The 138,149-nt window shown below is 34.9% G+C and overlaps 1 long non-coding RNA gene and 1 other non-coding gene across 2 annotated transcripts; one reads left to right on the forward strand and one right to left on the reverse strand.

Annotated features, from left to right (window-relative positions):
* The first annotated feature begins 52,946 nt into the window (after window positions 1-52,946).
* On the forward strand, window positions 52,947-101,813 carry LOC142973300 (uncharacterized). Its single transcript, XR_012959496.1, has 4 exons — window positions 52,947-53,298; window positions 71,125-71,254; window positions 96,348-96,666; window positions 97,741-101,813. It is a non-coding gene; the product is annotated as an uncharacterized LOC142973300 (long non-coding RNA).
* Window positions 56,360-56,431, reverse strand: TRNAM-CAU (transfer RNA methionine (anticodon CAU)). The gene has a single exon. It is a non-coding gene; the product is annotated as a tRNA-Met (tRNA).
* Window positions 101,814-138,149: the final 36,336 nt, after the last annotated feature.

Raw genomic sequence — 138,149 nt, forward strand, 5'->3', positions numbered from 1 at the left:
GTTATCTGATACTTAGGTATTTATAAACTGAAAAAACTGCCCCATATGGTTAATATACTTAAATATTCCTGTAACACATAACTGACCAACTCATTTTAGATCATCTTTCGAACATCATATACTTTAAGCGATGCGATTAAATATTGAAACCAAATCATTTCCGTGTCCTCGAAATACAACCTATAAAACAACCTATGAAATACAAACTATAAATATTCTGAGGTTTCACCAGAAAAAGTTGGCAAACGTTAAGTTTTACTGTAAATTTTACGATTAAACATAACCTAGACTTTTGCAGTAACGTGTATACTATAAGTGTATAGATGCAAGCCGATGGGATAAGAAATATGTCCGCTATTTACGATGTTGTAGAAATATACCAGGATTATTATGAACTACAAAGTATTGGCAGGGAAATAACGTGAGCTTTTATGTTTTATAATTGCAACATGTCAGATGGTTTCCTAGTACCTAATAATAGGAAAAGTACGTTAGAATATAATATTGAAATATAGTAAAGGTGATAAATTCTGTCACAATATCTTGTTCAACCAAATTGTCTGCTCAATACAATACTATTTTAGTTAAACGAACGTAGTCTTTCAAATAAATGAAAAGCTCCTCTAACCTTATTAACACCGACAGTTTTTAGACAAGAAAATGTCGGAAAATCGGTCAATAATACATGAATTGACAAGTATTGAATAAACAGACAATCTCATGGAGGTATTTATGGGAAACCAATGAAAATTCCATGTAAAGTGTTTGGACAAAGGTCGGTATAATGGCTAGTTATCCGGAGGTGAGCGGGACAAAGCAAATTGGCATGCCTCGACTGACCCTTGCTTGTTGGTGCGATGGACGTCTTAGCTCAGTGTGGCGCAAGGCAGAAGACAAAGTAGAATAAGGAACTATTCTCCAGACAGTAAAGTTGAGAATAGTTATTTCTCCCCTGCTAAAATGGAGAAGAGAATTCTTATATTGATATATCCGTGAACCAGCTAATTTTGTCTTAACTGTGTTCACTAAATATCAACTTTAAGTGATGAATATGACTATGAATGAAATTTAAGGAATCATAATCAGAATGTAACGAAAAATATCAAATAAAAAAAATACATCAGTCATGTTTAGCATGTTAAAGAAGTAGTTATAAAACTTACAGGTAAAACTATAAGTATGTTATGCAACTATTAAGTAATTCTTTGTGCTTAAGCGGTGAATGTAAAACGCTCATCGCTTACGCCTTGCACGACATTCTAATAAGTGTGGCGGGAGCGACGTCTCGTCAATAATCCCTGGATTAGGCCGGTCGGCTTACGCAAATACGATCCGAGCCACGCCGAGCCGCTCCGAGCCACCCCGAGCCGGTCCAAGTCCACCGGACACCGCACCTGGACTGAGCCGATTTTAAAAACCACCCTGTTTGGACAAACTAGGATCATTGGCGACTGATCAGGGTTCTGAGACTAGTGATCGGGGTAAATTGTGGGTATAAAACAGTTCCCGGAATAATAGACTTTGTACCAAGAAGAGACCTTAACGAAAATAAATGTAATAGATTATTTTGAAAGCGCGTCGCATGGTAGTGATAACTGGTCGTATTTTAACTCTACTCTTTTTCTAACTCGTCGTAAAGGTAAAAACGCGCAATTCGGAGGGTTTCTATGAAAATTAGAGGTCGAGTCTCGGCTAATTTACAAGTCACGAACCGTGCTGTTATTTTGAAACAGTCAGTATGCTACAACACATTTAGGAGGCTAAGTGCGGAAAAAGCCCAGGAAACCTAACCTAACCTAACCTATGCTACAACACAATAAAAAACCTCAACAATGAAATTATAATACATAAAGTGTCAAATCACAACAAGCTATTTTCAGGAAATTATCAAGCACAAATAAATACCTACCATTACAAAAGCAACGACAAAATCCCCATACAGTAACTACCTCACACATAATACTTGTGTAAACATAAGCAGTTCATCAGCAACATAATCCATTTCGCTGAGTTTTCCTCGCAGCTCCCTCGAGTGCTAACTGCGGCTCGTTTGCGGCCTATTTGCGGCCGTCTTGCGGTCACATACGCGCGCTAACTGTGCGTAATTCTGTGTGCTTGTGAACTTGTTTTATGTTTTGTGGGAGATTGTGTACATTTGAATTGAGTCGTTTGTTTGTTTAAGGAAGGTATTGTTAAATGAAAATGTACTAACTATTGGAATAATACTTTTTTCAAAATGCAATTTAGTTTTTTTTTTCTATTTTGACTATACAATTAGTAATTTTGAGTAAATTTAGATAAACTTATACAGTTTTTTGTAATTCATGCTCAAAGTGATTCGTTGACTGCATTAAGGTATCAACACATACATTATCGAAACCGTGCCTAATCGCGTTCAATAGCTGTAAAGGGTTTTGTTGTACCTATCACGATTTACTTCTGAAACATACAAAAATTACTAATAAAGAGTATGTACACATTTATGTCGTCACTGCCTGCGTTATATAGCAGGAATTGTCTATACTTCAAAATCCAATTATTTGACAGGTACAAATTATATTATTATTATACTAGATACATATTTTTTTACCGGACCCAACATTACCCACTAAACATTTCAAATCCTAAACCTACGCAACATTTCCTTCACATGATTTTCGCCATAAAACATTGGTATAATGAAGTCAACAAGGCATGTTTTTGTTTGTAATGCTTGTATTGATATTTGTCGAGGCACAATCACGCCGGACACTCAATGTATTCAGTACGTTGTCTTGCGCTTTGATTTGCGTCTGTTTGACTTGTCTGTAAAATGAAAAATCATATGCAATGTAAATTTTGTACATTTTGACGGCATTTTGCTGTGGACGAAGTTGATTTTATCTACTTTTTTCGCAATACAGAAACTGTTTTTAGCGATTGATTAATAGCGCTTAGTGACTACCGGAATGGCAAAGTTTTTAGAAATTTGTGCTTCAATATAAAAGCCTTAGTTTCTCTCGTGTTTAAAGTTTCCGTTTTATTAATCTTGCAATGGGCTTAGAGTTTGTAGTATCAATATCTCCGTTGATGTAGTTAGTGGTTAGTTTTATATATTGCTGTGTTGGAAAAGAAGAATATAGATATTATAACAAGACAACTTACATCCATGATTCTTAACTAGACATGCGAATAAAGTCCAAAATCAGATCATTTCTAATATTCACACCTATCACTGTCAAAGTTGCAATACAGATTCCACTCCACAACACCTACAAAACTTTCAAACAAACGTTGACGTCAATAAAAGGCCAACTTCTTTAATCTTGGTAAACACGGTGTTAGTAACCCTACACATTCCGGCATTCGGTCACGGACTCACACGGCTGCCCTAGGGGGCCGGCATTCTTGAGATGCTCCTTCGAATTTTTGCAAGACAAATAGCGTCTGTTTGACCAAAATGACATATGGGGAAGAAGGACCGCGTCATACACTCCCCGGGTGTAGTCGAGGGCTCCATGATTTATATTTTGAAGTAAACTTTCAGGTCTAGTTCCGGTTTACGAGCGGCTATTTATGGCTCTGTTTAAAGTTGGTCCAACCCGCCGTATTTATTGTGTTCCGAATGAAGTTTGTTGCATGTATTGCTGTTGTTCGAATATGTTTTAAAGGTTGTTTTGTTGCCAGGAAAGAGGGTGCTGTAAATGTGTTGGAGAGATTTTTAGACAATAGTTAATGTACTCGCCACGTAACGTTTTTTGACTCCAAAAATACCGTAAGATAAGTTATCTTTTAGCTAACAAATGGGCCAATGTAATGGCCTTTCCTAAAGATTTTCCGACCTCTTTGTTGAATAGAATAGGTGTTTTTTATCAAAAACAACTGAAAAAACACACTTACTTACATTTTTCCCTGCTATGTAAAACTATGTTTACCTTTTTTTTATAGACATGACGTGTGCCAAATTAAAAAGTTCGTATTTAAATTTTCAACCCACTACTATTATAAGCCAATTGATTATCATAACTAAGCTCTATAAGAACCTTAATCAAACATCATTAAATAACCACAGAGGGGCTCGACCACCATCCACGCGTACAAATGACAACGCTTAACCGCAAGTGTATTGAACGGTAGCACGTAAAAAACGTTTCGACCGCAACTGGATAGCAAATGCGCTGCAAATGAGCGAATTAGAGGTCGCATTAGTGGCCGGTGCTGGGAACGAATGCCCCGCGTTTTTACTGGCCGAGCCCGAGTAATTGATTCATTTGTTTTTTGTACCTTTAAATGCTTAGGAGAAAGTTAGGTCTGAAGTTAGGGTGGACGCTGGTTTACCGTAATGAGGTAAAGTTAGACTTTTGTTTTGGACTTGTTGTATGTTAAACAGATGTCTTTAGTTAGCTTAATTTTAAGCATTTTGCTTGTATTCTAACTGAGTTGCAATCTACCTCAGTGTTTTGGGATGAAAAAATCCTAATGTTATTAGTGTCAATCTATAGCTAAGATTGCGTAAGTTCAAAATATTTGTAGAAAAGGAAGGCAGTTTCAAATTGAGAATGTTCTTATAATTTTTCAAAAATGAATGACCTATCAATAAACTTGTAAAAGACTTATCAATAATCTAACCATGTCAATATCTCACATAACCTCTGCAATTACTTAATAGCGTGAACGGCATCAAAATATACTAAAACATAAATCTATAATTATAACTATAAGTAGTTCCCAAGCAACAAGTCGCCACATCCCCAAGAAAATCGTCTTGTAAACGATGGTAGATACAGAACCCTGTAATCCTTGGGGGCTCGTATTCAATAAATGTTGGAAAAAACGGCAATCAGCCGCAAATTCGACCGCCCAAGAGATTTGTGGCGCGGACTGACCGCCACTGACCGGGTAAACGTTAGGGAACTAAGCACCTTTAGGTGATTATAGAAAAGACTTTTAAGGTACGCGAGCTTTTAAGGATTGTGTACAATCTATTGGTTCTGGCATTGCATTGAAAATAATAATCGATGATAAGTTTGATGTCGATTGCGATAAGCTTATTCGATACAGGTAAGGTTTATTATTTCTTTTTATTTAAAGAACCCGTGTCGTATAAAAAAGTGCTGTAATTATTTATATTGTTATTTAATCAAAACACTACAAACTATTAAACGTTCATCGACAACAATCACCGAAAACAAATTCATGAAACCAGCATATAAATCCTTTAAAAAGTTGTTGCTATTCTGTTAAATCGAATTATCTCTTTTGGTACTAATATGGCACTATTTACAGAGAATGTCTCAGTCTACTACCTGTTTATACCCTTAATAGGGAAAATTCACCACCAACTGTGTAATATCAATGTCCACTTAGGGTGAGTCCACATGAAAAATCACAGGAAGATGAAAAGCCACTTGTCTGGTAATTGTTTCAGAGAACACCGGGGCGGAGATAAATCGTTGATCAATCTGATAACGTGAAATAAAACTCAGTTCGGTAGCCCTGGGAGGCGGCGACGGGAGCGAGGACAGATAGTGTGTGCGGCTATGAGACTTGCGGAGAAGATTTACACGTGATTATTCTTGTACTAGTTTCAGCCCAGAGCCTGGTCCGTGACATACCTATTATCACGCCTGTTATACCCGAAGGTGTAGGCAAAGGTGTAAGAAATACACTTACGTTTCGCCATTAACAGATAGTCCCGTGTAAAAAGGGGCGAACCTCCTTATTAAAATTTTATTTTATAAAGGTACAGCATAGTGTCAATACAAGTTATCAACTGTGATACACAACTATAGAGGGCTATCATTTGTGGGTATAGATCAATTCTTATTGCCGAAGTAAAAAAATAAATATTTGTGATTTTTATAGTAACTATAAGTACCTGACATCTAACACGAACAGTGGTTACCATACAATTTTCAAGTGAAGTCGGGGTACCTACATGCCAGTGATCTGATAAGATCATAACACGTGTAGTATAAGCATAATTCACAGTACATAATAGTTCATACATAATGTATACTTGTTTTAGAACTTATGGTCTGTACAAACGAATAACCGGTCCCTAGGATTAATGGAAAACTTTATTGCTAAGATTACTTCAATTATAAAATCGTAAACGTCTTAATAATTTTACTAAATATAATTGCTGTAAATATAATAATTCCCATTTCTGTAAGATTATTCTTTGAAGGTGTTAATTTTGTATTTCTTTTATTTATCACCTTTTACGATATATAAAATTGAACGTTAAGCAATTAAATCAAAGTAAAATTATGAAACTTTAATGATTATCAGTCATTATTTTCATAATTTCTGCTACCATTTATAAACGTTAATGTCAGTCAAGAAATCTCAGGTAAAAGCTTCTATTTTGAGAACCAAATTACTGTAACTACACTTTTAGTTTATTATTTTCACTCCTTAAACATAAGGAGGCCTTTTATTTATGGTATGGAGATAAATAATAACATGGACGTTTTCAAAATAAATATAGCTTTATCAATCAAGGATTCATATCCGTGTATTGTGTCTACCGTTCATTGGTGAAACAATCATCTATCAATTGGAAGAACTAATAATTTATTCAGTGTTCAAAACTAATCTCGATAGGATATTGCGCGCCAATTTTTCATCAAAATAATTGAACGTTTTAAATCATCTGTAAGGTCACAGCACACATAGCCGCTCAAAAACAGATCGCCGTCTCTAGCTACTTACGAGGCATCAACTTAAAATATTGAGCCGGCAATTAAATCTCTTTGTCTGAATACTCTGGATACAAAAAAAAAACGAATAAGACGCAGATATTGACGCACCCTGTCCACTAACACACTAACGTTGGTTTTTAAGTAACTTATACTCTCACTATTCTGATTACTGATTTGTTAGACGTGTGAATTGCACTGAAGAATACCTAGTGAGTTGGACAGGATGACGCGCGAGTTCCGTACGGTCGTTGTTATGTGTGCTACGAGCTTCAACGATGATAATCAGTCACACTCCCACGCGGTAATATTTTTATACATCAGTGGCTCTAAGTGCAGGTCTAGGTGTTAAACTGATCCAATCATATGCTCATTTGTAACTTGTTTCTCAACGGTACTTATTACTCGATCAGGTTCCGATCTTAATGCTTTTAATAATGTTCTATGTTTATTTATAGAATATTCATACTACTGTAATTAAGGCATATGTCTGTCTTTGCGTCTATTACGCTTTCAGAGAAAATGTCTAAATCGAATTTTATGATATTTGGAATGAAGATAGCTAAAAATAAGTGGTTATTTTTAAGACTTCTTTCACAACGTCATACAAATGCGTAAGTCAAGGTGAATGTTTGTTACTTGATCGCGCAAAAACGGATTATGATGAGATTTGGTACACATAATTTCTGTAATCTGAAAACGTTCTATTAGTTATTATTACTTGTGTACAAAGTAGTTTTTGAACCTAAGACTTTTTTCACGCGAATCAATTGTATACAACGAAATATTTTAATATACCCCGCAAATCGGTTTAACTATAGTAAAAAGAGACATACTCTTTCGTATTAGTCAATGTCTGCATTCAACGGACTGATCGTTTACTAGTAATCCCAACTGCCAATGAGCTTCAAAATGAAATATGGGCAGATCACTAGCTACCGTACTACTCTTCAAACTGGACTCATACAATGTATGAACATATGCAAAGCGTGAACATGATCGATGGGTAATCAGTAAGTTATTAAAAACTTAATAGTCAAAGGTGTAAATTATAAGATAGCCTCGTTTGACTTCGTTTGGCTATTTGTCAAGTTAATGAAATAGCAACATATTTAATCATAAATGTAGTCGCGTAACGTAAAGATGGTTTATCAGTTTTGTGACATTTTGTGTGAAACGGACATAGAGTTATGAACGTATTATAATTAATGAGTGTTTGCCAACTATTACTAGATGCCAGCTCATGTAATTTTTTTAGTAGTTCCGTTTATAATACTGCGAATACCAAAGGAAAAATTTAATGACAGCTAATAAATTATATTTGCGTGATAAAAACATGTATCAGTACAGGTAGGGTTTAACTGCACGTTTGGCACGGTGGTTAACGCGATCAACTTGCCGCAATGAAATTAGTGTGACGTGTTCGAATCCCACCTGGGACAAATATTAGTTTTTATGTTTATTAGTTTGTATTAAGAAGCATTTTAATATATTTATTAAAGATTTGGCGAACATGTTAAAAATAGGGAAATTTGCGTTATAAAAATGGAATTGATAAATGAAATTAAAAATCATTGCCTAACCCTTTCAAAAAAAGCTCAAAATACACTATAAAAAGTCCCGCCATATTCCTGAAGGCACGTGGGCTCGGTGAGTCAACACAAAACACAATGGCTATTGTACACAGTCACCGTACATTGTCTCAACAGCTTTCTATTAACCTTTTACTACCGGCGAAAAAACCGCGCGTGGGCGACCCCGGTAAGAAATATGGACGGTTTTTTGTTCAAATTATGTCTTAATTTATCTTTTATTTTTGTGGTTTTTAAGAGTTGAATTTTGGCATTGTGCTTAGGCAATTTGACAATTTTCTTTCCCTTAATCTATGCGATTCTGTTACGTAATTCGGGAAGTTATAAGTCCCAATGTAGAGGCAGCAATTAAAGTAGTTGCAATATTCTATACTCGTAGTACCATTATAGCATCAAATAAAAATTGATTCTAATTTAATCAAACATTATTCATTCATTATTCTTCAAATGAAGTGTCTAGCTGACATTTGACAGGACCGTGCGTATTAAGGCTATGGTCTAATCAAGCATTGAGGCACGAAGCACAATTGCTACAGAAAATGTATGAAAACTTCCTACTGAAAAGATATCTGATACTTATCCAAAAGTGGTGAATACGGTGTATTTTCTATACGTTAAGATTCTGTAGTTCTTTCAGATGGTTAGTTTATGTTTTTGTCTAAATAATTTCACATCCTCGTTTTCTGAGGTACCTACTTGTGTCAGCAAGAGTCTTATCTTGCGTGTTGTTATAGCGGCGGATGGCACGACACGGCCTGCTGTGACTGTGTCATTGAAAGTAGGTTGAATCGATATGACGTACGCTAATGTTGTGACCTGTGTTGTGTTTGTGTTGTGTATTTACATGATGTAAAAAGCGAAGGGTTAAGAGTTAGGACCTATGTCATAAATAACCTAAGTGTTATGCTTCTATTTACAGCATTAAGTCTGTTATATCCAAATATAGGCATAGGTAAATGAAATATCCTCAGGTTTACTGTAAATATTGCATAAGTAATGGCAGGCCGGGGCGAGCCTAATGCCATGTACTGAAACAATTGCTAGTACATACAAAACATCACACTTTTTTAACCTAGGTAACCCTAATACACTGATGTAAGTAGTTACACTTCGTAATACAAACTTTTATCAAGTAATTTTCTAACAACCGGTAATATTCAGTTGTAATGACCCAGACAGAGACATTAGCAGTAATAAGTACGAGTTAATATCGACAGTAACAGATAGTGTAGATGTACCGATAGCGAAGCAATCAACATAATTATGAACTTACTTTGTTAGTGGGTGAAGTGTTAAGCTTGCTTGTTTTGTCGCGTTTTTACTTTGATATTATTTCTATATTTATAAAGAAAATTACATAGGTTGTGTGTATTGTCGCAAAATTGTTTAGGTTTTTATAAGTCCTGAGTGTTTAAATTCAATATCTATGTTTATTATTGGCATGAGTGTGGTAATTGCTAAATTATCTAAGAGGTATAATGAAACTTTTAGTATAGAGTTTAATCGAATACTTCAATTAGAATCTTATTAGCTCTGATTATAAAACTACTACATTATTTTTATTAAATCAACGATACTACTTACCAATTGTAACCAAACTTTAAAAAACCACTAGCCAGTTACGCTCATCGGTCGGTGAACGATTTTGCTGATCGTCTCCGTGCTTTGGAGGGTACTTAAAAGTAGATCCCATTTGTTGTCTATTAAGATACAAGTCCTTAAGCCTTTTGGGAGGCATAGAATATTTTAATACTAGGTTGACCACTAACCGTACGACAAAAAGGCAACTTCAGCAAGATACTATGTAATGTATTACACTTGTTATTATTAACGATCTAAATACATAATGTATGTAATTATAGCACGTGTTACATATAATATTGCATTTTACCATGTACTTGTTTACTGCGTCGCTCAGCGTCGTGACGGCCTTCGATCTCCTTACGTGTTTGTTCCTTGTTCATGTACAGTGGGCAGTAGGCACTGGTTGTCATTAGAACGATGTCCTGTCACTCATACGATAGAATGTTGCACGTTGAATTATAATTGTGTCTGGAAAATGTAGAACTACCTGTGTAGTTCGATAGTGCATACGACTGCTAATGTTGAGGCTGCGGGTTCGATTTCCAGTTTGCGAAAAATTTCATTTTTTTTAATGTTGTCTGTAGCCCGGATTATTAATTGCGAAAAGTAAGTGTATCTCACTATGCCTACATACAAATACGCAGTTATAGTTTTATAACTATAGATATTACCTAAAGACGAAAACAAATCACCATTACAATACTCTAGCTTTTATCCGCAACACATCGCAGACGTTATCAAAACTATAAATAGAATACAGATAGTAAAAGACCACTTAACCCTACAGAGGTCATGTGCATATCAAATAAAATGTAGGTGAATAGTGCCTAGGGTTTACTGCCTAGTACCGTTTTAAAGGTGCGTCTATGTTAGAGAAGCCGAGCACAAGCCGAACAAAAGCCGAACAAAAGCCGAGCATTTGAGTACCATGGACTAACTTCCTAGCCTCGAAACAGCAGTAGCGCGATTCTATACAGTCGATACCATCGAGTATCGAGAGTTTGACGTTTAAAATGTACTGACAAAATTATTCTTACAGAGCCCGGTAGAGGCTCTAAACAGATTTTAGTGTAAAATTTCTCGATAGCTAGCCGGTTGTCGGTAGTCAATACTAAGTGTGAATCGACCTACTGTTCTAACAGAAATGTGTGCTCGGCCCGTGTTCCGCTCTTGCTCGGCTCGTCTATCGTAGACCCACCTTAATTTAAGGTTTGAAATAGGACTGGTTTGCTACGCAGTTTTAGAGATTTTAGTGTCTTTGAATGTTATGGTTAATAAAATTGTAGTTTATTGATTATTAAGTTTAGTAAAAGTGAAATTGTTATACTGTGTTACTTCAGCATTTAAATATCGGTTTCTGTTGAAATATTGAAATAGACTTTTGATAAACTTGAAAACTTTGGTCAAATTGTAAAAAATATTAAGTATATGGCTGGTGGCGTAATACCAGAATACAACCACAAGAAGAAGTTTTTATCATAAATTCATTTGTCACAGATTTTCTCGCTTTATCCATCGGTTTTTTAATTATTTTGGAAACCAAAATAGCACCAGTTTTATAATTACTCAAAAATTTGCAACTCAGATGAATCCCAGCAAAAACGTGTAAAATGTTAATGAATCAATCGTCGATGCGATACCTGTTATTTCTGTCAATATCTAAAATTACTTTGAGCCTGCGAGTCCAGATGTCAGCCTTTCAAAATGACCCATGTTTTATGTATTTATGTAAATAAATGACCGATCAAAACAAAATCCATTATCGGTTGTCATCGCGTGTCAGTGCACGACAATCGGGAACTCGTCGAACGAAAATTCCTATCGAGTTTGCTGAACTATTCGAAAAATATACGGCCAAATTCGGATGGTATTACTGTTTAACAATTCCAATGAAGCTTTCAGTGTCATTGTATTTGATAGATATTTGCGGTTAATACATAAAACATATGATTTTGAAAGGGTTGTGTTGTCATTATGCACGTCACTTTAGCTGTCCATTCGTCGATAGAAGGAAGGGTCTAAATGTAGACTTATATTGGACTTTATAATTGCAATTTGGCGTTGTTTATGATAATTAAACGCACTTAAAACGTCCATTATAATTAGGTAAGAAGCTTTAATGCAGACAATTCATATTGGCAAAGACACTTATACGTGGAATAGAAATGTAACTCTGTAAGTGCCTTAAAAACAAGAGAATAATATGCCTGAAATGAACACAACAAGTTCTACATATCACGCTTTCACGGCTAAACTACTGGACTAGAAATATAGAAGGAAGACAGCATAAATATATCCCAAAGTTCTACTTCTACTAGACTGGTATAAAATAATTGCAGGTGCTTTAATAAAGGTATGAGGAAGTACCCTATTACCAGAACATCCTTAACATAATTTAAACAATTTCGTTATTAAACTGCACCCGTATAAGTAGTGCAACGTATTATAAATAACAAGACGATAATCAGTTATTTAGCACCCGCATGTGTGCAATTTGTTGCGTATCTCCTCGCTCAAGACGAACACACCAATAAATAAGTCAAAGACAAGCGATCATTTTCTTTCTATCTGAGACTTTGATCGTGGCAAGGTGTAACAAAAGTGCCATAAAATTGTCGTAAATTAAAAAAAGAGTAGTAACGGTTGTCCATTTTTGTAAATGATGTCTGTGGTAGGTAATTTAAAAAGAATTTCTAAACAATAATCTACGTCTAATATTTGCAATTTAAGGAACATCCCATTACTATCCCACCGCTAGGCAAGGGTTTCTTTTATTATTTAGATTCGTGTGCGTCAATATGAACAAGCCATAACGTTGTTTCTAAGAGATGTTTTATATTATAGCAGTAATAGGTTAATTATTACGAAAACCAAAACACGTACAAATAAAATTTTATTACCAAATTGCTTAATATTCTATTTAATATACGTAAAATCAACTTGGGAGTCCAATATTAACATGTATTATCGAATCAAAACTTCCTATAAATGTATCTTTAATGACTAAAACAAATTAGTAAGAGCATATAAGATGTCATTAAAAACTGGAGTTGTTAATAGGCCTCTATATCTTTATTAAACGTGGAGGGTTAAGAGAGTTGAGCGCAATAAACGAAATGGAATAGTTAACCCTGCAGCGGTCTTCACACTCACTTTAATTTAGTTAACTGTTTCGTTGCGCCCCGGGCGATGCAGCGACTGGGGAAAGGGTTGAATAGTGATGGGATGTGGACTTGTCGATATGATTTCAATGGTCGTAGATGTGATTGCACATCCATAGTACAGCTAATTGTCAGCTATTTAGTGTTGACACTCATTTTGATCTCATTAGCAGTACAAATGAAAATGCATAAAAAACTATTACGATATGTTACTTGAAGAGTAATTGTATGAAAACTTTTCTCAGATGAACCAATTCTGTGAAATATTCCACATAACTAATTTAAATATAATTTTCATGAAGCTTATGTTCTTTTTAAACTTCATTATTTATAACAACGTACTAAGCCGATTTTAATTTAAGGTAATGATAATTTAAATTTATAATGATAATTTATTTAAATTAAATATTACAGGATGACAACTTCAATGTAATCATTATCAGGTCAAAAGAAAACCAAAACATAGATAAGATAATATTCAAGAGACGGCAAATAAATTGTACGTTTATGTACCAATCAGTAACAATCGACAAATTTTCAATTGCTTTACCCCATCCTTACTCAAGCATTTTCATCGCGAGCTAATTTATATAGGGCCGGCGTACCCCCGCCTATATTTAAAAGCTTATAATCGCGCGATGAAGTGTTGCCAGCGTTGATTAATCACGACTGAATTCCGCAACTCGCTCGCAAATTATTGAGGCTCGCAACACCAGCCGTTTGTCACTGAAGCTCAACGGATCAAATTAAGAAATGAACGCGTAATTTCGGATTGAGTTCTCGATTGTAGTGGATGTTAATGCTTGAAAGGTAACTGGAAATTGTATTAAATCTCAATAACACTTTAAATGTTTATACATTTAAGAGATTTATATAATCGAATAATTTAATGTTTTTATTTTACAAAGTTCATAACATATGTGGCTGTTGTTATATTAATCTTTTATAATGGATTTGCTGCTGGCAAAGTCTTCTAGCATCTTGTCTAACTCGAAAATTATATCTACAAACTAATATTCGATTATCATATAATGAAGATGATTGAATATCATTATCAAAATTCAGACTCAACTAAACTATAACTTTTAAACTTTCGCGTTGCATGTTTAGTATATAACAGGATATGGGAATTAACGCGAACACACATTTTACCTTAAAATGCCCAACGTTCCTGCGTTGGTTGCACTCGCAGTGACTATGTAAAATAAAACACTTAAAAGATGAATGAAAATCTCTCTATTGAAGCGAAGTCACGTGCAAAAACTAGTAAGAATCCACTGAACTTTGCTAACCCTTAAACCTAAAAATAGAATTCTCAATCGAATTTAATTAACTGTGTAATAACGCGAGCATTTTACGGTTTAACCCTTCCATTACCTAACAATAACGAGGCATCGAACCCTGCACCTGCCAGCAGGTTTCTATATAAAGGAGGTTTGATAAAATCAATGAGTTGTCACATCACTGGCCAGTTCCTCTGGTAATTAACGTGCTTCATGTTTTGTACATTGTCAAGATGCTTTTCAAACAACAGAAATAATAAATAAATAGGTACATGACTTTTTTGAGTAAATTCTAGCTCTAAAAAAGTGATCTTGCATTGAGAGGACTTTAATATCGACATACAAACAACGGATGCAAAGAGACAACTAATCTGAATTACGTTTTTTTTTGTTTGGGAATCAAACTTACGACCTGCGTGCACAAGGTAGCGGTTATCACCTGAACAATTGCACCATCGAAGAGTCGACAAAACATTATCATGTCTTATTTATTTATTAATGATTGTGTTACTTTATAAAATAATTACTTAATTTATAACCACTGGCAACAATTTCGCATTCCTAAATATTGATTTAAAGTATGATTCTATTCACATTCCTAGACAATATTTATGTATTTGAATTGAATATTTTTATAAATATTAATGAACCATTCGATTAAAGAACGATAAATAAATAAATGCGATTAATCAATAGTTTATGTGAACCAGTTTACATACTATTATTTATTGGCTGTATCCTATAGATTCACTCTTATTATTTGTAGCTATAGCTCTGTTTCATAGCTTGTTACTAGATAACTCAATCGTGAATTACACACATACATATGGACATAAAATCACACCTTTTCCCAATAGGGGTAGGCAGAGACAACAGATCGTCACTTGTTTGGATTCTCACAAACTTCCTTTGCCTCCTAATCGTGTATTAATGTGGCTTTAATAAATAAAATCATTACATATATAGTACACGACATTTTTTCAAATGCAACTGTCAATTATGTACAGTCTATGCAACTGTCAATTACATAGACTAGTGCATTCCAAAGACTCCTTGGCTGTGTTGTACAGATTTATATTTAAGATTAAACAAAATTATTAATTTGTTGCTGTGTTCATTTATAAATTGCCGTTAAAGATTAATAACGTTGTTTCTTATGACAAATTAGATCTGTCTAGGTGATCTAGAGATAACCTAGTATGTTAGCTATTTTGCCTTCACACAAATAGTACAAGATTCAAATCAAATGCAACATACTTTTCGGCCTTATAAGACTTTTTAAAGTCATGTGTGAATTAGAAATATAATTTATTAATACTTTTAACGGTGATATTAATATTTCGAGAAAGTTTTATATTGAGACTTTAAAAAGTTATTAAAGGTATGCAAAATCTCGTCCTTAGCCAATTTGGTAGACTTAGGCCTATCTCCTCTTTTATTCGGGGAGTTTACTCATATCCTCATTCCTTGTGGAGGCGCATATAGCCAGTTGCGCTCATCAGTCGGTAAACGATCAGTGGGTTAAGCAACCCTTGGCGCGGTTTTTCTTTAGATGGGTGATCATATCAGGTCACGTTATCAGTTAAGATTCAGAAGAAGAAGAAGTTAAGATAACAGTCGTTAAACCATGTCAAAGGCCTTTCGGCTTGAACAATTTTGACACTAGGTTGGCCACTAACCATAAAATAAAAAAGCAACTCATGCCCAGTAGTGGAAGTAATGGGTTAAATTTATTTTATAGGTAACCATATTTTAGCAGCAAGCCAGCTGTGATAGCCCAAGGGCTGGCCATGAAGGCGCAGTGTTACCGTGAAACAGTCCGTCACGAGGCAGCGATACTATCTGTAGATGTTATCATGATATCAAGTAATTTTGGACGGCGTTCTTGTACGTTTTGTTTTCACCTGCGCTTCGTTAATTGTTGTTTTGGCTCATTTTCATTCTTAACTGGTGAGTATTATATTTTACTGTTTTTGCGATTCATTTATTTATTGATGAGACACTGATATGCTACACTATTCTTACGTAATAAAAATTATAAACTGTAGTAAACAAAATAACAGTAAAGGACTCTTTTGGGAAGAGACTATAGAAATGGGCGCAGATTTTCAATAAGTCAAGATCCAGTGACCATATTTTTAATTTTTAATAACAAGCATCTTTCCACTATCAAAGTTATTAAAATGAAGCCTTGTAGAGTCGTGGTCTCTAACAAAGAGCTTATGTCTGAAAACAAGTAGTTTTCAGTGCAATGTGCGAGGTGCGGAATAAGTTTGCCACTGGACATTTGCCGATAAAATCTAGTACATACTATTAGTATAGTATAGTCTTATTTTTTTAGGTTTCGATGAATTTTAACTATCAAAATACAGGCAAGTTTTAAGTCTAGACTACAAGTTATGCTATCAAAATAGAAAAGCACAATGGTGTAGCGTTTGACGAGTGTCGCAGTGTATCGGTGTGTCCAAAAGTCAACAGGGTGCGCAATACAAAGGCATTTATTGTACGAATTTCACGCTTGCACGTGGGGTGCCGTGTAGCGAGAATATAATGTTTGATACTTTGATAAAAAATGAATTGTGTGAAAGTTTCTGTTAAATTATGAGGCTAAAAGACCTGGTATTATTATTGATATTGTAAAATTGCATCAAAATGCATAGTTTTCTATATTTTGTGATGTTAGAATGTCCAGGATACGAGAGATTTATTTCGCGAAAACGGCTGACAGGATGGTATTCCACGGTGTTTTGTACATTATTTCGTTTTGATTATACATTATGCAATAAAGTTCTTTGTATGATCTAATAAGGGTTGCTGGACCACACGAACATTTTAATTTAGTTTTTAGGCGTACGAGCAGTAACCATTTTATAAAGTTCTTTTAAATGGTGTTTTCTTCTAGAAAGATGTATATAAGTATCAAGACTCATCTACCCTGGTACACAGCATCCCTACGCGGCCACAGACCGCGGTGTGAAACGTAAGGGTTGCATCACCGCATACCCCATGCACAATTTCGTCACGCTTGTCTCCGCACACACACACCAACACGCAACCCACAGCCTAACAACACAACTCAACAACCCATTGACATACTGCAAGATTTAGAAAGAAAAAGTTGCATATATTTTACACTGTGGCTACAAAAAAGTTATGCGTGGTTTAAATTTTACCCTTTATACCGAAGGGTGAAATATTTTTGAAAATCAACAATAGAGTAGGATAACTAGTTTGCAGTGTAAACAAATTGTTTTATTGTAACTTTAGCGAAGTCAGTGGTTTTTTCGATGGGTTCATAATGTAAATATTTACGTTGAATGCTAATGTTTGATGTGTTTAATCTTCTTTTAAAAAAGTTTTTAGTTTGAAATAAATAGAATATTGATTGACATAATTAAAAAAGTTCTAGGTTTAGTTTTTCTGCTTGAATAGTCTATTAGAGAGTTTTAAGATTAGATATTTCTTTTAATATGTCATTAGCAGATTGAACTGATACAACACACTACGCCTTTTGCCATATTATGTAGTTATAGTTTTTGATAATTTTAAAATTCTGTAATCTAAAACATCTAAAGCAATCAAATATGATCAATAGTATTTGGCTTGATCGGTAAATCGGTCGAATATATGATTCTCCTATACTTACTCATTCTTTATGTAGGTATTACTTTTATAGCTTTACCACAAAAAAGCCGCAACTATTCCCAAAACTACCGAATGTGACCAATCACCATTGATTTATTTCCCATACAGTGAGAGATTAATAATTAATCCAGCTATAATGTGAGCCGATAGGGGACCACTACGCCATATGGGCCCAATATCAGAGTGAGTTGAAGTCGTCGCGCCGAATTACTCTTAATCCTACCTATAATGTGAACATGTTTCAAAAATTTATAATAGGGGGCACTTTTGTTGTGGCTCGTTGATGGCAAATTGACTATTTCGCTAAGATTACTTTAGTCACATACATTTTATTCTACTTTCTATGAATAATGAATAAAATATCATGATCTCTAAATTATCATATAAATCATCATAGTAAGGTTTAAAAATCAGAAAACCTTTTGCAACTAATTTGATACGTAGCTGTCGTGTAACTTTGATGTAACTTATATAAAAGAAGTTAATTAATACAGACGTAGGTACATAAAATCACTCATCTTTCTTATTCGGGTAAAGAAAGATCAAAAAAGTTTTTCTTTGGGACTTTCAGTACTCATGTCAATTCACGTTTACTGAAAGGTACTTTACCATGGAAGGTTGTATATAAACTAGAAAGCTTCCTGAGTAGCTATAACTATCCTCTTACTGTATATCTACAGCTAAAATTAATTAAAAGCTAGAAGTTATGTAGCAGTAACAATATCATGGCAATATTCAGTGTAGGCGGTCTAATTCACCCGGCGCGATATAAGGGTTGATATTGACACAAATGTCGCGACCCTCTGTTTGCGGTTATTGTTTCCTTGATTCAGACCCGTAGCTAATTCATTTACTAACCCTACTTGATTGTGAGGTTCACTGATTTGGTTTTTTAAGTTTTGAAACTTAGATAAAGTGATTAGATGCAAAAAGTAATTAAATAAAATAAGCACCAAAGGATACTACTATTGAGCAACACAAAAGAATATGACACTTTATAAGCATGTGTATAAATGTAGCTTTAGATTAAGAACCGTGTTTAGAAGAAGAAAGTTCTTAGCTCTTGCGATGTTCTGGAATCAAATTGAAGAATATTTTGTTATTTGCGTTTTAAGAAGTACTTAGTTTGTTATCAAGCTTTATTACGCTAAAGCTTAGCTAATAGAGCTAGGCCCTTGGCATTAAGTCCGCCTTTATACAGCTTTTAATAATTAGTTTAAATAAATGAAAAATACTAAAAATACAATCGTAAATCGTTACTTTAACATGTTAAGTTGAATGATACTTACCACTCTTGCTCTTCTCAAGGTCCACTTTAATTAGAAGTCTACATAATTATACTGCCATTCTGTCACATCGGGCCTTACCTGTAAAAATAGAAATGTCAATGTTGTGAATGTATAAAATAAAAAACTACTGATCATGTTTTTTTCATCATCAGTCTAGCCTTTCTTCCGACTATGTTAGAGTCGGAAGAGTCCAGTCTTACGTGATGCAGCTGGATACCAGTGTTTTACATGGAACGACTACCCATCGGACTTCCACAACCAAGTTACCTGGATTATAACACGATACCCTTCGGTAAGACAGGTTTCAGAACGAGTAATAATTTACTTTCATTAATGTAAATGTGATCTATAAAAAATATTAATAATTTTGATAAATAATAGACTTAATTCACATTGTCAACGTTAATTATGACAATTCATAAAAAAACTTGGTCACAATATTATCAATGTAAGGTACTAATAAATAACTGGCTTATCGCGTATTACATAAATATTCATAATGTCAATATATTAATTGAGTTATGATGCAAAAAGTACAGTAGTTGCGTGTTTGTTCTACGTGTGTACTAAAGTAATACGTCATTGAGTAAAAAATAGGTAACTACTAATTTATTTATTCATTAAATAGTCATACATTTCAATTAAATAACATTTTATTCATTCAAATTATGTAGGTAATAAATGTATTTATCGTTTCTTAATTTTTTTGGCTACTAAATTGGCAAAAGTGACACCTACTACTCATCCCAATCAGGCAGAAAATCTGTGCAAAAAAACAAAAAAGAAGTATCTACACATTAGCAATATTCTATTTTACAGTCGTTAACGTTTATTTGCATTCACTTTTGGACGACTTTTAAACTTGCATTCAAATACTTAAATCAGTGTTGAGAACCATCAAAACGCCAACCAATCAACTCCTTCAATAACACAAAACTTTCAAACATCTATTCTAACCGAAATCAAATTTGATTAAAATTAAAGAGCACACAAAAGGCACCACGAATGTACGGCGGCGACAGCTTGTTCAAATCAAATTATAAATAAAGGAGGGGAACAATGGGTCCAGGGTGTAGTGAGATGATCCGGACCCCATGATGGATGGAGTTCCTACGTGGTTACTCGCGGTTGTTCATGGTTGCTCGTGGTTACTCGACGCGACGGAATGGATAATGCGAGTTGAGAAATTGACGGGAGAGCAAAATGACGGTGACAACGACGGACGTACAATTTATTTTTTATGTGCATCGGCATGTCACGGATGCATCGGTATGTATTTTGGATTCCGGGGTTGAATTTTTTTACGTGACTGCATTTTGGATTTTATATTTGCAAATCCTAGATTGTATGTACGTCATGAAAAAAATTATGACATTTATTTTGTTATTACTTTACTTAAAAAATTACAATCGTATAAGTATACTAATTTTGGGTGACACATTTTTTCGTTTACGCCTATGTTAGGATACTTGCTTAATTTATTTCTGAATTATACCTTTAAAGTCACATTCTGTTCATTTAAAACAAATTCATAACAAACACACGCCACGTATTGCACAAATCTCAGCCACAAACCCAAAACCTTTTGTTGAACAACAGCAGTTACAGTTAATTGTGGCAGACATGTCGGTCGTTCCCGTGTCGTGGTCGTCTCCCCGCGTTCCCGTGTCGGTAGGGTTGCGTTACACACTGTTACGAGTTGCGGGTTTTTTGATGACGCGGTTTCAATTTCGGTTTGACAACGCGCCGTTGTTTTGCTTCGAGTTGCAGTTCAACTTTTAATAGCTGGGATTTGTAACAGTTGTAGACTTTTTACGAAGCGTTTTGTGAAGGAGAGGATTGGAAGAGAGGTACAAGGATTTGATATGTTAGAATATGTGCTTTAATAGAACAGTCGGGTAAATCGTAGAAGTTACATTTTTAATATATGTAAGTTGAATGAAGAAAAAGTAAAGATAAGGATAACCTTTTAGAGGAAAAAATCTTGGTGATTTTAGGCGAAAGAATATAATTTTAAAAGAAAATTGGTATAATTACACATTTCAACCATCGTTATTAAGCTTAAAGCTCTAAATTAAATTTTTTGCTTCGCGTTGATAACGTGATTCAAACACGACCTCTCAAAAGACAACTTAATGAGAAGACAATCATTCACACATAAATTTTAAACAGTCCAAAACTCCCAGAAGTTCTACCCTACAGACTACCTACTGATAATAAAACCGCATCACAAACCCTTCCCTACCCACCACTAGCTAACATCTCCACAACACCGCGGTCTCATATCGTGCTGTCAGCGCCAACTGCGGCCATATTGACAACTGTGACGTCACACTCGCGCTTGATTTATACGCCGTCGCGTCGTGTCCCCGTCACATGCTCTTCATTACATTTTGGATTATTTGACCTTTGTATCTCTTTTTTGTGCTTCGATTTTTGTTTACCAAGTCTCACAGTTATAGGTATTTTAGGTTACGATGGCTGACATGGTCTTGTATGTGACCCCAAACCTCGGTATAAATAAAGATACATAAAAAATAGTCTCTCAGTAAGTCCGTAGTCTAAGTGTAGCGTATGCGACTGCTAATTACGAGGTTTGAGGCTTGACACCCAAGTCGAGCAAAGTGCTTTTTTTCAATTCACATTTCCAGCAGTTTCCAGTAGTTTTGTGTCATGATTTGTATATTACGACTATAATTTCGTCCTCTATTGTATAGGGCTAACTTGAAAATGGACGTTGAAGTATTTCGATAAGTTAGTTGTGATTATGTCACATACAATATGTCATATTAAAAGTAAGGATAAATTAATGTCAGTAATATTTACTTGTCTCGCATAAATAGTCAATTATTCTAGTTATTAACTATTAATGTATTTTATCTTCCAGTAACATGCAATAAATGACATACAAATAGTAATATTGAAGTGTAGTAGCTATTTTTTATGAATAATGAATCCGTGTCACACTACTGAGCAATGGCTCTTACATGTTCCTCCATCGTTAATTGCTTCTGTATCTACGTTTAAAAACGGATCCAGATCATTATAATAACATCTCCACTTGGGCGTTCTTTCCATTGCTCTGGCATTTTTTAAGCTCATTGACTTAATTCTGTACTAATAAAGAAAGCTACAACTAAACCCACCGCAATTATTTTCCATTCTCCTGTAGCAATTCCCAGCACATATTAGAATTTGCAGTAACAATTCTTATTCGTGTTGTGTGTGCGGGCCGGCTCCTCGGAGATAACTCTTTAAGCCATTAGCGAGGCTAATTGTGAAGCTACGCCGTCCCCGGATACCGCTACCGATCCCCAATTGTGTAAAGGTGGAAATGTATACAACGGCTTTTACGCTGCGATCTGTGGTTTAATTTTCTACAATTATCGACTACCGACAACCGGCTAGCTATCGAGAAATTCTGCCCAAAAATGTGATCAGCGCCTCTAGCGGGCTTCATAGGAACTGTTTTGGCAGTACATTTTAAATTTCAAATTCTCGATACTCGACAGTACCGATTGTAGAGAATGTGCTACTATACAAAACATTTGGAAAATAATTAAATGTAAAGTAATATGATAGATACGAAGGGAAAAAATAGACTAAAACAGAGTGGAGAATAAACAGAAGAGCCTGGGTGATTAGTAATTGTACGATTTTTTTACCTATTAATAAAGATGGTCATGTCAAGTGGACATTAATTGTTTATGTTGTACGTTAAGCTATTAATACTGGCTGGAATATTCAGACAGATGCGTATCGTCCTAACAGAATACCATTCATAAAGGAAAACATGAAAAATGCAGGCACTTTAAGAACAGGTTGCAAAGATTAATTGTTTGGCAAGTGAATGAAATATATCAGCGTTTGTAGTGCACCTGACTTAGATCCATTCTTCCGGACACCTGCCTAATACGTTTTAGCCCTAAGCGTCAACTCCACGTAGCTGGGAAGACCGCAATCGGCACGAAGCGGTTTTATCGAGTGTGACCGAGTAGATTGCTGCTTTCAAAAAAGCGCACTTTAATTTTGGGCGCGGCAATGGAGGCGCCGATGCGGCCGTGCGTAGCGACCGCCTATTTATTTTATTACCTATAAAAAGTTTTAGCGACTTCAGTTTTCTTGAAGATCTTCCTAGGATAGGTCTCAAACTAAGTTGGTTTGAAATTGACCGACCCTAGACATTTGAATTTTTATTCTTATACGCGAGCAAAAGTTGCTGATTCTAATAGAGCAGAGGAAATTGGAATTAGAAATTATATTACAACGGAAGATTTTACTGAACATTAAGTAAACGATATCTTTTTCAAATTACAACGGTTTTTAGGTTGTCAATATTACGATTAACAGGTAGAAATATAGAACAAAAAAATGCAAGTAAATCAAACTGCAGAATCTATTTCATTTCTATGAACCGAAAAAAGCGCATAAATCTTGTTGAAACTACAATTTTGGGAGTTCGTACACTTGGAAGTAGGGTCTTGGCCCCTTTGACTAATCGCCAAGCAATCGATACTGAAGTTTTTTCGTTGCCCTCAAGCGCCAGACAAATTGTCTTGCGAGAAGAAATTAATTTGACAAGTCGCCGGGTGGAGTGGTCCCAAGACGCCTGTATTAATTTATTTGGACAAGAAAAAATGTGGTCGCGGTCAGGGACCGCGTTGACGAGGAGGGATGAATTGCGGAAACTGTCACTTACAACTAACTCAGAACGATTGTTTGTATTTGATCATAAATGATACAATTTACACAATATGAATTAAACTCCAAAAATCGAAGACATGTCGCATTTCATTTGCTTATCGTTTCATAAAGGTTGTACGTAAAATGAGAGTATTTCGGTAATGCTATAATGTCTCCGATTAAATACTGATAACATTAAAACGAAACCCCAATATATCTCTTAAGTATAATTATAAAACACAGCACTATTAACTCGACTGCTCCTAAGTATATTGAGTCAACTAACAAATTTAGGTATTTTAGTTTTATTGCATTTTTGCACATAGAAAAGCAAGATCTTTATGCTCGTGAAAAAAAAACTAGCAAAATAATAATAATTACTGAGATAATATCACGTATACTAAATCAACTACTACATCAATTAATATCGTACACTGTATACAAATCCAACTAACATCGTTAATTGAGGCTAGCTGATGAAAGCATGTTCCTACTTAATTATAGCGAGAAATATAATATTGTGATTCATTTAAATAGTTGTCTTTTTATTTATGACTGCACTCCTTAATCTTATTTTATCTAGGACAGGCTATGAGCTGTCAATTATCTTCAAACTGACATTTTCTAACGTTCTAAGTAATTTTCACTGGTTTTTATTAGTATAATTCAAATTATTATCATAGCTGATTTTAGTCATTCTATGTTTACTATGTACTGTTAATCTAATATTCGATATAAAGTGAGTATCTCGTTATACAGATAATGTCAGTGCAGTATACGTTGAATTTCTAAATGCTAACAACATAAGAGTCCTTTCCTAGTATACCGGGTCAACTGATGTAATTTCATCATTGTATATTTAAGCACAGCAAAAATACATTGAGCGCTCAATACTAATATAAATTTAATAAAAATACAATCATGTTACGTAATATTTTGCTGGAAACCATGGATATCGATGTACAATGTATATGAAGGTAACTGGTAGTTAAACCATTTACCAACTGAGTCCGGACAGCGTATACCCAGCTAACTACAAAAAATGGCATTTAGACACAAAATATAGGAAAACCATTTTATACCATAAAAAGTGCTTCCATTCTTTATTAAAAAAACATATACAACGTTTTCAATAAGTTTGATTTCACAATAATATTAACGATTTGCCTTAAAATCGCTCTCCTGTAAAATTAGTCCAATGTTAGTTGACTCAATATACTTAGGAGCGGTCGAACTAATATATGCATGAGCATACAAATTTAAAAAAAAGCGCTTTAAAATATTCCATTTGTCACAGTACATTCAAAGACGTCTGCTTCCTAAATCTAGCCATCCTCACATCCATTTAAGTATACCTTCCACCACAACGGGTATCAAAAGATCAACGACTAGCTCCCTGATTCAGCAAGCATAAGCTCACAAAGACGTCCAAACATCAAAAAGCAGAAATACCAATAAACGTTAATACTAGGGAGGATTCAGTTATCACCTATACGGACATAATGACATCAGGAAAAACTCTCGCAGAAATATATATCGATGGCAAAGGGGACGGTGCAGGGGAGGCCGATTTATGACATTCTGATGATACAATCGAATCAAATAAAGCATCTATATAAATCAATGTCCGATTGCAGTGCGAGGTGCGAATGATATATGTTGTTATTTCCGCTGCTTTTTGAGTGTGGATAGTTTTTGATTGGTTCGCGGGTTTTAACTTGTAGTTCGGGTTTTGAAATTATTTTTTGTGGCATTGCGTATTACTGTTACGAAGTTTAGTTTTGTTTAAGAGATGTGTTCCTAAGCTTTATATCAATCTAGATAAAAAAAACTTGAGATCAAGACGTTCGAAACCGTGCTAAGCAAACGACAGAAGCTCTGTTATATTTTTTTTCTAACTCTATCTCTAATCTTTCCGATTAGTACACAAATAAATAGTCACTTTTTATCACATTAATTCATGCTACATATTATGTCTTGCCTACAGATGAGTGTATAAAAATATATTATGCATATAAACTTCCCCAAACAATACAAACGCCTCACCATCCTCGTGTGTCGCGATCCTGACCGTAAAAAAGCAAAAGTTTCAATTAACAACGTTTCGATATCGAGTAATGAGTGGTTGCGTGGATTTATCGTCGGATAACCGACAATTAAACGTCTTTGTTCGCGGCGACGCGGCGACATCGCCGACACGCCCGCAACGATACATACTCAACCAACACACCCAGCTAAGAAATGCAATGTCTGGATATTATATTTTAGTATTATGATATCAGAGACGCTAAACATATTAATTTTCCTATTATTTTGCGACTCACATTAAAAAGATCGTATATTTATAAACCTAAATGTAAAAGCCTAAAAAAGAAAATGTAACTGACCCTCTCGAAAATTTTATATTAATAATTTTATATAAAAGTAAAAAATAAGTGTCAATAGAAAAGATCTTAAAAAGATTACAGCAAGATGGTCTATAAAAGAGACATAAAATACACTCAAAGTAATAAAGCAAGAGAAATTAAAACATTAACCTATGAGTCACATACATCGTTGGATTCGTGGTTCGTGGCCGGCGCGGACGTTGAGACAAAGGCAAAAAGTGCAGGCCTCACAAGTCGCGACGGCATTGTTCCTGTATGCTTACAGAAACAAAGATCTGTCGACGAACAAACCGGAGATAACATAATAGCCCTTAAATTTAACTAATAAACGCCCGCGCGATCGATAAACAATGAGGTTTGTGGAAAAAGCCAATGAATGGGACCGATCAATTGTTTTAATATCAGGATATAAAAGGACAGCCGTGACAGAGATGAGCCGCTATAAGGCAAGACTTCACAGCAACAAATTAAAGCCTTGAAGCCATTAATTTTGTAAAAAAAGAAAGTATCGTATAGAAAAAAAGGAGTAAGTTGTTGACAATTATTATCGAGATGAATGTGTGATGATGAAATTGTGTAAAAGTTTTTAGCGATCAGTTGACTTGTCAGCTAGGTTTAAAATATTTTATCAGTTTATTATCAAACAAGAAAATATAAGTACATATACATATATGAATTTCTAAGCTCATGAGACTTAAAAGATAAGCAAATCGACATACAATTTAATAGAAAAACGATCAACGGTATACCAAAGCGAGTACTTCGTTTGATTTCAATAAATCCATACGCTTCAGCAGCTTAAGAGCTTGTAATAATTCCAATATTTCAATCGATACAATCCTATAACACTTTCTTTAATCAGAGGATCTCAAATCGATTCCCAACGCCTATTGTAACCGTTGTAAGCCCGTATCGGACATCATCTTCATCACCCAGTACATATTTTGATGACTTGACATCTTTGACAGCTACAAAACTTTAACATACTGCTTTCAAAACTGCTTTTATTTCTATGACAGTAAGATCTGTTTTTCAATGTATTGAAAGCATCGCCGTTTATATTTTAAAAGATTACAATTTTATTTAATACAGTTCTTCAAATCTATTTGCATCTTATAACTCCTTCATAAAGTTCAGGTTTGTATGCATCTTTATTCAGAACGGTAAATAACATTTGTTAGATTTGAATGTAGCGCATGATGTACATCAATAGTCCTTCATGTGTTCCATTCACAAACTCCATTCATGTCTTTGATACTGATTTGATGTTTGAATGAAAGATTGAATGTATGGACGCTCATTCATAAAATTATTAGTACCATAACAAAAGTTACGCTGAGTATTAGCTTTCCGTATTCATTCTTTATACAAAGCTCTTGAGTATTGAGTTCTTATTGGAAAAGCAATTAAATAAACAAATTACGGCTATAATGTATTGTCTTTGCGGTTATTGGTTATAATGTATAGCATAAACGTCGTGATTTAAGTCGATAATATTTCGAATGACTTGTCGTTCATATTGTTTTGTCAAAGAGTAAAATAAATGCAGTGACATTAGACGGTGCAATTTAGAGTCGTTAATCGCAGAACGTATGCTGTTTTAAAATACTTGGTAGATAAAACTCTGAATATAATAAATATACATACATATATGTAGGTTCCATTTTTGTGCCTTTACATAGTGTCCTTCGACCTGTAGATGTCGAAAATATTATATGTATCATCGTATTACACCCTTTTGATAACATATTTGTGGAAAACTGGGCCTTACTAACCATAAATCAGATGTTAAGACACTCCTCGTGACACATAGTTAGATTAACCAGTAGCTTCATGGGATTTCAACTCTTGCTTAACCAGAAAGGAAGTGTTTGCAGACCAGTCCTCTCAGAGAAGACAATCCTATAGGCATAAACGAAGAGTATAAACATAATTCCATGTTCAGTGTCGACGTTGGGCACGAGCCGGGACATGATTAATACAGCCACACCCCGCGCCCCGTGCGGTATGCAAATGCGCTTTGTCTTGCGCGAGTAGGCGCGCGCGCATCCTGTCTGTGGGCTTCAGAAAAAATTGTCAATTGTTGTGACATGTCAGGTAGGCGATGACGATGCAACGCTTCGTAATTGACGAGATGGAAGGCGGGTTCGATTAAATGAATTATAGGGTTTTATTATAGGGAGTAATTTGCATAATGTTTAGAGTACATACATAGAAATCCTTATCCTAAAACGTCTGCCATTCAGTAAACGTAGTGTGCTACAAATAAGAGAAGAAACAGCACAGAAAAAAGTCAGTAGTAAAACAGAAAACTTAACAATTACAAATCAAACCAAATTTTAAACTAGCAGTTGAAGAAGCACAGGTCCTTACATTACCTATAGATAAGAATGTATGGGCCGACACCAAATAAAATTCTGGCAGATTTTTTCCACATTAGCTCATACGTCTCTAGTAAATACACCCATAACAATGCAGTATTTTTTTATTATTCAATGAAATAAACGGTAGAGTATTTTCTACGTTATTAATTCAGATGTTATGATATCTTTCGATCATAATACTCGTAGTAATTTCATCAGATGTGCCCGTAGGCGACGTTACAACTACCACGTAGGTTGCTAATGAGTGAATGACTCAATTGTACAAACATAATGAGATATTATTATTTAAATTATCAATTAGTAAGATATTTGACACGATAGTAACATTGTAATATAAATCATAGTTATCTGCGGCGGGTTTCAACTTGGCTGAGGTTAAGTGGATGTTCATTATCTATCTTTTACTATGAGTAACAAAACGGTAATATGTGTCGTAAAAGATTATAAGAAAATATAATATTCGTAAACGGTGTACTTTCGAACTCCTTACTTTTTACTTTTTTCTATAATTGTCGATTCCAATCGGACGGCAGCTTTCCTTGACGGGTTTTTTTTAAACAAAACGTATGTGTGTCTTACTACTAAATAAATAAATAATACCATCTCTGGCAATATCATATTTAAAACTCTCGTTTTACATTTTAAGTATAAAAGGATATTACGCATTATTTACTTTAGTTCGCGTCCTTCCTATTTTAGCTACTTAGTTTCTATTATTTGACCGTACAATTTTCCTCAGTTGAACAAGGGTACGGTTGATACAACCGAGTCGTATTGTCAACACAAACGCGGCACATTTGCTGTAATTACCCCTGCCTACCCCACAATCCGCGTATTAGCAGCCTCGGCTTTCAACACCGGCCTTACTCCACGCCTTGAAGCCGCAAATAACACAATAACGAAAACCTTGCAAATTTTACAATCCATTGCTGATTTACTTCCTAACAACTGTAAGATTGTTAATACTGTAGTAGTAATGGATGTGTAGTTATTTCAAATAGTAGTGAAATAATTTCTGTATGTAGGTGCAGGGTTGTCAAACCTATGATTAGAGCATTATTACGGGAGGGAAGTAATTGTGGCGAAAAAACGTTGCAGTTTCATTTCTAAATAGAGTATTGTCGTTGAACAAACATTTAATATAATTTGAGTAACAGTTTGTTAGAATAGTAAGGAGAACAGTGGTTTTGTACATGAATGCTATAAAATTGATCGTAGAGTGATTGCATTTGTTTGTACAAAGAAGCTATTTTATGCGAGTTGACTAAATCTTGATTCAGACGCATTAAACACAAAAAAATCTACGAAATCAGCTAGATTTATTTCTATAAGAAATCAGAAACCATTTTCTATAATAAGATTTTTACTAAAAACATAGTTTGCTCTTCGTAGGTATATAGTATGATCTAAGTAGGTACATAAATATTAAATGCATATTTGCAACTTTTCTTCGCCAAGGAACGACGTTCCACAGCTCGGTTGTATCAATTAATCAAAGTTAACGAAGGCTTTAATTAAAATTAATAATGTTTTGGTGGACATTGTCGTCTGTTTGTCTGCACGCACATCTCGACTTGTTCGCTCACTCACATTTATCTTCCAGATTTATTATTTAATATAATATTTGAGCCCTTTTGCGTGGCCTTTGGCTCGGTAGACATATTTCTTAGCGTTGCATGTTTTAAAGTGAAAATACAAGGAACGATAGATCTACCTGTCCGATATACCAATACGACAGTAAAGATGTTAATAACACAACAAAACGCATAATTCCTCACAGAATTAATGCCATGAATGCATCAACGCTTATCAGTTTTTGATATCAAACAGGAAACATATAAAGTATCTAGGGAATGATCACGTCAAACATCAGTTAGTTTGATGTCCAGAGCTCAATAGGAGCCAATTTTTATACTGATAGAATCGCACGCAACTACAATCGTCCAATTTGAAAAGTCACTAAATTGATCCCATTTAAAAAGTGAAAAATTGTAGCACATTCTAGGAACAGGCAGATTACACGTGGCGATTGCGAGAAACACCATTGTACCCAATCACAACGTCACTGATTGATGAAGTCAAAGTTTTTTTGACAAACTCGCGCGTCCATTTAATCGAAGTCGGAAAAAATCATTCCTCTAAACACGTAACAATGGATGTTTTTTTCCTAACAATAAGAGAGCGCTCTATGCGATCATCGATTACTTTTTTATCGGCTACAATATCAATAATCTGTTTACGCCCACTGTTAATTTCGACGTTAGTAAAATTGAAATTTGACACGTGTTACGAAGCGAAAATAATTTTGTGGGTGCATGATTGTGCGCTTCTAACAATTCTGTTTGTTTCTTTTGGTCGACGCCTCGTGAGTCGACTCAGGGAGGCATTTAGTGCGTGACTAGCGCTTTTTTATTGCCTTTGTATTGAAAAAGTGGTTCTATCTGAGTGTCCGGCGCAGTGCAGAGTGCAGCCACACCTGACGCCGCACTATCACTCCATCTGCGACTATCTCAAAATTCACTTCAGTAATCGAGTCCAATTTGGCGAAAAGAGCGGCGGTTCTCTGTTATTAGCGTCATATCTAGTAATGGAGTCGTCGGTGCATCGGCAATAATTTCCTACGTTTTATTAGCAACTTAACATTAACAGTTTTTATCGTAATGCCGGCTATTTTAGAATATGACAGCTCGTTCGGATGGTATTTTTATTGCGCGCCGCTGTTCCGACTCGAGCCGGCCCGTTGTACAAATACTTAAATACGGATTGAATATCGATGCGTGTTTGAAGAGCTACCATGAGGTATTTATAGGGGCCATCGAGCATCGTAAAAGACACTGATTGTATCGATATTATTTCAATTTTCTAATAAAAATAAAGGGACTTTCTCGTGTTTGCTCGGAGCTCATTACCGGCGAGGCGGGTTCACACGGCGCGCGCGCACATGCCCCCAAAACATTCAATAACATAACTTATAACTCGAAAACGAGCCTTCAAATTACACAAAACTGACAGGTTTAATATTTGCCCTGAGCCGTGTATCGTGGGGCAGAGAACGCCTCATGCTGAGCTTTTAATTTGTTCCATACATCGTTTCACGTGGTTTTTTCTGTGTTTTGTTTGAGAGCGGTGATCGATCGTTTGCTCGCTTTTTTACCTTGTTTAATTTTGGAAGGAGTTGGTCGGTTTCGCTAAGTCATTAGTGGTGTGGCCGGGACTGTGCCGCCCGGCGACGTGTTTCTCGCTTTTAAATCTTATTGTTCCTATTTGACAGCCCTTGTTTTGTTCTACACAATGCTGTGTTACAGCGGTCCCGATGTGTGTCTGTGGTTAGTAACCCATTTGAACTTGAACCCGTAGGGATAGATACGAGGAAATCAACGGTAAATATGATTTAATAATGCATTCTATGAATGGTTTTAATAGAATCTACAGCTTTTTGCTATTTGTGTCTATGAGGTCCAATGAAGGATGAATATCTCGGCTACAAGTATGCCACTAGCATTAATTCATCCATACAACTCTCCATCGACGAATGAAATCCGTTCAGTGAATTCAGTAAGTCATCAACATATAATTCAAAGATTTATGGGCACCCATTTATCAAGAGTTCTACCGTATAATAAAGAAATTTTCTCTTCCACTAGTCAAACGAAATTGCGACTTTCAAGTACAGCAAACAGAAAGTCGTTGTTATCAATAAATGGTCGATGATCGCAAACAGCAACCGTTAACGAAACACTACCGATGTAAAAATTGGCATTCATAAATCAAAATTTAATTTGAGTTTAACCTTTCTCAATCTCAGGCGAAATTTCGAGCGATTAACTGATATAATTCATGTTGCTTTCACGGATGAACATGTCGATTTTGATAAATGTCTCCACTAAGCAAAGAGTATGTGGCTAATAATTTGCTTTGAGTAAAGAGACACTTCATAAGTAGAATAGACTACCCTTAAATCAGAAGAAACTATAGTAGATTAGCTTGGAAAAAAAAATACGCTGTATAATGTATTTTAAGTTGTGCTTAATAGAAATCACTTTGCGTAAGTATCTGAAATAAGTGAGTTGCTCTATCACAAACACAAACGTTTGTTGTCATCCTTACGCATCTACTGTTTTACTGTTACAGTCTACATGCATGCTGCAAGCAAACAGTTTGCCAACCGAAAACTGAACTGTAACCGTTGTCACAAGGAAATGTCAATGATTTTTGTTAAAACAATGATTGATTCGCGCCGAAAGTGGGCTGGCGAAATAGCAGCCGTGGCGGACGGGAACAAATTGTCGACGCCTCGGGCCGACGCTGATTCAGCGAAGAATACGCCACTTATGTTTCTGTCATACCATAAGTAAGTTTTATTGGGCTTTTGATTGGATCTTACTTTCCTGTAGTGTTCAGTATAAAGACAATGTTGTCAAAACCCTCTAGCATCTACCTATCTTGACACTCATGCCAAAAAACATAATCGTTTCAAGGATTCTGAGATACTTATATACACATATTTCAGGGTTAACTTGTTGATTTGTATAATTTTTGAGGGTTTCCATTCCTCGAAGTAGGCAATAAAGAAACTCATTAGCTAATATTTTGCACTTTTTCATAAGATTTCTGACTTTGGCATTGCCTAATAGTACTAAACTATTACTAATTCAATGATACTGAATCTGACCTTAACTAAAACTAAGACAATCAAAACATGTACAAACAATAATTCATACAAGAACGTAATCTCAAAATTTCGAGCCTCTATAACTCATAAAAATATAGAGAAAAAAAAAGAAATCTCTCTCTCACACTGTGAACAAAATTAGTCATTTAAACACGATACTAAGGACAATCCATATTAATTTATCTTTAAAAAATTCTCATTTATCAATGTACAAACGATAAGTCGATATGTGAAATAAAAGTGTTCAATCAAAACAAATATTTTTGAATTAATACTGATATTCATCGCGATTTTAACGCTCGGGTAAGATCGGCTACTGTCGGCTGTTATCGGTTTATGCGTAAGCGCCCTAATCTTAGTATGTGATAATACTTTGTGAAGATTATATTAATTTTAAGTTCAGAGCCTCCTGCATTACTTCGGAAAGGTTTACTAATCTTTGCAGGTTGTAATAAGTTTTTGATTGTACGTCATTGCCTTTTTATTTGTTTTTTTGGTTATGTAGTACATATTTTCAATAGTTTTGTTACAAGATGACGTATTTCATAGTGAAATCTATTTTTACACATGTTCTATAGAGGCAGTCTTCAATCAGCTTTCGTTTTGATTTTGACACACTCGTATATTTTTATATTTCGTATCTGTTTCTAAGTAGAAAAAGCAATATCTTTGGTCTTCCCTGTAAAAAACTAAAACTACCGGAATAGGGTAGTCCATATTTTAATTAGCCCTATCATAGTCGACGTTGCGTATAACAACGCTATGTTCTAAGCTAAACAATTAGCTATCAACACGCCTAGCACCGTTACCAGCAATTAGCAAATATCCAATAAAAATTGCACTACAATTTCACATAATGCCCTGAGGTCAGAGCTAAGTGTATTAACTTTTAACCGCCGCCTGTCACCATGATGTAGTACCTGTAATTGGTGCCTACGCCCTCCGTTAATAGGCTAAAACAATAATTTCAGCACACATGCTCTTTGTTTATTGCGTATAAATAAATTGATGTCCAATGAAGTTGTGCGGAAATGTTATTGCGAAATGCTTTCTAGATAATCACTGGGTTCAATGTTTAACCTACTAGTTGCTACACTGTTGTACTGTTGATATGATGAGTAGGCTAGACATTCTAAGAAGGAGAGTTAAACAGTAATAGCCACCTTTTAATTATTTTTTCTTAAGGTTGGTAGGTCTATTTATCACTATGACACAGTTTTGTCTTAACAGTGAAAACCCATTTTATCCAAGCTCTTTCGTATACTAATCTCTAAAGCAGACTTTCTCTATAGTCTGAGAAGAAATATGGGTTTGGAGATCATGAGGTCATGTTTCAATTTTCGAGTGAAGTAAACTGTTTGTCAATATTTGATGGCATGTTCTCAATCGTCTCCAAGGAATTAGCTACTTGAATCAAAGCTTATCTTTGAATCATAGGGCAAAATTAGACTCTAAAAGTTTTAAGGTTTAGAAGGTCAATTTTAATAAAATGAGATTTATTTGCGTCTCTAATAAGAACTTTACTCGACGCTAACGATCCACAGACGAGTACATTTAAACACAAGTTGAAAAATAAAACACACTAAAGTTTCGCAGGTCAATATATTCCCAAAACAAAACCTATCCATTTGCGAGCTAAATGTACGTTGTATAAATACGATAGTTGAACAGTGAACAGTCGGAACAGTAGATATTGTGCGCAGTACATCATATCGTGACGCGCGAATAGTGCTGACATGCATAGTGCATACCAACGACACGTGTGTCGATGAAGCGGTTTATTTTTGTTAGACTCGCAGTAGTCGGTTGCTGATGTTTGTTTGATTGAGTTTGTTCGAATTGGAAATTGGTTAAGTGAAATAGTTCGGTAGGTTGTAGAATGATTAGGAGTAAAAACCTGCTGTTAGGATTAGTCTATCTTATAATGGCATATGACATCATGGGTGTCGCAAGAGTTGTCAAATATAATCATCATGTTTGTTTTTAATGCATCACGTTTCCCTACTCCAATTACAACACCTTTATAGACAATATAACACAGTGGATGATCTAAAAAACCATGTTTAATAAAAATATCATCATAATTCAATAAAACACGTAAATTAAAAAGATACGCCAACATTTGAGTTGAATTCAATTTAACGTCGCGTTCTCGGCCAATGATTTATCAATATCAAACAATTATAAGAGGCTCGATGCTATTTATAAGTGCATCCCTAACACGCGAGGTGCGGGCACTGCGGGCAGCGCGGGCAGGCAGCAGGTTGTGTCGGCGCAGTGTCCGCGCCATATCCTCGGCACTCTCGGCCTACACCCGGAGTTATCGAGTGTCGACACAACAGCGCAACACTAGGGGGCCTCACGCGTCGTGATACGTCGCTTGTAGCTCGTAATTTAAAATCTCTGATTTATAGTCCAACAGTAGCATTAAATTTGTAATCATATATTGATTTACAGCCTCGATAAGGGCGCGCCCGCTGTCTTCCGAGAATACTCGCGAGTTCTATCGCTGGTTGGCCCCTTTGTGCGCAATTCGTTTTGTGCTGAAATTGCTTTTAGAACATGTGGGAGCTGCGGCCGCGCCGGCCCACGGCATTACGCCAACTGACGCGCCAATAATGTTCTGATCATGTTGTATAATCGAATTTGTTTACGACTAGATAAACGTTATTGCGTTCATATTTGAATTTCATCGCGTTATTTATACGATCTTAGTTTAAACTATGCGCTGTTAAATGGTTAATGTCGTGTGCGATTGTGTTTTACGAAAGTGTGAAATTCGAAATGCCTGCCATTTGAATTTCTAATGTTTATTCTGGCATTATAAAGGAATTTCCTATGGTAATGTAATGTACTTATTTAGTACATTTGAACGGAGAGCATTGGTCACATGGCACCCTACATAGCTGCCTGCATAAATAGTGAACAATAAAAAGTGCGTGTTGTTGAAACAATGGTGGTGAGAGCTTGTATGTATATAATTTGTCTGTATGTCCGCGCGTGTGATTGGATTTGGTCGACACTTCCTGTGCATTGTCGATGTCTCCCACAACGTGCATGCTGACTTGCGCCGGCGCGGCGCACTTGTCAAAGACTAAATACACAGACCACATCGAAATATTTTGTTACCTAAATCTACAAGTTAGTACAGTTCTATAGATACCTATGTACTTTCGATTTCATGAGAATTTCCCTTTTGGTTCCACATATTAATTACAATTTTGTAAGACCAACAAAAGTTATTACCTAGTGCATTTCAACACGGGGCGACAAAAACTTAAAATACTGATAATAACAAATTAATCACGTTTCAGATAGAATGAAAATGATTACATCAGTGAGGTATTATCGTAGAACATTGTACCTACTCGCACATTCAGAGAGGGCAGTACGTTCGGGATGTGGGTGTCAATGTGACGCGCCAACACTATGATTTACTCCTCGCTCCGCTTGCGCCCAACAATTGATTGCCGAACGTTGACGAACGCTGACGAATGATTGATGCTAATCTACGCGATCGAAAACCGCGTGTAATGCCCAAATTAAACTTTTAACTTTAATTTTTGTACAATTCTGTCGTTAGTCCCCATTGTTGTGAGGGGAAATTGGGCTTACAATTGATTTTGTGTTCATTGTGTCAAGTTGTGTGTGAGTACGTGAATTCAATATTATATTATTATGTTTGTGTGTGTTATAGTACTTATGTATTATTTATAAATATTACATATCCTCATAGATTTCGTAAAACTTTTCTGATGACAAATCCTGCAAGATTGAACGACACGAAGGCTCTTTCTTGAGTCCCAAAGACTCCATTCATATCCCATCAGCTTACTTTTATACAAGTCACATTGTAGGTATTTAGATACGAGAGATTCTACTACGAATTCAAGCAGATCATTCAGAAGAGCCTTGACCCACCTAGCTCAAGCACTAGACATATAATATTGAATGCTCCATAACTCTGAACAGGCTGTTTTCACTTCAGAACAAAGCCGAGTTTCCCAAGAGGCTAGTAAAATGTTGAGCAAACGCACATTAGTGGTACGAGTATTACAATCAGAAGACACGCATTAAGCGGTGTAGGCGAGTGCGGGCGCGAGTGCGTGCGACGTGTTCGCCAGCCTATTTCAATGCAACGTTTATCGCCTTCAAGTTGCGGACAAATGAAACAGCACACACGGTGCGAAGATAACTGCTTCTCGGAACAAATGAAAGTATTATCAGTCGCAGTGCGCCGCTAAAGGCGTGAAGTCATAACCTCTAATAATAAAACATTATATATTCGCGACCACGTGCCACGAATAATGACAAAATGTGCCGCGTAAAGGGAAAACAAAAGTAGGTCTTTTTAGTTGGCCCCTCGTGTATGGTTTTATAAGCTATCGGCACCTCTGTGAGCGGCGATTGTTCGCGCGTTTAATGGGCCCGCAGTGTACGACGCAACGACCACTAGTACCGGCGCGGGCGCAACGGCGCACATACTGCGATTTATTGCATCTCAATAAGCCTAAGTCCAAGTCGTGTTGCGAAATAAAATTCTACGCTAATATTTTGTAATTAAAACAAATATTAAAGCTATTTTAGAAGTTTTACTTGAAGGTCAATGACTGCAGTATTAGAGAAGCTGGTGCAGGTTGACACACTTCACACGGCGGCAAAATATTATAAATTAATCTCAGATTACCGATAACGTGTCACATAAATTAATAATTCGTAGTCACGCATTCTAACTTAAAAGTCTCAAGAGAGATGTGTGCAGCAGTAGAGAGTAACGGTCCACATCTGAACTAATATTTTAATTAAAACAAATATTAAGTAGAATTATGGAATCGCTTTCGCCGTAAAATTATGTTCCCACTTTCCACAGTTTCTCTTTCAAGGTAACGTTATAAGGTAATGTGGTTTGCAGTCGTTTTCAATGTGTGTCAATAGTTAATTTCATATTAGAGAAATCCCATAAAACTTCGACCTTTGGGTGCACACGTTCTTATGGCTATAGCAGTGATAAAATATGGTTTACTACCTCGAAGCCCAAGCTGTTTCCCTTAAAACAGAGCTTTTGGAAATATCTTAAACTATTTAAATCACATCACTGTCTAAACTTAAATTAAAAAACAAAACCATAATAATATTTTCATGGTAATCAATCAGCTGTTCGTTCGAGCCGTCTGATACATTTATGTCCATAAATAGGTAGCTATAAAATAACCTCCAGTACCTTAAATAGAACTTCAGGTATGTTCCTCCTAGAAATTAAAAGCTGCACCTCAACAATTTAATTAACCTATTTAACTAACAGCACAAAAATATGATTAATTCTAACCCTACAGATCGCATCGGAACTTCCTCCATCAATTTGACCGCGTGTAATGTAATTACTCGGTGTAATTTGTGCGTGGACGCAGCGGTGCGGCCGCGCGGCGGTGCGTGACGCGCGGTTGCGCACGCGTCACGCTCCGACCGAAATAATGGCGATAATCATGATAATAGTGACATTGTTTACTGTGAAACTGTTTTGTGATTGATAATTGTCACTCTTTTACATTGGAACGTGTTTTTTAATTTTATTTTTGGATGTTTTTGTGTAGGTAATTGAGATTAGAGATAATATATGTTATGTGTAACACAAATTCGCGGAAGTCTCTTGTTAACTAATAAGGTCCAATCAAAATTAGTTTGTACAGTATATTTATTATGACGATAGTCATTTGTTTTCTGAATATTGTAAGTACATAGAGTTTCACTTTTTATAAAACATTTAATAGTTCAGGATGTAACCAAGTCACATAGCAACATTGAACTCAACTTAATATTATGAAACAACACTGAATAACTACGTATGTGTGATCTGACATCAAATCAAAAAGTGTATAAATACTCCCCATTGTTTTACGACAGGTCAATAGGATCTTAAAAACCTATAAGGTAAAGCTCACTATCAAAAGACCTCTGTTATCAGTTCAATAGAGTGAATCCAAATAAACCGTTCGTTGGTAGTGATGGGCTTCACCGCCTTCACCCCAGTTACCAATGGTTCATAAAACGACGTCGATTGCTCGCCTCGACTCACGAGAGATCTTACGCGTAACTTTTCTAGTGGACCGACCATCTCATTGGGGAAGAACGTAGAAATAGACTGTGTGCTAGAATAGATATGGAAGAAGATCTCCTATGCTTTTGAAAAAAAAAGTAGAAGTTGCTGTAATCTATTACTGTCATGGGTGCTTAGATTTTTATTTGACTTTTATGTTGGCAGGGGTTTTTAACCCTACATAAAGTTGGCAACTTAAGAGCGAATAATTTACTACATACATCTTTTTAAACATATTGAATACGTCTAAAAAAGAAAATTTGTTTAATTTATAGCAGAACCACAGTACCACAGAAACTGATGAATACATTTCAAAGTTAAAATTGCAAGTGATCTTTCTTGAAGATTATTTAGATGGTTGGAGGCTAAAGATTACGGTTACATAGGTATCATGACTACCATGGGAATTAAAAAAACACATCTAGTAGCACAAACCTCTAAGTAAGAATGGAAGGCGCGAGTATCAGGGCGGTAAGTGGCGGCACTTAACCGCCAGTAAAGGGATGAGACGAGCCGGGCCGGGGGGCGCGATCTGTCAACAGATACCACACATCCACTGCTAAATACACTAGTTCTGCTGATCTCGACACTATCACGCTATCATAGAGTGGACGTGGTTTTTGAGGAAACTATGTGGGTCTTTTTTAATAGAAGCCTATGTTTGATGCCGAGTCTTTAATTTGTTAAATTTATATCATAAATATCGCTTCAAGGTTTTCAAGCCGTACTCATCCGTCTGTCTCATACTTTATGAGACAGACGGATAAATAGAAGTGAGGATTGCTAATGCAATTTTACGGCCCGACGTGTAATGTCCTTTAGTATTACAATGTTAAATATTACAATTTATATTAATAATTTTCTCTTACTAGTTTTGATATTGTTTAATACTATAAAATAACTTAACTTAGTATCAATTGATCGTTTTTGAACTAGGAAAGACCCACTCCACACTATCGTAGTTGACCTGCCGAATAAAAGTGCAACTACACCCGGTATTACAAGACTGTCGTTTGAAAAGCTTACAGCTTATCAATCTGTACGAGTGTGACTCTTGACCGAAGGTTGAGGGTGACGACTGTTTTATGAGGTGATGATCTCAATGAGTGTGTCTTTTGATGGGTGTTCAATTTATGATACTGTGAAGAAATCTACAAAGAAAATAGCCCTTGAAAGTTTGGCAAGTCGATTATTATTGCCGAAACATGCAGATCTCACGGTGAAATGCAGAATCGTCATTCATTTTAAAGTGGTGCTCAGAAAAAATTTCAGTTTTTATATCACATAATGCGTGGCCTGGCCGTGGGACTTAACCTAAAAATTGCACCTAAGTATATAATGTACGTTTCAAAAACTGTCAGCTTCACAAAACAATAATCAAATTCTTGTAAGGTGGTTCTCAGTGTCAAGTTGGGGGATGTTATCTGTGTTATAGCTCTGAAGCAGTTGACCGACAACTCTTGAACTTAGGGGACGTCTTTATTAGCTGATATGTGAATCTGATCCGAGGGGAGCTCAGTAAGTATGTGACAATTTTTGATGTCTTGAAGATCTGTGGGTCTTAGACTGGGTTCAAGAGTATGAGTATCAACTTCAGCTATCGCGCAATAGTATAATTTGTTGATTGAAAGGAGTAATCTCCAAAAAACTCTTTTAAAATTTGTTCAACAGAGTTGATTTAACGTTAAAAAAAGTGATCAATTCTAAATGATGTCTCATCTCATAGTAAGAAACGCTGTAATAAAAAAAACAATTACATTCGATATCATTTTACCTTGAACATACAATGCAACTGCCTTGCAGACAATTCCATTAATTTTGGTGTAGTTAACTTCTTACCTTTAATTTCGCTCTTTGTAAAACAATAAACAATTTCAGTTAAAGCAACAATTAATTAAAGTAGACAAATATTATGATAGGTACTTGCTTCAAGGCCTCAAAAGACGTCAACATTACCTAGACCAGACATTAAACTAGCCTGAAAATAAACTAAAACAAAATTATATTGTTACTGTTTCAAAATATACCTGGTATTTCTTTATTATACTTATGCAAAAAATAATAAATTCCTCAGTTAATTTTAACTAGGTGCAAGAATTTTAAACTAAATTCCTTGTAAATTCTTACACATTTTAAGATGTATTTAATTACATAGGTAAGAATGTTATAATAAATGCAGTACTATTATAAACAAAGTTATTTGGGAAAACGTAGGTTTTAAGCTTGTAGAATTGTCAACAAATGTCAATCTAGGTGAAATTCTCCACAATTGGAGTAAGATACATACATACTCTGTAAACAAATCATAAATATCTTCTATAAGTTGTCTTTCAATTCAAACAGTCTGGAAGCCCTTAATTTCTGTTCATATGCAGATATGTACCTACCGTGATAGAACAATTACAATCATTATAATTACTGCAATTAAATTTTACAACAAGAAAAACAATTACCTTCTAAAGTACACAATAGGGTGGAGCGTCAAAATATTTTTTTGATTTCCACGTTTGAATAGTATCAGTTTGTTGTATTGTACTCCCAACTGTACGAAAAAAATAATAAAAAAAATATTGGAACCCACTTTTAGCCCTCTACTGCCGCTTGAAGTTCATAAAAAATCTTGAAATTGACCCATAATAAAGAACTTCATATACAAAGAAATAAACAATTATTTTATTATTATTGTGAATTATAATATCCTCTATATCATAAATTTTATAATAAGTGGTCCGTATAATGGTCAATAAATTGCTAACGTGTGATAATACTACGCCAAATTTATCAAAATAAAGGTACTTTAGGGTACTTTTGTAAGTTGAGTTGTTTAGTTTAAATGTTTTGATGATGATGTTATTTAGGTTTCTATCTTCATGTTAAAGTTAGTCCAGTGCTATTTATTGTGTGAAAATTTTAAAATTAATAAAATACCTACGTTATAATGTTGAAGAGAATTTTGCGAAACGAAGCAGATTGCCCCATTTTTGGATCACATTGTTTGAAATCAAAATCAAATCATTTATTCATTTGGGTCAAATATTGACACTTTTGGTAGCCGATACAATTACTGAATCTACCACTAGCTCGGAAAGGGGGTAGAGCCTTATGAGAAGAACTAGCGAGAAACTCACGGCCACTCTAGAAACTTAATTAATTTTTTGATTAATAAATCTGTGCTTCCAACTATAGCAGATACTTTAAAGCATATTATTTTTGTTAGAAACGAAGAAATAGAGAGAATTAATGGAAAACAGCCTCCTATTTCTAGTGTTTTCAATACAGTTTCAAGAGATATTATTGAAGTGTCAACACTTCAATAATATCTCTTGAAACTGTAGTCCACTACGGCATCATTACCAACTGTTACCATACAACGCGTGAACCAAGTGGTGAAAAGCAATTATGATACAATAAAGCAATATTTACATTTTTTACGCTATCCAAAATCCAAACAAACTGAAAACTTAATAGTGAAGTTGCGTTTAGAGCAGCCAACTATAAAATAATTGGCAATAAGATGAATAATTGCAGCCAGAAAAGGTCAACAATCTGGGATAAGAATATTGAAATTTCAGAAGTTAAACTACCACGCTAGAGACTATATTGATATGATTGCAAGGAGTGAATCACAATTAACGTTTACTCCAATATTAAGGGATATCAGTGACATAGAATTGGAAAATCTACTTGCATCTGACTTGCCAATTATGGTGGAATTGCCGGATTATCCTTGTCACACACAAGCGATAGAACGATGTATAAAAATGGTCACTGAAGCATCAACTTGTGTCTGGGGAAAAACCCAGAGATAGGTTAATTAATTTTAAAATAAAATCACGGTCAATAATGATATATTTTGAGACGAAAAGAAATTTTGTAGTACCCAAAAATTTTTCGGATATTTTCTCGATTTTACCACTTTTTGCATTTCAATTTCTTATTATTATTTTATTTTATTTTTCGCAATAAAGATGTTTATATAAAATTCGGTTGTTTTTTTATAATATGAATGTTAAAATATACTGAAAATTTGATTTATGCACCATTATCTTTATGTTCAAAAATATACTTTCTTTGATTTTTTTTTGTAACTTTAAGCTTAGGTAGAGGGCTAAAAAATATGTCAAAAAAAAAATAAAAAATTATAATTACATATAATTTAGCCAAATGCAACTTTCTGCAAGTATTCAAACACGATTCAGTTACTTTTTTTTTTCTCCATACATTGACGCTCCACCCTAGTACACAATAACCTGCTATTCAATCACATCACTCTAATTAGGGATATAAATTTCAGCGCACATAAAAATTCACGAAGCGTAACGCAAAGTTGAAACAAAAATAAATTATTACGAATACTAAAATTATATTTATTTAAGGTCAGGTGCAATGCAAAAAAGATTTTATTAAGACAATGAGATACAAAGATAAACGATTAGAACCTATTGTTATATTTTTGGTAGTCGTTAATTTTTTATATAGATGTTTCGCCTGAGAAGTGAAATATCACGCGAATCGATTACACTATTAAATGCTCATTTTATTGACATATATTATGTATTATATGTCAGAAAAATGGAAAAGGAGTTGTCTTCATTATAATTATTTGTGCAGATTAAATGCCCATATAATGTAATCAAGAAAAATCTTGTCAAAGACTCTAATCTATGACACTACCGGTCAGATATGTGAAATTCTTGTTATAAAGAAAACTGTTAGCTATCGAACATCACGCTACGACATTCAGGAGAGTAGAAATAACCATGTATGCGAATTTAACAGCGGGTCATAATTATTAATAGGCAATAATATCTTAATTGCTGCTCTATGATTTAATAAGCATTGTTGTAACAGTAATTTTTGTTATTTGATAAATTAATTTAAGTATAATTTCCGCCATTAAACTTAATATAAAAACTTGCACTATAAATAAATCCAGCGAATATATGTTTTTTTCTGTCACGACGTGTATTTATTTGTTAAATAAGTACACGTAAAGCTAAAGAGATACATACATACATTAAATCGCGCCTTCTTCACATAAGGGTAGGCAAAGACCAGAGAAAAGGCTTAGGAGACAGCATGATATTTATGCGTCACAGAAAGTTTAACGTTTTGATAGCCGGTCATAAATCTTCGAAATTATTAGATACCTGTATCTAAGTATAAAAAGAAAATTACTTTATGTATGTTCACCTGTCATATAAAATGTTATGTCAGGAGTATTATTGTTGCAATTAACGCACCGCATAATGATCTCACAATTCGCAAAATCTGATAAGATTTTCATATCAAATAAAAACAATACCTACGGATTTTATTAATTTAATTACTTTAAATTTATCACAATATCTGCAAGCCGTTTATAACTTTGTTTCCATGTAAACGGAAAACCTAAAAGCACTTTTGCTCAACCTTACGACGAACCTGCGACTTTGTAGCAGTGGCTTGTTTAATACACCATCATTTGTAGAGATTTCAATCACAAATAGCTTGTAATAACCTACAAAACTTTTAAGTAGGAACCTTCAGTAATTTGTCAACTTTCTTCCATCAAAAGCACTTCAAAGGTCTTCATATCAGATGTACACAAAGAAAGGGCACATGGGGGGTGTGTAGGGGCGGTCCACACGAGTGTGTCCGGCGGATGCCGACGCTGGCCAACCCCCTTCCTTCCAGGGGCTGTTCACCAGTTGTTCGCTCCTAATTTATGTACTTACGGACGCTATTTGATTGTGGAGATCTGATTTCTGAATTAAGTGTTGTTTCGTTTGTTCAGTTTTGGGGATGAAAAACGTAGGTTGTTTTTGAGTTGAAGTCTTCGTTGCTAAGGCAATGTCATTTAAATATTTGACAACTGTAGGTCACTGCTTACATCGGTTCATTTTAGACTTTAAGGTGATTTTTACTACAGCCAAACTATAGTAGAGTCACAACATCTACCTAGTTCGAACTTTGATGATGAAATGATGCTTTGAATCACAGTTATAAGCTATTCTATGTCATTTAAGAGCAATACTTGTAGTATATGTATTCATAGTGTGGTTATCTATTTTCTAAGAATTGAATCCTATCAGGATTTCATGAAAAGCGATACTATGACGTCGAAACATTGTCGTTAACAGGTAGATTCTTGTCTTAATGAGTAGTTTCATAGTTATAAAATTAAATAACTTTTTACAAACTTATTTAATGGGACAAAAACTGAGTAAATATTAATTAAGCCTGACCAGCTTATCTAGGCATTGTAAAAAACTAGATCGAACGGATTACGTTCTACTATAATCCTTTGTATAAAAGAAAAACAAAACTTGTTCTACAAGGTCATAGTAAAATCTAGAATAGCTTAGAACTTCAAAAGTATGTCAAACTTTTGTTGAGGTTACATACAGGTACAAATAAGTTAAGTTGAAAGTTACTAGGTATAAATATGACTTTCGATTAAAAATCAATATACATACATAACATCTCTTGTGTTATACTTAAACGTATAAGCGTTTCTAAACTTACAATGTTAGTCCCATGTAATAAGGGGCGAGCCTGCCGTCTTATACCGGGGATGGTACCGATCTCAGACTACTATTAAGATTGTAATTCAAAAGAACAATAGTACTTTGTCCTTCCCGGTGATCGAATCCGAGACCTATCGACCGCCACTGAATCTCCTTAAACTTTAATTTAATTAACAGACTTGCAAATACACGTGATGTCGTTGCCCTCGCTCAATCAATACCCGAAATATGAAGTGAAGTTAATAAATACATAGGTATATTATGTGTTCAGTAGCAGGTAGTAGGTAGGTATATAGCACGCGTCGAGTCGGTGAAACTAATCGAGTTTTCAGTTCTAAGTTATTCTGTTTGAAGCACCTCGCGACCAAGTTGAAAGCTCTTTACACTGTACGATTCTGTGAAGACATAATTTTTATTTAAATCGGAATTTAAGTTTGCTCGAGGTATTTTAGTAATTTTCTCAGAAAAAATAGATTTCAGTTAGTTTTTATTCATTTAGTATGTCATGTATGTCATACCGTTTGATAAGTGATACTTGTTATTTACAGACTGAGTATCGTTTGATTGTTTAACAATCTGATTTTGTATAAATCTATGAGTGTTTTAAACGCAGTTTCGATTACTTTATTACAATAGCACGAATAATATCAAAATAAAACCTATAAACACAATTCAGCTGTGAATAAATACAAAACTAAACATTAAAATAAGTTAGAATCGTGAACGTGTCGTGTCATCTAAAGCCGCTGTCCCAACATTCACAGAATGTAAACGCCTTTAACTAAATTCCGTGTATGATAACAGCGCAGTTATGTACAAGAGCACAGGTATTAGAGGTGAAACAGCCGCGGCCGGGCCAAACGCTTGTATTCATAGATTACTTCCGCTTTTGCCCTGATTCTGTGCTTGTAACCTACTTTCTGACTGCGGAATGGGAGACTAGAGATATGTTGATATCATTATTTTGGATTGGTACTATTTTTTGTGAAATCTAGGAATCTCTAATTTTATCTCAAATTGATAAAGAGATGTTATTAGCGTAATTTCGATGGTGGTGATACTGTAAGTGAATATCCCTGTCTCTGTGTTACTATTGTTGCATAAAAACGACTGTCTTGTAAAACAATAATGATTTATTTTATTTGTACAAATAAAATAAATCATTATTGTTCTGCCATCTTAATTTATTTCCTCTAAAAACATTTAAACACATCAACATTCATTAATCGTCGAATCGTCACAACGTCACAAACCAAAATGCTGTATAACTAATCACCGTACAGAAAGGCTCCGCTTACCGCGCAGTATCGATAGTCATTGTCCGAGCTGAACCAGACGCGTCGATAAAAAGATTACACATTTGCGTATATGATTCGTGCGTGATGTGAATCGTAATGGGATGTCCCCCTTCCATGGCTCCAACAATAATAGATTTTAATCGCGCGCCAGACTTGTGTGTGCGATTTCATTAATTTTTTGGTTTCGTGCTCTCTTGTGGGAGTTTTGAGTGAAAGTGTCTGGCTGAGTTTTGTCGCTAGACTTTTTGTAAATAGACCGTCTACTGGCACGTTTTTAATAGATGGTATATTATGTCAAACTGATCAGTTGTTTAACAATTATAAGGTAAGATTTAAAATGTTCAATTTTATCAATTGTTGATGCTATTATTTTTTTCTAAAAAATGTATCAAAATATAGTCTGCGTAATTGTCAAAAAAATTTTTTTAGTCAGCTTTATACGACAGCCCGGATAACTTTTGTCGCTAGGACTATACAAAAGAATGCCCCTAAATTTGAAGATTTAATTTTGTGTAAGCATACCTATAAACCATGACTGTAGACAAGTCGATATGTTACTACCATCTATTTCCGTCGTCTTGCAGTATTTTCCAATTTCATTTTAACATACAGCTCAGAGGAATAAAAGACGCTTACGGTAAGTGCAAGTGAAAGTAAATAATAAATAAATTGAATACAACTGCACAGCTAATACCTTTTAGGCCTGCTATTTACCCAAGAGTCTCAACAGCTTTGTATGCAAAACAAAAACATTGCCTCCTAATCCGTTCACATCCGATTGTCAGCTCACAACTCGTTTTTTATCTAGTTTTATTTTGAAATATTAATGGTGAAAGCATTAAGAGTATTAGCCCCCTTGTTATTGCATGGGAATTTGCATAGCGTTTGCATAGAGCCCCAATGTATTCTACAACACGTAAATAAATAATGTGATACGATTTATATGTGGGAAGCATTCGGAACAATATGGTAGGTATAAATAAAGCTGTTTTTGTATTCCCTGAAGGGTTATTTAAAGTTCAGTAAAGTAATTTAGATAGTTTAGTTTAGGATAGAATTTATTTTTAGTCAAGTGCCTCTCTATTACATCACAAATTATTTGAAATTAAATCGTAGGTTTGGACTTGATATTGGACTCCGCAATTGTTTAATTTTCAGTAATAACTTACTTATTGTATTATTTAATGCATGTTATCGAGTAAATATCATACTTACGTTATATTTCCCATTGATTTATATGTTACGTTTCTCAAAGTGGCTGAAGAGTAAGTAAGTAGCATACCTAGTTAGCTAGATACGATGTTAAAAAGTATATATAACTACTGCATTGACTTTGAACAATTTGCTACCACAGTGGCATTATTTGTTAGATTTTTGTACACCCATAATAGAATATGAATATTGATGCATCCAAACTCCATTGGGAGGTGTGTTCGGGAACATTCTAAATATTTTTATACGGTTTGTGAAAAAAGTGAAAATGTTTTTGTTAGTTTTTAGAGTTTGATAGTTGATATGCAATTTGGAGTTAACTGCTGCTGCTTAAATGGTTAACTATTGACTCGTATTACTGTACATTATAAACTAACACTTACATTAATTGATGAAAACCTAGTATAGAAATGATTCACCTCAATGATTTACTTATTTGTGCCTAAAGAGATATTCTACGTGTGTTTTTTAAAGCTACTAGCTTTAGTAAAGCTACTAAGTAGTTTAATCTCTTTTTGCTTCAAATAAACATAGACATCATCCCTCACTTCCGCATTTCACCCAGTTGACGTTTTTTAACAATGTGCTTCACGGTAGATGCATCTATGCCAAAGATTCTTCTAAATGATAAAGTCACTCATAAACCATAAATAAAACACAATTAATATTCTGATCTAGTACAAACACTATATCATCACAAGATTATACTGATTACGGCAAATGATTAATGACACCTTCAAGTAATTCAAACAAAAAATAAATCTAAATTAAAACGCACCATTAAATGTTCGGCAAAACAACGGCTGAACATTCGCAACGGATAAATACGAACACAAAAACTATCATTACGGAAGAAACATAGTAGTTACAAGCTATACTCCACAGATCAATGAGCAAATACGTTTTAATAAACCAACGGTACACCCGTATACGGTTAAAAGATCAATAAAGTAGCGATATGAGCTCGCTCAGATATCTACGCTCACAACAATATATCTAGCGATAGTGGAGCGATGTCTGCCCATAATATTCTTTAGGGTGCATCTCATTTGGCTTAAGAACCAGCCTTTGTCAACAAAGTTAGGGGTGGACGGAAAAATCGATAGTGGCCACGAACGAAGGCCTCCGATCATCGCTTGTCTCCCGTAATTCGTGTCTCAATTTTAAATTTTGAATTTGAAATGTTTTGTTTAGAATTTTGTCAGTCGTGAATTGGATGGTGATTGGAGATGTCTTGTTTTTATGCTATTTATTACAATGCAAATTCAGGCATGTAGGGGTTTACGTACTTTTTCCCAAAGTTTAATTTGTAAAAAAGAAACTAGGGTCTTTGCATCCCTACTTTGGTGACTGTTTTTCATTTTCATGATGTGTCCTTTTATTGACAAATCTTCGAGTTTCAACATAGGTGTCTACTAACCAAAACGCAAACAATACTTTCATCATTCGTATGTTAAGTGGCTATAGAATAAATCTTTGAACACATATGTTTTATTACTTTAATAATGAAGTAAATTTACGTTAGTGACTCCGTGACTGGATGTAGGTTAATATGCAAAAAGGCTGTTCTGTCGCCGTGACATTTAAAACTTCCTGTTTTCATTCCAAGCTGTAATTTCCTAAACACTAATACTAGTGCATCGGTTAAACGGTAGGTTAAGTCGATATCTTTTATTAGAAATTTAAACCTAATGTCACACACCTCAGATAAAACTTGAAATCAATTAAAATTTGAAATCATTAAAGTCTTATCTAAGATTATAAGCGCTAGTCTTCTATAAAGATCTTTCGTTAATACGTCTTTTTATACGATATACTCTTTGGTGATAATCTGTAAGTGGTGTTCTATTGACTGTAAAAAGAAACACTGAGATAATGTTGTTATAAAAAAAAAACTAAATACACACGTTGGATCAATCTTAATACATATATAAAACATTTCTGATTCCCAGGGTTCAGGAACATGTTAGACAAATGGCAACAGGACTGGAAAAGATCTTAAAATGAGATTATACAACTCATTGTATGGTCACGGACATGTTATTTGATAGACTGGAGTGTTTCTCACAAAGATTATTTGTTGTTTTGAATCCTATATGACATAAAATAGTATTAAACGCAGAATCATCAGATTGGCCATGACATGTCGCCTTTAATTTTCACAAATATCAGCTTCAACTAATATTGGATATAAATATAAACTAGCTAACTGTAGCTCGATTTTCTACTTCTATCGACTAGCCGAAACCGTCTCTCGATAATTTTAATTCTAATTATACATTTAATCGATAATTTAAAATCTGTTTAGCTCCTCTGCCCTAAGAACTATTTCAACATTGCAGACTATACAGAATGGCGTTACTGAAGCCATTTATTACGTTAAGAAAACGTAAAGAATAAATATACATACGTCATATGCATAACACTCTCGATAAAAACTAAGTATAAGTTACTAGTACTAATGAGAACACAACAAGAACACGACGTGATAATAACATTTACTTCTGTGAGGTCTGCCTTTTACATGTTTCCACGTTTCAACAGTTCCACCTCTTTAATTCCTTATGAATTATTGGATAGACGTATTGAACACTGTACTAAAAAGTATTGGAATTCGTTCTTTTTGCTGTATAATTTTCGCGTGAAGAATTAATAACAAATTCTTAGGAATCAGTCATTCTTTAAGATCAATATACTTTTCAGACGATTCGTAATGGATCAATAAGTAGCGTAAAATTTACAGTAATACAAACAGTAACAATGTTACGGGTGGTTAGAACTCAGTGAGCTTAGATAGTCTTAATATTATCGTTATTTTGTTATTATATACGGACAATCGCGCACTTGATATTTATACTTAACAGTATGTTACGTATCTCAGGACTATTGTACGTCAAATGATGGTCACTAACTACGCAGTTCCTTAATGAAAATCATAAAGGTATTTAATCGTTAGTAAGTCATTAGATCAAGGACAAAAAGTAATTCTGAAAGATGTAAGCATACTTTACACTTGGTTGACCACAAGTAAAAAAGAAAGAAAGTATTGTAATGAAATCCGGTATTTCTCAGACAATTAGCTAAGCGCACTTAACAGTTCTATTAATAAATATATGCAAAGTTTTCACTAAACGCCGGATCATTTTTCATAGTCTCACGTGTGAGGAGATTATGATCGAGCGACTCGCGCGCATGCTGTCTGTAAGTGGGTAAGCCTTAGGCGACACTGACAGCGTAAAGCGGGGAAGTAATTGATGTGTAGTTGAAGCTGTCAGGCTGTGATTTTCTTGTTATAACTTAAGTAATTATGCGGTTATGATGTTAGTATTTGTAATTCTGCTGAGAAAGTCATGGAAAACAATGTTATTTCGTAATTACTATGAATTTAAAACATCATTTTTTACCTCGTAGTGCCTTTTTTTTAATTAAGAGCTCAAATGCTCTAACATTTAATTGATACAGTTTACTAAGCTAATAAACTTAGGTGTACTCTTATTTCGGCACTTACATAAAATTCTTTTGAGTACATTACATTATTTTTTTATTGTGGTACCGTGCGTATTTTATCATATTTTTCATAACAAACCTTTCAAGAGATTATAAATCGATAATAAATCGTAGAAACGCACTGCCAAAATACGCCAGTAACTAAATAAAACAGATTTAGACCCGCTAATCGCTTACATCGTAGCCACAGGCGCAACACGCGTAATAAGCAGCGAAATGCTAATCTGCAGCATACATGTTTGTGTAATGAGACCACTTGCTTGCTTAAATAAATATTGAGTGACCATTCAACGTGTTGAGTTAATCAATCTTTCGACACACGCTTTAAAAATGTACTTGCTATAATTAGAAATTATGGGAATGCGTATAAAAAACTAATGAATACGCGTTTTTAAGTACTTTATCTTTTAGAAGGAAGTCAGCAGTTGTTGATATGGCTAGTAAAGAGTTTTTGCGAGTTAATTTGATTAGAATATATAGCTTTATTTCTACCTTCTTTGTGAAGATAGTGTGTAGATTTTATCTATTCAACTTTTTCAACTTAGTAATAGTGAATTGCATGTAAAATTCTAACTAGCATGCCCTTTAGACTAAAAAACTATGTATCTTTTCGCGAATGAGTGCACTTATTATAAACTAGTTACACACTTTTACTATGTTTTTTGTGCACCTCCATTATCATAAATACAATTCTGTAGCAACAAATATCTGCATCTATAAATACGGTATAAGTGTACCGTAATTTGTATAAACAAAATGACAATTAAGCATCTTTTTATACACAACAAAAAGTCCCATTTAAAGCACGTTTCGAATTCAAATCAGACACCCGCTTGGTTTATTACGTCGATATGTAAATTTTGTACAGCGTCACTACCCTTATAAAGACCCTGTTTGAATTGAAAATTTAGTAGAACGAGCGAGAGTAAAGCCGACATTCAGCCAGTGCCGCTACGTCTTTCAGCGAACTCACTGCTTCTGTAACGTTTCACGCAAATAAAATGCTTAAAATAAAGCATTTTTACATAAAAACCTCGTTATTTTTACACGTGGTTATTGTTTTATTAATCTGTGATGTTTTGACGTGGAAAAGCGCGCGAAGCGACCGTGTTCGAATATAATCTGTGACGATATTCAATCTGTCAAAATGCGCGCGTATAAACGTTTACCATTGGTTCATTTCTATTTGATAATCATGGCGATAAGGTGACGAGTGCCGTGTCACGTGGTATCCCGATCTGTCAAATTAGACAGAGATGCAAGATATCGTTGGAGCGAGACGGAGGTATCGCGTGCACGTTACGTTTTACGTATTGTAAGTAAACATTGTAATATATTGACTTAGCTTTTGAATGATGTTTAGTCTCGCGATTTAATACGTCTGGAATTCAAACGATTTTCATTCTGATGATGATTTCGTGGAGATAAATATCAGTTTATCAGGAACATGGATGCTATTATTTAAATTAAATGTTTTGAAAATTCTAATTAATTAGATACGATACGGTACCATACCGGTAGAGAATGCCTCTAAATATGGAACTAACGCATGTAACTTTCTTTTGTTTTGTTTATTAGTTTATACCAACTCCGAATGAAAGTGAAGAACCTACAAAAAAATCTACAAATATTATGAAGAAGAATAGACAATATCCCCAAGTTTTAATCACATCCTACTGATACATAATACGTATAGGAGAGTTTCTCAAAATAATACATGCATCTAATTTTGCGTTTAGAATCAGATGATACCCAAAGGGGGTATAGAAAGCCATTTTGTGGGCACCTATCTATAAACTAGCCGCGGCAATACTTGGTTACCTTCCAATATATTTTACTTATAGATACAAGAAAGAGTAGAGCAACTCAATAGTTATGAACTTCTCATATTTTTCGCTGAGCCTACAATACACTAGATATCTAAGATGGTATTTTAATAAAGTGTCGGTATGTGTGTGTAGTCGGCATGGAAGGCATAGAAGGCATAGACGGTATAGTGGGTATCACGATGACCTCACGCCGCGGAATGGCATGCAGCATGCGTCACGGTTACGTGTCGTACCGCGGTGTCGCTTCACCACTCATTGTTTGATATCCGCTTATCGGGGTTTTGGATTTTTTGATGATTGAATTATTTGTGAAGATTATATTATCTAGTTTGATAAGGTTTTGAATATGATAAGTGCTACCGTTTATTTTATGGTATTACAGACTACAGTAATAGATAGTAAACACGTTTCTCTTTTTTTTAGCATTAAAGTTTTCTGTCGCGACACGATACAGTTGACAGCGACAGCATTTCATTCTAGCATGAATGATTAGGTCCTGATAGTGTTTATTAACATTCAAAACACAATGATAGTACCAAAACTACATAAGTATTTTTATTTTACACGTTAGGTTTAAATCCAACGCGCTCAAATTACAATACGAAAATTACATTGTAATTGCTACTTATTTATAATAAGTACCTTCTATGCAAAAACCATTAAGAAATACAGTTGTTACTTTAATATAATTACATATATAGTTTCATGTTAGAAAATGAAGTAAGTAGTCTAAAATGACATTCTTAAGTACGCATCAAAGTCACGCGTTAATAGGCTGGAATCTTCAACCATTAAAACAGGACTAATACAAAAAGCAATAAATAGCAAAGAACTAGAGCTGTCATGCGTCAGTTAATTAAGTACTGTTGAGTGAGCGACGAATATTGAGCACCGACACGACGAGTGTTGAGCGCGGAGCGTGGTACGTTGAGCGCTCATCATTTCTATCATTTACTCCAACCCTTCCCCCGCACGTGGGGGAATGCACGCACCAAGTATGCAATTTATTTTAATTTCCTCCCTCCACACAATATAATTAATAGAGTTTTAAAAGTCGGGAATTTCTTAGAGACCGTAATAAAGAGATTAACTTTTATTAGATTAGTACACCAGTTCATTGGTAAATTTTGTGATATTTAATGCAACACGCTATCCAAATAAAGTTTGAGAATAGGAATCTAATAGAAAATTCACAGTCGCATTTTTCTAAAATCTAAACAAGAGCCCAGTAATTTTCCGACAAACATTTTCAACGAAAAACTGATTGCTCTGTTTCGTTTCGATGATCCAACTATTTTTACTGCCATTTAGTAACTGCAAAATACGATTTGGCCGGGAAACCCACAAATTAACCAGAATTGCAACAAAAGCGTTAGGAAAACGGCAATCGTTGCCATATTTTGGAGAACATCTCGAATACATAACAAAGCTTTCAATCACACACTCGAAACGTTGAAATTCTCCAATTCGCAATATCCAACTGTTCAATCGATGACCACTCCAATATTGAATCTTGCAGCACCCTCACACCGTCTCAGCCTCGGGCCATCGATTAACATAACAAGACCCCCATTTACGCACCTACGGCAACAAACCTACCACGATAACTTTGCACTTGGAAAACTGAAACCCACGTACCAACTACACTGAAGTCTCACTTTGCGAACTGCATTAATAAATTTGTCAGGTCTTTTGTTACTATGAAAACTAGAATTTGACAGTAGAACGCTTCGTTTGTCAATTGCTATTGATTATTTTCGGTGCAATAGGCAGCCGGGGGCTAATTTGGGGTGCGCAGTTAGGTATTTTTCGTTGCTAACTAGATAACAAGTGGTTTTAAATTGGAATTTACATAATAATGTGACGGAGGGTAGTGTAATGAAGTTGCGAGGGTGAACGTGTCACTCATCTCGTCTGTACAGCTTATGTGCTACTTATTTAATACATATTGCATTCCTCTATTTATGTATACTATATACTTACGATGTTTATTTCTTAGACTATCGGTTAAGAATCGCGTAACGTTGATAACGCACGTTTTAGTGATAAGACTAGTTCGCGTACAGTCCGACAATTAAATAATCTTAAGGTTTTTTCAGTAGTTGCCTAAATGAAGCGGTGTTTCATAATAAAAATAAACAAAAAAAAAGTCAGTTTCCTCTTTGTTAAGTAAACAATTTAATGTTTATAATATCCGATAGATGACGCTGAACTAAAAACATTACCCGACTCTGAATACAAACATTTTCATTCAGTCGAAAAACTATTTATTTACGTTGCTTTAAAAATATATAGAAGAGCAAACGAACGGTAGCTTGCGGGCGAACGATTAAAAAAACATCAGTCGTTCGAAGAGTGAGCACGTGCTATAAATTATCAATATCCCATGATAAAACAAACGCAGCCGTTCAGTTTGTTTGTCCCTCTGTTTTCAAACAAAACTGTGTTATCGCTTCATAGCACTTCTAGTCAAAACAATAACAAAACAACGTTTATGATACACAAAAAAATATATAAAAAAGTTGGGAAAATGACAAAAAGTATTCCTAGCAGAGCGTGGTTTCGATCCACGGACCTCTGGGTTATGGGCCCAGCACGCTTCCACTGCGCCACTCTGCTCTTGCACTCTGGCGTGAAATAGCTGTTTATATATTATATACCAACATCAAGACTTATAAAATTTTTACGTAACGATTAGAACGAGATAAAACATAATGACCTATTTCTTTAACACTTCAAGTATATTTCTGTACCTGCTGTTCATAGCTTATGCTGTATTTTTTCATTGAGTTTGATTTTTATTGTGTGAAAAAATATTAAAATGTATGCGAAAAGGCATGAACAAGTAACTGAATAAAAGGTTGAAGTGTTTTAAAACCTCTTGAGATTATTTGAATGGCAAGTTATGTGTGATCAAGTGAAGGGTGTAGAGTGGTGTCAGTAGCCGTAGGGCACTTTTATTTAGTTCCACAGTGCGGGTTTGAATACCGTATAAATTGTTTGGATGAGTGCTTCAATTTGAAAAATATTAAATGTATTTTTTTAGGATCCAGTTACCCGTATAATGGTAATAGTAAAAGGCAAAGGTTTTTCACTGTTCAAGTATATTTTATTATCACTTCGGCAAATAACGTTTTAAAGCAAAAATATAACAAAAACGAAAATTATTGACTAATGCTAAATTTTGAAAGAGATGATGTTTGAACTGAAATTAAATAACATTGTTATTTTTTCAGAAAATAATATCCACGCAGGAGAGTCCGCCGGCAAATGCTAGTGAAATGTAAATGTTACACAACGCTTTACAGTTTTATCAATTCTGAAAGTTGTAATTTTCCGTAGTAACTCACAATTGCTCGAACATTTTTACCCCAGAACCAACCACTAGCGACATAAGACCAGCCAATTTTCACACCATACTAACATTCATATTCGCTAAACGGTTATTACTGCAAATGAGTTACCCTAGCGAGAATTAACAAATATAGCATATCATAGGGTGAAGGTCCCAATAATCGGCCGAGGCAACAATACACCTCGGGGAGTCCGTGGACGCCAATAAAATGGTACAAAGACACCCCGCAGAGCACATAGCCGTTCTTTATGGTATTAGAACAGTTAATCTGGTAGGCCAGGGTGTCGACTTTATTGCTTTTTACGGAGCACTATTGCTAATCTTGTACGAATGTTTGATTGGTCTTATTTCGTTGGTAGATGTGAGCGTGTTGCTTCTAATAAGACGATTATGTTTAGGAGTGTAGGAATTGTGGATATCAATGGAATTAGACTAGGTTTAGAATTAGACATGTGATCTACTATGTAATATGTAAGTCTTCTTTTTGGAGTGATGAAAACAATTATTGATAAAAATAGATTGGACTGGAGTGATGAGAAGAAATAGTGATTCGAATAAATATATTTAGTATGTAAATACTAAAGCTAAGAGATATAGTAAGACTTTGAAAATGATAAAAAAACAGAGAATGGTTCATGAAAAATGATAATACAAAATCAGACAGGTAAAGTATGGGAGAAACAAATAAAGGAGTTTATTACGACACTACACATAACTTCTCAAAACAACTTCTATATTAGAACTGACAAATTAACCCACTCCCAAAAACCCTACCAGCAAAGGGTTCCGAAGAGGGTAACTTTCTCTCGGCTCATAAAGCAAAATTAAAACTTTTCGATACATTACTCCTGCACAATAAAACCATTGCGCTCCATACTAAATACTCTGCATTAAGGTGTCGTTAGTCAAATGACATTGCTTTTCAACACCAACCCCTCATTACCAATCAAAAATACCCCTTATAAGTATCGTCGTAGAGTTAAATTCAAGCTGTCAAGGACTCTCCAATAGGCCGTATGTGAGGATGAAAAAAATCTTTATGAATGGGGTCGGCGTGTGTATGCTGCCCTACTTTAATAAATTATGCCAGCAATTGCGACAATTGTTTTATAATATTTTTTCATATCTTTTACTAAATTGTATTTTGTACCAAATGTCAATGACCCAAACGAATTTTATTCAAATAAGTTGAATAACTTCAAATTGCTACTGAATTCAGTTCCAACAATGACTTGAATGACCATTCTTAAGAGGAACTGGTCAGCATCATTATGCTTGTCAATATTATTATTGATAGCAATACAATTCCACTAAATGCAAGTCAAAAGGCAAAGATGATGAAGCATTATATACCCACAGGAAATGACAGACAATTGTAACCTCCTAGCAGAATTGATAAATATTTTTGCGGTCTGAATTCCCAATAATGACAGTTCAATTTATTAATGAGTTGTAGGACGTTAACCCCGGTTTTAAGATAGCACTAATAAATTTAAATGATGTTAGTAAAACATTAAAAAAACTCAAAATTCAAAACGACTGTGTATGACTTTTACTGCTTCTGAAAACAAAGTGGCCGAATAGATCATAAAGACTTAAAGTGGCAAAAATATTGCAACACATTGGTAGCCATTAGAAACTAAAAGTAACATAAGTACAAAGTACAGTATTTAGATCCCCACATCCACCCCAGCATCATTCATAAAATAATAGTGTTCGTCATCAAAAGGGACGTTTAACAAATGATACGACGCACTTCTATTGTTCAATCTTTTGTTGTTTTGTCCATACTTTCTCATCGTCTCTATAAAACATCTTAAAAATCTAATCTCTACATACAATTTTCAACTTTATCTCCATCTGTTACAGCATCTTTTGCTTTGATTGTTGTATCTTTGACTGTATGCTTTATTTTCACATGATTTGTAATACGTACAGCTAATAAGTCACATGTGTATAATTATTATTTTATTGGCCGCGATTCGAATGCAAGTCATGATCGTTCGTGTTTGGGTGCAGTATGTTGCTTTTTGCTTTCGTTCTTACTTGCTTGGTTGTTCGTCTCATTGTTTTATCCAGCGTAGGCTGTATTATATTGTCAGTGGTGATTTGTGCTGACTGCTTCAATGTCTCTGGCTTACACCTTATTGTGAAGAGATAAGATAATTTAAATGCTCTATAGTTTTCATTGTTGTGTCAACGTTTAAATTAATAATTGCTTTTGCGGTTTGAAAAGGGTGAATGTTAAATACCGTCTTGACTTCGTATTGGAGGATTGTGAAACAGTTTTTAGGTTTGTGAAAAGTTTCTTGTGATTTTCTACTTACTGCAATAATTGAAACTCATTCTGTCCAGGGATTACATCTTATAGGTAATATTACGCTAGTATTTAGTTGATCCAGTTTCGTCAACTTCATAGTTCAGTCTTCGTTTTATCCATCCTTCTATTTCTGGGGAGATTCATGGGTACCTACCTTTTCAGCTTATAGTCTGGCAATAACTAAATGTGCTGGTTTGGTTCCATTACTCACTAACTATTACAAACCAACCCTTTTAATTACGGATAATTAAATAAATACCATCAACATTCAACATCCATGCGAACGTCGCACATCTATAACTCATCCGCTAATGTTTTGCTGCTATGCGTTTTGTACGCCGTCTTCTATTGATAGTGATCGACACGTGGCCATTGTATGGCCTGGCCTGGTCTGGCCAAGGGAGGGTTGACACGTGCTCTTCATTATTTTCGCGCCAAAATGTTCCAACAACGCTTTGTTAGGAGATTAGGCGTGGGGAGGTGTGAGACTCCAATGTTTTCGTTTTGTTATTACGTTTTATTTGAATTTCCGTTTTTGGCTTCTGGGTCTGGGATAAACGAGTTGGACTGGATTTGGAGAATATTTTTTCAGCATTTGGTTAAAGGTATTGAAACTAAAAAAGACATACAAGTACATGATAATCAATTAAAACATATCCAGGTATATTACCAGCGCCTTTTATTTTCTCAATTTCTAGCCAATATAAATAGCATAAAACCTCTTTAGAAATCAAGCACCAACAGGAATTTGTTATCATGGAAGTCGATGTTTGGCCTAACGACAACTCGTGACGTCACCGACGAGTCTCACATAAATCGCTGTCACGTCCATCCACGACCATGAGAAACCAAACCATAAATAAATTCACCCAAAAATACAGCCAATTCATCACATGCACAATGGCCTCTATAAAACAGTATAGGACTACAATCGTACCAGTCACCCTAGTCATATCAATAGCGGGCTAGTTTATTCCGCTTTTTCGGACCCCTTCATTAATGACCCCCAAATATAAAAATATTGAAACAGACCCATACTATTGTTGCTGTAGGCGGTGCTATATTTATTATTTTTGTCACCATTGTACATGGATGGATTATAGCCAGTATTTAGATAAAATTGGGGATAAGGTCTGTTAATCTCGGATTTTGTCGCACAATGGTGATGTGTTATCGATTTTTTGATACAATGCTTAGTAAACAACGGGTATTAAACATTAAAGCGTGTATGAAACGTAGGTGTATTAACTAAGTACTAAAAATAAAACAAGGAAACAAAAGTGTTTAAACATATGAAGTTCAATAATTAAAACATATAGTTAATGATTAAGTAAAAACTGTTTAAAGAGCACGTGTGTGTGTTTATTTACTGAAGTTTTGAAGTAACTCACAGGACACAATAGTCTGTTCTATGTACTGCTAAACTTGTCAAATCAATATTAAAATAGTCATACGCAGACGATCGATCAAGTCGAGAAACAAATAAAACATCAATTTTAAACGTGTGATGCGCGCGTGGGCGTGCGTTGCACCACTTTACGACTACGTTTATTGCGTCAAGATAATCGTTCGCACAATATTATTATGTTATTGTGAATTCACGACCTTTAGGCTTGTAGCACACATAACCATTCGCCGGGATACTGTATTGCTTTTCCTGGCTGTAAACTAGACGTCAGCGTTAAATTAAAGTAAGTACCTAACTACCATTCAAGCTGGGCACTCAAGGTAGACTCTAGCCATTAACGAAGCGTCAGCTAAATGCAGAAACTATGCCAATTAGTATGTATTGCAGTTCCAATGAAAATAATACCGATAGTACCTAAGATATAAGATAAGAGTTGATGTATGTGTGTTACAAGCTTTATACGATCAGAAATCGTGGTGAACAATTGACATTGTCTCACTTTCCATTTCGAATTATGTTTTCGCTTGTATTCTGGACCAATGATCTCCAATATATGTATATGACTGCTGGAGACGCCGAGGTCTCTGGTTTGTAATTGAACAAAATTTAATAATTTGGTAGAAGAAGGCCGATGCCTGTCGGCCTATCGCTGTCGATAGGACAAGAAAAGGAACAAAAAGGACGCGAAAGAGACTTAGTCTGTATGTTGCTCACACATATAGCGAGTGGTGCAAGGGTCGAAAAATCAACTCAAAGAGACTATTTAAGACTAAACTACAAAAATACTATGCCATTATTGTACGGCTACGGCAGTCACAAAAAATTCGCCAAGAAATTCCACACGAAGCATTACCCCTGCAATATATTACCGCATTAATATCTCAAAATTCAATTGGAAAAGCAATTGCGGCCAATTTATATCGAGTGTAATATCAAAATAGTGGTATTTTGGCAGTGTCTCGGTCACGTAGAGTCACGTATAACATTAGCACTACACTATGCAGTAACCCTTGCACGCCGCCCCGGGTCAAGTCGACCCCTCAGGACTATCAGATCAAGGAATGTCTTTGAGAAAATTTACAGGCGCTTTAGATGACGCAAGTTTGAATAACTTGTTCCTTGTATATGCTTGTAAACTTGTGAAATATTGTGTGTTTAAATCGAGATATAAATAATGACGTTTTGGATAAATTTTGCTTGTATTTTGCTTAGTTTGTACGCGTGAATATTTTCAATGTAGTTTTTCTATTTCCCTAAAAATAGTATGCTACAAAATGATATTATTGAAATCGGTTTGGCAGTTGTGGCGCTTTGCCTAAACGGCAAATAGACAAACACTCACTTTTACATCTAATAGGTACCTACCTATGTTTTAGTTAAGATGGTTTGAATTTCTCACTCAAACACTTTTGTTACGTTATTTTCATTCATAGTATTCTTGCCAAGATTTGATGAATGAATACACTATTTTTAGGCGACCCGGTTCATTAGTTGCCAATGCGAACTAACTGCTATATTTCGAAATGAAAAGTTATTTTACGATACTTCTCAGACAATTGAATCGCTCATCACTATCCTTAGTCAGTTTATTACCAAATTCAACCACTGAAATTTAAAGTTCTACACCAATACCTCGGAATTTAACGTTCTGAAAAACAAATCGCCTAAACTTGTTCACAAATAAAAACATAGTAAATCAACTTACATCGTAACCGTGAATTTGAAACTAACAATTGAATTAGCCAGCACCTACCGCAGAGCAGTTTGAATATGAATATGAATTCGACCGCTGCAAGTGTTGTGGCGAATCGATAGCGTTTGCACAATTTGGAAGCTAACTCAGCTCCGAGAGCAACTTGTAGGTAAACTTATGCTTAAGAGTATATCTAGATGAGTAATGAACTAACTGATATAGATTCAGATCGTCTATTGAAAACTCGCTTTGGCGTCTTTAAAACATAATGTTCAGAGATTCTATAGAAAATTGTATTTTTTTTAGATAAATATGCTGATGAAAAAATTGCTATAAGTCTGGAGAAGTTTACAAACATACAAATCACAGACACAGTGCCGTCTGGACCGACACTTTTATACAGAAAACGAATCGTTTTAACTAGCCTTATGAAGCAGTTAGTGTCATGGCAACGCCACGCTCATTAGTCCACCTACAAATACAATAGCCACAGTCCAAAAACAATAACATTTTTCTCTTAAAAAAATCCTCATTTTCCTTTAACAATCTTCCAAAACTAAACGCACTTACACGTCTTAAGCATCAAAAACAGAGTACGGAAAAAAAATCATTACGTCGGTATTGTTTTGAAAAAGGCCGCCCTACGCGTGGTACGGGGTGGCTAGGGTGCGCAATCAATACACGGCTGTACCCGACGAGAATACTAAACAGCCAGGTACGGAACCACTACCACGTGCTCTCGGCCCAACCCTACGGAACACATCGATATTCAACGCGGGTATCTAGCTACTAATTTTTAGATTACGTTACGAGTGCAGTAGTAGGAAGTTGCTTCTAATTATATAATATCGGTTTAATAGGTTTTGAATTTTGGGAATGAAATTATCTTACTTAAGAATCTATTTAGACAATACGAGGTTTTGACTGTTTTGGAATATTGACGAATGATTGATCAAGAGGAAAACATCAACATCTCTTAAAAAAATATGACTACTTTTGCAGTGTTACAACCATAAAAGTGGACATATTTTTTGGAAGCAGAAATGAGTACGAGTGTATAGAAATACTTAAACAGAGACAAAGTGTATTCAGATTTAATCTCAATAATATAGATTAAGTTTGAACTTAATTACTATTTGAGTAATCGTACAAACTATCAATATTTACAACTATTGTTTCTCAAGTTTATCAACACCTTAACTCAGGCGTTATCTAACAAAGTTATCTGAAAACCTAAATCAAGACTAAAACAGATAAGTCTAGCAGAACAGAACACTCAAACGGAACTACATTAACCCGTTTCGCAAACAATGAGTCAAACAATGAAGCGCTCATCTTTGAGCCAATCCAATCATCTCAAACAGTAACGGTCTGAGATAACAGTGCTTACAACCCTTGAGAATACGACCAAATCAACTTACTACCACTCAGCCCTTGTTGACTTTTGACGTTTCAATATATTGCCAATGTTATCTTAGTTTACTTAATCAGCGCAACGGTTTCGGTGTGTGGTCTCCTGGGCCCCCTAACCGGTTAACCGGTCCCATAGCACGACCATTGAAGGGTTTGTAAGGAAAATATTCCTTATCTTTTTAATTATGGCGCAGTGGAGTGTTCAGCTAGATCATCTGTTTTAATTTCCCGCTTGTCCTTGGGGACGCTGATAATATTATATGCGTTCATTATGTTTGCTTTTGTGATATGTATCGCCATTTTTCTTAGTCAACTTTATTTATAGGTATTGGTGACAGTAATATACTTAACGACTAGTATTTAAAGTGCATTTCGCCGATTTATAAAGGTCGCATTTCTATACTGTGCAGCTAGTCTTATTATTTGTTTTTTGCATAACAATATAACGAAGGTAAATTATACTTATGATTTAGCGACATAATAAAATTTTAGTACGCATTGAAATCTTTTTACATAATAAACTACTTCACGTCATGCGGAAACTAAACATTAAAAATACACAAAATCGATTTCAAAGCTGATAAGACCAATAAATAACCTAATCTTAAGTTATAAATACAAATTAATTAAAAACAAACAAGAATTTTACAACACTTTAAATGAGAACATTAATTCTCGATTTCGCCGCTACTGAGACAGGCCTTCAAATCTGGTGTCAAACTACAGCCCATCTGTCACACTATGGCCGCCATAAAAAAACTTAATAAGTGATCCGTCACCATAAAATAACCATTAAAAAGCCGTCGGACGCTTTTAAAAATGCATCAAGAAATGAAATTGGTAGTTAATTACCAAGAGAATTCGCGGATCGGGTTTCAGTGGGGTGTTTCGAGCCCCAGAGCACTGAGTGTTAGTTATCACGCGGAATTGTACCAAATATTATATTTGCACCCCAGTTTTGTGTCTGATATGAATCTGTTTCGTGTGTCACACGTATTACTTACAGCGCTGATGTGCCTGTCACTCCTCGAAATCTAATCGGGAAGCTGAATAGCTTCTGGAAACTACTTGTAAAATGTTTTTAGATAGCTTTTTGACCGCTATTTGGAAAAAGAGCCAGTAAGAGAGCACCAATGAGGAGTGAGAAATGATTAAATATTATAATTATTTATCGGTAAATTTTACCTGTCTTTAAAAAATTGCGCTATATATTTGTTAATAAATAATGTGTTATTTTGCAATTAAATACCTACTTAGTTGCTTAACTAAATGCATAGGGTACAATCAACTTTACTCATTTACACATCAAGAGGCGAATACCTCGATGTGTATATTTTCAAAGTACGATATAGTCCTTCCCTAACATCCTTATAAGAATCCTAAACATTATCGTCAATCAATCCTTTCATCACATTAATTCCGTATAAATTATTATGCATTAGAAACACCAGACTGAAATAATCTTCAGTTAAATACTCCACAAAAATCAATTAACAAACAGTACAAACGTAAATCATAACCCTTCAAGAACGCAATTAACGCTGGCACTCTCCCCCGTCCAATCGCGGGGTCGAATAGACCCCAGACGTGCAAATTTCAAAGACCCGTTCATATCTGCTCTGTGTGTTAAGGTGACTTTATATTAGGATGTTTACTAAAAACTAGATATCGAACTTCTAAAGTTATTGGTTATTTATAAAATTATACATTCTTATCTTTTGTGTTATACCTATATATCCCTGATGTTTTGTTCGTGAGACGAACTTTCTATAAAAAAATCGATGACTATAAAGACCAAAAGTACTGAATTGTAATATTACATATCTTTAAAATCGCAAACTGTTGCCAAACCAGTTACAATTAAGTATCTTAGCCAACTTACAAATAGTTAAACAAAATCAGAAAATTATGACTTAATTATAAAGCGTTTGCGAGAACATTCGAAGTATATACCCGAATGTGCCCTCTCCTTAATATAATACCTACCGAAGTACGTACACCGCACAGAGGGCGAATGATTCGTTAGGAGTCAGTCAAGCGTTCATTCGTGAACGGGGTCGGATAGGTACCTGTTATGTGCTGTGATAGTAAATATTTGCATACATATCAATGCGCTGTTTAGGGTTATGACGCTAGATTCTATTGACAAACAGTTTTTGATGTGTTCACGTTTTTAGAACAAATACGTTTTGGCGATGAGACGCTTTTTTTGACAGTGTGTGGTTGAGTTTGTTTGTTAACAGTTATATGTTTATATACTAACATAAAGCTAGAATCGTTGTATTGAAAGATGAAATTTCAGAAAATTACTTCTGTCTCTATCGTGTCTCATCGCCAAATCTCTGTAAAAGGTCGTACGAGATGATTTTCTTAAAACAAGCACAATAAATAAAGCTTTATGTCTTGTTTAAAATCTCTTTAAAATAGCTGAATGTTTAGCTTAATCTGACGTAATTGTTGACCATGAAATTCTCGCATAAGACCCTAAAGCTTACCACCATCTATTTAGTAACCTATAATTTCGAACTCATCGAAGCATTTCTCCAAAAAAATTCTAAATTAAGTTTCATTCAGTCCCCACAAAACCACTAACCATAGTAAAATTGAAAAAATAATCAAATACGCATCTCATTATCGGTTTAAATTAAGGGACGAAATTATCCCTTTGCATTGACAAATAACAGGCTGAGGACTTCCTTGTTAACTATCAATGTGTGCAATGCCCGCACATTTTGGTCCCACATACACTTCACCCACAAAAGAGAAAACCAACCCTATTTCAATTACGATAAAGTTGAATTTCGAGAACAGTTTGATATGTCAAACAGGTGTCTGAACAGATAATAGTGAACTTTATTTCGATAGTGTTGAAGTGCACTTTAGTTTGCGAGTGGTACATGTCAAATGTGTAATGTTTTGCGGTACACCGATACTACAGAGGCGTCAGCTTGTATGATAGGATTTGTGTATGGAAGTATGAACTAATCTCCCTCCGTGGCGTTTGATAACTCAATAACGTCGCATAATGAGAGGACCTTTGAAGCCAGGGTATGGCAGGGTATGGCTGGGTATGGTTGGGTATGCCAGGGGAGGTGACAAAACCCTAATTGTAGATAAAAAGATAAGTTTGACGAGGTTATTCGTGGGTCGAGTGCAACGTGCAGTGCTCTTAGTGATATTTACATAAGCTTGTTACTACAAAGTGTAATGTTGGTTAGGTTTTCGGTAATCATATTCACTCTTCGGTTTTACGAATTTGTGATATTTTGCATTTGGGTAATATTAAGTAATATGCAAACGATCTAATCTTGTTATTTCAAATAGTTTCATATTTACGTTACACGCAAAATGAAGCTAGCTTGTTGTGGTAAAAATATCACTTTAATATACTCGCTTCTACCGTTGCAACACCGTTTCATTCTTCAAGATTGTCTTAGTTTTTAGATTGAATTTAGTCACAAACGTACCTATATTATCATCATCAAATCTGTAGATGCGATGCCTAATACAAGTTGACTTCTAAATAAAGCCATAAAGCAGAACCGACAAGATATGACATACTTCTTCTAGAAGAACAGCTCGACCATCTAAACACAAAAACTTCACAACCACAATTCCAATCTATTCTTTCCCAACGACGCAATGAAGAGCATCAACCACGTCATTTCACACTCATGCACAATAACAACTCAATACCGTTATCTACACATAAGATCTTCAATCTGCATACATCCACCCATCCATCTGTCTGTCACACCCAGGGGTGTTGGACCAACAAATTGTGAAATTAAAACTCCCATGATAATACTGAACTAAGAGGGTGACAGATTTGAAATTTGTTGAATACATTTGTGTAGTTTTATGTTTCATGTAGCTGAATATAATAAAAAGGAAAGATATTCGAAAGGAAGACGACCTTCGGGATGTAGCAATTTATGTATCGTAAGACCGATTAACGCCTGGAACTAATATACCTATTAATGTGGTCTAAGAAATTGTTGTTTTTAGTCTGATTGTGACTTATCTAAAAAGTGTCTTAAACACAATATCACATAGCGTTTTGTAAATTTCCTTAAAAAAATTGAGTTGAGTTATAATTTTTGTCCGATATTTTCTAAATATGTAAACAAAATATAAACCGCGACTATTTAAACCTAGAATACTTTTAGCAATAAAAACCTAGGTATTAATTTTGTTACCGAATTGCAACAAAACTTACTATAATAACAAGGAAGAATTTTGAGATAAAAATTGACCAATATCTTAGTCATCTTTTCTTTCCCATACCTCAGTATCCAAACTTTCAACATACGTTACATTAATCACAAATCCGCTGTTCTCGGGGAAAAAAGCCCATGCTAAAGAACATCTAGAAGAGCCCTCAACACAAGAGCCGATATCCCACAGGCGTACTTGAGATTCGCAACGGTAATAAAACACACGCTTGCTTGTAAAAAAGCAGCGTGTCTTGTGTCATGTCTAGTGCAGCGGTTTTTGGTCCGTGTGGAGTTGGCATTTGTTTTGTCAGTTGCATATTATCTATGCAGAAGTAATTATGCTTCATGACAGAAACTCCTTATCTCAATTATTGGCAGGAGAGTAAAATCTTTTTTATTGATCAAAACTGCCTGAAGAATCTTTACAAATATTGAAAAGCGTTAGTCTGCTTGTCCAACTTTTGCAGCTAAACTACTGAACCAAATTTGATACAATTAGGCATGGAGATAGTTAGGCGCACAAGATTAAACTTGGACTACGTTTTATTAAATTCAGTTTTTTGCTGTGATTGATTTATGAATATTTTAAGTAGATGAACAAAAGTTTAATGACAAAAAAAATATAATGAGCCTAGCTAAAAAAGCAAAAACGTAAAGTCACTATTCCCAACATACCTTTTTGAAACGAAGGCAATTTTATTAAGTACTTAACTAAACAACAAAATAATTACACACAACTACAAATTACTTAGCGTGACACGAACACTATAAATATAAGAATTTAGTACAAAAAGTAAATATAGTAACGAAATAATTAGTAACTAGTTTAGTAACGCGATGCTGAAAGGTAACAAGTGCGTTGAATATTTTGATCTTATCGCTCGAACACAATTTGTATATAGTTTGTACGTTTTGGTTAAAATACCATTGGAATGTTAACTATGAAGAATTTTGTTTACGAATAAACTATAGTTTATTAACCCGGTAATATTAATTTCGGAGTATATAAAACCAGAAATACATTCGTGTATTGTTTTTTATTGCTATAGTTTAATTACGTCTTAAGTACATATTTCTGTGCTCTATTGCTAAGCACCGTTGCTCACTGTATAAAAATGATTAAAATGATAAAACCTTCAACCTAGCCTGTTGTAATGCAAGATTATATGAAAACTTAAAGTCGAACTAAGACTATGCGACAATACTTGAACCCAATTGTTAGCAGTTTTCCCTAAAATACTAGAGACAATATTTTTCTTATTTCAGTCTGCTAGTTAGTATAATCGTTTCTAGGTTTTTTCACGATTTAAAACCAGTAAAATAACGCGAAAACCGCAAAACGCAAAACCTAATAACATTTTCCTCAGCCAAGAATTTGAACGAATGTTAGCCAGAGTATTATCTTCTCATTATCTATCATACTTTTAGTCTATATTCAAAACTCCCACTGAAATCCTGCAATGAGTTTTTGCAGTACAAATCGTCGGTACATCACAGTGGAGACATGAACGTGTTGCTTGCTATAAGTCCCTTGAGTGTCGTATGACGTTCCACTTCAATACAACGTGCATTTTATACGTATACTAACAAAGTATCTGCGTTCTGGGGTACATTGGTTTAAAAGATGTCTAGAAATTTTCTGAAATAACATCATGTTATTTTCGAAGAGCTAGTACGTCTCACATCTCAACCATCATGGAATGAGGACAAACCCAAAAAAAGACTCTACTATTTTAAATTTCTGTATACCTAAAATATTTTTCAACTGTAGAGAAAATAAAAAACATACCTTAAGACCAATCAAGAGCCGAGACATAAACTATGAAAAAATATTATATACCCAACAAACTAAAGGACAAAGCGATGCTGACAACCATTCTGTATGTCGCCTAACTTTTCCAACGCGGAGCAGTAAAGTACACAATTCTAACTCATTGAACATCTGAAGTAATTACAAAACTCCCCACGAATCACACGTACAATAACTCGCAAAACGAATCTGAGCCAAAACGTTGGTTTTATTGCGCTGTTATCATACATGTCCGGTGCGACCGCGCAAAAACACGCGCCTACAACGGCTACAAGCAATCCAGCTCATGTTAATATTTGAGGTATTTTTATTTGAAATTTCCATTTACACGCGGACGTTCCTCCACCCTCCGGGCGGTGTGCTCCCCCCTCATACATATTCATCGAATGCAGCCCTCCAAAACGTTACACTTTCTCCTTGCACAGTCGTTTACGTAGAACGATATTTGTGCGATCTGTATACAGAAACCTCAGCAAGTATCGCTAGCATCGTCCGCGCTCGCTTCATAACTGCTTGATTTATGTATTAATATTTTAGTTTCGCCGTACATTTTGTTCGGTTGTTGTATAAATATTGGTGTACAAGTTATTGCTTGTTACTTTGTTGTAAGTTCGATAAATGTGTTAACATGGATAACTTTGGTAATAAATGTGATCAAAACTTAATAAAAACTTGTAGTTTGTGGGATATCGAGATATTAGTTAGCAAGGTATAATGTGTAGGTATAAAACTCAAGATCAATAAGATGATCAAATGAGAACTTCAATGAGAATACATCATATTATTATAGATTTTACTGTCGTGTGGTAATTTTGTAAGGGCGTATATTTTGAATAAGTTAAGTGACACCAAAACCAAGGACCCATACCATACACTTGAAAAAAAATTTTCAGTTTTGTCTTCATTTAATTGTGCTAGAAACCTGAAGTAATGCTATTTACCCACTGTGGCACTCAAACTTTCCGTCTTTTGAGAATCAAACTTAGGACTTCTTATAAGTTTAGACCAATGAGTTATTTTCCCGAATTCTGTATTATTAATTTTGTAACTTTATCAATGACTAGTACATTCCTGAAACGTAGCCTGTTATTTACAGCTACTTGCGACGGAAGTGCGTAACACGCGCACCGGGTGTGACGTCACGCCGGCCGAGGACACCGGAAGTGGACCGTGGCGCCGCAAGCCGGAACCGGACGTCGCCACAACGCACGGTATCGCTGGCCGGGGTAAATGACCTATGATATTATTAGACATAATTGTATTTATGTACTTCCTATATTTATTTAAGGAGTTTAGCAGAAGGTAAACGTCGTTAATCTTTTATTTTTTTTGTTTAAATTTGTTTTTTCAATGCTAACTTACGATGAAAGATGCTGTATGTTATGATTTTTCCTTAGGAGCAACCATTGGCGTGTAAAAATGGAAAAATACTAGTTTGCTTACAAGTATCTACACGTGAATGCTATTCGATGTAATATTTTCACATAGAAAATAAATTCATCGATCATCAGACCTCATCACGGGCATCATGTTCATTAACCAAACGTTCCTCAGACCTTTATGTGGTTACAGTTTCCAATAATTTACTGAAAATTGTTTTTGCAATCTTCGAGTAGCTTCAGTACTTTAGTACTTATTTATTCTAACAGTTATTCCAAATAAATCCCGAAGGTCATAATTACATCCAACGAGATTTGTTCAATCGCAGACGCGATATGACTCACAAGTCAATAGCAATTACCTAAAACATTCCAACAAATAAATATAGAGTCTCGTTACATATTACTAGTACAGAACAGCCATATATTGAAACATATCGAGCAAGTAAACTCGATCACGTACCGACTATAACATAGCTTAATGTCTTAGTCAACAGGCGTAAGCATCCAGCATCCGACATATATTTCACACAAAAAAAAAAACAAAAAGAAAATAAACCGCTGCAAACTTGTCATAAATATCCACCTCCAAAATCCCCTTTGTCGAGGATGTAATAAAAACCACCGATATCTCGACAAGACAAGGAAAATCCCCCGGACCTCGCACAATGCTACAAAATGAAAGCAAAACTTAGTGTAATTAATTTCGAGTACCTACTCAACGCTTTTGTAATAAATCGTTTCATCCGCGTATAAATTTTATCCGGAGACGCGTCTGTTCGGCTGAACTTCAACCGTGATTCTGTCCCGCTCGCACGCCTAACAAATTTGCATAATATCACATCACCTGTCCCTTTCGGAAATTCACAAATGATTCCCAGTTTCCCGCTTTTCGTTAATCACGTGTCTCAAAAGCCATGCCGTTCCGATATCCGAATTAAGCTCTATCATTGTTAGGATAAAGTCGAATTTGGCTCGTTAAGCGGTGGAGTCCTGCCGGGGTGTTCAACCGTTAGGTAAAGTTTGTCGAAATAATTTCACTCAGATATCGGGTGTGACGCAGTGAGAGCGAATAGGCGACGAGTCGTCGACTCAGGACAGAGATAAGAGGTAATAATTCTTAATCTCACTGTAGAGGGAACTTTGGGTCGCGGTTGGAGCCGAGACATTGTTTTAGAACAACGATAATTTTCATAGTCTACGAGTTGAAAGAAGTTAGAATCGCGGACATAAATAATGTGAAGTAAGCGAGTTTTATGTGCGGTATTGAAACAACTAAGTCGATGAACCGATCTATTATTGTTTATTCTTTGAAACAATCGAGGAAGTTTTGATGTTAATCACTGGGAACTGTCGCGTGGCCGTGACTAATGCCAAATCGAAATTGCGAGTTGGTTGGAATCTAGCGGGTGTGCTATCTGAATTGATCTGAGCGAGCAATAATACGTAACCTGCACGATTGATATTACCGACGACGGACGTATTTTGGGAAAGTCAGCGTACTTTAGGGTTGGTTGTTTATAGTAATTTGTCCCTTTGGGACGAGCTGTGTCCTTTAACGAACAGGAAGGTATATTTCCACTGTAGCATTACTGGGCTTATCCCTATTACTAACATACCTTTTGCAAAAATAGGAAAGGTTTTACGTTTATTTGAAAACTTCAACCATAATGATAGGAGGTATTCTTTCAATTTGTTTCGCTACAAAGACCGATGGTGTGAGCCTATAGAAAATTATCTAAAAGAGAATGTAGCAAAAATCTTAATCTACAAAAACGATCAAATCTGCACTTTAAACGATCACTTTAAGTCAACTGGTTGAAATATTATATCCATACTTGCTTAAATATTTTATCATCATCGTTATCACATGTTGTTTTAGGATCGGCCTCTAGTCTCGCCTTATATAGCTGATCTAAGGCATTTGTCGATTAGAATGTCGACTGATTTCTGCGACCAAATGCGAAGAAATAGTAACATAATTATGTTTGCTAGAATTAGCAAAAATATGTGTGTTTAATATCGGTATGAGATAATTATGGTATTTAATTACTGGTTGGCACGGGTCGTTCTCAGAATGAGGGAGGTTAAGGCCACAGTTAACGATGTTTACTTTTATTTATTATATATATTAAAGATTTAGTTTTATTACATACTCACTGACTTCAAATGTCAATTTTATAAGATAATTAGCGTTATAAAATCATGCCTTTTTTTCCTACTCAGGCAGAGGCCAAGGAATACCACTGGCCATTGCTAATCCATTCAAATTTTCGTTGTTTTCAAAATTTTTTTTTCATTTAATCCAAATCCATACATATTTTTTATACATGACAGTTTAAAGGAACAACGCACCTGACTTTTTTGAAGAACATCAGATATAATTATTGCAGTTGTTCTATTTCATTGACCTAAATGAATAATAAGGGATTGTTTCATTTCGATTTACTTGAGACTTTAATTTTAAACCCATTTTCTTTACTCAAGTAAAATTGACGTTAAGTAACCGTCACAGAAAGGGTAGCGAGTGTAAATAAATCTTTGCGTTGAAGAGTTCTCATAGCTTCAGTGCTGAGCACTCAAATCGTGAGTGTTTGAACAATATCCGCTTGTATTTAACGACGTGGAATATCTTGCTTTTCAATATTACTTGACGATGTAGTGAGATGAATTTGATTTGAATTGATGTGATGACTTTTAGCCAATTAAGACATTGCAGTCATGTAAAAGTCGTGACTTATAATTTGTTTTTATATGTTTTTCTGTAATACGCTGTTAGTTTCGGTAGTGAATTCAATTCGGTTTGCAAAATGATCTTGGAAAAGTTTTGTTCGTATTTATTTGCCCGCAACCCCGTCCCAAGAGATTGAACAATAATATCATGTGTAGTAATCCGAGGTAAAATCTATGAGTGTGCAATAAAAATATCACCTACATGTTATTCGAAACGATATTCAGACGATTGTTAATCATTTTACTAGCCACAAATACTACATGATTAAAAATTCGGAAATAGCTTTGATGAACATTCAATGATACTTCTGTCATTAGCCCTCTATTCTCAATTATAACACACAAACAACAAAGGTTATTTCACGTCAGAAACATCAAAATTTCCGTCGTATTCCATAGATAGTAAAACAACAGACAACACAAGCAAAGTAAACGTTATTACTGACAAAACAGATAATGTTTACAGACGAAACATCACTCACTGTTTCAACGTTACCAACTATTAACTATTACTCTTCAATTATTACTATTATTTACCTTTTGCTGAAGAATTGAGGTTATGAGAGATGGAATGATAATAGCGTAATCATACAGGAAGAGTTCTGAGAATGCGGATAGAGGGAAAGGTCATAACAAGTAATGTTCTCTAGTCTCTATTTCTCCATATGGAAAATAGGTGTCATTTTGTATATAAATCTAATTCATTTCTGTATAGAACCTTCTAGATTTTATTGAGATTTTCGAATTTTTTAGAAAGATACGTGTGAAAATGTAATAGTTTTGGGTTCTTCTCTTGCAGACAAATGCTTCGGGTTGTTAAAAATCATGATATTGTGCTTTAAATAAGAGCATGTTTGTGTCTATTTTATTACTACCCAAATTTTGTCAGTTCAGGTCAGGTCGAAAGTAAAAACTTAGAAAAAGTCATTATAAATTATTTGATGACCTCTAAATCCAATAACCAATATTTGAACTTACTTTATAGCGGCTTATTTTACCTACATACAAGACCAAACCATTACAACAATTCACAAAACAGTCTCTACATTAAACATGTTTAGTTTCAAACTGTACACATAAACACGAACATTACGAAACATAAACGCCTTAATAACTTAAGTCTGGTAGAGTCACATAGAGCCAACCCGCACCCATTACCCCGTAGTGTGAACATTGATTACCTGTATATATGTAGAGTTGTAGAGATGTAGAGACGCATCGAAATCTCCTGTCGAGGACGCTGATCAGATAGAGATGGATAAGTAAGCGAGAGGACGCTCTCCCGGGACCGTCTCTACACAACCGGGAGAATAGGGCAGAGGTAGAGTCGACGTTAGTTTGATATTATGTTACTTCATACGCACTTTTTACAGTCATTAGATTCCTAAGAGCTTTCTGTAAGGTCAGAAAGCTCTTAGGAATCTAATGAAATAATTATTAAAAATACGAATTGATTAAACTAAACATTATTATACAAATGATTTATCGTCGATGATTCTCTTGTCAGTTTTTATTCCTATACGTGCAAATTGAAGTAGAGCAACAACCTGGGCTCTTTCTTGTAGAAGAGTCCTTAATCGTAACAAATTAAAATGTAAACAAAAATAAGATAAAAAAAACTGTTTAGTATTTAGATTCGAGATGCGTCATTTTACTGCTTATCTTTTTTATCTCTTCTGCGTCATAGATATAGAAGAAATCAATCATCTACTACATCAAAATATATTAACCGAACACGACTCCATTCCTTTCAAAATCCAAGAGACAACATCAAAGCCTCGCTACTAAATTAGACGTTTTGCAGATACTAAAAGATATTTAGCCGGGCCGTCCTTCGTCCCTCCCCGCACCACCCCTGGCCGCCGACCTCACCCCCTCACTCGCCCTACAGTAAACTATTTAAAAGGGTTGTTTACACCCTAAGATATCAAGTCTATGTATCTAAGTATTTCGTCTCGAAGGTTGATTTAGTTTGAGTGAATTTTGCTGTGTTGGCAACCTTAATAAAAACCTTTAGTCTCTTGTGGGCTTATTTAAGTTTCTTTTGATAGTTTTTAATTTAGTTTGATGAGTTTGTATTGAATTAGAACTAAAAGCCTACATGTACGATTACATGTACGATGATCTCAATCTTAAGGTTTAATCTTTTTATCACGGTTTTTTACGAATCCTAAATGTTACATGACACATTCGTCAAAATTCAAGAATTATTTAAATTGTGTAATGATCACACATACCCACCACGAAGAAACAGACTGAGTTTCATTTCTGTATTGGATTAATCAATAATTAAGGTTTTTTGCATTCTTATACCAACAATACAAGTGTCCAAGTATTTCAATATACAAGCTAGAACTACATATATATTATGTATACTTCCCAAGGGAGCGTACATCAGTAACGTTGACGTCAATTCCCTCAAGAAACAAATACAGACATAATTCACGTGTTCGATGACCGTATTAGCGAAGATATTCCACAATATTAGGTTCTACGTAATAAAAGCCTTATCGCCAACATCGGGACTTCCAATACCAATCTCTAGATGTGATTGAGAAACAAACCCAGATATAAGAATCTCTGACGTCAGACGCCTCTGCTACTGATTAGGTTTCTAGGTTACATTTTCCATTTACCCTTTGATTTGTTTTGTATGAAAATACTGCAGTATGATCTTGATACGGATATTTTTTCTGTATCTTAAAAGTAATAGTTACCACCGCAGATTAAGGTGATTTATTAAACTTAAACTAACTATGTATTGAAAGAAAAAAAAATTAGTAGCTTATAATTAAGTACATTTACTTCGATTTACTCAAAATATATAGGAAATGGCAGTCCCCAATATATCGAATTCAAAGTTACTAAACAACAAAAACATATCATCACCAAACGTTATTCAAAAGCAACCATTAACACTCAGTCCCAAACGTACCTATGATACATAATGTATGCCGGCAAAAAAATCGACTCGAATTAAAAATACATTCGAAAGATCGACACGACATCAAACGGCGATCCCTAAAATATTCCTTTTGACAAGTGACAGTGTTCCTTTGATCTGTGAGGGAGGTCGAATTGCAGCCAATCACAGGCCTCTCTCGCTGTGATTGCTTGAGGGACTGTTAATTACCCGATGACCTTTCGTCCAAAGGCGTGTCGGAGGCCCTTAACACTCCGCTGAGTGCCAATTTGGTCGGCCGTTTCAGAGAAAGGGGCCAAAGACGCTGCTGACAATCGACTGAACACTATTTGATCGGGGATTAGTTATGCTGATTAGGGTGCATTTGCTGACTTGCTAAGGTTCAGGTTTCATGGTGGCAATAGAAAGAAGGTTTCTATTGACACTTTTTCTTCGGTGTTTTCAGGATCAGTCGAATTCACATAAATGAAAATCTTTCTCGCTCATCAAGGTTAGTCCAACCGCTCACTTATGTATACGTATACCTAATAACATATACAAAAAATATTGTAAAGATTTATCTTAATAACTTAAGACTAGACAAGTTTTTACTAAGACGACGTCCGCAGCACAATGGTCACCACGATCGATCCGATTCCCACATGTATTTATGCGTAAGAAAAGTAGTTTTCCGAGGTTTGTTCTATTTCTATTACGAAAATGAAAGACAGTAGTTAAGTGTTTGTCCTAAATAAATATAGAACATTATTTTACTTTAATATCAATACACAAACTTAGAACATCCAAAAGCCACACAAAAATAGCCTCAATAAAATGCGTTCGTACCAAACTGCTTCGACTTGGCAATATATCCAAACATGCATGTTCTAAACAAATAACAACTAACAGACCGCTGACCAGTCTACAGAAGCACAGGCCACAGACACCCACTCCCGAATCCCACCGCTCCGTTCATTATATACATTCCTGTTTCCAATCACGGGGTCGATTGCACTGGGAGTCCCTTGCACGTTGACCTTAAGTAGTAAACGATGCCGACAAGGGAGGTCTTAGAATAAATATATTAGTAAGTTATTTATGAAATAAGTGCTAGTTGGTTGCCAACCAACCTAGCACTTATTTCATAAAGGTTTGGTGTTGAGGCATAAAGTAAAGTTACTCGTTTATACAATTTAGATCTATAAATCTGTTTAAGATTGTGGAATTACCCTCGATTATTAACTTTATAGTGCGACGAAATAATGTAATAAGTTTAGCTGCGAGCTTTGACACCCGTAGTCAGTAAAACACTCATTTGATGACAGAAATTACCTAATAAAGTAAAAGTTACCTTACCTCATTGAACATTTACTAAACGAAATATTTTTTTAAACATACTAAATACTTGAAAAGATACCTATATAAAATATTCATTGATTCAACTTTCAAAGAACAATTCAAGGGAAATAACATTGTTGCAAGCAAAGTTTACAAAAACAAAATGTTTGCTGCGACGTCCGCCGTTCAGGCATTCGGGATTTGTGAGTAACTTATACCATGTGTATTTCGTTTATCTTACTTAGACGACAGGTATTACGTATAGTATTGAAGCTATTCATATTTGATTTTGTAAAACTACAGTTACATGAACCTCAAAAATGAAATGAAATAACGCTTGGCGTGATTACCAAAGAACATTAACCTTATTAGATCATCTTATATTTTATAATTTTGCCGTATAAACTTGGATGTGCACAAACTACCAAAAATATATAATTGCTTTTCCTACGTTGTCTAAAGTAGGGCTCACCAGATCCAGGTTGATCATTTCATGAATTAATCTGGGGCCCCGAAAAGAAATGGCAACCCTAGTCACAAAGCACATTTCAACCACCTATTGACCTTCCAAGAATTACATTACTCCTAAACTCTTCCTAGGCGGTCACGATACCGAATATCCAGTAGCCAGTGACATAGTGGTCATGCGTCTATGCGTCCATCGCGTCCATGCGTCCGTCCCGTCCGTAGCGTCCGCTATCGAGCTGAGTTGCAGACACGCCGTCGCTCGACAGGATGTGTTAGTTACGTTCCTCTGATACCATTAAGCTGACTGGCTCGCGTGATCTCGCACCCGACTATAGGATGATGTCTTATGAATTGATGGTAATGTTTACAATATTTGGCTGAGTTTTGTTTCATTTGCTGTGACAAGTCTTGTGCTGTTGAACTTAAGACTGTCTTTAGTTACCTCTAATTTTGATGTTATATTCTTAGGCACAAATTTAATGGATGAATTTCGTTTCTAGACCAATCCTATCAAAACATTTGTGGACGATAGCTCATCACTATAGCATGTTAAAATAAGGTATTGTTTACAAAGAAACAAAGTCAAAGAACACAGAACTAAAAAAAAATATCCCTTGTCTTATAGATATCACAAAAGTATTCTTAGTTTTGCTAATAAAACTGTTCCACAAAAATTTCAAACTTTTGTCGAAACAAGATTGAAAAACCATTGATATTAAAAATACACCGAAAATTAGAACAAAACCAGTGTTCCACTTCATAAAAACTACACACCAAAAAAAAAATTCCTCAGAAAATCCTTCAAAACACATTTCCCCAACAGATCAGGCTGTATATGAACCGAGACGCGGAGACAGACAGCTGATGTTTAAGATCAATCCTTGCTACCGACGCGACGCGACGGGTTCGTGCTCACTCCTACATACACCACGATACACTCCACCTTATTTATTTGCACTACAGCTCAATAAATTCCTAACTCAGACCCGATTGTTCAACTCACCAATGCATTCGACAAAAAACTTTTGTGGCAGTTTTGCCTCTAAATTAGATCGAAACTGTTGCCCGCGACTTCGTCCGCGTGGACTATAGACATATGAGTCCATTTCCCGTGAAATTTCCAGGATAAAACCTATTCTATTTCGTTTCTCAGGTCTACTACTGTCTTTGTAAAAAAATCCATCCAGATTGGTTCAGTGGTTCAGGCATAAAGAAGAAACAGACAGAGTTACTCTTTGGCATTTATAAGTTTAGTTTCTTTTTCACGAATATAAATTATAGTTCGCCTGTCATATTGGTTTGCTATCTAATGTTGATTTATTGGTTCGTCCAAGTAATAAATCTTTGGAGTTAGTTGTCTTTAGTTTTGATAGGATTACTCGTAGTTTTAATGTTTAGTTGGATGGAATATTTAAATTTGTTCAGACTTGGGGAATTATTTGTTGGGTATTGTATGAGAAAAGGATTTAGAGTAAATCTTAAGTTTAAGAGCCAGTTTTGCCACTTGCAGGTAGACCATCCGTAAGATGAAGTTAAAAATAAACCTACTAGTAAAAACATGGAAATCCTGGGAGCAATATACGGCAGAATCGCACCATCAATTTCTATGATAAATGTCATACTATCAATTAATTTTATTAGTATAACATAAACGGAAACCAATAAATAAAGTGAAATGATAATGTTTATTCAAAACCAGGCAATTAAAATCTCATCAAGCACTACAAAATTAAACTCTTCCTCTTAATTTGAATTAAAAATATAAACAAACATTACACACAAAAGCCGAATTTAAAACCAAAATAAAGTCATTTCGTACAATACTAAATCTCCGAAACTCATTAACGAAATAATATAATTAATTGAAATTCCTTAGATTACGGCAACAGCTCACACTAAAAGCAACTCTGTGTAGTGTCGGGGCGCGGGGCGGGCGGTGCGCGGGCGCGCGGGCGGAGGGCGCCACTGCGCTGTGATTAACGCGCCGGCGCGCGCGCATGTTTCAGTTAATTAGCCCACAGACACGCGGCGTTCACACCCCCTCCCTAAAAAGGAGATCTCAGTTAGCCTTAAGTAGACGACAGTGTTCCCTGCAGTTCGTTTTGTTGCTACCATGTTGGTATTTTATGTTGCTCACACCGCCAAGTATTGTTTACAACGGCGCCCGACGTGTAATTAAGCTTGGCTTTTCGCTACTTATAGTATTATTATCTCGCAAGAAATACCTTATCTTTAGTGTTAAGTTTCTTGATTAACTTTAGTTTAAGTAAACTTTGCGCGCTTACGCCTTCCCACGACTACGAAGAATGAATCGTACATCTCTAATTCTTTGAAACGTAAAGGCAAATGACGATAAACAAATACAGGAAATAGACTGACACATTAATCGTTAAACATAATGGCATCTCATCAAGTCGTATGAAGCGCTCATCAAATCACGACGACGTGGAACAAGAACACAAACGAATATGACAAATTATCTCACATCCGCCGTTTCACTCATACCAAGTCAAATTGGAACGCAGAAATAATTACATACACATTCAAGATCATATCACATGGGACTTACATAACACACATAGAATAAAACCTGCTGGGGAGCAAAAACTTGACGTGGCATTGAGGAAAAATAAAAAAAAACCAACACAAATACACAATACCGAAGAGTCTTGGGTAGTATTACTCCATTCCGAGCAGAGCTCCTGTACGGCGCGGGCAATGCGAACAAAAACTACAAGAACGATGCAATGCGACCAACGGTAGCAAAATAATAAGATCGCACAACAGAATAAAGAAATGCCCTGGAAACAAAAGGAAGGCTAGTGAAATAAGGCGAAGAGGTTTAAGGAGTGACGCGGTGTGGGCCCGCGCTCATTGTCTTCCAAATACAACGAGCGGTGCATATTGGATGTGGCACTATTGCACAACCTCTGACTACCAAGACAAACATCGCCAAAACTACAAAGAAAGAATAAACGAAGGCCTTCCATCTACACTTAGTCTTCTAGTCGTGATGACGGACCAACCTTTGATAAAATGAAAACTTCTGCTTCTCAGAGAGAAGAAGAGTTTAAAGGTGGATAAAATAAATAAATCTCAGACCCACAATTTTCTAAAAGTAGCTAAATCAGCCAACGAATGATATAAAAAATTTGCATCTTTTCAAGTTAACTGGCCTTCTTACGTCATAACAAAAAAACAAAGCAACCAATTACTCATCATCACCATAACACACACCCTTTAACTCAAAACAATATCGTCACCGATGAACTTTTAAAACATGGCGGAAATCTCAATTTGGATTCACTCCTGCAACGTGCGACCGTCAAGGAAAAAAATTGTTATGCGCATTGTCCCTTTAAAGGCAAAGGTTCAGATATCTGAGTACGGAACCCAAACTCGTGGTTCTGCATCCCAATGAGGTCGCTAAAAGTGGCAAGGTTGCTGCATGTTTGGAACACGAACGATAAATGATTGATTTATTGTCACTTATAACTTAATTTCGATTCAAATGTATGTTTGAATGATGAGATAATGCTTTTTATTTTTGGTTGTACGTTGTTAATATGTTTTACAAGTTGTGATTTGAATTTTACAACGGATAAGCTAAGATTAATAAGTTTTGTATATGGAATAATATAATCGGTAATAAGATACCAAAAGTCGATCCTTTTACAGTACCGAGGCAGTTTTCCCTAAAGTCATCTGCTATTAACGCATACTATCTAGAGATAGCGGACCGTGTAGACAATAAAAGTTTATACTCAGACATCAAAAGTATTCAATAATCACGTAATAAGATGTAGGTATAATTGCATGTCAAAGCCTCGAACATTAATATAAAGAAGAAGGGCAAGAATTCCAAAAATCCTCATATCCTTTCCCTTGTAAACTAATTTTAAAACATTATAACGTTTCATCAACCAAAACTCCTGAAACAAAAAATACCTTATCCATTCACCCATACCTCGTCGTAACCCTCAGAGGATACTGGTTAAAAAAACCCCTTGCAATCGGACTGGTTGAGGTACATCATTGTTGTTCCGATACCTGTCTGTGTCGCCGTTGTACCAACACGACACTCCCAACAACCCACACGGTATTATCAACCCTATAACCCAAAGCATAGCGCCTATATTCCCTTAGAACAATAGTCGTGATTGTTAAACGTACTAGCTAAAAGAATTGGTTCGTTATTTTTCGTTGATTGATCGATTTGTGAAGAATTTTAAGCTATCTGGATTTCAACTGTTATTTTTAAATTGGTTTTTCGTTTTTTGCGTCTGTGCTTTAATTTGTCTTTTACATGAATGTAGTTCCTAAATATATATATTTCGAACTAAGTTCATTCAGACATAATATTCAGTAATAAAAATTTGGCTTCCCTTGGAAATGGAACCCTTATATTTTCTTGTTGATACTCGCTACTCGTATATGAAAGTCTCGTATTTCAAGTTTTTAACATCTTATTAAAAGCTTTTCTTTTTTAACTACCTACTGATCATTTCATTTACGTTACTTTCGTTTATCTTTAATCTGCACATTGTTTGACAAAGTTCGCATATTAGTTGCAAGCGAGGGACAAAAAGAAAATTCTATGGAGTAATATATGTATTTGTTTTAAATATGGAACTGACAGTCGCGTCGGATAAGTTTCATTATACAATATCTCTCTTTGGCTAATCTAGTCTTCGGCTAATATGACTTTTTCGGTTTTCTAAAATGTACCCTAGGTAATCATGATTGAACTAACTGCCGTCAGACCTATGTGATAAAATGCACCATGAATCAGTAAATAACAGTTTGTAGAAAATCTTTACTATTTTATTCACCTAAAGCAACTTTGTTGCATTCATTAGGTAGCAACTTTCAATTAGAATTGACTTGTTAACGAGTGGACACGATCATTTGCCCTATTTTGTATTAAACACCAATCTATAATCATCACAGCGTGTCATTTGAATACACGGACTACTTTGGTCATAACAGCAATATGAGTTTTATTAAACTGGTAATACAAATATAAGACTTACGTTTCGGAGTATCGTTAATTTTATTTAGCTACCAGTAGCTTGATTCTCTACTACCATCGACAAACGACAACCGGCGAGCTGTCAAAAAAAATTGCATGACAATCGGTTCAACGCCTCTAGCGGGCGTCATAGAAACTATTTTGGCAGTACGTTCGTCAAATTCTCGATACTCGTTGGTTTCAATTGTATAGAATCGTGTTGCAAGTGGTATATAAAGGTTATGATATTTTACATGGTCGCCATTATATCGCCCTTAGCAGTAGCCAACATATAACAGTATAATATACGATTTAGCATTACATTGTAGGCAAGTCTGTGAGACTGAATCTAGTGCTACGAATTTTATATCAGAAAAGTTAGGTAGCCCAACCTTGTAATAAACATTAGCATTTTGCTAATACTTGGGTCATTACTTATGGTATTATCTGTAACTCGCTTCTCTATTTCTATCGACAACCGACTACCGGTTAGCTATCGCGAAATTTTACTAATATATATAAGATATATTATTGAGGATTTTCAAAAATAAACCATAATTTGTTTCTCTGAAAACACAAAGAAACGACAATTAAAGTTTACTAATATCACTTCCTGAACTATATCGTTTCTTATATGGAATCTATACAAATCAAAAGTTTTATATCAATAAATTGCACAAAATTATCTGACAATCATCCGCCATTGAAAACCACAGATAACTTAGGCAAATTTGAATTAATGAAATGTCATTTCATTACATATATAATTTTAAGATCTGTAGAAAATTGCGCTACTGTCAAACAAACATTGAAATTAGCCATTTATTAATCCCCAACAGTGTTTGTATCTAATCAGGAATAAGGGTAACAGTTTGCACAAAACTTTAGTTGACTTTACAAGTGACAGTCGAAAACAAAATATTTATTTAAGCGCACATTATAAACTTAATTGTTTTATTGATAGCGATTATCCAGCTGTAAGGATCAGTGCCCTTCTTGCCTAGAATTTTTTATGCAGAATCTAGTACCATTTTATGTTAAAAAGCTTTAGAATGAAAAATCTCATTCTCATTATAACACGGTACTGTTTCTATCTTTCGGAAACTGATAACGGTTTAATCAATCATTGATTTTTTTTCGAAATCCTACTAATACATCATAACCTAACCTAAAGTTCTTTCTTTATGAACCCGATTATTATATTCCAGGTTTTCAGAATACCTAGAACGTTGCAAAGTCGTTAAATCTCTTCAGTAGCAAAAACTATATAGGTATCGTTCCATCCGGAAAATTACAAATACTAAAAAATTATATATAACACGTGGAAAATAATTATTTTTCTCAGATACAAAATAAATAACAATACCAAAAAGCTAGCTACTAAAAAGAGTTTTTGACTAGAGCTTCCATCACATTACTAACCACCTACAATTTTTATATAAAGCGTAATTAATTCGCGACATTATCTTTACAGCACACGAGTATATAACGCGTACGTAACGTGCACGTGACGTGTTCTACGTCACGGAGGCGCGCGGAGGCACACGAAGGCGCAGGGCCGCCTCGCACGGAGTTAGTTCTAAATCCGGGCCCGGTTTTACATTACAATTGTCGCTCCAACCTGCGCTGGAATATGATAAATCAGTCGATGTGCGTACTCACGAACACACAAGTGTTAGCAGATAAAGTTGTTAATGTTTTTAATATATCATTGACGTGTTGAAAGGTTCGGACAACAATTTACAATACATATCCTTCAACTAAGTCCCCTAAAAGAAAAGTTAAGTTTAAGTGCACTCAATATTTATTTGTTCAGAGAAAATCTCTGAATGTAAGATTACTAAATTTTATGTTCATTTTGAAACATATAAATGACAATAGTTTACACCTTTGGAAAACTTATAGCCAGACATTTTGAAAAAGAAGAGACTACGAGTTTTATTACGAATCTTTAAAATGTCGAACAAATGTTGTTTCCATGGTAGGTACTCTAAAAGATTTCATTCTCTGTACACAAATCCAAACAAAAACTTAAACAAACCAAACGAATTTGAAACACTTGTGCACCTCGAGTGTACATGTTCGAGATTTACACAGGCGACAGGTACAGAGCTCATATCTGTAGGAATCCAGCAAGTTTAACACACCCTGTAGCACTCCGCTCTATGTACAGCCTGCTCTGATTTATGCGACGAACAAAAAAGTTATTTTAAGACTTGTAAAGATAATTGGAGACTTGTAACTTTGTAGAACAAATATTCTTAGCACGGCTGTGAACCGTGAGGTTTTAGGTTTGGTTCTTGGTTTATAAGAGTACAGTTATTTGGTAGGGATTTTCAGAGTTTTTGTGATGGATACTGAGCATCCTATTAGATTTGGTATCAACTAAAGTGGTTTTATTGTAAACGTTTTTGTGCAATCTCTAAAGAGGAAAATTCTCGATCAAGTAACATATTCTCCTTCCCGCAACTGTCATTAATTTAAACAAAATTTCATACCAAAACAATAAAAAAACACACTTTAGTAATCTATTTATTTTATTGTGCGCAACAAAACCGCGTGCTACACCGGCGGCGGCGCGGGCGCAGCTTTCGCGGAAGGCGCCTAATGAAGATCTTAATTGGATGCGCGCGTGTGTCCTGGCCCTTATCGCCACCGTGCCGGACCCTAGTGTCGGTATGATTGGACTTACATAATAAATATAATACCAGCTATAGGTACAACAATATGAGAAACTGTCTCGGTTCCATTATATGATGAGTACGTGTCCCCTGACTGCATTAGAATTAAATTATGTACACAAGATTTGGAGTTTAATTCCCGAGTAAAACCTAAAGAAGATTGTCGGTCAAAATCAAGAGTCTGGTGAGGATTTTGGTAAATTGTTGAGTTTTAGAAGCCTTTGCTCTATAGGATTTGAAAAAAAAAATGTCTTAACAAATGTACGTTCATAGTCTCTGACTATCCCATAACGATATAAAACCGCGTGAAACATTTAGTATTGTGATATACTGCAACCGTGCGTGAAAATCGTTCCTAAAGTTGGCTTGTAATAAGAATGGCTCATAAACATGTCGACGGTACATACAACGACAATTACCGAAAGATTTAAATGAAACTTCAGTCAAAACTCGCGACTCGTTGAAAAAATCAACAAAACAACAAAATATAACAAACAAAAACGTCAAAAAAGCTCACGCGATACTACCATTACAAAATAACTCGGTCGTGTAGCAAGTGATTCGATTTAACTGAACGCAAATGTGAGATGCGACCGACATAAAATCAATCGCGTAGCACGCGAGCCTTAACACCGAAATAATGTAAATTATTGCTCGTAAAAGTGTCATTTTCGACGTACACGTGACGTCATCGGTGCGACGTAGTACCGCACGTACCTCGCCGCACACACACGATAGACAACCTTAATGATATACAAATAAAACGTAATCTTCTGCAACTCTTACGCCGTCCTCAGACTAAACGTATTTGAAAATTGTTTATGCTCAAACTGTCCCTGCTTTGTTATCTTTGTCATCGGTTAGTGAACATTTGCATGTCTGCCGTATTCGTCTAGTAGAAGTTTGCACTACCGCTGTTTACAATATCAACATTCAGCGCGTAAATAACGAAAGAGAACCGTCACATCTATGAAGGACGTCGGGACGCATCCAATCCGAAATTCGTATTTAAAATAGGACAAAAGCTGTCAGGGCAGTAAACCTCAAACATCGAGTTATCGGTGTGTTGGTCGTGGCGTGTTGTTATAGGCTTTCGCACACATAACCGATGAGACGTTCATTTACATACGGCGGGGCGGGCGGGCGAGGGGCGCGCGGCGCGGGGGCGGGGGCGCCGCCCCGGCCCTGGGGACCGCCGCGACGCCCTGGATACCCGCGCGCTAGACAGAGACCACTATATTATTATCCTGAGCTAAAAAACGAAAAGTGGGCGGGGGATTACATTATAGTAGCGAAAGTAATCGATATTCTGTTTTAGTACGAGGTTGTTAGAGCTGCACCGCTGCAGCCTAAATACGTTGGCTGTTAGGTCACGCAGGACGAGCGCCGACCGCCGGCCGCCGCGCCAGGTGACGGTGGACGGCTTTATTTTTATGCGCGAGACGCTAAGAGGATTGCGCCCATGAAGGAGGTGGGAAGCCGTAACGCAGCCTGAAGCCTTCAAATATATCATAAACACGGCAGGCTTTTATCATTTACACCGGCCGCCGGCTTAATGGGCTGAGTGCTCGGATTCTAAGCGCTAGTTTGATTTTGAAGGGATGCGACGATGGACACTTAACTTTAAGCCTGCTTTGCAAACGTTGTTTACTGAATATTTATGTTTATTTACCTCTGAAACATTTATCTTGTATGCAGCCAAGCTTATGTCGGTACATTTTAAACCTTGAAAATATTTTTCAGGAGATTTTTGCTAAAAAAGAATTTCATTATTGTGACATTTGACTCGTAAATACTTTGTACAATACTAAAATAACAAATATAATCTGAAAATAGCACGTCCAAATATTCAGCTTAAGTTACAAAAGTGTTACACTTTTGCTATCAGGAGGAGAGAGACTTTTAAAGCAAACTTTCATTGCTCTACAGTTTTATTGAAATGTAAACGAGGTACAATCATTCATAGGCTTTCTTGTAACCTTGAAACAGATTTTTCAACTGCATAAATACTACGGAATCGGTTCAATGACCCCTATCTCTCAGGCAACAACAACGATTAGCTTTTTCTGTTCCTTTACAAAACTATCTCTTCTTTAAAACGACTTTACAAAATAATTGCCTACTATCCGAGAACAAAACTCACCAAAGATTTCTTCACCGGAAAATAAATGCAACGTCCAAAAACCCTTTTTGAAACCTCAAAACCCTTTCGAAAATGCCAGTACAACAGGAGATAATACCCCAATCATTAAGACAATTGGATTCGAACCGCAGACTCTCGCGTCTTGCAGTCCGGTGCTAATGAGCCGTGGGTCGTTCGCACATAATACAACCTTCAGGCTTCCCTGACCGGATGTTGAGGCTTTATGGTTTCAGAGGCTATTGTTAGGGTAGTAAAGAAATGAATACCGCTGTGCGATTTTCTGCACTTGGTACCATTGAGTAGTAAGGGGAGGAAATTATAGACGCTATACGTCTAAGTTTAATTACTTTAAAAAAATAGTTTCTACAAAACTCGCTAGGGGCACTGATAAGGTTTAATAATGACAGACCCCTTCCTTTTCCAATGTGACTCCTTGCGGGAATAAATGATTCTAAACTTTGCTAAGATTAGCCTAAAATCATCCTTTTCCCTAAAATTATCTATCATCATGCCAAATTCCATCAAAATCGGTTCAGACGTTTTGACGTGAAAAAAGGCCAAACAAACACGCTTTCATCACACTTTCACAATACTCCTATGGGGTTAGAACCGCAGACCTTTGCAGTGTCCGGCGCTAATGAGCCGTGGGCCATTGGCACATAATACAGCCTTCAGGCTTGGACCGGACGTTGTGGGTTTACGGTGGAGGGTAATAGATACGACATTGAAATATTGAAGTGCTGTAAGGGTTTTGTTTTACAAATTAGGGAATTGAATTATGGACGATGAATGATAATTGGAATCATTCGAAATGTTACGAAACTTATTAATAAAAATCAATTTTTGTTCTGTTAAAAAATCCTTTTTTTTTTTGTAAATTGAAAATGAACTAAAATAAAAATAATTATACGACGAACGATGAAAAAAAAAATTGTAAATACTAATGGATTTGATCAGTAGTGTGAAGTTAACAAATTAGTTAACATCAAAATAAATATATTGAATTATTAGGTGCCAAATATACTCCCAAAATACCTTAAAATCATATACTATACTAAAAATCACATACACAGTGATATGAGACATCAACGTGAAGTAACGTAAGACACGAAGATATTTATATAGTGATAAAATCCATTTACGAGCACGCCGTACAATGCGGCCCGAACAAACTTTATTTCCATTGCTTTCATATCTCACCTAGGGATGGGACACGAACAAAGAAACAAGGAAAGTTTAACTTTTAAACGGAAGACGATTTTGGATCCTTTGATTTGTTTTTAACCTGTCAGTCGTTTTGTCTAAGGTTTTGATTTCCGAGTTAATGTCAGGTTTTATATAATTATGACGATTTTACTCCACTGATAAAAACTTTGTTTAATTGTTTGGAAATCGTTAAGAAAAATTAATAGTCATAAACACTCTTTCATGGAGAGGAACCATATTCCCAACGATAGGACTGTATTGACTGAAACTCTTTAAAACATTTCAAAGCTTCTGTTATCATTACTGCTGCTCACAAAATACTTATAACAACGAATCTAATTCTAATACAATCCAAGACTTTGGAACACATTTAATTCTGATTCAATCAACCTTTTTTAAATCCATAATACCTCTCTTTCTATCAAACATAACGACTCTACTCAATAAGGACAGGCATGTTTAATAGGCTGGTGGTTTATTACATACATGTACTACTGCCCACCCTTTCGATGTCAGCCCCTGCAACCAGGCCTGGGGGATGACGTCACGATACCCCACCGATGGCTTCTGTATTAGTAGTTAATAAAACAGATACCCGTCACGCATTTACGAACATGAAATGGGTAACTAATTTTTATAGAGCGTTGAATTCTACAACTTCGTTCAATGTTCCAAACTACGCCAACGTATTTTGTCGTCATTTACGGCTGATCGAAAACTCGAAATTATTTTATTCATCACACACTTACATACATCATTACAGTCACAAAGACTAACGAGATGCAAGCATAACTTAAATTTCAGTGACCTTTCAGTCAACTGCTGAAAGCTACAATCAGCACCATCGCGCGTTTGAGTGGTTAGATTATCTTTAGCTTTTAATTTTCACCAACCACTCGAAAAACAGAAAATCTTGTACCAAATCAAAAGTCCATATTCTGTTTCTTAAAGATCATGTAAGACACATCAAGTCGTCAAAATTTCGTATAAAAAAAGATATCCTAGTCAAATCCAACACTAAAACATGACGGAACACAAAATCCGTATCGACATAAGTCCATCACTATCAAAGGCACCCTCAGTTTTTCCTTCAATTTTCCTTTTGCTGCGATCTCCATTCACTTAATTGACGAAGAATTTTGATTGGTCTACCTCCGCCATATTCTATGCATTCGTGGCGAGAATATTTTTTATTCTTTTTTTTAATTTCACCACTGGTTCATTTATTATTCTGCCTCTTATTTTAATGGGTAGCTTCGTTATTGTCCGTCGAGTTCTCGATATTATTTTCGATTTTAATTGTTCGTAGTACGTTCTGTTTTTCTCTCTTGTTGATTGAAGTGTTCCAAGTGTTTTTGTTCCACTTGTATATTTAAGCGTTTGTTTTAAATGGTATCCTCATTATACATTTTGGTTTTAACTTTGTACGCACGTGGTTTCAGGGCATGTTTGAGTTCAAATACCTTTTTCTGTTTCTTAGCTATGCAAATAGTAGTACTTAAAGTTTTAAAAACTTAAAGTAAGTAAATAGACCATAAAGTACCTGAAATCTTTTTATAATTGGTCTTAAATAGAGTCAAAGAACAGCATGCTTTGTGATCTACTTTTAATAATACCTTGAACTGAGACTAAGATATCGTCAAAAAATCCAACTTTTTAGGACACTACGATAGTATCGATTTAAACAACACATTTAGCTTAATACAATTTCAAAATTTCCTAACTTGCAAGCAACATTAGAAATCAACAAAAACAATCAAAACAAAAAGCAAAGGCCCAATACTTTAAAATAACATTTCAATCGATGCAAGCAATTACTCGTCAAAGGCGGTACAGTTGAATGCAGAACTGATTAAACGGTACAGTCGTGGACAGTATTGACAAAACTGCGCAATGCGTATGCGTCGATGCGCAAGATTCGAACAAATTTCCAGAGAAGCGTACCATTGAAACGTCAGAGGACTACCATTGTATGTTCGTCTTGGTATATAGGGAATAGAATAATCGCTATTATCGGGATTTTTAAGCGTTTTTAAAATACATTTTGTTAATCGTTTTGTGAATGAATTGATTGGGACTGCAGAGTAGTTGGATCCTCACTGCTTGAATTGAAATTTGAATTTTCTTGTCAGTAAAGACAAATTATGATAAGTTATACAAGTTTGTGTATTGAGAAAGGTCACTAATTTTTATCTTTACAACCACATCCATCGTTTTCATTTAGAAGAGTCGTACATATTATTCATATTTTATTTTGGAAAGCCGCAAATATTAGTATAAAATTCGTAGCCTGTACTAATTTCAACAAACTTGCAAAATCGGTAAAGTGGTTCACACTTATTTGAACTTTTGCTTATCGTAATTATTTGATACCCACTAGATGTTTTTGCAATAAAACGTTTGCATACTCTTATAATGAACTACACTTAAAGCACACTGAACCATAGAAAACCGCATAAAAAGCTGCAATATTTCAATTAACTAAAAACGTCCACCTTACAATTACTGATCATTATAACACATACAATGTCGCATCACCTGTCTCATCCGGGACTCGAACTCGGGACGATTAGGTCGGCTGTCGGTGACGGTGATACTTGCACACAATGTCTGATTAATGGACATTAAGATTCCAAGCGCGCGCAAACTGGCGCCGGACTGAACATACGGTACAAGAAATGTGGATTCGTTTGACTGATGTTTGGTAACTTTTTGTGCTATAAATATAATTTAATAAATTTTATAGCATTGATATAAAAACTGAAAATTCACTGAGGTATATATTAATTCATAATTAACATTCTTCAACAGCAATATTTTTTCTAAAAATGTCGTAATTTTGGTGTAACGTGGGTAATACAAGCTGGCACAAACGTCAAGCAAGCTGAAGCAGAAAATCTTTACGATTCATTCATAAATAAGTATTCATTCATAAACTGATGACTGGCAAATTATTGATATACGTACCTTTGACCTTCACTTACATTAAGTAACATAAATTATAAGAGTGAACTGCGTCAGGAATATAATGTAATTTCTCTCATCTACAACATTTCCCAAATAAGTTCCACAGCTATTGTACCGCGTGGCGTGAACGCTGCAATTTTTCCTATTCGACTTAGACACATTTATAGGCCATATTGGAATTTAGGAGAGATTTTATTGACTCCGTTTTATGTTAATTGGATTTCCTTTAATCCCAAAAGAAAAATATTCCAAGTCGTAATTGGATAAGCCTCATTCTCGTTGTATATGTTACCGTTAATGCACAGATTTATGGCTAACTGAAGAAAAACCGAGCTTTACGATAACTAACGAATTAACAGCTCAGTTAAGATAGCATTAGATAAAAATTGCATTCAACGCTGCAGTGATATATGTTTCTATTTAACCAAACAGACTGTAAATCAGAAGATAATAATAATCAAGACAATTATAGTACTTATTCAAAGATCTTCAAAGTTGATTCGAAACTAGAGAATCGGTTAAATCTGCTTTAACGAGTCTATCTGCTCAATATTTTACTCTATCAAAAATATAACATGCGTAACGTAAAGTACTTATACAAATTGTTTTGAACTTCTGGCCAGCTCTTTAAAATCCAAAACTTAGGCTGCATATCATATTTTTATTAAAGTATACGATATATTTCCTTTACGTCCACTTCAAAAACATAATTATCTATACTTGCGTCTATCTGTCTACTAAATTCAAGTGCATACAATTAATTCATCTGTAAAATCTTTCCGGCGGCTTCGTTTCAGCACTGAACTAATATTATTGCGAAATGTCCGTCGACTTGCATCCCCGTGGGTTCATTAACCGAAGGGGGTGGCCCACACCCCGCCCGGCGCACCCCCCACCCTATCTGCCTACCCCCTACGAACTATGACTAGATTATTAAAGGATTCATATACGGAAATAAATAAGGTTCGGTTGTGAATATTTTTTTAGTTATTTCATGTTTGCCTGCAGATAGATAGTCTTTAAATTCGCTGAAATTATTCAGTTGTAATAATAATGAATTCTTATTTTAATTGTAGTTTACTTAAATAAATATTAATAGTTAAATTGTAATTTCACTTTTAAATGTCTGTTATTCTTCTATTATATGAAGATAGTCCGGACTTTACGACTGTATATGACTGGAAAAAACATCACAACGAGACTTAATTTCTTTGGAAATAAATATTATGAAATTACGAAAGAATTTAACCTGTCGCAGAAATTAAAAAAAAAACACAGTAGTAATTCCTAAAATAGTAGCTTCATTTTTCAAAACAGAGGTCGCAGATATAAAAACATTCCCACAAACAACAAGTTCATACTTTTGAATTAATTACACTCTTTTAACAGCGGAACACAAAGTTTGAGGCGAACATGCCAAAACGTTGTAGAGTGTAGACGAACATCCAAACACAAAAATATGCAAAGTGCGAGTCGGCCCTTGACACCGCCCTACTTCAAGACTTCATTATAGCTTAAAAACAATACCCTTTTTAAAGGATCGGACATATCGTATGTCAGCTCACCTAATAATTGAGGGACTGTCTTTGTAATTATTTTGCATCTGTTATAAATGCATTTCTGAAATGCATGATACCGATATTTTTTTCTACATACTCTTAACTTTTTTATATTTTGAGTTCCATAGCTCGATGTAATTTGAAGCGAGAGTAACCAATTGGTTGGGCAATAATCAGACGATATGCAATCAAGAAATCGTAGCTTCGACTGCCATCGATTGGACTACCTACTGATTCTAAGTAAAATGAAGAGGCTAACATGATTGTCCGTAATATGTAACTTACAATCGCCAAAACGAGAGCAAGGAGTTTAATGTTGACAATAAATAAAACAAGTATAATACTATATCAGTAGGTACACAGTAAGAAAATTCTAATCTTAAGTTTGCTAGACTCAATCCATTTATTGTCCGAAGTACTCGGTACAATGAGACATGTTAACATGTACGACTGAAAGTCACCAATCTTAATTTCCCGTCGCTGGCAGATATCCAGATCGTTTGTCTCCACTAAGTGACTGGACACAGACGCGTTCACTATCCCCAATACTAACTTTCTCATGGTTTAAAACAGAAGTAACGGCCCTTTACAGAACTACACCCGACGCCTTAAACAACCTATCACAATCTTATCTAACATAATCTTCGTCTCTTTGTCTCACCTTCCAACTTTAACACTAGCATTACATAATTCATGGACGATACCTCACGCATCTACACGCACACATGCACGCACAAGTGACATGTGTTTACAAACAACTAATTAGAACGAGTCTTTCTTCGTGTGAGTGTTTTTGTTTCGCTGACAATGGGTCGGCTGTATGTGTGCGTGAGCTCCCTGTGTGGGTGTCGTCGTTGTGTGAAGGCTAAGGTAAGGGGCCTCATGGCTTGCTCGGCTCATGTAAAATGCATAAGATACGCTTTCATACAGGCCCGGGTCGCGTCTCGAGTTTGTCTCAGTACGCACAGATGTTCGGTGAAAGCCGCTTTTTGCGTGGCCGTGAAACTTAACTGAAAGTAACAAAAATATCTCGAGACGATTACAGCTCGTACCTCAGGGCATTGGCGGCCTTTGCTGATGAAAATAGTTTTGCCGTTACAAATTTTAACCCTTTGTAAAAGCGGAAAGTTTTCGTAAACTATGTCTGAAAGAATATAATTGATTTTTCGTTCTATTCTCATCAACATTATCTAACAATATTAAATCCCATGGATTCTAATGACAATACAACTATGTTATTCAGCACAGCGTAATAGCAGAATCTTCCACACAGGATTTCCTCGCAATATCACGTACAGTAAAACGACAAAAACAATAACGCCTAACCATAGCGTCCAATATTACAAGCCTTCAAATGCTGCCAGTACAAGCCATCTATCAGCACCATCACATGTTCTTCACCCATATATCTCGAGTCAAAATGAGCATGACCTTATTCCGCGAGCGACAAAAGTATTGCGCGTGTTGCGCATTGCAATAGCAAGGTTAACGTACGGCCTGGGGGGAAGAGGGGCCCAGTGCGGGGAGGAGGGCGCCCCTCAGACCCGAGAGGGGGCATTGTTCTCACCTTCAGACACAACAAGCTCCTGAAAATATAAGAATTAAAGTTCAGATGTTTTCAGATGTCTGGAAGCGTTTGCAAGAAATTGTTTTTGCCTTTGAAATTGTTGCTTGGTTTCGTGGAAAATCTTTATTGAAGAATTTGTAGTGAAGGTTACTGTTCAACCTTTTCGAATTCACGTTTTAAAATCTGGCTGTTGAAAACAATAACTTCGATTTTCTTTCATCGACATTACTCAGAATCTCAAATCACAAATAACTTTCTTCTATCTTCAGTAGTATGTATTATTCCATCTTCTGTAGTGTGTGTTTTTTAAGAAATTTTAGAGTCCGGATTAAAAGACTAATCAAGCATTATTTTCTTTCTTGCAGATTCAACGCAGAAGCGAAGCTACACGAAAAATGAACTCATCACCATCTTGAAGATTCTTCAAATAATTATCTCAGAAGTACTTACGTAAAAGTATATTCTAGAACCTTACATTCGGGAGGTTTTAATCCAAGTAACGGTAGTGTAACGGGTGGTGGGTAAAAAGGCAATATCTGTAGATAGCATCGATGGCTTCGACGTAAGTAGGCTGTGAAAATGGCCGGAGTGCCGATGTGCGTGCATACTACCACTACTGGCGGAATTTTGTAAGAAAAGACAAAATCTCCTTCCGATTTTTCTAAGGGAACAATAAGTCAATTTGTAAGTACTCAGTCTAAATAAAAAAAGGTATATGATATGTAATTGTTTATGTTGGTATTTATAAAGACCGGGTCTATACACACACATAAATTCGTTTATAAATAACTTTGAATACAATTTTTGATTTTGCTATAGTTGGATCTATAAATACTAGCGCCTGAATTGTATGTCATAAATCTTTCTGCATAAAAAATAAGAGGTTTCCATAATAAAAGTAATGGAAGATACATGCGGAATGCGAGAAAAGATTATAAAGAATTGCACTACAGTGTGTATACTGCTCAAATCAAAGTTTAAAATTCAGTACCTTGCAGTGAATTGAAACAAATTACGTAACATTTAAATATTAATATTACAAGTAAACAAGTATTTATAACACCACTAAGATCTAAAAGCGTTTTAATACTTGCTAATACTTAAATAGAGTACCAACTTAGTTGAGTAACTTTACTTTGTAATTTAGAAATTATGTAACTAATTGAATTAACCTGAAAGTACCTTGATTTCTATAAAATGCTACTAAAATCAAGTTCTACACGTTTACCTAGAATATTATAGAAAAAAAAAGTTTTATTTCTACTGGTCATCGCCAAGACGTCACTTGTAAAATCTCTCTTTCACATCATTAATTTCGCAACCATTGAATATTGGAATCATCCGCATCAAAGAATACCATACACATAGCCTATTAAACATTTAATCTTCTAACGTACGCTCACAGAATAAAATTTTCATTTTTCTAAGATGCTCAGATACTTTTACAAGTCCGCATTCATCCTTTCTTTTACATCACCTATCCACCAAAGGTCATCAAACTCAAAACTCTTTACATTAAAACTCTCAAAAAGACGCAGTGTACGTACACTCACTAATGTCTAAGGTACAGGACATCTGCTAATGCCACGCAGTTGGCATAGTAATAGGCGTGGAGTGACAACGCTCGACTTTCAACCACATTACGTATTCGAACAGTGACACAGGACCTTACAATAACCCGCTTCACACCGGACACGCTTCACGTCAATCTATACAACTATGTTTTTATTTTTAAAACTATATTTTTTTATTTTTCAGGTGGCTGACTTCAGTAGCAGACAAAATATCTACCGCATAAACTTCAAACTTCTCCTTCTTCGTAGATCTTGTCACAATTGCGATACGGATAATGGTTTATCTATGTTTACGGAATAGGAACAATAACAATATGATAGCAGTTTGAAAAAAATGGCATAACTATATTGAAGGTGCACGCAAATCCTTCAATCTAAGTAACACTGATCGCTAACCTATTGGATGTAAAGGTATTTCTTTGATTACATTACAAAATACAATGTGTTATTAATATTGTAATGTAAAAGTTCTGCTGAAAAGAAAACTGATAATTTTCCAACATTATTTGCCATAGAAAAAACATGAAGCAAAGGAAAGAAACACAAAATGATAATGTTTACAAAATTATAACTTACACACACTCATAATCTTATATCATTTCAAGCAACAAAAGTCTGCTTAAATATGCTGGAATACTCGATTCCTAAAATTATATTTGTTACTTGATGATACTCCTGCCATCTATCGAGCAGATTGGAACTCCAAAACGCAACCCTTGTCCTTACTACCCTACGAACCCACCAACTATCTAAGGATTATGTTATTCAATCGCAACATATATCCATGGATATTTTACTGGAACAATTTTAAAATCAAGTCTTTCACAGAAACCTCTACAAATATATCTAAACGTCAAAGTCATTGCGAAGTCGGAACTCATAATTGTAACGTCGGGTGACAGTCAGCACTAAAACTAATGAAGTTAACTAATGAAGTTAACTAATTGTTGAAAGTGACGACCATAACGACCTTCAGACAACGTTTTGTGTTTAGGAACATTGAGCAACCTTAAACCTATAACCTAAAAAAGTATCGGATCTTTATGTTAAATGGTTTGATAACCGTATATCGTTTTCAAGGCGCTTGAAGACTTGTATTGTAAATTAACGATAAATTATTGTTGTAACTGAAGTGACCAGAACCTGAATTCTAAAATGAAAATAACATTACAATGGTCACCAACACACATTAATCTTATTTGCACAAGCCTAAACCGACGTTGACAATTTTATGATCAAGCTCTTCTTACCGAACATCTCAGACCGGCCACCCATTTCTAAACCGACCATAGCAAAATTGCTTAACTACACTATTGCTTCAATAACTTCCTCTAGCTATAAATATTTCAAAAACTATTATACAAAAAGCAAAGATTGTAAAAACCCGGTACTGCATAAATGTCTATGAATGGCATAAAAAACCGAGCAGCTCGATACGCCCATTCGAATCACGTTACACTGGAAGTCCTTTTCAAACGCGTGTAAAGGAAATAGCTGACAGTATTTCAGTGATAAATGTGAGTTTTATACACCAGCCGTTTAGCCTTGAGAGTGCATTCCGCGCCACTAAAATATACTAACAAACTACCAATAACTCTTGTTATATTCAAGAATATCAAACTTTGGAGTTACGAGTGCGTAGCATGTTTATGATAAAATTTGCATGAAGCAAAAATACACTTCTAAAACCTGTAGAATGTGTTCACAACAACGTGAACACAATCTAATTAGCTTCCATCATTACAGCCTTTCAGCGACTCATGATTAGGGTCATTAACCTTGCGAACACACCTTCCAAACGGTCGACTATGACCTACACCAACAGGCAGACCTGAAAACGTTCCATCATTCAATTACTTCTTCAGCTTAATAACTGGTATGGACGGATGATGTTCCAATTACGGGAGGTTCAAAAGCCGTATTTCGAAACAGACATCTGGTAGCCGAAACGAGTGTACCGAAACAAAATCGCTAAAACTTAAGGGGCCGACGACACCGCGGCCCGAACTGCGCCGCTCGAAATGTATTCAAATATATGCGCGATTAATTCAGCCTGCATAGCCAACGGGACGGTGTTAGTAGTGGCAGCCAGTCTCACTTTCTACGCCGGATCGATGAGGCCGTGACCTTCAGTGCCTCTTATTTGGTTCCTGAATCGATTTTTTGGAGAATTCCTGGTCAATTTTAATCGATTTTTTTGGTATCCGCTCTAGAATCCAACCAAACGTTCCCGACGAGCATCTGTCTGCGCTAACCTTCCAGCGACGATTTATTAATCTCCGACCTTCAAAGTTCAGTGTTAGGTCCTGAATATTGATTTATTCAGAAATCGTACAGCTCACAGTCTTTGGAAGTTTGAAAGATACGTGTTGTTTGGCCTCAAGTGTTCGGATTTAAGAAGCTAACACTTGTTGCTATGTTCTTTATGCATGAATTTAAACCGTAACAAAACAGTACTGGTTCCCCTGGAACTGGGAGCCCGTAAACACTTGTCACCGCTCCAGCAACTAGTTGCTGATCAACATCTTGATGTGCACCGACCAGTTCCACCGATGGTTATGGATTTATCTTGTCAAACCAGTAATATAGATCATGTTGATTACGACCTAAAATCATAGATAACATGTTGAATGTTGATTTTATCTCAGCGTTATTAACTATTGACATTTAAATTTGAAATTCTATCAGACTGTCCTCCCATATCTGGCAGTTTCCGCGACATAAACATTATGTACCTGCTAGCCTTCGCTCTAAAATCTACATACCTAGATAATCTCAATCTATTTGTGTTTTAGTAAACAAAATATTCAAAGTGGACACCTAACATATTGAAAAGTAGTTCCATTTAGAATAAAGAACCAGATTTTCCGGATTATACAGTCTGAGAGTGGGTCAAGGCTGGCTTAATACCTAACATCCAACCTAATGACTGGTACACATAAAATATTCAAGCTGAACTTCGCGCCAAAAGCGGCCACTTAAAATAAAGTAGGCACTTAGGCTGTGTACGTATATGGATTTTTTTATCTTTACGATTACGGGAGAGTCCCGTGAGATGGCAACTACAAAGGAACCACTAACTATCAATACATCCCTTTATAACGGTTAAGAGCCCCCGTTTTACAGCCAAAGGTTCGTTCAAAAGAAAAAGGCGCCCTTGTAAAATTCCTTTTCAGGTCTCGAAGGAGTTTTCGAGTTGAAGTAAAGAGTGTCGGAACAAACGTAGTGGTAGTTATGTAGTGTGGGGCGTACCGCGTACATGTGCGTGTGTGTGCGTGCGACGTGCGACTCACACACGTGCGCGGTGCGCGTGTGTGCGTGGAATGCGGTACACGCCAGTCTGTATGATGCGTCGCGATAAAATGAAAAGCGTATGACGTCACAGGATGTTTACCGAATGTATTAAGTATGATATTTTTAGTGTAAGTATGACTTGTGTTCCTAAGTATTGGAATTAAAAATACAATAGAACAACTCGAGAACTAATTGTCTATTCATTGGAAAACTTTTGAGTCATCACTTCAATAGACGAAGCAGAGTCAACTTCGACGAACTGACAATTTTTCCTATTACAAAACATGATGAGTTAATCCTAGAAAATTCCAGGACTACGAAATCAAATATAGGAATACTTGTTTAGCTATTAATACTGGTACACAGACTCACACAGGAGTAGTGGCACGCAGACATGGAGGGTCGCACGCATACACGCGCGCGGCGTACGTGCCGTCGTCTTGGCAACGACGCGCATGCGCGGCACCGCCCATACTCCCCCTCCTCCGACGGGCACAGAGTGCACAGACAGACTTAGTGCTAGTACGGACAGAATCTATCCTGTTTGATTGGTCATTGATGTGAAACTGTTTTAAGTACTCAACGTGTTTTCGACAGATGGGCTGTAATGGGATATTTTTTGGTTTTCTGTTTTGTATGTTTGTTACTTTTCATGATTTGTACAGTTTTAAATGTAATAGTTTTGATTAGATTATAATGATAAATAAAAGTTCCTAATCTATAAGTATAGAAAAACAATATTTAAAATTATAAAATAGCTAAATTGTGTTCAATTATGCAAAACAATTATCGAATAGTTTTTGGTGTTACTGTTACAAGTTCCTTAATAAACTTAACTAAGATATTATATTTAAGAAATTAGTATTTAATTAAGTTATGATTAATAAAGAGAAAGAAATGATTTCGAGCTGTGAGTTCAATATGATATCCTGTATTCAATTATACGATACAATAAAAGTTAATCAATTCATTTATGACTTTCATTCATGAGTGTGATTTCAATAAATATATTCTAGTCTAAGTGTTTTATTGCAATAACTCCTAATAAATATCTAACCCAATTAGAATGTGTTTTTTATAACCTACCGTAATACTAATTAAAATTAGTTTGATGATGCATAGATTAGTTTGAGTAATTACCAAGAAAGTTGACTACAATTAATTTTACAAACTTTATTTACAATTATTAGAAGAAAATTAATCGTATTTATATTCACAATTAAAAAATTTCGCATACAAATTTTACCAGAGCAATTTTTCAACACATATAATTTAGTATCAAAAATAAACAGTACCTTCAATAAATCATACAAATCCTATCATTTAAAACTTAGTAAAGCACTAACTAATATTTATTTACAAAAAGCAAAGGCTAAACAGATAATAATGGACCGTCCGACACGAGACAACACAACTATAGCTGAAGAGGGAGACAGATGTACAAGGAAGAAAGAGATGAAAAACGGTAACACATAGACAGTTAAATATAGTGTAGGAGAATTGCACAGACGTAGTAGATGTCTGTGTGTGTCAGTATGTGTGTGCGTTACGGGAAATACTCGGTACATGAATGTAGGTACGAAGATAGCGTTTGTCATGCAAGATATGAATCCAGCTAAGGGCTGTTAATACTTTATTTTTAACGACAGACATGAGAATTGCAAAGTACCGGCGATTTTACAATAAAAACTGGAGATTTGTAAAGAATTATTGCTTTTCACTTTTGTGGTCCGAATTGTGCAGATTTATCAAAGGCCTTTGACACTGTTTGTCATCTCAAATCTTACTCATATTGTTACAACAAGGACCAATTTTCTTCTCAACTTATGCACTATAAATGGCTACCTATCTGCAGTACTGCTGTGTCCTGAGTCCTTTACTATACTAATGGTTTACAAACTGAGGCTAATTTGTATGTCCTATTTCAGAGACGGCTAGACATTTTTTCATTTAAGTTATTCGTAGTATCGTCACCAAGGTTACAAGCTTTTGTTGATGTTTGAGAAACTCTGATATCTTTTGAAGTTTTAGCTTATCTAATGACATCTGCTACATCGTATTCTTTGCCAGATAGCGAAGATTAACTTGTATACATATAACGATTGGATGATGATGTATTGAATGCAAGAAAAATATAAAGACATGTGAACATCGACTGCTTCAGTATTCTTTTAATAAACATTTGATCATCACTCAATGCTAACCGTACATAAAATGAATAGTATAATAGTAGAGATTAGAGTAATTAGTGTCCTTAAAGTCATATTCTCCTTAATAGTAAGTAAATGACTAAAATCTACTATCGAAGAACAAATATACTCGAGCTACCAAAAGCCCAAATAGGAAAAAAAAAAAGTTAACAGTACCAATACAGAAATCAAACAACGGTTCATATTATGTTCTATGCTCTCTACCTGAATTTCAGAATATTACAAGAAATCTTTACAACTTAAATCTGCATTGACAATGAAGGTATCAAACGGAATTCGATAATTTGCTTTTATTAGACAGCCGAGAGCAGTGGAGGCTACGATTGTATTGTCTATTCTAATCGATGGACACTGGCTTGAACGAGCCTTTGGGTATTTATAAAGCTAATTATCTGTTGAAAAAAACATTTATTAATATACATAATCTACTTAACCCTACGTAGACACATCATATAAATGAATCTAAAGACAATGGGTTCAATTCCCGTTTCGAATAAATTTATTTATGTATCTTAATGTCACTGTCGCCTTTCCTTGTCCGAAGACAAATTAAAAGTACGATTATTATGTAATGTAGTAGATACAAAAGAATATATGAATTAAATAACTAAAAAAAATAACCTGTATGGGAATCAAACCCGTAAAGTTAACAGAGGGTATCGTGTCAAACCGATTTCACCGCAGTACATCAAAGTTTTTACGACACGAAAGTGTAAATCTCAACTTTTAACAACTTAGTTGAGAAATGCAAATGACAGATACTAAAAGAGCCTAATATTTTTTGCATAAAAAGCGTGAGTACGCATCAAAGCTCTTAACAGCACATTATAAGTTTACGACGAAATAATCGATCGTAACATACAAATAAACGTAAACCAACGAGAACACGTGCCAATTCATTCACAATAAAACATGCATTATAATTATTTAAATTTAAAACTGTTGTAAGTCTGGCCAGACAAGCGGCGGCCTAAAATAAACACGAAACAAACTTTTATTAAAACGTCTACCACTCGCTTTACGTGAACGGAGTAAAAACGAGCTCGTAACTTAGTCGCAACTTTGATACAACTAACGCCATCTGTTACCGAGTAGCGGAACTGAACCAGCGTATGGTTCATATCGAGATCGTACGAAATAACAGTAAACAGCGAAAAACTATTGTTTTTGTTTTTCAAACGTTACTACAATTACGTAATAGCGTAAGTGTGAAAGCGTTTTGTTGTATTACTAAAGGAAATGAATTCAAATGACCTTGGTTCATTAATGCGGGTAGTAATAAATAATACATGAGGCATTATCATTGTTCCAAGTTTCAACAGCTTTTTCATCAACACCGTTCTCACAAGCGTTTGCTTCATTCATATGCGATGATTATACTAAATGAACGATTAGTATCATTTATCATAACTATAGCGATACGTTAATTTATTTATTTATGAAATATTTGTTCGGTGTTTATGTTAAATTGAATTGTTGAAGTGGTTTCGTTTATTTTGAATGGAGTTATTAATTTGTTATTAATTCTAAGTAACCTGATTTGGTTTGTTATCATGTTGTATTAACATATTTATGTTATAAGAAGGTTTGTTAATCATTTTCTTTGTAAACTTTAATGCTTATCTGTAATGTTATTAATCAAGCGTGGTTTTGCTTGTATTGTATGATAAATTTTGTAGCTATACGTCATTATTTATATTGATGAGTTGTTTTGTACTACATTCTGCTAGTGTCTTTATTTGAAAGACTAACCAGTAATAAAAAAAACTACTATTAGAATTAATTTAAAAATATTCTTCTCTTTAACTCACAAATTATTTAAGGTTATTTTTCCATAAATTTAGTTGGCATTCAAAACAAAATTTAGAAGTTATTCATTTGTGTACTTATTAAAAGGTACTTCTCATAGACTTGCTACAGTAATAAATGCTTATTTGGCTATTATGAAAGCTCCTTCATCAAAATTATCATCGTAGAAATGTATAATTATCAACAATTACTTTAGGTATTAGTACAGGATTTACCACAGTTCGGGCTTTTACAGTAATATAAAAACAATTTATTACATTTACTAAGTCCGTCAAGTTTAAAGAACCGGTCATATTCAACGTACGCGAATGATCCGACGGTTACTTAGTGTTACTTAACTGACTTACTTACTTATCTAACTTCAACTGGTTAATTGCAATTTTCAGCTTAGTAAACGCTTTAATCTATTTAATATCTGTTTCTGATATGCAAACGTTGGTTATAGATGAAAAGCTAGTTTATTTTTTTCTTTAAGCGAATATTTAAACATTAATACTGATAATTACATAAAGACACCATGAAAAGTGCATAATATTATGAGAACTACAGTATTTCCAAAATGTTTTCACTTACTTTCCTATAAAGATCCCGATCATATCGTATTATACCACATTCTCAAAGAAAATCACTCAATTTACTATTTCGAGAAACCAAAACCTTTTTTGTCTTCATTACTTAAAAACTTTCATTACTAAAAATCTCTACATCATCCATTCAAATGAATAACAACCGTTCTACTAGCAAGTCATACCAAGTATATTTATACATGACATGTATGTACATAAAACTGCATTGTCGTTTGTGTGTATGTCGATGCGTGAAATGAAAGACGGTCGGTTGTCGCGGCCGACGGCACACCTACCGTTTACCTCGCTACCTTAGTACCTCAGTACCTTCTAGCTTTGTCCGTAAACCGTGGTTAGTTGAGATATTATTTTATATACAGGCAGTAACTTAGTAAAGTAAGAGAAGTTATTAAATTGATAGTAAAAGCTTTTTTATTTCGATAGTATTTATTTTTCTGATACATTTTCTAATCAAAAATCTATCAATATGAATATTACTCCAAACGATTTGCATGGCAATTTAAGTACTTTCCCTTTGTGCTTAAAGCTGTAATTTGAAAAAACTTACGTATTTTCTTTCAGCTTTGTTTACTTTTTATTTCCTACAAAAAGTTTAATAAGCATATTACAGTAGAATATACAGAGGTTTACGACTTACTACTAAAATTTCTGAGCTTTTGATTTGAATCAATACTACACTTAATAATCATACTAGAAAAGTAATACCGCCGGTACATCTCACAGTATTGAAAAAACTGCTGCTCAGAAAGGAATATTTCAATTTTAGTACCGTATACTATTTACATTACTCCTGATACATGAACGTATTTTTTACAGCAATATGCATATACGGAGAAAGCGTAAACATTTTGGTACCTATCTATAATAATCGCCCTTTTCCACCACTATCACCCCAAACCCTTATATCCCTATACAACACAACTATGTACAACACAGGTGTGTATCATGTACATAAGTACACAACAGTACACACACTGGGTGGTTATTTTCGTTCATTTCACGCGTCGAAACACACACAAATCGATGTGAACAATGCCCGTGCCGCTGACATACTGTATACATGTATGTACACTAATTATACATTAATATAGTTATTTCGAACAGTTTGTTGAAAGTATATTAACTTCTGAAAATAATAGGTTTTGATGGAAGAATACCTTTGTTAAATTGGCGAATGAATCACTAAATTTTTTAGCATTTAGGCTACATCCGATTACGTTATTGCTGTTTTTTCTTACAATATTTTTGTAGATTACGCCTCGTACCTAGTTTATTGTCATTCAAGCGAAAAAACATTCTGATAAAAAAGATGTTACCCATAACATCTAACAAAATACGAAGGAAGGACATGTGAAAAGAAAGCTCTACTTGATAATGAGGAATATTCGGATGAAAATGGTTCTGCAAAGGTTTATCAATGTATGATGATACCTTCGACTTTGTCAGAATGCACAACTGTTTCAAGAACTTTAACTTTAGTTACTCGCAAACCCTTTTCAACAAGTTTGCAACAAATATAACACTCGCCAAAACCTGCTCACATTTCCCAATCCACAACTAAAAACCTTTTACCAAACAATGCAAATTTAAAATATAATATTCACTCTACGTTTGTATAATACGTAGATATGGCAATAAATCCCGGTTGTTCCAGGAATACAATTAAAACGATCCGGCCAATCCGTACTGCATCGCCGGCCGAATTATAAATTCCGTGGGAAAGGCGACAGGTGTCGGCGTAATCGCATGAAGCCTGCCGAATCATAGCCGGTACCGCACTATACCGCAAAGATTATGTACCGACAGAATTCTATACGTATATTCTATCTATTGATGCTACGACAAAACTTAACTATTTAATGATATATGTAGTTCAAAGCAGCGCATCAAATACAAATGCATCAATAGATTATATTGTCTCATTATTCTTCGATGCCTCTAATCTTGTCATATTATATAAAAAAACGGAATGCCACGGGTATTAAAACTCGTTCTTCAGTGTGCAACACGTTAAAGATATATACAGTTTGCTCATGATCTTGTAATACATTAGTTAGTACTTAACATTTCATATACATACCTTCAACAGCTAGGACTGGATGGATGGATTCTTACCTGAAATAGAAGAAAAATTGTTATCACTCACCGTCGGCTCATTGCTGAATTCGGATTATTATTTACATAATATATGTTAGCTGTCAAATTTTACAGTTCTGAGAGATTCACTACTACTATCTTCACTGCTAACCGGCTAGCTATCGATAAATTTTGTGTGAAAATCTGTTCAGCGCCTTTAGCCACTGTAGGAACTAATTGTTTAGTACATACATTTAAATTTCATCTATACTTGATAGTACCAATTCTAGAAAATAACCTTTTTGTTTGTTTTATTCAGCACGAGACAGTATGACAAATTATAACCTGGCAAATAAGACAAAAAACTTATTATGCCTTGCAATTACCACATTCATGAAAGGAAAGGCTACACCTGCAAAGTGGACCGTTTAAGTAAATATTATAATCGTCACTCAAGAACGAACATCAAGTGTCAATCGTACATTAATTACAGTAGCTATTATAACAGACTATTATCTTGTCAACTCGAGGTCAGATTATACTTCAAATTAATCTCAAGAGTCGTTTAAACGGTGCAATTATTTTGTACATTTTATTACTAAACCTGAAGCCATTGTAGTGACTATTTATTGCTTAGAATAGTTATAATTCTATTGCAATTTCATGTTTTATATGGACAGGCTGTAAATATCAGACTCAGATAAAAAAAAATATTTGCAGTTAGGCTTCCGAGCTTGTTTAAAACATAATTGATATAATAACTACTCTAAGGATACTCTTGAACATAACATAATTCGTTTTTTGTTAAACATAACGAGAATAATCACCATTGTGGTTTACGAAAAATATTAACGTGATTTATTTTTTATTTATATCCTACCGACTAAGTCACTAAAACTCTAAACACTCATTGACAAGACTATTAAAACCGTTTTTTTAACTTTTGTTTAATCCGATCCGAAATCCGATCCGACGGGTTTCTACGCTCTCTATTATTTACAGAGAAGACACAGGTTCTCTTCCAAAGATTTCTGAACAGATTTTTTTTAAGTCACTATAGTCAAGCATCAGATTGTATTTTTCTTTCAGCGCCACAAACATTGTATTTTTCTGTAGTTTGAGGTGCTGGGGCTTGTAGGTCTTGTAGGTATTGGCAGAGAAATACTTCGTGCTTAACAGGTTCTTTACCGGTAGTTGTTTCTTTATAAGAAGTACATCTGCTAAAGCAAAATTCAGTTAACATAGTCCATTCTGCATATAACATAATCTATGGTGGTATAACATCGGTGAGGCGAGTATTTGCTCAGCGTCGTTGAAATAACAGTAGCTGATAAACCGACCTCATACTATTTGTTTTTACCTCCGCACTATTATTGTATTGTCATCGCGCGTGTTATTGTTACAAGAAGAAACGCTCCATTTGTTACTGTGAACTGTTCGCTAAATTGTACAAAACTGGGTTTGTTTGTTTGTTTGTTTTAGAAGCTGTTTGATAACGTTTTGCTGAAATTTTCCTGAATTTGTGTCAATAGACAAAGAATATTGCATTTCTTAATTTTGTCTTTGTAGGTATAGGTTGTGTGTTGTTATGAAACACTAAATCTCATAAGCCTTTCAGATTTTTTTGTTAATAACTCTAACCTGTAAAACCAGCACTGAATTATCAATACTATTGCTATTTAAACTGCGTTATGAAATTCACGGCAATGTATCTACTGCAAGTATAAATATTTTTTTTTACATATTATGGAGTTCTGCCCAAGTATTTCTACAGCATTATACGAAACCATACAACCAAAAATTGGACGCCTCATTCATTATAAAAAAGCGTTTTTAAAGGTGGAAACTTGTCATCATACATAACAAATACCAGTAGCTACTAATAAACTACCTACAACCCTGTCATTCCACTTAATTACCCAAAAATAATGTTCTAATTGACTAAATCACTTTCAACGGACCGTTTCACCCCCGGTCAGATACCACCCTTACGCCACTTCCGGTCAGCTCGGCGCTGATTGGCTGCCACTATAACGTCACTTCCTGTCATATACACTACCGCCACGGTTATGACGACATAATGACTAATATATTTTTATGGGCTAATTTTATTTGTGGTGTAAAAGTATATTTTTGAGATTTAGGGTGACAGCTTGTTAGTAGGGTGTAGTGAGTAGGTGAAATACATAGAAGCTTTGTTAAATCAAATAGTAAAGAGAAGAGTGAAAAGTGTTTCTTTTTTGTTATCATCGAACACCATTGAATCTGCGAATACTTGTTAAAATAATGTGTAATCGTTTTGTCCTAACATTAGAATTAGAAGTTAGGCATAGCATAAACTGAAATCAAGATGTGACTCTTTCTAGAGTGCGATAACTATAATTGTTTGTTTTGTTCTTCGCTTCGACTACATATAAAAAAAGATAAATCAATTTATTGTCACATCTTTAGTTGGCTCCGCCTTCTGCTAAACATAGATCTTAGAATTAAAGAAGGTTCCTTAGGCTACTACATCGGTAAAGTGCATCATAAGCATAACTGTATAATGGTTCCTTACATATTAATACTTCACACTGAACTCTAAAACCAACAAATAGAAAATCATAAAAAAACAACTCGAATCATAATTGTTAATTACCTAATTAGCTGATCGCGTAAACAAATTAGCTGTGAAACAAAAAGCCGGCTCATTACAATATACCACAGTTTGTAGTCACGATATAAAAACAATACTTATGTAGTGAACTTACTAGTAAGTGTGTAAGGAGTTTGAAAATCAATCACGCATTGAACGTGGTATAGTCGAACAACTTAGTAGAGAGCCTTAGAAAACACCATTTATCTCGAATATGATTGAAATTTTGATGCATCTCCAAAAAAAGTAACCGTAGGACACACGCCACTATCAGCGGGTGAATAACATTCTAAATTACTAATTTCGTATACCCCTAAATGTTGCATATAAGATACTCCTCACTAAGATGTCAGCCTATATTCTACGTATGTAACATATGTCCGTTTTACAGGTTTTTCAGGGTTTCTTTCCTCGTTATGTGGGTAAATGTAATGTAAACCAAGTAGCTATGAAAAATTATCTAAGTTATTTTGGATACAAAACGCTGGCTACTTGATAATGATGCGAGTGAAGGAAAATGCTCCACGCAATGAAACATTCAGTGTAACATTAATTTTGACAGATTACAACCAGTTTGGACGCGATGCATGGAGGGATCTTTTTGACTAACTGTCAAAACGCCTTACTCGAGAAGCCAAAGGGCGATGTCATATTCTCATTGTGAATAAATTAACGTTGTATTGAACCTGCAACATCCTCATCAGCAACCGTCACAAAGTGCGTAACCATTGCAACACACGTCGGAAGAGACGGCGTGTGACGCGACGCGTAAAGCCGCGTCAATTTGCCTGCCTTATTACCTCAATGTGTTGCAAACACTGCACTGCATATGCATGACTGTCGTTCAATTAGGCCTCACACTTTTTTGTCCATATTGTAATTATTCAAAGAAACTACTTAATTAATGACCAAGCATCTTGAATTGGCGCAATCGTTGGGGTAATTGTAGGATTCCACATACGGTTGTTGACAGCAGTTTTAATAGACAATTTCTGTACTAAGAATTACCATTTAGTCGCAGGAATGATACTAACATACAAGCTCATACAAAAAATTCAACCTGACCCGAAACTGCTACATATACATATGTATATAAATTTGGCAAAGCACTTCCCTGTAGAAAATGATCCATTGATCACACGTTTTTAATGATATACTTTAAACAGAGGTAGATGCCCTGACAGATAGACTGGTATTGTGAATATTGCACGGAAATTGGGAAATCCAAGTAAAACCAGACGAAAATAAGATATTGAAGCCAAGACCAGGTGGTCGGCTTTTGCATATATTTCAATTTGGGTGACAACAGAGGCGTCGAAATATAAATAAAAAGTCAAAAAATATATAAAGATAACATCAAGCTATACAAAGTAGAGCAGATCCATTATAGCCGGGGATTTTGGGTAAAACCCATAGCTTTATACGTATCATATTGCATTCAAGATATATGTGTAAAGAAATAGCATTTATTTCTTCTGTGACAGATGGTAAGACAACTAATAAAGTTTCTAATTATCCCGACGGGACATAAATTAGGAAACCGCTAATATCTGAATTTATTGGTTTCGGTGCAATCGGGATTAGACTTTCTAAAGTGTTTTATTGAAGCGATAACAGGAACTAATGCAACAATACTATTATTTTATTTCCGTCTTAGGTATTAAATTCGGCCCTATTCACTAACATTAAAGTATACTCTTCGGCCTTTTGTAGTACCGGGTAAGTCTATTTCCATTTCGCTAACTCATTATAAAAGTTCCATAGTTTAAGTAAAAAAACCCTTATTTAAAAATCATTTATTCATCCTGGGAAGTTGTTCTCAGACAAGATTTACAGTTACATACTCTTTGCGTTAGTAGCTGTTACTTTAAGTATTTTAAATCAATAAAATACTTAAAGTAACAGCTACTATTACTACTATTACTACTAAATATTGCAATCCAATATCGACCAATAAATCTTATAATTCACATAAAAGCATTAAACTTTATGACAAATATGAAAAATAAATTAATAAAACTAATTTATTTCGATGATTTCTATGTTAATAAGGATTATTGCAACACTTATTAACATGATTTTTTGCTAAATCCCGTTTTGAAACCTGATATATCAATTTAACGGTGCGAGGATATATTTGCACCGTTTCCAAACGACTTCCGAAAACATTTTTGAATATTAAAATGTCTAGGTCATGTATAAAACTTGTTGACATTGCCATTAGTACATATCTACAAATTAGTCGACCTCTCTATCTATCTAGAAATATGATTTATTTGTATAAAAACTTGAGGTGAAAACAGTTTATACTATCCTGAGAACAGAGATGGTTTTTAATTCACTTTAATTTGGTCGCGCTATTGACTGCATTTAAATATTTCGTTATTTTTTAAATACGTCTCTAAAGTTAAATTGTCTTATTATTTTAAATTAGACCTCTTCTTGAGACTGATTCTGATGAAAAAAAGTAATTCATGTCACAAGTTTCCCAAATTTTTGTTTAATAAATAATAACGTACGTGAAGTGTTTTAGAGTAAAGAGCATTAACGCCAGCTGGTAAGCAAATAATGTTTGTAATATAATGCATAATGACGTTAATCTCCGTATTATATGAGATAATAATCACGCAATTCGATAATTTATTAGACTGGTAATAAACCTATGAATATTAATATCAATGAATGTTATGCTTTAAATCATATTACTGGCTAACTACTGCCTATGACAACGTTCGCATAGACGAATTGCCCGAAGTAAAAAGTCCTACTAGTTTGTAGAGAATGATTATATTATTATTAGTCTTTCTCACAAAAACTACGGATCGGATTTGTAAGAAAATTGGTGCATAAATAGTGGATATGTTACTGTAAAAGCCCGAACTGTGGCAAATCCTAAGATTTTCCGGTAAAACCTAAGATTTACTAACTCTCAATGGTAAAAGTCCGAACAAGCCGGAGTTTAAAAACTATGTTACGGTATATAAAAAAATCCTCCTTCATAACTATGTTTATAACTATTTCACGGTATAATTATATACTGTGACATAGTTATAAAGAAGGAATTTTGGGCACAGCGACATGGGTAGGTTAGGTTAGAAGGCTAAGGTGGGAGCGAGCGAAGCGAAGCTCCCACCTTAGCCTTCGTGGTTATTTTTTTTTAACCACCCAGTAGGAGGAGCCCCGCGAAGCGGGGCTCCGCCGACATCTCGACATCATCAAGTGAATATAGGTAAAAGTTCGAAATAAAAGAATTGTTCGGACTTTTACCATTGCGAGTTGGTAAATCTTAGGTTATACCGGAAAATCTTAGGATTTACCACCGTTTGGGCTTTTACAGTAACAGATACACTGGATTATTACATGTATACATTAATCCCGGGGAACTTCACATTCACGAAATCGCACGCAGAATCTTCTTTTCTATTTACGTGAATATAGGCTGTAGCCTAGCATAATTTCGTAATTCTCAGAACTTCACCCTTATCATCAAAAACTACCGAATTAATTTTACTGAAACACATTCATTTTAGAACCTGAAATTTGACACACGAGAGTCGTTTTTCCGGGAAATCAGTTCACAACGAGGTTCAGGCACAAATTAATATACCGTAGGCAAATAGCTAAAAGTATCCCACAATAAATAGTCACATAGCACATATTTAAAAAGCCGTTCGCAATAATAAATTCAGCTCATGTATCGCAATGCTGGTACCAGGTGTGTTCACTATGTTCCTATGAACTAACCGTTGTAGACAGACGGAATTCTATGAGTTGATGACACTGACATGGCCGACAGTTTGAACATAGCAACACGACTGTTCGTAGAATAGTTTGGCAGAGGTGTTGTAAGTCTAGGTAGACTAGAATTTTTAGATCAGTGTGTAATGGAAGCAATTGATATTCAAAACTCTGGAATGCTAATAGGACTTTCGTGTGTAGAATGTTAATCACTCTTAGTGCGATCAAAAATTTTTACCAACGGATTATTTCTTGGTTTTATTTCGTATTTTTCTAAATGATAGCCCATGTGAAGCATGTTAGTGAATAATTGCTAAGTTGCCAAAAAAAGTTAGCTGTGATGATGATAAAAACTCTGAAAAACAGAGACTCGGCTCATTTTACTATTCATTCGGTGGCCAAATTTGAGTGGAATGCCTTGAATCATCGGCACAAATACAGCTAATCAAAATAATAAAACCTTTTAAAACGTCAATATAAATTGCGCAAATTTACTACAGGTCACGGTCTAGTTCCCTTAGCGTACACGTATTATTCGAAACATCTTATTACCCCATGAACTATAACCGTCGGTTACGAGGTCTGTTCCCTACGCACAGCGTTAATAGATGCAAATGCATGTATCTGTAGATCAGCGTGGACGCACTTCCTTCCCGCGCTAATTATGCACCAGTGACGCCTGTTCCCTAACCGTTGTATGTGAAAAATGTGTCGTGTTTCATTTATTTTTAGATTGGGAAACATTATCTTAGCTTATATAGTCATTCTATCGCTCATGAAACAGATATCTTGTGTGTAAAGCTCACGCGTTTTATGCTCATCATTTAGAACTGTCGTCTGTGCAGTCTTGGACAATACATATGACTTGTCCAGTATCTTTAATGTCTGACAGTAGACAACTAAACTGTTTAGCCTTTGAGTCTAATGAAAAGTAATATGGTATCCTATTTATAGATAGTAGAATTCGAGATCAAAGCTCGGACCTGAAGAATTTTACATTCTGCACCATCTGGCATATATTATAATACCAGTAGTTACATCGATTACACACTGTTAAAACCCGTCCCTCGCTTTAAATACAAAAACCGTATTTAAAAATACTTTTAAATAAGACAAATAACCAAATCAATCCAACATCTTTCACAATCCTTCACAAAATTGGCACTGTCACTAAACTATCCAAGACTCGATCTCAATCACCCCTACAGAATACTACAGATTCTAATCACGTTCCACTTAATATACATGGACGTAATTAAGTACAAAACAGTGCCAATAAAACTATGTACCGACAGACAAATGTAGTGGACGATTAGATATCATGTGTCGAGGGTACTACTTGTTCTAACTTTCACTTAGTTATTTACTTACAATGTTTTAAACTACTAGGAAAGCGACGGTAGGGCGCAGGGTCTAGATTACTAGAGCATTTCTACTTAAGACTATTTTTAAACCTTCGATTAACTGTAGGATTATAGCACCCGAGTTCCATAGCATCTAGAATCTACATACAGATTTTTCAACAATTTCCGACAATGACATAATTCGTTTGTACATATTGATTTTCAATAATTTGGCTATTATAGGTACATTACACAACTAGTACTTAATATTCTTGCACTGTGCAGTCAATCAAAGTGGGAAATAAATAATAATCCTATCATATAGGGTAAGAAATTATACTGATAACAGAAGTTGAATGAAGAAAATGTATGTTAATCAAACATGCCACAACCATGGCTTCCGAACTCACAAATAATAACATTTCCTAGCCCTTAAAATTTCCTATATTTTCGCATTAGCATATAGATAAAGTACGCTGAGAACTAGCCATCAAGCTTGGTATTTATAACCTAGGCTGTGACAGACTGACAGGCAGTAAAACAGGTGGAAAACCAGGCTGAACCAGCTCGCTGCGAGATGTAGGTGTTGTCAGGAATTCGTATTGAAATCAACACAATTTGTTCTATGTTACACTGTGCTTGAATATGATTAGTGGCGACTATGAATATTTATGATCAAGTAATCGGTATTTGTGATATTTAATAGTGGTTACTTGGAAGGTATAGTTTGTTATTTAAGTATTAGCGTTTACAAAATATGAATGAATATAAGTATCATTGGAAATATCATACGCGTTTCGGTTCCAAAAAACAGTACAGCTTGTATAGTGGTAACCAAATAACTAATAAACACACCTACTTACACGGCATATCTACTACAGATAAATGTACATCCAGACTCAGGAAACTTAATCCTAATTTTTGTTTAAGTTTGTTTAGGTGTAGAGAAAAATAAAGCAAGAACTGGTACTTTAAAAAGTAAACGGGGAAAATAAATAGGAAAATAAATAGGGGAAAATAGTGTCTTATTGTGAGACAGTACCTAATAAGTTACAAAATAATATAAAAAAAACAACTTTGAACTCGTAAGACTGTCAGACAAATAAATATCAAAAAACCACTCACGACCTAGAGATTTTTGGATTAGATAGGATTTATTAACCGTTATTTTGACATAAATATAAGCTTAAAAAGAAATCGCGACTTTCTTTAAATCGTTTTTGAGTTGAAAGTTAATGTTCCAGTTGTATTCTACTCTTTAGTGATTTATTGTTGGTCACTACTAGTATTACTGACCGCTAACCACACGATAAAAATATAGGTAAGAAAAAATATAAGTAAAAAAAAGATAAAAATATAGGTTTCTACTAAGTAGAAATAGAAGGTTTAGATAGTATCTTATTTCGTTTCTTTAGAGGCTGGATTATGTTAATAGTTTGTAGGACCATCTTTCATAGTCCGGCAAAATAATTTTTTGGTCAATCTTTCAATGAATTGTTTATCACTGTGTTTAAATATTTCATAGCCTTTAGCACGATGTTCTCTGCCGCAAATTTAATTCCTTCCACAAGTCTTCGTTTAGTTAAACAAAATCGTCAATGTCCCCACTAATTCTTATACCGAGCCGGCAATCGTCTCAAACTGGTAAGTGACGTGTAAACAGTTAATGGTGGTGACCCAAAAAACAGGGTGGCACACTACTCATTACACCCCATTATATATAATAGAACGAGCGCTGTTTCACGGGGCTCGTCACGCCGGTTAATTACCTTGCTTTTGTTCTAACTGAGGTACCGGTAAAAGAAAATAGTTTTGGGTAAGAATGAATACGATACTGTGTGAAATGATATTTTTAAGAAACGATTAGAGTGAACTAAAATTTGACTTAAAAAATTTGACATTTACATATCGGTATATGTAACTTAAACTTACATTACACTTGTCTGATACATAGAAAACAAGTGATTTAAGTGTTGCATTTTTTAACACATGACCATTTAGATCAAACTTTACAGATGCAGACACTTTTTGGAAGGTTAATTTTGAAGAATAATGAAGGAAAAAAGAAAAGATGTATACGTTACAATTTATCATAGGAATACGGCGTTTGTCAATTTGTGCCTTGGCTCTTGAAAATTCAAAAATCCAAAATTCTGTTAAACAAGGCATAGTTTTTTCCATTACTATTTGACGATTTTGCAGCCCAGTCTCTGAATTAGAACACGCGCAAACAAATTGAAAAACTGTATTTCACGTGTAATAACTATAACGCATTTCAGTAATATATAGCAATATAGTAGGCTATATAGTTCGTATTAACTGGATACTGTTTAACTTAATGTATAACGACGTGCCGTGACGGGCTGTTATGTTTTTGTAAACGGCTTATAACATACTAGCCGACCCGCGCAACTTCGCTTGCGTCACATAAGAGAGAATGGGTCAAAATTTTCCCCGTTTTCGTAACATTTTTTACTGGTACTCTGCTCCTATTTGTCGTAGCGTAATGATATATAGCCTTCCTCGATAAATGGTCTATCTAACACTGAAAGAATTTTTCAAATCGGACCAGTAGTTCCTGAGATTAGCGCGTTCAAACAAACAAACAAACAAACTCTTCAGCTTTATAATATTAGTATAGATAACTTACTATATATAAGCCCTATAACTGTTTGTACTGGTCGTTAAAGAAATATACTCGGTTAACAAAGAACAGAAAGTTTGATGAAATTACGAGCCTTAGTAGAGTCTTTGGTTAAATAGTTATACACTTTTATACTGATACACTACTGTAAAATATAATTCTATGAATTGCTTGGATTAAGGTGACTATTTGGAATAGGCAAGGTATGATGTGTATTTAGTGAGTTCATATATCATCTATATAAAATGTGGAAAATTAAGATCGTAAATCCGTATCTTTTCTTTTTATTTCGTATATTTTTTTAAGAATTTAATTAGATCTTAAGAACTCACACGTATACAGGCTATTTACTATGTAATGGTTCTGTACTGAAAACAAATTATCTCCTAGTTACGTAAGAAATCTGTTGTTAGCTTCCTGTTCTTCTCTCTGAAATTGATAGAAATCTTTATTTGTACACTAGATATATCTTGAACAAATGATGCAATATTTGTAGCTAAACATATATTTCTAACGTTCATTGGAACACAATTCCGTACAGAGGATATGAGTTCATATGTCAAGCACACAATGGATGACACGGTAACATCGACGACATGCAACACACAACTACGATAACGGCATATAACACTGAGTTATAAAGGTTTTTATATACCAGAGAACACAGTAAACATGAAATTACTGACTCCAAATTACTTATCCTATCCTTTATCCTAATTTAAATATTAATAATTTGTTTATTCGTATGGCCCACATCGCGACTGATTTGGGTTAAAATTGTTTTTTGACACATTTAACATTGGATTAATATCCAATTAAATTACGCGACATAGTTCTTCAATAGTTAGAAATTATGCAAGAAAATTGAAAATTAATCTGGTGCTGTTAAAAAATTTCGATATTGACTATGTTGATTACAAATACCTATTCAATTTTTGTAATTTGTTGACTCGTATGGATGGTCGTTACAATACTGTATCTATCAAGCTCGGAAGGTACGTAGAGCTGCATTTGAACAACCCTTTATTCCTAGAACGCATGTTTTTCAAAGTTATCTATGAAATAACGGGTTTCTTATTACCTACATTCATCATTCGTATCGCACATGACCTCAAAACACGTCAAGGTGTTTCCATTCTGACATAAATCTTAGATTACAACTAAAAATGTCAGCCGACCTTTATTATTTTTAGATTTATTCTTTAGTCACAAGAATAGATTGACGTAGGAGTACGCAATACATTATTTTTATTGCGTAGGCTCACTGAGCTATTTCTAGTTTAATATTGTATTTATACTGCGATACTTAGCTAATAATAGTCGTTTAACAAAGATTGATAAAGATCTTTAAAGTTATTGTGAAGAAATCTAGCAATTATTGTAGTCAGAGCATTTATAGGGAACCTTGGCATGCTCGATTCGTTTAGATAGTAATTCATAATGTGTGTAACCCCAAAATAAAGTAGCTGTATTAAACTTTCCACCATCAGCTGCATAAGTGTACGTGTAACTGATGGCTAAATTCTAAGTTCTGTATATTTTCGCCAGCCGCAAACCTTGCATGCAAGTCAATTTCAGAAATGAAATTTAACAACTGATACTACTGTAACATAATTAGTACAATTAGTACTTAATTATTAAGTTATCTTTGGCACACAATTCCATTCGAATCAGCCAAAGATTGAAACATAAAAAATCACTCCTTACTGAAGTCGCTAAAATAATTTATTATGCAAATATGTTTCAAGAATCATCTTATTTTTTAACAACCTTTCAAAAAATATTAGAATTAAGCAACATCTAAAAAGATTATCATAAAAACTCATTACTAAAATAAAACGATAAATCACAAAACATAATAGTATCTGGAACATACACTTTCAACTCAAAAAACTATTAAAAGAAAGTCGCTTTCATTTTGAGTTTTATATTTATGTGAAAATAACTGTAAGTAAATGTCATCTAATACTAAAATCTAAAGCTAAGAGGTTTCTTTTTATTTATTTGTCTGGTTCGGCGCATAATATTCGTGGTGACCGTAATTTGGAACATCCTGGTTTTTTGGTATAACTCAAATCTTTGTGTGGTTAGAATTTATTTTGCATGAGGTGTTAAAGTAAAAATTATACTTTCTTAGTTGCACCAATAGAATACTAATCAAAAAAGTAATTAACAAGACGTATGAGATAAAACTTATTGTGTATTAGTAAATATATTTTGAATTTGAAAATATAGTGTATTTAGAATATTTTCAAATTGACAACTAATGAGATTGTGTAATCATTACTGATTAGTTTGAAAAAAAAATACTAGTATCAAAATAAAATAGTGTGTTTATTTTTTCTAACACGCACTGCGACTGCTGGTCACGACGAATAAACATTGATAACAGAGGTTGCCCATAATGTCATTCTATGTCTGGTCCATGGGAACAGGCTATCCCCTTTATACCTCTAAAAGTACCCCATGCACTACTGCTTCCAATCTAACGAGCGCAGTAGAATAAAATAAAATTGTAAAATTAAGTCAGAGTCATAAATGTCAGTTAAACCCTAACGAAATACTCAAGCACTGCCCAAAGTTACAACGCAGAATTGCAGAACACAAGCGACATTTCTTCCTCCACAATCTATTCCAAAATCAACGCATCGGAACTACGTATTCGTATCTTACCGACAAAGATCGCAATCACACATCGTCCATCGATACGCTATCGAGTACGTTTGTTCGTTACCAGCAGCACAGGGGTCGCTCGCATAAATATTCATGAACAACGATACTTCCATATGCTGTACTTCAGTACGGATTGTGATGGTGACTGGCGGAAAAATTCAATGGAATTTTGTTTTGTATGGGTTTTAGTAAGTTATTGTAACTGACGTTAAAGGTAATTAGGTACTTAAGATGATCATAATTACAAATTATAAAACAAAGCCGTTATGCTCAAAACTTAAAACTACTGAACAAATTTCGTGCGCTTTTCAGTATTAGAGAGAGTGATTTATTAGAAAGCTTTTAGTAGGTACTTAATTTATTAAGACTGTATAAATTAGCAGAAATATGACGAATTAAACCACTAACTGGCGGATATATGATACATGTTTGTTTAAATTACAATTTAAACGCCAAAGCTTTTACTCCATAACCAGGCAATCTTCCTATCACCGAAACGTAAACAGTGGCTATCATAAGCAACATTTAAACGAAGCAGAAAACTGCACCCATAAGAGATCGAGCTACGTACATCAGAAATTATGGCTTTCATAGCGATACCTTCACCCTAAAAGCAGGCAATAGACTCTCTCCCCTGGCTATTCGTCTCATATGGTGGTGAAGGCAGCCTTCTCTAAACTCTCCCTCGACTTCGCCCTATCCTTGACGTCGTCTTCCTCAACCTCACATGCCTTGATAGTAAGCAAGCAATAGACTGCGACTAAGAAATGACATCACCGTCTAAACATCCGAACACTAAAAACTTAACAGAATACAGATCAGTCTACACTTTTTCCTAAACTTTCCCACAAGAACCAGTGTACAATGACGCAGCATGCAGTGACGTCACAACACATACAATCGCGTGCACAAACAAATAGTTGAAACACAACGTTTAGCGCCGACGCTAATGGACGCAAATTTATTCCTCATACTACACACTATGTATGAATAATTAATCTTGAGAAATTCTTACGAGTTGAGCTTTTGATTCTCTTCAACTGTTCGATGTATGGGTGATAAAAAATATACAGGCTATCTGTACGACTAAAATGTCTAGATGAATTGATGGTCGTCGTTCTGACATTATGAATTCTGCCACACTGTCATTTGAAGTCCTTAATATCATAAAACTACAATGGCAAATTCATGCGTAATGGAAATGATGGTACAAAAATTTATAATACCTGAATGTTTTACTCACAATATCACTTCAATGTGGATATTGAAACATCTTATTCGTTAACAACAAGGAGTAATTTAAATGACAACGATTTCTAAAAACTGCGCATACATGAAAATAACCTCAACGATAATACATGTTTTATAACACCCAATAATCTATACTTACTAAATTCTTGTAATTGGAATTGTATTAAAGCCTATTATACCAAGATACTAACTTCGCCATCAAATTAGCACCCAATAACACAAATTTACATAAACGCCATCTACCATCGAATAGCAACACTACCACATACTATCCATTTATCAAACAGCCTTAACCAACATTTAGCCCCAGTACTTGTGTTTGAAAAAAGGAATATGTCAAAAAATAGGCTCCGACAAACCGTTGGAAAGCGAAAAAAAAGTAAAAACAACGGTTTTAAAAAAGCGAAGCATGTGCGTCTAATTTTATTCCCCTGTTCAGTGGTTATGAAATATATGGTAATGTATGCGCGGGCCGCGGGTAGCGCGTGTGAGCAGACGTGTGTTCCCGACCGGCGGACCACGGTGGGACACTCACAATTGAATATTAAAAATATTGGTAAAATTATAAATAGTGGATACCGTTGATTGTTTTTTTGAGGATTTCGAAATATGAAAAACGAAAAAGTAATCATTCATGGCGAATAAATCGTTCATTTTGCTCGAAGTTTCATTAAAATATATGTTAATACACCAGTATGATGTATTATACAATTATGGATAAACGATTACGATTGCAAGTTACGTTATGACAGTAATTAATAAATACAGAATTAAACGTGTCACATCCCCACTTACAGGAATCATGATATACCATTAGTAATAATATACATATGTATTTGCAGTTATATCTAAGCATATATATTTGTTCAAGGAAGCCATTTATAGTAAAAATAAAAACTAGTAAGCCTTGTGTTATAAGGCAGAGTGAGGCTAAATGTATAACGAACACAAAGCATAAAACTATCTGCGGTGCAAATAAGCTATAGTTTCTTTTGAAAATCGAACACCAAATACCAGCTATTACTTTGACAAGGCGAGCATTTAATCACTGCAGTACTTTCTTTTTAAATATGAGTTACCATGCTCTTGTAAATGACATACCAGACACATTCCTAAACATTAACAAACAAAACGGAGGTTTAAACAAAAACCAGTGAAACCCGCCGTGTCAAGCACAAACCAACGACAATTTACAAGAAAGGAGAAAGAATTTCGAACAATAGTGTGTGATTGCACAGTAAACGGTTAAGTGTTCTTAATCTACGGTTATGGGCTTATGGGCAAGTTGACTCGCACACCGACTGAATAATAAGGAAGATTTTAGTCCGTTATTACTGATACGGTTCGGTGGACTGAACAGCTGACTTGGATTTTTGTGGGAATTGATGTTTATCGTGATATCTACGGGATTATTGGACTTTGAAGGCTTAACTAGGAAATTTTGAAACGTTGACCAACATTTATCGACTGTGAAAGCCTGCAGTCAAATTAGTGTTACATTTTATTTGACAACGTCTACCAAGCCGTGGTTTAACAATTTCAAGTACCAAATTTTGATTTCGTTTGTATTCTCTTCTTTTTTACTTAATTTGTGTTTTGTATCAATAAGGCTATTTTAATGTGGCTGCCTCTCAACATTCTAATCTAAATGAACTGCAGCTGAAAGTTAAACTTATCACGTGTCACATTTTCAATCACTCATTTTTTTTCTTCATTTGCAGTTTAATATTCTCATATAATTATGATTCCACTCACATTTAGTTTCCAACCACAGATTGAAAATGTATTTGTTTTGATTTCATCGTTATCATGCAAAATCCAGGCGTTTCGATACAGCGTTAATTATTTAAAAACTCCGCTCAAAACTTGTGAATTGAGTGGCGGGCCCGCCATTTTTCTAATTTCACGAATATATTAAAGTAATTTTTTAAAAAGTTTCTGTTTGTCCGTCCCTCGGCCTGGTCCGTTTTTAATTTTCCCATTTATTAATTTCCATCTTGGCGCTTTGGTAATATATTCTGGGCCTCAAATTGAAAAGTTGCCGTCGGAGAGAATTGATACACGTACTTTTAATTTGAATAATGGCGAAAATAATTTAAATTAAAATCCCGTGTCTAATGTGTCTGGAAATCAACGCAAATTAACATTCAAGAAATATTTTTTTGATGTCTGGGATGACGACAGATATGTTTAATTCCAATTTCGATACCCAAAACCAACTTAAAAAAGATCTTACTTACTGTTGAACTGGATAGGTGACTTAATGTAATATTGAAACCTATCTCTCGCATTTCTTTAAGATCAAGTTTATTTCACGATAACTTCAAATGATTATATTTTATAAATTATTTTACAAGTAAAATAAACTTATTTTTTTCTTAAAGTTCTCTTTCGTCAAGCCGAACCATTCTAGTATAAAATTATGCATAAAATCTTACCCAAAACAAGACAATTTAAAACTTAATTAATGCAAAACAAATTGCCCCGCAATCCTTTATAATCTGTGCGAAACAAATCAAAGTGCATTACAGCGTTAGTTCGTCTACTTGCTAAGAGAGGGCGCTGTTCATTTACATATCAACCGCGCCAATTAGCATGGCCCGGTGCCGCCAAATGTAAGCTTTTTTTGTTAAATCCTCTTAATTTATTTCCGGGTTACCAAGTAGGGGTGAATGCTACCCACAAAACTTTTACTTTGGTGAAAGATTTAGGTATATTACTTAGTTGAGTTCCTTATGTGGTGAATTGCAAATAATGCTATTAGACTCTAAGTTTTTTAAATATTATTATTGTTTACTTCCTACTTTTTCAAGTCTTTCAGCTAAATATGAAAATTATTTAAGGAGATTCATGTCCTTAAGAATAGATTATTTAATTAAATTTAGTTAAATGGGCCAAAACTAGTCAATACACATCTAACAAATGGTTAGATGGAAAGCCAAAGTTTGTAGCTATGTTTCAAAGAAAAATTACCCTTAAATAAAGAAAATTTTCATACCAAGGCAACACTGAACGGAATCTTAAACTTCACCACAAGTTCGCAAGTAACGGAATGCAAATCGTAAGACATTAGCGAGCAAAAGATAAGAAATAGGATTAGTACTGCGCCGCGACTCCACCCCCTGTAGGAAGCTGTTAATTGATGGATAATTAACCTATCAATACTAATTACATTGGTTATTTTAAGGTTAAAGTTATATTTATTTATTTGCCTAGTCTTAAATAGATCTTTAGAAGTGTAGAAGGTGTGACAAGATGGCGACGATAAGATTAGCTTCAAAACTGTTACCAATACCCACTTCTAGTAAAGAATGAAAAGGAATCGAGTCAAATTGAAATAATTATTCCACACTTTAAAAGATGACAAGCATCATTATTTATCTAGCATCCTCCACGATTTCTTCTGATGTTTATTATTATCGATGACTTCACCCTCAAAAAGTACCATAACGTCACGACAGAGGAAAAACTAATTTCTTAAGTACAAAATAGAAAAAGAACAATATATCACAACAACAAACAATATATTATCTCAGTAATCCATGTAAATAAGACCCGCAACCCTTTCATATGCACCGCGGACCCAGTCATTCCCCTGGCGGGTTTTATCAATAAATGGCCACGGGAAAATTGATAAAAATAAAAAGAATAAGGTAATAACAATAAAATATAACGGTTCGTATAAATTTCCTTTTATTTTCTTTTCCCTGGCCGGTGGCCAGTGGCGGGGTGCATACGTAAAGCAAGGGGACGTTCGCTCGCCTCTAATTTGAAAACAAGATGGATTGGATCCAGTAATTTATCAAGTATCGACTCTTATTGTTGCGGTTTCTGTTTATTCAGGCTATTTGCGATATTACAGGGGATGTTTGGATGTTTTTAGTTCGGGTGTATTGTGATTTATACACGTTTGTGGTCATCTTAATTCATGTTAATGCACTCGATGACTTGTGGTAAAGTAGATAGCAGAAAGTTTGTATGAGAGTAAGTCTGGCTGACTCGACAGATTTAAGTCGAACAATTAAATTTGCTAAAAGACGCTAACTCGACTTATAAATCTACTCATACAGAACTTTTAAAACTACTGGGAAATCCAAAACAATGGCAAGATCGTATCGTAAACGTAGCTCTTCAAAGAGTTCTATTATGTGCAACTAAATCTATTTGCAGTGTAAAGTTGCCAGCCCCTTCGCGTAAAATTACCATTTAAAAGTGTGCCGATTTCGACGTTCAAAAGGTTTATAAAATAGCAATACGAAGATCCAACGATCCGAGAGTATCTATTGACGTGTAAATATTTTGTTTTTTTATTTATGGCCACCCCGCGTCCGAGTGTCCTGTTTACTCTGGCAACATCCCCTGCTGTTTGTCAAAGATCCTGAAATGTTACGCTTCAGTAGTAATGATGTTTTAATATTTACATTTTTATAGGATACAGGGGATTCCTTTTGATGCCCACAGAAAATATGTTCGCTTAAAATAAACTGTTTATCGGTTGAAATAGTTTTTTCTTCTGTACGAGTAGGTATTGTGAACGTAAGATAAAAGGATCGCTTTTCCTTTAAAATGGGACGATTTTTTGTAAAATTACAGTAAAAGCATTTCGAGCAATGTTTTTAGAGAGCAAAATATACCTAATTTATTCAAAGTATTCACTACTTCCAACTTTAACAACTCATAGCAAAGGATGAGGAAAATGTATTAACTAAGCTCTAGTAGATAGCGGAAAACCATTTACAAAACTCCTAACTCTCATAAACAGCTAATTTAGAACCTTAATACATTCACCACGAACAAAATTAAAACGTGAAACTAAACCTTTCTTGCCAACCATTCGTTCTTATCAAGCCATTCTTTTGGTTAATCTAAGGAACTCTTGTGTTGCCAAAATTTTCTTTGCGGAAAGCTCTCTGTGCGCTCATTACGTCGGGTCATCAGTATGCATAATAAATGAGTTGCGCGCCATCTATTGGGGAACGGCGGGACTAAAATAATGGTGTAGCAAAATTGTTGAGATGGATTGCCTTTGCCTGTGACGAATGGTCGAGAGTTCTTGTGATGTTTTTGTTTCGTATTGTTGTTGTAGTGATTTGTGTTTATTTTTATATGATATATTGTTATGTTCTAGAATGTAATAATTTTCAGAGACAGACTTTATTGCAGAAATATTGTTAGCAGATGTGTGATATGTGATGGTTTTTTTTATTATTGGATAAGGTGACAACTGCATTTTTAACATTTACTTTGTTTTCACTTATTATAAGATTTAATTTGATAAGTACTATCGTGAAACTGTCGCACCAAACATTGCACATTAAAAATATTGAAAAAATTCTAGCTGTTTTGGGCGCTTTTCTATCTTATTCTACGTTTAAAACTGTTGATAGTTCCTTGATGCTGACAAGAACATACTTCGTAATTGCCTCTTATTTCAAACAAATCAACCAGAAATGAAGTTACTTAACTTTCCCTTGTTTCTAACAAACCACCTAAATTGTTTCTAACTAGTAAAACAAACATGTTACAAACAGACATAATTAAATCCTGTATTTATCATAACGATGACATAACCACGGCCATTACTTCACTAGTACCACAGTATCACCCTTAAAGTACCAGAATTTACCACCATACACCACAAGATGCACAAACAATACCACACCTTTAGCACATTGAAAATAAAGTCCAAAATTCAATGGCAAAAAATTCACGAACGGTAATATTAACCGTGTAGTGTTCTAAGTAAGGGAACAATAAGTAACAGGGCCCGCGAGATGTCGCTAGTGTCGTCTCAGGGTACTATTTATCATCGCAGTTAGTTATGACAAGTGGGCTGTCGGGAGCAGACATGGAGAAGATGCTTTTTACTGAGCTAAGAACGAGCGGCTAAAATAGATACGTTTGGTGGTTATGATGGTTTTGTGCAACTGGCTGGTTGTTCGAGTAGACTGTGTTGATGACGATTTGTTAGAATTTGCTTAACAATAAAACAACCAGTATTTGGTTTTTGACCGCAAGTAAAATTATGGTAAAGAATAAAATTAAATCGTTTTGAAAGACGATGCGTACGAAAAAAATTTCAAAAACCTTTTTGTTCTCTTTTAAAACATTTTGGACTGCTACTGCAGATTCTACTTATAACGCAAAATGCAAGTCCACGCTGAAATATTCAATTAAACAGTCAAAAAAGTCGTCATGGCTAAAATATTTCAGTGAACTTTATCAGACTTGGCAACTTGAATTATTCTTGGTAAGATTTCATACTGAAGGTAGTACCGAATCTTTGAAATCTAAAATTCACCTTAAGATTTAAATTATTATATTACTGTTCAAAGGCGTGCTTGGAACATCCCTTGAAGTCGCCACAGACTATGTTAATGAGGCAAGGGCGAGGTTTTTGCTACTTTCATCCCCTGTATAAGTGTATAGGGTGCTACCTATTTGAATACTGTTGTGAAAGGGATAGTTGCTTGATTTTAAGAAGGATTGATGTGATGTTTGCTTTCCAACTTTCTTTTTGACGAGAAAAAGTGGCTGTATTTTTCTACGTGTCATTTTAGATGCTGAAAAGTCCGAACTGGCCATGTTGGTAATCAACAGCTTTAGCATTATGAGAAGAATATATGAGGTATAGAAAATGAGTTAGAATACCTATAAAAAAACTCTAAATTCAAGTTCTTAATAAAGTAGTAAATTATCAACTGCCTTTCCTCTGACGTGAAAGCTACCAAATAGATTTTTTGATTAATAATAATCTTTTGGCTAATATGTTAAATAACCAAACTGTAGTAAGAAACCACAGCAGTGTTTACCTAGCTAAAAGCACTAAACTGTAATATAAGGTAAAGTATCAAACGGCAAAAAAATCTCGTAATTCTCCCCCCTAAGAAACAAACACTGTTCTCAAAAAGAGGTAAAAAATCAAATATCTTCAGAGCACGGTGGTAAAGTTAAAATAAACGTCGTCAGACCGCAGAGAGGACAGAGGAGATTGTAATGAAACGCGCGGTTTTTTCATGAATAGTCATGGCACTTAGCTCTTACCTACAGACTGTGTGAAGCTGAACAGTACGCTCTAAATGAAACACGAAGTAATTGACAAATGTTTGAAAAGTTCTGAAGGCTTTTTAAGAGCTTTCGTGGTTGAAATTACCACTTTAAAATTGAAAGACGATTTTTCTGCATAGTTCTTTCATAAATTCAGTTGAGTTAAGTCTCAAGGGCCGTAATATATCCGCTTATTAATCTTATTCTAGGAATAACATCATATTCTGCCTTTTTTTGTTTAAGCTTTAAATAACTTCAAGTTGATAGATTCTATCTAACATAACCTGCGATTTCGCCACATTTCGGTATTTCTAATTAATTACATATATTAACAGTCTACTCCAAACTCAAATGAAGCATATGTCGCATGCCAACATTTAAAACCAACCCACGAGCTTTTCATTTACCACGTTATCCAAACTGGCGTCATCTCATTGAGATGCGGTGACCTCTTGCAATCACAGTCGTCCCACTCGTCCCCACTCGCCCCACTTGTCCCACTCGTCCCACAACCATCCCACTTTTATATCGGTCCGTTAATGTAATTGGCCACATACAAGACGATACACTTAATTAATTTTATACACTTTGTGTTAAATGGCGTGGAATAGTGTCCCAGTGTATTGTACTGTTTGATAGTGATAGTAAAGATGGAGGGTGTTTTGAGAGTTGTACGATAGTTGATTACGTAAGTAATTGGTACACAATGTATTGGATTAAAAGTGATGTACAGATTTTTATTGGTCGGTCAAGTTAGCGTATGTTAGTAACTAGACTTGTAAAATTGGGATAGATTTTTGTTCTAATAACAGAATTGAGTGAATAACAATATTGTGAATAATGTTAAAAAAGATAATTTGTCATTTAAAGTTAGTTAAGTACAAATCATGACTCTTCGTGTCGAAAAATAACAAAAAAAGGTTTAACAAAATTTTTATTGGTGTAAACTTAACATCGGAAAATGGACGAAGTATGTAGGTACTATTTACCAACAAATTGTCATCGAATTTATGATTTCGTAGGTACTCAAGCAATATTAATTTAATGTAGTAATAATAGGCGTAAAATTATGATTACAGCTAAAAATCTATCACTTAAGATCTTCACATACAATCTTATATGCACCAATAAATGTACAAACATCAAGTAAATAGAGTATATAGGAAAAACATTAGTGTTATCGACGGCAGTAGTTACCTGTGACTCGTAGTTTTAAAATCGCTCGCTGCGCTGCACACAATGGCCAGCTTCAAAGTTCCGAGGAAAACGAGAAAACTTATATCTTGCAGTTGCACACAGGGTTGTACCAACACTAAGTTTATAACTAAACACAGATTTTACCGACTTCTTTCGTTATAGTTCTGTTTTAACAAAGATTAATTTTGACTTTATACACATATACACATTACACAAGTAAATAATATCAAATTCGTTCATTGATTAAATATTCACACAAAATTAGATTTTAACAATACAATTACACACTTTAAGCTTTCAAATATTTACGCGAATGCTAAACGTTTCAAATTTAACGCATTTTTCTTAATTCGTTTATCGCGAACTACCGACAACTAAAAACTTGACATTTAATTTAAAAAACAGATTTTTTAGAAGGAAACTATGACGATACACCCTCGTCATAGTTATTAAAATAATAGTAGCAGTCATAAAAAAATGGTTTATAAAATAATTATTACTACATTCCCAATTACTAAATAACAATATTTAAAAAAATAATATTTTGTAATCATAAGGTTTTTTTTTAAATCATTATACTTTTTAGTCGAGCATTATTTTAGTTTTTGTTCCGTTTCTATGTTCCGAAATTCAAATTACAAATTTCGCCAAAGCGAATGAATGTATTAAATTGTGTTTGACATTATTCAACTCTTTTCATTAAAAAGTTAACTTGGTATCATTAGTTTGATGTTCATGCCGTAGATATATAAAGTTACATTTCACACTATTAATATTGTCAATATTGGTAGGAAGGTCAGGTAACATTGGTAGGAAATGGCTGCTCTGTCAGTAAAACTACAATTCTCTGTTTCTTGTAAACCCTAGCTCCTCATTTCAGAGTACATTTAATGAAGGAGAAGTTTTCCTTGCAGTCGGTAGTCCGCAGCACCCTTAAGCCGAGTATCTTACGGCTATATACATTATATTATATACAGATCGTTAGTAAATAAGTGTCTGCCCACCGTGTTCTTGGCTACGTATTTCTCCCCGACTGTTAAGGCAAGAAATACATTTCCTTTAAGAAAGGTTTTTCAGAAAACTAGTATTATATATTTAGGGGTAGTAATGGTGACTCAATGAAACTCGGATGGTAATAAGTTACGGTGGAATCGAGTTAATCAAGTTGACTAATACTAATATATTGTACTATGAAAGTGTGCTTTTCCCAGTAAAGAACACGCAATACCTTGTACCTAATTTCGTTAAGTTATGCTACCAAAATTTACAGCATTGTTTTTTTTCTGAATAAAGTCATGCAGACACATAAAGTTCAGTTTCTTTGCCTTTAACAAAAACGACGTTACTGACTTAACAATAAACCTTAGGAAATAGTGGTTGACGCCCTCATAGTACTCTAAATATATTCTTACTACAAGCATAAAGCAAATTTAACGAAACATAGAAAAATTTGTTCACAACACAAGATGACCGCGCCTTAAGACGCGGGCGGCGACTGTTTCAGACACCTCCTCCCCCAAAATGTTGTAAAAGAAGGAAAAACGCCCCCTACCCCCTTTCTCCCCCTAAGAACACTCCAGATCGCGATTGTTCATGTATGAATTCACCACATTAGAAGTCAAGTAGGATAAAAACAGAGCGCCTTTGAGAAATATACCCTGCATTGAGTGATATTCTTTGGTCTTAAGTGCTACGTTTTTATTCGTAACGTTTTCGGTTTGAAAATAAAGGGACAGATGTTTTGTTAGATAACTTTTGTATGTTTGTAAGGCATTCTGTGGTAATGAGTGATTGGAGATAAGGACTTTCAGGCTTTAGCAAAAAGTATGCGTTTAAGGTTACGAAGAGGATTGTTGGGATGAAATTTGTCTTTATTCCACGGGCGTTTTACAATCTGTTCATTAGATGGTCTTAATTTAATATCTTTTGTTTTTGGTATCCTCTTTAAATAAAGCAACTTTGTTGCTGTAACAAGAGGTTATTCGAGATTAAAAGATAAATACATTAAAATAATTCAATAACTTAAGTACAAAGTAAGTACACTACTGGGTGGGATTCTTATAGTATGTTTAAGTCTTCATTTATATCTTTATGCAACGGTTTCATTAAGACAGAGAATATATACAGCTTATCTATGAGGAAGCAAGACATAACATGGTAGCCTAATTTTCTCATTCCGTATTTATATTCAAATCACATTTTAAAAAGCATAAAAATATCAAGTTATGTAACCACAATATTTCCATAAAAGTTCGCCCACGCGTTCACTTAATTGTATACAAAAGAGGTGCAATAAGGTTTTATGGCGGGCTCAGTTTATGTCTTCATATATGGGGATATGATGGTGTGCGAATGGCCAGAATACGAAAACAATTGATATTTTAGGAGAAAGGGGGCTTATTCAATCCAGAAGGTCTGTAATCTTTAAGGAAAGAAAATATGTATGTGAAAAGGAATATGGTGTATTTTTGTATTCTGTAGACCTTTGAAGTAATATTTCACCTCATGTCTTTAGTAAGAATCTAGATTACAACTTTAGTGAATCTGGTGAAGATTTTACAAAATTATTATAAAAATAATGTAAAAAACGGTATAAAAACACATTTCTACAATTATTTATGTGTATAGAATTGTAAACATCGCTTTTAGTAATAAAACTTAAGTAAAATTTTAAGGATACGAGTGAAGATTCTTTACTTTTTAAACCTCCCAAACTTAATTCTATGAAAATTAACCTTAATTCTATGAAAAAATTGTACCAAACTAAATTAAGCGCTACACAATTTTCCAATCCAAGATCCCTTTCTTTTACTGAAGCGACAAGTAAACAAGCCTTGTAATTACGTTAGACTCGGACAAATCATAAAGGTATGTAAATGGGTGTGCCCCTCGTCTTAACGAAGTAGGTGCAATCTGCATGAATATGGAACGAAAGAAAAGAGAGGTGTTAATCTTAAAACTTCCACGGATCCACCTTTTAATTAATACAATCAAAACAAACTGTGGCCCGCTCAACGGCTTAATTTACAGAGATGTACTTAAGATCCAAGTTATGTAATAATTTCATAGCCTTTAAGATTGACAAAGACGTTTTCAACGAAAAAATACAGAATAATATCGGTTCAATCTTCAATTACAGCGTATTGATTGGTTTGTGTAATGTTATGTTCAACTGTTAAATATTAAAGTCAACTATAGTTTAACAACGATTACAGTTAACGAGTCTAGCTTTGCCACGGAAAACCATTGTCATTTTACAATTCACTAAAACGCATTCAAACTATTTTTAAAGATGAAAATATACGTGTAGCTTTTAGTTAAGTAGATTGTTACTTAACAAAATAACGTATTAAAAACGCGATGCCTGATCAAAAATTTTTCTTCTTTTATAGCTAATTTATTTAAAATCTCCATTTAATAATATTTGTCAAAGTTCATCCCTGTGTTGTATCGTCCGCGGTCCGACCCTTGAGCGTTTCATTAACCGCTGGCTTTTAATAAAACCTCACCTATTAATCTCAACTGTTCACTCATTTTCATATTCCAGCCTTTCTATTTGCTTTACTTTTCTTTTATTTTAACTTGTAAAGAACGGGAAATCTGATGGTGTACTGAAGCCACTGAAGGAGACAATTATGAAACTTGTATGAAACAATGGTATAAAACATAATAATATATGTATTCAATTTATTTTTTACTGAAACTTTAATATAAAGAAGTAAGAGTATTTTTCATGACTGATGCTTTGTGCTGTTCATAATTTTGTAAAAAAGTAAAGCCTAGGCTTTAGCTTGATGTTAGAGACAAATAAAGACAATATTTCTGTGTTAATATAACTAAAAATGGCAGATTTATTCATATCCAAACCCGACAATCCACTCGGAATTAAAAAAATATAAAAACAAACTCCAAAAATACTTGAGAGGAAGCTTTAACCCCAATATTAAACTAAAAGCCGTCTATGAATACCAAATGCGCAGACAGACAGTACAACTCTTGAAATATAGCGGGAAGAACGACTGAAATTTACATGAAACATTTTAATATCATCCCTTCACATTCACCTGGCCTTTTTTCTCACGCCATAAACGCACGAAAAAAGTTTTTACGTTACCTTTAAACCCGTTCCCTTTGCCTTAATAAGGAAAAAATAACGCGAGACTCTTTGATTTACGAGGTAAGGTCTTTTCAGATAGAAATGAAATTCATAATATTATAATGTAACGGGTCTTAATCGCGATTGAAAAATAAAGGTTAGAATACCTTATATGTTCACCCGACGTTTCGATCGCATTACAACGACCGTGGTCACGAGCTGACTGATGTGGCTGCTAAGCGTCGTCTCCTTGCGGCCCGAGTTTCGATGCCTACCCTCACTTGGTTTTCACTGAGTGTACATTGTTCGGAATTGTCGGTACTTGTCAAGAACCGGCAAGTCAACAAATCCGCGATAGCTGAGCACTTGTTGGAAGCAGGAACCAATCACTGGATCGAACTACATCAACCCCGGGTCCTCTCCACAGATCGTCACTATTACTCCAGGATAGTACGAGAAGCGGTTGAAATCAAAAAACACTCTAATTTCAACCGTGAAGATGGATACCGTTTATCATCTACGTGGAATCCTGTCATCAGCAAGTGCAGCCGTCGCCGGCATGACGTAACGCGCCAGTGTAAAGACGTTGTTAGTGTTGTGTGTCGAAGTACCGACAATTCCGAACAATGTACACTCAGTAAAAACCAAGTGAGGGTAGGCATCGAAACTCGGGCCGCAAGGAGACGACGCTTAGCAGCCACATCAGTCAGCTCGTGACCACGGTCGTTGTAATGCGATCGAAACGTCGGGTGAACATATAAGGTATTCTAACCTTTATTTTTCAATCGCGATTAAGACCCGTTACATTATAATATTATGTGTACAAGTCGCGACAGTTTAAAATCGTTAATAGAAATGAAATTCGCTGACTATGTGGGTGGTGAAACAAAATGGGTATCTACCTATCTGGTAAAATTAAAGTTAAGTTTGATTATCGGTAAAGCATTTACAAAATAGTAAAAAACGTGCTTTTGTATCGTTGAGAACGCTGATCAAGGATATTTTGAAGCGAATGACATAAAAACTAGAAAATCCTTGAAGATATTTTTTATGAAAATACATTGGGAAATTAAGGTAGAAAGAACAAAACTAACGATTTATAAATGCTAATTAATTTCAAGATGCCAATACACGTAACAAAAACTGTCACACAATATTATATTGTTTCTTGTTTAGCTGTAGCGAATATTTCTCATTTCTGAACAAACCTTTACATTGGCAGGATTGTGACAAACTTTTGTCTGTTTTTGTCCGCGTTCCGAATGCGAACAAACGTCAATCAAGTCTGAGAGATGTCCTTGCGAGTTTCGTTGCGTTCTGCTGACTCCTAATTATGTAACTTTTACATACCTTGCTCACAAATACGAAGTTTCGTTAGAAAAAAGTACGGAATAATTTACGAGCTGATTTTGAAATTAGGGAAAAAGTAAGAAAGAATCAGCTGCTGTTGTGTTGACCAAGTTTATTTGATGACAAAAGGTTTTGGGAAAATATATTACTGTCACGGATTTATACAGATTTAGTTTATTAAAAATATAAATAGTTAGGTATTCCACTTCTGATGATGCAATAAGTTATTTTAGTTATTTTATCCCATTGAGACACTACTCAATTCAAACACAAGGAACATAGGATCCAGTTGCATTCGCCTGGTGATATCTACATTACCACAACAGCACCCATACAACTCCATCTTAGTATTAAGGTTACTTGTATAAAATCTTCACAATTTAACAAAGTTACCTCAAACCTCATTAAAACTTGCTGAAACTCAAAAATAAACTACAAAAAACATCAAAACAAAAATAAGATCTCAATAGCGCATCAGCGACACGTCTCAGCTCAGACGAAGGCTCTCGACGACACAAAGGTGGCGGGGTTGCCATGTCACAACTCTCCACTAAATTTATGCACATAGCTTACGTCACGAGGCACTCCGCGGGGGAGGCGCGGATAATGCGGCAACACTGACACACTGGAGACGTAGGAAAAGTTTTATTTTACGCCTATTTTTGGATTTTTTGAAAAATGTGTTCAAGCAAATCTGATCAATGAGTTTAGGTTAAGTCATGGATATACATATTTAACTGACAATCAAAATATATAAGTGGATTGCTGGAGGAGTTTAAGTAGCGATGTCAAAGCAATTTATTGATAATCAACTTGAAGAATGCTGACAATCTGACAGAAAACTCAATCGTAATTTTTGTAATCTCCTTCACACGTTACTATTGCTAATATAACTGTGTTCTTAAATATTACAATATGTAATAAATCTCTGAAAAGATACCAAAGCTGTCTGAAAATAATCCTGAAATTTTCCTGAGAAAATTAACAGTTTCACTGACTTTCCTGCATCGTGTCATGTGTGATAAAGAAAAGAAACCATGTCAGGCACAAAGCTTCAAGCGACCACTTCTTTGTATTATTTACTGTGCGCTATATGCGCCATGCGTGCCTCTAACACCGCGTTAAGCCGTCGGCCGGCTTGAACACTGGTGTTAAGTCCAAGTACCCTCAAATATTTTGATAAAATTGTTATAACGCCTTAGAAAAATAATTAAAGGGATAAAAAAACTGTATCTAAGTGATTCGATTGTCAGATATGTTCATTTGTCTTATTCGGACTTAAAATTGACCTGCTGATTTTATGTTTTTGGCATTGTAAGTAATAGCTTATAAGGGCATTGCTCAATATTTTCACAATATACGCCAGCGGAAAAATCTATATTAGAACTTCAGGTGATTATATTCAAGGATTTATTTTATCTTCCGGTAGGAAAAGTATGGAAAATACATTTTTTTACAAAATAAAGTCTCGAATAAAGCTAAAATCTAACAATTGAACAATCGATATTTAATGATAACACCAAAAATTAATCTAAGCCTTTGACACCACACTAAAACAACAACGAAAATACGATTCACTAGTCTATTGTCCCTATAAACCTTTTCACACATTTTCCGAAATATTTTCCCAAAACTACGGGGAACCGCAGGTGCGATCCGACGGCAACCCTTTTATTATAAAAGAATATTTCCCTGAATTAATAAGCTATGCCCCTCGACGCTTATTGTAATAGATTCAAGTAGCCTGTTTATTAACTTACTGTTTTGTACGAAGGGTTCACGTTTAATTAAAAGACATCTTTTTATTATGAAATTGGGTGTTTTTTCATGAAAATACAGGAGGTTGTTTTAATTACAAGATCGGATTGATGAGTTTCTGAAGGGTGTGCGCGATTGCTAAATATCGTTTACGGCTGTCTATGCAGATTTTTAGGCCCCAGTATTAATATTGATATTATTGAGGAGTAAACAAATACAAGATAAACCTGGAAAATTTTAGGTTTTTTGAAGCGACTTTTACTAAAGCGTGTTAGAATAATAGTTTCTGTATAGTTGTTTACATAATAGTATTTCAGGTTTATAAGCTGGCATTTTGACTTTTCGACATAATCATTTTGAAACACCCCTTATATCCTTTATTCTTACTACCTATATTATCCAATATCTATCCATTCTAATAATACAGTTTGGCACAAAAAGTAAACAAAACAAGTACATATACCTACAAGGTAGTGGCTGCATTCATTTGAATAATTTCCATCGGCCTGTATTTTCTGAACAAATCCATCATTTTGTGGCGTACACACCGCAGATGGCGCGGCGATCGTTAGAGAAAAATATACAGCTTTTAATTTCTAATTATATTATATTTATATAAAAGTAAAAAAATCTCCTTATTTCGCTATTATTTAATTGTTAATTACACAGTAGTTCAGTATTATATTAATAGTATATTGTAATATTGTAGCACTTCGGAAAATGACACACAATGATGGACGATACGGAATAATGTCTTATAATTTTAATATCTATTCTTTGGTCACTGCTTATCCCTATAGCAAAAGACGTGATAATTATTTAAGAATGTATCTATTGTTACATACGATTGAAAAAAGAAACTATAATTTGTTTCAGATATCTATT

Source organism: Anticarsia gemmatalis, chromosome 5, assembly GCF_050436995.1.
Source record: "Anticarsia gemmatalis isolate Benzon Research Colony breed Stoneville strain chromosome 5, ilAntGemm2 primary, whole genome shotgun sequence".
In the NCBI taxonomy this organism is placed as follows: Eukaryota; Metazoa; Arthropoda; class Insecta; order Lepidoptera; family Erebidae; genus Anticarsia; species Anticarsia gemmatalis.